This window comes from Atractosteus spatula, chromosome 6 (assembly GCF_055471065.1).
Source record: "Atractosteus spatula isolate fAtrSpa1 chromosome 6, fAtrSpa1.hap1, whole genome shotgun sequence".
Lineage (NCBI taxonomy): Eukaryota > Metazoa > Chordata > Actinopteri > Semionotiformes > Lepisosteidae > Atractosteus > Atractosteus spatula.
Genome location: NC_142711.1, coordinates 12,059,864 through 12,204,042, shown reverse-complemented (window position 1 = coordinate 12,204,042; position 144,179 = coordinate 12,059,864). Strand labels below are relative to the sequence as shown.

The 144,179-nt window shown below is 36.0% G+C and overlaps 1 protein-coding gene across 2 annotated transcripts; it reads right to left on the bottom strand.

Moving 5' to 3' along the window:
- Positions 1-36,846: 36,846 nt before the first annotated feature.
- Positions 36,847-123,701, bottom strand: atp6v1h (ATPase H+ transporting V1 subunit H). Of its 2 annotated transcripts, XM_088919692.1 has the most exons (14): positions 123,641-123,699; positions 121,404-121,545; positions 113,022-113,121; positions 112,487-112,576; positions 106,361-106,474; positions 97,665-97,769; positions 90,995-91,042; positions 88,627-88,724; positions 87,495-87,687; positions 66,196-66,374; positions 62,692-62,817; positions 60,765-60,866; positions 45,609-45,722; positions 36,847-37,244 (listed from the first exon to the last, which is right to left on the bottom strand). In XM_088919692.1, exons 2-14 carry the CDS (start codon positions 121,505-121,507, stop codon positions 37,181-37,183), a joined length of 1,437 nt encoding a protein of 478 aa, XP_088775818.1. In that variant the 5' UTR covers positions 121,508-121,545; positions 123,641-123,699; the 3' UTR covers positions 36,847-37,180. The 2 variants fall into 2 exon arrangements, with proteins under 2 accessions (XP_088775818.1, XP_088775819.1); XM_088919693.1 differs by lacking the exon at positions 90,995-91,042 and having other exon boundaries at positions 123,641-123,701.
- Positions 123,702-144,179: the final 20,478 nt, after the last annotated feature.

Here is a 144,179-nt window from a genome sequence, read left to right as displayed (position 1 = left end):
TGTTTCTCTTTTTTTTTCCACCCTGTCTTTCATCATACACTTTTGATCATACATTCTTATTTAATCAGAACTTATTTCACAAAGGTACACCAGAATATTCTGTCTCGCACCCAACACAACTAGGTGAACATCCCTTCATTAAAAGGTTACCAATTGTGTCTAGATTCTCATAGACACCTCCACTGCCAACTACCTCAGCCTGTAACAATAGTGTATATAATAATACTGTTATTTATTCATGAAAACATTAAATACGAGGCAATTTGAACTCATTTAATGGTGGCAATCTTCACATAAAAGTGGTTGAACATCTCTGCAGTTATATCTAGTGTCTAACAATATGTACTGTATATAATTAATGCACCTCACAAAAAAAATTGATTTCGCATACAAATACCAGATGAAGGTGCTTACCCATAGTTAAGGCTAAATTAATTTAGGTTACTTATATAGTTTATATCTTTAAATGAGAAATTACGTAAAATAACTATTTTCTTATTTTTAATTAAATTGTTTAGACACTATTATCTGAAGTTGTATATGCTTTGTAGGTTAATTCAAAATTACTTTATTCATCCCCGGGGGGCAATTAAAACCATAACTGAAAATGCACAGGTGTATTTTTTAATATTTTTATATTCTCTTCCTGGTCTACCGATATTTTACTGTTACACATATTTTTCTGTCATGTCTTCATACTAAGAAACTACTTAATATGCAAATATTTTGAAATTAGTTTTTGAGATTGGCTTTTTTTGCCAACTGGCATTGCTGACTGTGCTCTGCTGGAGTGTGTAGTGGTGAGAAAATTAAAATTCTGCATCATTAACAACTATGACACAGGGCAGCACTAATCCTGTCTTTTTACCACTCAATATTCAGCATGCAGAAACTGACATTTCTTTGTTTTGTACACACTATTTATTGTCTGACCTTTTTAAACTACGCAGATTTTATGCATTCGCAACATCCTGCCTTATGTACATGCATAATTTATTTTGTGTACATTAAGCGGTGTAATGAATGGTTTCCAAGAGGTTAAGTCCACTAACATGGTTTATGAAATCAGGCCCTTCATGTGCAGATTTTTTATTTTGTGAAAATCAATGTTCTTCCTGTCCTGTGTCTTTCACAAAAAAACTGCAAAATAATTTGATAGTTAGCCTTTCAATCTGAAAATAAAACATGGCAAAACAAGAAAACTACAAAATCTAACATGTTTTTCTTCTTCTGAACAAAACTGTTCATTTTCACAGACTTCTAGGGACAAATTATTCACATTGTAACCTCCAAGGTTATACGATGTTTAACCGTTATGAGATGGTTCAAGCTTAGGCTTTGGTTCAAGCCTCTACATGGAGTATAAATTAGACACACAGAGCCTGACTGATTTGTGCCATGTGGGAATAGAATTCTACAGGAGGGAAGGAGCTTGTTTGACTGGGCCATGTGGTAATTGGACAATCCATAGGATTAATGGGGACAATGGGAGTAGAGGTTTGTGTCTAAGCATCAGTAGCTACAGTATGGGTGTGAGAGTGAGTTGTTAGTAAAGACTGCAGTGTAGTCAGTGTAGATAGCATGGGGATAATTATTTGACTAAAGTGCTTTGTCATCAGCAGACAGTCTTGGAATCTGAGTATCAGTGAAGGGTTTAGGATGTAAATGAAAAAATTGTAAGGATTTTGTTAAGGGTTTTGATATAATAAACTAATGAAAAATGGACCCAGAGCAACTTTTAGAATATTCACAAGGGTTTGTATTCCTGGCTTTGATTCTAAAGCTCCAGAGTTTCTGTGGGGATGTTGCTCTGTTTATAGTTGATAATCTGGGTGTAAAAGCCTAAAATGAGAAAGATGAACCACAAGAACTCTGATTTGCTTCAATTAAACCTACTGGGGTGTACCAGTGTAAGTATTGTTCATTTTGGGCAATGAAGAGAGATATAGAGTCCTAAAGAAGAGTTCACCTGTTCTGGCCTTTCGGATAGATACAGTATTTGGAAGACTGAGGAATTGATCCATGGGAGATGAAAAGGACCTAAAGGGACTGTGCTAATAATCTGAAACAATTTTTGGACTGTACAGGTGTCTTCAAAAGTGGACCAGTGGTACACTACTGGGACCTGGAGGGGTTCCATATGCCAGACATAGCGACAACCACCCAAATGTGTAGGTGTGATCAGGTGATGTGCTGACTTGGGTCTACCTTTTGTAGCTTAGGGGATGGCATAGCAATATCCTAGTTGCTGTGGCAGGACTGTCAATTTACAACAATATCCTTCAGTTGCCATATTTTTGCATATTCATTGTTTCTGTAAACTAGTTATTTTAATTAAGGAGTTTCTGGAGCACCTCTGTCACTTTGGTTATAATTGTCCAGACACTACTGGTTACACTGAATAGGTTGGAGTCAGCCATGGAATCCTTGGCTTATGGTGGAATGACCTATAATTTTACAGGTACTGTACCTAGGAGTTACAGTAAGTGATAGGTGCTCTTATACAAATATATACAGAGTCAAGTCACCTGCTCTTCTCATTGTAAGAATGTTTGGCTTGATGCTCATAGTGTTAATGAATCCAATCTCGTTCACTAAATTAAATTGCAGCATTGGATTTATATTAAATGATTGTGTGGCCAACATAATTTCAAACATGAATAGCAAGAAAAAAAATCCCCGTAGTTTCCAATGGGCTCATGTTTTGATCTTCAGTACTATTAATTATGGAAAGGGGTAAAGCATTTAGTGAAAGAAAGGAACACAGAACATGTGTGCATGCCTAGTTAATACAGGGAGGGAGTTTTAAAGAGGTTCTGTAATCCTTTCTCCTCTGGCTAAACATAAATCAATAAAAAATTGCAAACCAGCTGGGAAATCATTGCTGATCTGCTTCATGACCTGGCATAATTATTCTGTGTGGAACTGATGAAATGTCTGTAAACAGATGCTCAAAAGCCTGGAAATACAAAAAGCTAAAGTAATAAATCACTCACTGCTGTTTATAAGGCCAAATGAAAGATTTTGAGGGTACTGTAGACATATTTAATGCTCAGTGCTGGATTTTGGTATCCAAGTGAACTTTAGTACGAGTCACAATTTGCTCAAATCTTAAACTTTTTTTTCGGCAGAATCTGGCTGGTCAAATTGTACATTATATCAGTAATTGTATCCCAAAATTGAAGGAAATAAAAAGTTGTAAGAAATCCTGTTCTACTGGGTAAACTCTCTTACTTTTTTCATTTAAAGTACTTCTAGTTGCACTTGAAATGACCATTTTAAGAGAGTTTACCAGTGGAATAGGATTTCTTGCAGTAGAATAGGATACCACACAGTGCAATTTACAATATGAACAATAAGAAAAAAAAGTTGAAGACAGGAGCAAATTGTTACTTTTCCTAATGTTCAGTTGGGACCCAAATTCCAGTACTGAGTGTAAGAAAATGTTGAGGTAATGTGGAAGTGTTAACCCTAAATCTCGCACGGGTTACCACAGTATATTAATTGCTTCTGAAGGTGTTTTTTGTGCATATCATTAATACACATTATGCATGCCCCTTACCCTACTTTCAGCTTCATGCAAACTCTTCACTTCTTGGTTGGCATAGTTACCTACAGCATAAAACTACTGTCTGAAGTACTCATTTTCGGCTGAGCAGGTGCAACCTCTTTTCAGATCAAATAAGCAATCATGTTTTATCAAAATTAAACTTGTCACTTGTCTCCAGAAAAGTCTGCTATTTATAAATTAATCTTTTTATATAAACTAACAAAAACAAATAGTAAAATAATTCCACTTTATTGAATATTAACTTGGGCTGCTACCTTAACTTTAGGCTGCTACCTTCATCTCAAAAAGGGACATTTTCTGCTGGCTCTACTATCATGTATAGTATTTTCTGTTTTTTTTTTCACAGTAATATTCACAATAATATTTCTTAAGATCATAATTAAGAATTGTTACCATAATTAAATTATCACAGTTTGAAAGCCTTATTATGTTGTTACAGCTTTGGGTGACTTGAGAAGTGTATCTTGGATTTTAAATAAAGTTAAAGAGCAGAAACAATGGTAATAATAGTATCTTGGTATGCCTAGGCCAGTTGTGGATTAATGATTGTAAAGGAGCAGGTCAGAAAGACACAGTATAATTTCACCTTAAGAGCACAAGGGGGGAGAGGAGAAGCATGAGGAGAAGGAAGAAACAAGGAGAGCAAGGAGAGGAAAGAGAGGTCCACAAGAGTTGGGACTTGAAGCTTGTGGCAGACGAGAGCTCATACTTCAGGATCATCCAAATCAAACCTGACTGGAGCTAAGTATATGAACCTTGTTAGAGAGAGCATGCTATTCTGTGTTTTTAGGGAACTTGGGTTTCCTGGTACCTCAGTTAGAAACGTCTTTCCTGATAGGATTCATTTTATGGATAGGGATATACTGTACAGAAGGTTCCTATTCATTTTGTGGCATCTAGGGCGCAGAGAAAGAGATTTAACTGCAGGTTACTTTTTATTTTGTTAGAAGGCAGCTCTTCTCATGTGTGGCCTCTGTAGGCATGTTAAGAGTTTGATGCTTAGTACTGGTCTGGGTTTTTCTGGGTGACCAGAATGTTAGGCCTCTGAAATGCCTTGTCTGCAAATACTGTATATAATGTAACATGTTTTGTTGTGTGTTGTCATTGTTTTAAAATATCTGTCCAGCCCCATTTGTAACAATTTAATGTAACTTTGTGTGTTGTATGTTTTGTGTCTTGTGTAGTTTATTGTAATCAATATTTATTTTAGCCAAGTGTGCCTGGATTATTACTCCTCTCAACAAAGCTGTGCCAGAAAGTAAAGAATTCACATGCCTCTAATTATACCAACTGCTCCGGTATAGGCATTACTTACAAGTTGGGGGTTATGAATAATTATTCCACTGATTGTCTAAACTGCTCGGTCAATTCCTAATTTTAACCAATTTTATAATCACCCATTTGTAACAATATTTTCAAAAACCCTTTTGAAATGCAATTCAGTAGCTGCGTTAGTTTTCAAAAAGCAAATCTGTTTTGAAACCATAGAGTGAGACCTTGTATCAGTTTTACATCTCTAAAAATAGCAAAACGACGAAATTTGCTGCAGGCGACATGACAAGAGAAGACAAGAAAAAAGACAATTCATTGCAATCTAAATAATGCAATTAATAAACAAATATCATCTGGAATTAATATGGGATTCAAAGCCAATCTGGCAACTAGAATAGCCTATAGTTCCATTTTCTTTACATGTGTATTGTCCACAATTGTATAATATCGGCAAAAAGTATCATCACAGGACATCCAGAAGTGTTTGTAATTGAGATTTTCTATATACATTATTTAGTTACTTTATTAGTAGTATATATATTTTTCCCATTTACTAGTAGCGAACAGAGAAAAACCATCATATCCAGTGTCCTTCAAAGTGGGTGATGTCAGGCTGCTTTTTTTTCAATGTAATGACACAGAGACAATTGGTCAAATGGATTACAGGAAGGTGAGATGCAGTTTAGACAGATAACACTTAATGTTCATACTGTATGTGCCTGACAAGCCACAGGGGTTACCGTTTTGCAGCAGCTGAATCTATTCACTCTTGGTGTTATTTGGCTAATTCATCTCTGCCTCGTGGGGAATTCCTGTCACAATAAGTTTATGGCAGTTGCTTAGATACAGACCAGCAATCTTTGTACAAATACTTTGTACTATGGAACTCATCTTGATGAGATGGGTACGCTTCCAGATGAGTACACTTTTTGGAGGTTTCATGATTTGTGGAAGTGCACCAATACATTATTTGGGTATTCTCTAATTTCTCTAAGTTGTTACAATGGTATATACAGTATACAATGGTATATACAATATCCCTAACACACTTCCTATCCCCAGGACCATTAACCACAACTTTTCCATCCTACAGGATGATCCCTCCATTGGGGCCCTCTTTTCTGATCGCCCTATCATCTCATATCGCCGACCACCTAATCTGCGTAACCTCCTTGTTCACAGCTCCCTTGACCGCCCTCAACAACCATCCACACCAGGCACTTTCCCTTGCAACAGAGCTCGCTGTATCACCTGCAAATACACAGCCACCACCACACTCATTCAAGGCCCCTCAGGACAATTCCGGATCACCCAGACAGCATCTTGTACCTCCAGCAACCTTATTTACTGTATCTCTTGCAGTAAATGCCCAGCCATCTACATTGGAGAAACAGGAAGGAGACTCGGAGACCGTTTCAGAGAACATGTAAGGGCTGTAAAGATTAAAGATCTCTCCGAGCCCATTGTTTCTCATTTCACCTCTGACGGCCACGACCACTCTAATCTCTCCGTCTGTGTTCTCAAAGACAGTTTTCCGAACTCATACATCATAAAGACCACCGAAACTAAAATTATTCTGCAGCTAGGATCACACCTTCTCCCTTCCCTTAACGACAGACTACTGTTCTTTTAAATTTTCTCCATTCATTGGAAGTTTCATTTCACACCTCTCTGCACCCATTCTGACTTCACACCTCTTGATTGGCCTCTCTTTCTGTCCCCTGCTCCCGCCTCTCACTCCTCCTCCCTCCCAACCTTTGTTCTCCCACTACTTTACCTTTGCCTACTGCCCTGTCTCTCTCACACCTGAAGAAGGCTCCACGGCCGAAACGTTGTGTTCTCTTTCTTCTTTTTTTCAGCATGGAATAAACCTATTACTTGTTCCTTTGCAGCCTACGCATGCTGACGCAGCTACCCACCTGAACTATACAGTATATATAACAATGCATATGCTATCTGTACACAAACCCTTACATATAAAGGCAGTGAAAAACCTTTTGCAGATGATTTCATAATTAAGTCATTTTGTTGTATTTTATATGTGACAATTCCAAATGCTTTATTAAAAATGAAAAAAATATTCTGAAAAAAATCTACAATTTTCTTTGAACCTAAATACTGTAATTATAATAATGATCTTCACTCATCCTGTCAAAATCTGTAAAGCACAAGTAAATGTCTATCCCAAATCAAGATTTTCATCTATGTGTAATTTACTCTGAACAGCTTTCCAATATTGCTGTCCCTGCAGTTGATATTTGTTGTGCACTACATAATCACAGCAAAACTGCACCCTTGAGATCCATTTCTTTCAAGAAACTAATTAAATAGTATGCCCATGACAATAACTCTTCCACTGTATACGAGTATAGTGAACAATACCATGAAGCAGTGTCCTTACCGTTGGCTGTTACTGTATTTGAAAATTTATGTACTGTACTTTTTTATTGTCATTAAATTTCTGATAGTGTTGATGCTTAGCACTGCACTGAATAAATCCAATGCACTTTATGCCCTTATCAGCAAACACATATTACCTCATTTAAAAGCAAATACAGCTTTATGTGTCACAAATTATTAATATACTGTAAAAGGAAAACTACATAATCATGACATACATACAGTAAATAAGTTATGTCTACTCATATTTTCAATATACTGTATGTATTTTCAGAACAAGTATAATTACATCACTATTTCCAAACCAATTTAACCATTGAAAATTCATTTTTTTTCTGTGTGTGTAGTTGGGATTTTCATGGTTTAAACAGTATTTAAACCATATATAATTGTTATCAATTTTCATAGTACTTTATTGCTGTCACATAACCATTATTCCAGAAAGAAAATGAAGGACCTTGTATGATTACTGTTCGGAGTTTGGCTGAATGTTTATAGTTCTCAAGAAAAGCACCTCATTCTAAAAGAATGATACATTTTAAGTGTTTGTATATTTTTATGATTGCTTTACTTCAAGCTACTCATAAGAGCCAAAGAGCCAGGTGAGCAAATAGTGGTACTAAAAGCTAGCTCAGGCTAAACTAATTCTGTTAAAGCCAAAGCAGTGAACTATTCCCTGGCAAGGTTAAGGGTTAGAAATACCATACTGTAAAACATTCACTTCAGCTATCTTTACTTAACTCTCTGGGTTAGGGTTAGGAATTCCATAATGCTTTGACTTCTGCCTCCATCAATGTTGCAATTCTTAAGTCAAAATTAAGACTAGGGGATATATATTACAAGCTTAGCATGAAAGATTTGTCACACATTTACTGTATTCCTAATGGAAGCTCCATCCCCAAAGAAAGTCTGAAAAACTATTTGGAGCTAAATCCAAAACTCCACTCATTCTATATTTAAAATCCCATTACAAACACAACACTACCATTAATAGACGTCTACTCCTAAGGGAATCCTAACCCTAGCTCCACTCTCAAGTCGCCATTAGGCAACTGTATGGTTAATTTTGAAATTGATTTCAAAATATATATATATTTGCATGTGTGAAAAAGAGCAAGAATATACATAAAGAAAAGTGAATAGTTGCACATTCTTACCACTTTTAGAATAGTTTCTTAGCACTTTTGTAGAATTCTTGTATTAGAGTTGAAATAGTTTTTGAATCAGCTTTGAACTATTAAGTCTGCCATTTTGGAACATCAATTTAACGTGGGTGGAGAATCCAGGGTGAGGATCATTAGACCAGCCTCCATGGGGATGGGATATACATAGGAAATATGTATGAAAAACTAAAAAGCACACACAGCTCCGTTAATAGAATAAGAAACCAGACTAGTCCAGGTAATCTAAGCATTGTAAGAAAGGGACTCGCTGTTTTATATATTGTTGAAATACTATTTTCTTAACAATGGAATCCATAGTCTAAAAGACATTTGTCTTTGATTAGGTTCCCATTTGTTTAGCATCTGTCTTATAGAGAGTGATTTAGACCCAATTAAGATCCGTGTTTACTAGGAAAAAAGGTTCCCTTTTTGTCCTTTCAAGGTGTTTTGTGCCTAGATTAGTGATAGCATTTGCAGTTTTTTATTTCTATAAGAAGGCAGGGCTCCGGAAACTCACAGATTCGTAAATATCTGTATATAACATGAAAAGTGTAAATTAATGAAAGAAATATCACCTTAATTATTACCATGTTGTTTAGTTGTGCTGGAGAACACAGTAATCATGTAGGGAATGTAAATATTATTCATCTTTATAGTTTGCTTGTACTGTATACATAACTGGTATCAAGTTTTTATAAATAGTATCAACTCATTATAAATAGTATTTGTCAATTCCTTATTTTATGTAATGCGTTTAGGACTATACAATTATAGTTATTAACACATTACCGTATTTTTGCATTCAGAATTTCATTGTTATTGTGCAACTGTGTTGTCAGTTGTGTCTATGGATTAGTCTGTTAGATCTGTAAGTATATTGACTATTGTGGATCCACAGTCCTGTACTTTTTTTATTGTTGTTCTGACATTTTGTGGTGCATTACAGATCCAGACTCATCACTGACTTAAATGGACTGTTACCTGTCTATCAAGAGGAGCTATGGGTGGAGCCTGAGGTTTAACATGGCACTCATGGCATAATAAATTAGTCTTTTTTGTGTGTGTTTGGATCATTTCCTGGTTTGTGTACTGTTACACAGATTAGGTTAATCTTTGTACTATATCTCTTAATCATTTAGTAGTGCGTTTCTTGCAGACATCACAGTTTTGGTATTTGTTGAATGTCTTTTTCTCTTTGTAAATATTTTATAGCACCTCAAGCAAATAGTCCTTGGTTTTTCAGTGGGTCTATTTTTATGGCTTCTAAGATCACCATAGACTTACACGATCACTACTGAATTATGAATTACATGCATGTTTTCATTTTGACCAAAAATGTAAAAAACAAACCATTGAAAAGTGTACTTTATTAAACATATAGTTCTCATCTAAAAGCTTAAAATCATACAATAATAAAGAACAATAATGAGATAACCATATTCTCCTTTGGGGGGTTGATGAAGAGAAGCTTTACATTTAAGTCTTTCTAAGGTTTTTGACTTTCCAGACCTGTCAGACTAACAACAGTTATCGTTACACTTCTGGTGTGCACATTGTATTAGTGTACCGGGCATACATGAAATAAGGGGTTTTTAGACTCCTGACAGAGTCTTTAGGAAATGAGTTGTCATTTTATATGTATTTATGCATTTCGGTGTTTTTGGAAATTCCAGACCTGTTAAACTATACTCATTTTTGTGTCACACAATTTTGGTACCAATTTACCCTCAATGGATATTCCTATATTGTAATTTATTTCAGGCATTCTCGGTAGCATTCGTGTTCAAGCAGCAAAAGGGAAATTCAGAATATTTAATCAACATCACCATAGTGTTTTTCAGTCATGTGCTCTGTCATTTTTATTCCTGTAATTGCTTCAGAACTGCTATAGGACATCTGGACCTAGGCCTTAAAAAATACCATAAATATTGTACTGGGATACTTAAAATGTCACATATTTACCTTACTTTTGAGCATGCTGAAGATAAAAAGCTAAAAAAAAAGTGGTATCAATGCTGGCAAACAAGACATTGTCTTAATTATCACCTCATATTCATTTATTAAATTAGAAAACATATTTCACTGAACAAATTAAGAGCAGCTTTAGTCACTACAAATTCTCATTTATCACCGTGACCCCACATATGTCCTGTTTTTCATTATAAATTATTATTAAATCAATCACTGTTTTAATCACAAAGGTAATGAAAATAGACCGGAAAAAAAAATTGTGAATCCACTCGTCAATGTCTTTGATGTGATCATTTTTTAATCATTAACAAAGTTCATGACTTTTTTTTCCATTGATGTTGCTACACGTTGCTACAGGAGCATTTCTATGTCTCCCTTCAGTTAGTGTTCAAGTAGATACACTGAAATCTAAATTGATAGCTTAGATTGGATATTGTGGGTTGTCATAGCACTTCCAATTAACTTTGTTCTTCCATAATCTATACAGGCCACAGAGCTCCTTTCCTTACCAGCATACAGAGCAGTGCAGGTCACACTATACAGGAGATCCAAATGGACCATGGGGACATCTGTATAATCTATAAGCATGACAAGATAAAAAGATTACTTCTGAGCACAGCCACTAGCTGTCTCCAGAGAGTTTATCTTTCATGATAAGAAATGTTTATTTATGGAAGCTCATCATTGTGTGGATAGCACAGAGTGATCCCTCTGCAGCAGTAATAATTTAAACCACATTGTTTCTGATTACCTACTTTAAAGTAATGCCTGGCTGTTTTTCTTTGTTGCTAATTTAGGTCTGATAACTTTTAGTTTAAGAAATGAGACCAAGAAAGCAGACCTGTAAAACTGACTTTCAGAAAGCTATGGCGTCTTCCCTAGATCTAAACTTATATATTTACTCTTCTATACAAATCCAAATGCCACTTTTCCAAGTATTCCTCAGTATATCCTTTGTTTTTCAGATTTACACCCTTTAAATACAAAAAGTAGTGTTTGAATTGTTCCTGAGTCTGTGGGGAGTTCATGAGAAATTCAGAATATTACTTAGACATATGTACTGTATATGCCTCTGATAAATATTCAAGTCACTGGTGATTGTGTGTGTTTAGAGCCATTAGAATTACAGATGTTGACATGACAAAGACTAGGTTCATTTTTTTCCAACAATAACCTGAAAGGTGTGTGCTAACAATCTGAAACATACAGAATATATGCCACTGTGCAAAAGTCTTCACTCAGAAGAGTAGTGAAGATTTTCTGTCTTCCCTCAGAAACAATTTTATGGTGATCTTCTGCTGAAATATTAGCCATTTTGTTTTAAGATAACAGTCAATCCTCCAAGATCTGTCAGATAAAAGCAGCCTTTTAACTTTCTGGACATGTGAAGAACAGCACGTGAGGAAAAACATGTGACAATGATTGAATCAGGGGTAAATGTGATCGATCAGATTCTGCTATCATTTATGGAAATTCTGATCAAGGTGAACTAAATGACAAACATGGATACATCTCACTCAATCCAAACTGTATAAATTAGAGTCAAGTGTTTTTAGTGGAAGACAATACTAATACAAATTTTAGTAAATTGCTGTTGCCCATAATATGCATATGTAACTCCTAAGTCTGTCTAAAATGTCAAAAACCTTTGCACACAGTGTATGTGCTAAGAATAATAATTACAGCAGAGAGCTCCCAGGGAATCTGACTGACTGATTGACTGACTGGCATGTGGATGTGTGTTTTAATTTACTGTAGATATCTTTGAGATAAATAGAAAAAAAATCTCCCTATACCCATTTGGGTTTCTATTGATTCACCTCATTTTACTTGAGAACACCCTCTTTCTATCCAAATGTGAATGAAATTCTGTACAAAATGCTATGCAAATGAAACATAAACACGGAGAATAGCCATGAATACAGCTAAGAGCTATTTCGGCTGTAAGGCCATTAAGATGTAGTATCTATCTATGGAGAAGATGTCCGTTAGGACAATTATACTTGAAGATGTAAACTTTGAGTTTAATCCTTGTTTATAGCCCTGTGTTTGGCTTATACAATAAAGCTATGATATGTAAACTAGTCTTTAATGCAAATTGTAGTCACCACAGAACTTCAAAGGGGTGGAGTTTTTAAAACATAAATCTTACCATAAGCCTTAAACTTTACGCTGATAAGCAAATAAAATATTGAGATTTATCAGTGTGCCCCAAGGACTGAATCTGCCTCCTGAGCAAAATTAATAGCAAAAACACTCTTGGGAAAATGCAGTGCTAATGTCTGCTAATTTAATGGGCTATGGTTTAATTTGACTGAATGCAATAACCATGGGTTAAATGCAGTGAAGCTTTCTCTCGCTTTGCAGAGTGCAAACTTTTTTGATGAATAGGCTGTCAAAGTATTACATAGTAAGAGATGATTGAGTGAAAAAGAAAATACCAGAAAAAGAGATATTTAAAACAGTAATTATGACCTAATGAAATGCAAAAGCTGGTACAAAAATGAGTTTGAGAGCTTGCTAGAGTTTAACATGAAAAGTGCATTACCATTAGTTCAATTTTACACAAACAGCATGTAGCTGCTTAACTTCCATATGTTCCATATGTTATTTCCATTTTATTTTTGTTTCTTCCCGAGTAAAGGTTTAGCAAAAAAAATGACATTTCTATATGAAACAAAGCCAGTCACATATTGAGATTAAAAAAGATTCTTTTTTAAAATCCACACATTCTATACTGTATCTAAATTGAAAATTTTAGGATGTCTTATCTTGCATGCTTTATTTATGCATTATATATTTTTAAATAAAACAGATTAAAATTCAACATCTAAAAGATGGGAATTAATTAATGGGAATTTTTTTTGAGATAACGGTAAAAGAAAAGTGGCAGAGGCGTTCTGACATTTCCTTGACAGTGAAACAAGAAGCAGCAGAAGGGCTCCTGACTGAGAAAGAAGAGAGCGATGAAGATGAGGGGTTGTTGCTATACCAAGGGAAGGTGGTTACACTGCGGCAATCCACTTGGTCAGAATGTACCCTCGATGAAAGAGAGAAGATGGCGACTTCAGTGATCTCAAACTCCAATGAAGGAACAGATGGGTACAGCCGAGAGCCACATGACCTGTGAGGGAGAAGGTGTGCCAGTTGTTCCGTTTTTTATGCTTTTATGTCATTTGAAACCAGCTCTTGCAGTGCTTTCCACTTCATTAAGAACACTAGCCTAGTTTTTGGACAGTATAACATTATGGACCTGTTCAGAGTCCTGATTATATGTGCTGGCATCTTGCCCACAATTGTCATTTTCAATGTGTGATTTCAGCCAGAAATCTGTTATAAATAAGATTAAATTTAATTTCCCATGTAAAAGATGGTTCTAAATTGTTATTTCAAATAAAAACTTCAAACATGACTTACAGTATGTAATGTTATTAGAAAATTGCCTTATGTACACACATACTGTATCAAGAAGGGTAGTGTGTGATTTAATCCAAAATAAAACTATGCATATTTATAGGGTGGCACAGTGGGTAGCTTTCCTGACTCTCAGTGCTGGAGCCTCAGTATCAATTCCAGATCTCGAGTACCATCTGTGTGGAGTTTATACAGTGTGGTCTTCCCATGTTCATATAGAGTTCCCCCAGGTGCTCTGGTTTCATCCCTCAGTCTAAAAACATAGTGGGAGGTCAAGTGGCTTTTGGAAAACTTGACCCTGGTGTGAGTGTGTCTGTGTTTGCCCTGCGATGGACCTGGAGTGTATTCTGCCTTGCTCCCATTGCATGCTGGGATAGGCACTGGCTTCCTTGCAACCCTGAATAGGAAGAAGGGATTAGAAAATGGAGGGATGGATATCTTTTAAATACATATAAAAGACACATCTCTACGTACATTATAAAAATAATATATTGTAAAATAAAAATAACAGTCTACAGCAATTAAACAGCTTATAAATGAAAAACGTAAGTTCTTCCAGTGCTCAGATCCACAGTTTGGGAACCTACCATATAATACAGGCAGTATAGCTACTCCATTCTCTAAAGGACTTACTTTAAGCAGTAATTTAGTTAAAAGCCTGGTTGATTGAAAACAAGGGAACAATAAAAAAAACATCCAAGATACATGTTAAGACAGTCACTGAGTTTAGGACCAAGAGCACTACAGTCCTAAAACGGAAAAAAGTGTTGACTGTTCTCATTCTGTGACTGTTCATAGGAAAAGTACAATGATTACAAGCAGACTTGTTTCTGCTTTGTTTTTTTTAAACAAAATAAAACATAATACTGCACATTGACAGGTTAATCTTTTGGTGACAAGTGCTGAGAAAAGTGTGGCATTTAGTTTTAAAACACAGATGAGTTTAATATTAAAGGTCTGTGGGAGTAATATAGAAAAATAACAGTAACCCTTCAGCACCATTAATCCTTAATTCCCAAGGTGTAATGCACTCTCAAAGTCAATAAAGAGGCTTAGAAACAGTGCACAATTGTAATTGAAGTGTTTCTAAATTAACAGAAATAAATCAGACTCACATTTATAATTGTATCATCCCTTTTGAGTCATGCAGATCCACTGATTCATTGTAAGGAGGGCAGAATTAATTGACTGCAAAAATAGAGGGTTGTCATGCAGTAATACAACATAAGACATAGCAAATATAAAGGCCAGCTTGATTCTAAATAGTACAATGAATATGATGTTTCAGCATTTTAGACTTTCAAATGTTCAATTGCTTAAAAAGAGTCAGCATACTGTAGTTAGATGGCAAAAAGAGTCAGCATAGTTAGATGGCAATGCTGATACATAAGGAGGACTTGTGTTAGATAGTACTACAATAGGCGACCATAAAAAGATGAAAAGGATGTCATTATAAACATGACTAAACACAATCAGTGATGTTGCCTTTCTCTCTATGATTATATTTTATTCTTTATTGAGAAAACAAACCTTTCAGTTAATCATGGTGAATGGAAGCCTTGACATTAATATGTAGCCATATACAGTGCAGTAGATCCTAATGAATGCAAGAGAAAGACGAGATATGTATAAAGTATTTGCCCCCTCCCATACTGTTGCGAGGAGCGAGCCAGGAGTTTTCTGCAGGGGGTGTAGATGGGGAGGTAGGGGGAATGCGAGAAAGATACACCAAGGGAAGTCCTGGGTCTGAGACTATTATACTGTATATAGGCCAGTGCAAGTGTGTGACATTAGGATCTAACCAAATTGTGTTAAAATACATATTTAGAAGAAACTATTTTCTGGATGATTTGCACAATTAATGATAGACATTGGTGTTATCTAGTTATCTTTTTGGCAAAATTGAAGTTACAGTATAAAATATTTGATTTAACGTTTTATATAAAACATTAAATATTTAGTTCATGCTTACTAATGTTACCAATGCTACAGTATTTAACTTAATAATTAAGCAAGGGCTGATATCAATTCCAAAACAAAGGTTTCTGCTCCATTTAATTCTTCATGGTAATAGTTGCAGTCTCAAAGCATCTCCCCAGATTAAACAATGAAATTGTACAGAAATTACAATTATATTATATGTATGAACATACTGTGGGCAATCTCAGAAAACACACATTTTCTTATAATTTTTCCCTCCCTCCACAAGACAAAAACATTTAGCCATGAGCAATACTTTAACATCTATACATTAAAGACAATCAGTCTGCAACAGTTGATCACACACTTCCCGTTTTACATAATTTCACATTTATGAAGGACTACAGTGTGGTGTAGTGCCTAAGGCTGTGGACTGTTACTTAAAGGGTCTTGAGTCCACCTTCCTGGGGAGACTTGATTCATCGCACCCATTAACCTAAGAGCCTGTGGCAGTATGAATCAACCTACCCATGTTATTGAAGCTCATACTGTACCTTGGCTTGTTCACCTTTTTTTTTGCAAGAAACAGGTGGATAAGATCATTTAGCCAGCTAAAAATCAAGCAAGTTATCTGGACTACATAGTCCACTCTTCTTTGTAGACATTCTCATACCTTGTGGTTTAATGCATGCCATATAATTCTGTAGACTATATAAAGGAAAAGTAATTCAAGTAATCATTACTTGTTGAAGCTAAGGGATAGATCAGGTCTAAGAATATTATTGAAACTACAGAAAACATATTGTGCAATATGAATTTATCTGGGTTCCAATGGCTATAACCTATTTAAATCTTGGCTGGCAGTTTATCTTTAACATAATTCATAACGTAACACAGTTTGTACATTTTAAACTATAATTTATTTTGTGCAGCAGTGCCGTACACATTTTTTTAATTAGAACATAATAATGATTGAAAAATGTAAAAGTGCTGGGCAAAATGTTTTAGAGTTTTATTTGTGTTTTTTATACAAAACAGTCTAATGTTAATTACAACATTGTTGTATTACAATACTGGTTTAAAACAGAGCACACATTTGTTTTGTGAAATGTTCTTGTTTCTTGACTACAAAATCAATAACACGCCCATCCTGTAAATGGGAGCAGGGAACACTCTGTAAGGTACAAACCCTTAATGAACTGTAGAGGAGATAAAATCATTTGGAATTGATTCACAGAACAAAAATAATGGTCGAAAGTGTAGGTTTCCACGGGTATAGATGAGAGGACAACATATTATATAGCTTAAAAACACATCACTTTTAAAATCCATTATGACTCACTGTTACAGATGCAAAAATAGCTATCTTTCAAAACATGTAGCCTAGGCAAAACATGTAAAACCTAAAGTATTGAGGTACTGAGGTATACAGGAAATTAGTAATAGAAAATAAAAAAAGTCATAGTGTATGCAACTTTGAAATCTAGAAATTGTTTAGACATCCCTTTGAGAAATTTTACAACACTCTATGACATTAAGACAGACAATGGTCTTCTTAAATAAATTGCTAATAAACATACAATACATACAAATATACTACAAATGTGTGTACAAATAATGTATATACTGGTGTACTGCAAAACTGGAGCTCAAGATTTTTACGCTTAATATCACTTCATGTGACACTTCATGTCATACAGTAAGTATTAATTCTTGAGTCTTAAATTAAATCTTGTTCTCCAATAATATTTTTTAAAATGCCGATAATGAGATTTTGTAAAAATGATGTTGGATTTAAAAGGAATTACTACAGATTTGGATCAGATCCTGGATTTGACCCGGTGACTGAAGTACATCTGTATGTGCTTTGGTCCTCATAGCCAAATCTGACAATATACGACATCACTTTGACAAAAGACAAAGGGGGCTCCAGCAGCAAGGAAAAGTTTTGAGGACCCACAGACAGGGTGTTGCTATCAAAAGCCCAATAAGCACAGTGTGCTCCTTTACAATTAACCCAATTTATTTTAAGCCAGCGAGTTATTAAAGCTGCGAGAGGAAGACAAAATTAGCTTGAAAAATAGACACAAGAAAGTTCAGTTTCAGAATATTCACACATTAGATTGAAATACAGTTTAAATACAGTACAAAAAATACAGATACAGTGGCCAAAAATAGAGATGGATATGAAAAAAATATAGTTAGGCCATAATGAACTCCGTGAAAAAATCGTGAATGTGAAAAAGAACCAGGATTTCTTAAAGGGGGCACTATGCACTACAGTAAGTTGACCTGGGTTCATAACTCACCTGCAAAACATTGGAAACTCTAGCGTCTCACACATTTGGGAATATTGGAAAGCATTTTTATTTTCAGATAAAATAACTGAGCATGGTCATGTGATCGCCCCAAAATCAAGGCGCTATATCTCAGAAATAAAAAGGTACAAACCAGCACAAGCATAGCACTAACGAATGAGGTGGGTTTCGTCGTCTGTGCTGTTTGTAGGGGGGGCTACTTCACGGAGCTGCCGTAATGAACTTTAGTGAGTACAACAACAGGAGATAAGGGGGCAATTTAAATCTTATTTGGTATCAATTATACTTGGCTAACGGCTGTACAGTATAGTCTGGAACTTCACTTGACATTCTTTAAGTCAACCTCTAATGCTGTTGTCACTGAGATAGATTTGTCCCCATTTATTTTCCTCATATCCAACATGGTATAATGACATCCTCCAGACTATTTTGTTCCAAACCTTATTTGTCCTACAGCCACAAACAAACTAGCTGCAATATATTTGTTTTCAGGTTGCTATTCACTGTTCATGAAAAGCTCATCAATAATTACTCAACTCAAGTGTGAAGAGCTTTTTTAAAGTGAAGCTGCAGTGGAGGATTTATAAAACTTTAAGAAGTCAGTAGATATTTGACACATGCAGTCTACTAGTTGAGGGAATCTATATAACTAAAGCTTCACTAGTAAAGTTTATATTATTCTTTGGGGGTTTATAACATTTGAAAAAAATAGCACAATAGCAACAAAAATAGTTTGTTTGATGTACTATATATAAAGACAATATGTATCTAAAATAGTTAGTATCAATATTAGAGAAGGAACTGATGTAAAATTTTGATAGACCTTCCAATAGTTCAGGCACATATTTCTAGTGCATATAAATCTTAGTGTCATAGTGTCAGTGCATCATGGTCTGATTTTGCTGATCTAAGCTTGTCATTCTATTTTTTTTTTACATGTGCTACACCTCCTCATTCTAAATAAAAGCTGCCATACTTCAAAGATGGAATCCACTGAGTAGGCATTTTCCTGGTGCAAAGGCACACTTTTCTCTTTGTACAGTATGTTTCATGCATTTTCTGTTTTTTATAGTTTTTCTATTTTTTTAACTCTCTCCAATCTGAAGTCTTGTTAGCATGGGACATAGGACAAACAGCTGAAGACACACTTAAGGAAAATTTAACACGAGTCCTGGAGCACTATTTATATAAACAAGATAGTTGTATAACATTGCACATAAACAAGGCACTACTTTGGTAAGATTTTTATGCTCAGTAAAATCACAGTGCACCACTGCTTTTCAGGTGTATCATTATTAAGTAAATGATCACTTGTCCTCATGATCACCCTTACAAAAAGGTCTTACTTGAAGTGTTTAATACTCCTAATGTAAGTGCATTACTTTTAATGAAAGTGCATCAAACATATTGAATTCTGAAAGTCTCTGTTCATACCACATTAAGACAGCCATTTTGAATGTTCATTAGAGATGCTGAGAGTTTAAATATATACAATTATAGATCTTCAAAGGCAGACTAAAAGCCTTTGAAAATTACAGTCTCTATATTTCTGGTGGTAAGATGGGAGACTGGAAAATGTGCTATATTTCATTCTAAAAGGATCCTAGATTATACATCTAGCTTCTGTCTACTGATAATTATAAATTACTATATGTGGGAAATAATAAATGCATCAATAGAGCTACCAGTGTCATTTATAGAATGTAGTTTAGAAGATATTAAATGTACGCACTTGAATTGCCGAAGTTTGAACAGAAGTTCATACGCAATAGCAATTTCATATTGTGACATTTGGGTGGACAGACTGAAAATGTAATATTAGTAGTGACATGGTGAGTTAGGGAGTCAAGGTTGGGGGGGAGGGGTCTTTATTTTTCTCCAATCAGCTAATGTTAACTGTATTCCTATGCATCAAGTTTAATGTATGGTTCTTAAAGATTCTCTGACAGCTATATATAATTTGCAATGTACAGTACTTTGGAGTGGAAATATCATGGATCTGTGGTTTGTATGAAATAAGCACCAAATTTGGGGGGAGTATTAAATTGTATTTGGTTCCAACATAGCCATAGGAGCAAGTGATGTCTGAATAATAGCTTGGTTATGGCCCCTCTGGAGAAGCCAGAGGGGCCATACTCCCTCTGGCTTCTCACCAATGCTCCCAGTTCGTCCATCTTGTTCACTAAGGACCTCACATTTCCCATGATGATCGAAGGAAGGTAGGGTTTAAATCTCCTTCTCTTCGCCTTTCGCATCGCACCAGCCCTACAGCCTCGGCTTCTCCTCCTCAGCTCCTCCGGCACCGATGGCTTCTCTCCAGTGAGTAGAGCCGGACGCGCTAGCGCGATCAGCTGGTCCCGCGTGTAGACAATGCTTCTGTGGCTATCGGCATTGCAACTCGATAGCCACAGAGGTCCAAGTATCAGAAAAAACAAGAAAAAGTTTCTCAGCTTCCTAGTATCCATCATGTTGTGATCTCAAATCTAGTTGCCGGCAAAGGTATGAAGAAAAAACACTAACACACTAGCATTAACTAACTGAAAGAAACAAAAAGACACAGAGCTGCTGTAGCAGGCTGCCACTAACACGGCGCCATCTTGGAAACCAGGAGACGTGGCTGCAGGAACTTATTCCGGACTCGAACGTTACCATCGGCGGCTTTCAGACGGTGCGGGCGGACAGAAACACCGAGAGCGGTAAGAGGAAAGGAGGGGGGCTCGCGGTGCTTGTAAACAACAGATGGTGTAATCCTGGACATACTCATGTTAAGGAGCGCGTCTGCAACCCGGACATCGAACTGGTAGCCGTGGGACTGCGTCCGTACTATCTGCCGCGGGAGTTTACATGCGCCATCTTTGTTGTTGTTTACATTCCACCTACGGCAAATGCAGCGGTAGCGTGTGACGTCATAAACACAGTCACAGCCAGGCTACAAACAAAGCACCCAAGCGCTTTTATAGCTATTTCAGGGGACTTTAACCACGTATCTATTTCCACCACTCTGCCTACTTTCCACCAGTTTGTTAAGTGCCTGACCAGAGAAAACAAAACACTGGACTTATTATATGCCAATGCTAAGGATGCATATAGTTCCACAGCCCTTCCCCCCCTTGGCAGATCAGATCACAACCTTGTCTTGCTTACACCACTGTACACGCCTATTGTCCAGCGCCAACCTGGGACCATGAGGACTGTGAGGAGATGGTCTCAGGAGGCTATGGAGGATCTACGTGGTGCTTTGGAGGCCACCGACTGGGATGTGCTGTGCGAACCACATGGGGATGACATAGACAGCATGGTGGACTGTGTCACTGACGATATTAACTTCTGCGTAGATAACACCATCCCCACCAAAGACGTACACTACTTTTCCAATAACAAACCCTGGATCACCAGCGACCTGAAGGCTCTTCTGAATGACAAGAAGAGAGCCTTTAGGAGGGGAGATAAGGAAGAGGTCAAGCGTGTACAGAGGGAGCTAAAGCAGAAGTTAAGAGAGAGCAAGGACGCATACAGAAAGAAGATAGAGGACAAGCTGCAAAGGAATAGGGTGAGAGATGTATGGAGCAGCATGAGAGAGATCACTGGCTTCAAACAGGCTGGGGGTGCAACAGAAGGGAACCTGGAGATGGCCAACGAGTTGAACCAGTTCTTTAACAGGTTTGATTCTGGGTCCTCTGTGGCGCAACACCCATCCCCCCACAGCCACACGCTCCCTAACCCTTCACAGCTGCAACTGCCCAATACCTCCTCCATCCCCCCACAAACATGGCCGCCTACAGCCACAACCCCCGACGGCTACTCACCCACCCATCCCCCACAGCTGCCACTCTCCAACACCTCCGCCATTAACACCTGCAGCACTGAAAGCACTATGAGCACCATCCCCCAGGCCAGGATGACCATCACAGCTGACCAGGTGAAGAAGGAGCTGAAGAGGCTGCACGAGGGTAAGGCCACAGGACCAGATAACATCTGCCCCAGAGTTCTGAGGGCCTGTGCTGATCAGCTGAGCGGAGTGCTCCAGCGACTGTTCAACCTGAGCCTGCGCTTGGAAAGAGTCCCGGTGCTCTGGAAGACATCATGCCTGGTCCCGGTACCAAAGAAAGGGCGCCCCTCTGTCCTCAACGACTACAGACCAGTTGCACTGACTTCTCACATCATGAAGACACTGGAGAGGCTGGTCTTATCCCACCTGAGACCCCTGGTCAGCTCATCACTGGACACCCTACAGTTTGCCTACCAGCCCAGTGTTGGTGTGGAGGATGCGATCATCTACATGCTGCAAAGGGCCTACTCACACCTGGACAGGGCTGGCAACACTGTAAGGATCATGTTTTTCGACTTCTCCAGTGCCTTCAATACCATCCAGCCCTTACTTCTAAGGAGGAAGCTGGAGGAGATGCAAGTCGATGCCTCCACGACCTCGTGGATCACTGACTACCTGACAGGCAGACCACAGTCTGTGAGACTTCAGAACTGTGTGTCTGAACAGGTAGTGAGTAACACAGGGGCACCTCAAGGGACAGTTCTTTCTCCATTCCTCTTCACCCTCTATACTTCGGACTTTAAGTACAACTCAAAGTCATGCCACCTGCAGAAGTTCTCAGATGACTCTGCAATTGTGGGATGTATCAAGGGTGAACAGGAGGAGGAGTACAGAGGACTGGTCAGCAGCTTTGTGGAGTGGTGTGGGGTGAACCACTTGGAACTGAATGTTACAAAGACAAAGGAACTGGTGGTAGATTTCAGGAGGAAAAAGGTCAAACCTACTCCTGTCTACATCCATGGGAGTGGCGTGGAGATGGTGGACTCGTACAAGTACCTGGGAGTACACATCGACGATAGACTGGAATGGTCTAAGAACATCGAGGCCATCTATAAGAAGGGACAGAGCCGACTCTACTTCTTGAGGAGGCTCAGGTCCTTCAATGTGTGTAGTAAGATGCTACACATGTTCTATCAGTCGGTGGTAGCGAGTGCCATTTTCTACGCAGTGGTGTGCTGGGGCTCTGGGATTAGAGCAGTAGATTCCAAAAGGCTGAACAAGCTCATCAGGAGAGCAAGCTCTGTCATTGGGTTTGACCTGGACTCCTTGGAGGTAGTGGCTGAGAGGAGAATGATGTCCAAACTAGAGGCCATCATGGACAACTTCTCCCATCCCCTCTATGACAGGCTTGCAGGAATGAAGAGCACATTCAGCAATAGACTGATTCATCCACGGTGCGACAGGGAGCGCTACAGGAGGTCATTCTTGCCGTCTGCCATAAGACTGTACAATGCATCCACCTTGCGTCTTGGCAGAGGCAACATCGACAGTGACCTGTTTCTGGACTAAACGCATCTACACATCTACTGCTACATCTGTTCTCTTTCTTTTTCTTTTTCTTTTCCCCGTTTACAACCACTTTTTGTGCAATATATGCCAGGGACCTGTGCAATACATTTATATTTATATCTATAGTTACATCTATATTTATATTCATATGTGTGATATGAGTGTGATACGATTTTCTGTGTACTGTTCTGTTCTAGTTTGTTCTTGTGCGTCCGGACTGTGAGTAACTCTTGTATTGTATTGTATGTATTGTACTATTATTATATAATTCGTTACACTGTGGCTGTGTTGTGTGTGTTAAGCTGCTGTTGCACTGCAATTTCCCTCACGGGATCAATAAAGTATCTAAGTAAGTAAGTTGGTTAGAAATGTACTTGATCAAAATAATTAATCAATGTCAGCTTTCTAATATGACTCACATTTTAACCAGTGGCGATACACGTCACAGATGTGACTTGGTTAGGATCTGGTTAGGATTAGGAGATCTCATGGGTCTGTGATCAATCTGCCAGGTATCGGTGCGGTGGCTCTGTGGCCAAGGATCTGCGCCTGTGGAAGGTAGTGCTGGTTTGTATCCCGCGGCCGGCAGAAGGAATCCTACTCTGTTGGGCCCCTGAGTAAGGCCCTTAACCCCAACTGCTCCAGGGGTGCTGTATAAATGGCTGACCCTGCGCTTTGACCCCAAGCTTTTCTCCCTGCCTGTGTCTCATGGAGAGCAAGCTGGGGTAGATAGATAGATACTTTATTGATCCCGTGAGGGAAATTGCAGTGCAACAGCAGCTTAACACACACAACACAGCCACAGTGTAACGAATTATATAATAATAGTACAATACATACAATACAATACATGAGTTACTCACAGTCCGGACGCACAAGAACAAACTAGAACAGAACAGTACACAGAAAATCGTATCACACTCATATCACACATATGAATATAAATATAGATGTAACTATAGATATAAATATAAATGTATTGCACAGGTCCCTGGCATATATTGCACAAAAAGTGGTTGTAAACGGGAAAAAGAAAAAGAAAAAGAAAGAGAACAGATGTAGCAGTAGATGTGTAGATGTGTTTAGTCCAGAAACAGGTCACTGTCGATGTTGCCTCTGCCAAGACGCAAGGTGGATGCGTTGTACAGTCTTATGGCAGACGGCAAGAATGACCTCCTGTAGCGCTCCCTGTCGCACCGTGGATGAATCAGTCTATTGCTGAACGTGCTCTTCATTCCTGCAAGCCTGTCATAGAGGGGACGGGAGAAGTTGTCCATGATGGCCTCTAGTTTGGAAATGCAAAAAGACAAATTGCTAATACAAGAAATTGTATATGGCCTATAAAGTGATATTATCTTGAGTATTGCTAGGTTTTTAGCACATACTGTAGGAGTGAGCTAGGGAGTTTCTGGATGCCAGTAATGTTATAAGTGAGAGCTCTAATAGTCTTTTGTCAGATATTGTATTTCTACTTTTTTGGTTGGGAGCAATGCTGACACATTTGTTTATTTTTCTACTCAAACTCTCGCCAACATAATTGGTCTAATCAATTAATCGCATAATTATGATGCATCTAACCCAACTCTAAGGTTTTCTAGGTACCTTAAATGAAGTGAATGGAGTATTCAACTGTAAAACAGCTTAAGAAGAATTCTATATCTGTCTAAGCAAAAAATTAAATTTGGTTAATTGTTTAATTGACTTCTCAGCTTGGAACAAAAAACAGAAGACACTAGTCCCTACAAGATCTGAGTCTCACACCACTGGGATAAGGCATGCTAAGTCAGTTTGTCAGATTTACAAGAATAGCATTGTGCTATAAAAGCAGATACAGTGAAGTCAAGTAGTTACTGTATATTTAAAGTAAATTCCTGGAGGCAATAACTCTTCAATGAACACATATTGTGCTTACACAAGGCTACATGCAAACATGTCAAAACAGTAGCAAGTAGTTTTATGATCTATAGCACATACTGTACTGAAAATTCACATGGGTCTTCTACCCTCTGTCTGTAAGTATTTTTTCATTTTATTAACCTTTACACAGAGCCTAGACCTCACCAGATAGATAATGAAATAGGGGAATTAATTTAAATTAGCTCTTGCCATTTAATAAAACTGATCATTGTAAACAATGATTTAATACATTGCTCAGTAAAATAGACCCATATAAATACAGTACATGAATCTTGAAAGAAATGCTTGTCAGGTTTGTGGAGTGTTTAAAGGGCATGCAGTTACCCATTAATACATACAAATTTTTGCATGTCCAACGTCAAAATGGGCAATCACAGACAAACTTTTTTTGCTTTAGAGTATATACAATCACTGACAGTATCGTGGCTACTGTATTTTTGCAATGCAAAAAAATACACACACTACAGGTTAATTATGGAAATACCTAAAAAAACAAAGCTGGAGTCCAACTTATCCTGTTCTTAGCCTGGTCCTGAGGATCAAGCTGTTGTTCTACCAAATAGAAACAAAAGGAAATTCAGAAATTTAGAATTATTCAGACTAGTAAGATAATATGCAGACCAACATTAATATATATTTATAACTTTGTCATCTATACTTACAGTATAGCTGAATGCTTGTGATAATTTAAAGTTATGTTTTAATAAAAAAAATATATCATGCTAAAATACTCCAGATGAAGGCATCAGCTGCCTATATCATACCCTATTGATCACCTACGTAATATTCTATTGATTTCACTTTTGTTAAGAAATGAGTACAGTTGCTGTGGGCTTGAATTTATTTATTTGGTGTATCACAGTAGTTTTAATTTTCATTGATAAACGATACAGGGACGTATAGTACTGAGACACTTTAGACAAATAAGAGCACATGTTGAGAATTTGTGTTTTGTTTATGATAGGCTAAATTTATGTATACATGTGAATGACCAATTCAGGGTGATTTACCAAAGATTAAGCTACTGGACATTTGTTAACCCTGTGTTTTTTTACACTTTTTTGTTGCCGTTGTTGTGGCCAGAACATGAACATGAGAGCACTGTTTACTGTGCACAAATTTTCTGCAGTCATTGTATCCTGACATACATCATACAGAGTTGTGATAAAACAATCATTAAAATCAAGATCACATACAGTATTACCTCATGTTGAGCCTTCAGAATTTTAAATCAGCATTGTGCTTGTCTGTCATTTGCCCAGTCCAGTAAAAGACAGAACCATCAATCTGTCAAGTGCAGTTCTCCCCAACTTGGCTATAGACTAGGATGAACCACCTGTTCCATCTCAAAAACATTCAACACACCATCTGTTTCAATACCATTATTGGACCACAACCATAAGAAAGAGAAGGGGTAGCATTTCAAGCAACAGTCATAAATAATCTCATGAAAATTATAATGAATAATTCCTCACACTTATATAGTGCTTTTCTGGACACTCCACTCTAAGCGGTTAACAGGTAATGGGGACTCCCCTCTATCACCACCACTGTGCAACACCCACCTGGAAAAGACCCCAGTAACAGTGTTTTATGTAATAAACATGTACATTGATCTATATAACATAACACAATTTACCCACTGATAGTGCTCCTGTAAGTACGGTATGAAATCGATTAGTCTACAGCAAGAGTTGTACTAACTTACTGTAGTTCCATATCTTAGTATCCTCTAGAGGGCAGCAGCTGTTATTTTGAGCTTGTTATGATTGAGAGCATTTTTAGAATAGAGCTGGGGGACCACTTTCATCAGCGAAGTGACTAGGTGGATCCTATGCAGAGCACACAGTGACAAGATGAGTTTTCGCCAAGCTGAGGTACCTCCTCGAGAGGGGATGTCAAGATCTCAAACCGTAGAATTCTTAACCAGGGAGTTTGCAGCTAATGCTAGGCAGGAGCTCTTTCTAAAGTACTAACCCAAATACTGAGCAGACAGAGGGGAAGAGGAAACTGGAGTACCCAGAGGAAACCCACATGAACACAAGGGAGAACATACAGTACGAAGTCCAGGCAGATAGCACCCAGGTCCAGATTTGAACCCATAGCAATGCTACCCACTGCACCACCTTGCCACTCATAAAATATCCTAATGAGGCAAATAAAAAACATCTCTGCAAAATGAAATAAATACTCTATACAGTTAAAGGTTTAGCAATATGAAGAGTATCACTGTCGTGATGTACAGTTACACTGCAGCATTTAAGATTGGTTAATTGCAGTTGCACAATTGAAAACAATAAAAATAAATTTTAAAACATTTCAGAAATCCTGAGATTAAGATGCTAGATCCTTAATGTTTCATTAGAAATCTTTTCACTGGAATGAATTTTTCATCTCATGTCTGTTTTTTAGTTTTAAACAAATAAGACTGCAGAAATTAACAATGAGTTATCATTGTTTCACAATTCTGAAAAGCAGAGCCAACTGAACAGACTTCTAATTTTACTATGAGCACGCAAGTCAAAGTAAATTCAAATATTAAATAAGTAAAAGCTATCAGGTACAGGCTAGCTGTTTTTTCTTTATTAGGACTGATCAGTAGGGAATAGCTACTTTTAATCAGTGAAAAAATCATGTACAATATACATTATGTTTCCTACACTCTGTCCTGAGAGGCATTAAAATGTAACAAATTAATATCGCAATTACTGTAAATCAGTGTAGTTAAATGATCATGACAGTCAAATCAACTTTTCACAGCTGGAAAATGCAGATTGTGCATTTTATGCAAAAAATTTAGTGTTTGACTTAAAGTGTTTGTTGGCTGTTTGAGCTACTGTATTATTGCAAGATTATTGTTTCATTTCTAGTGTACGCTGACAGCTTTTGTCTTGCATTCAAGAGAGACAAGAAAGAAGGGGTGTGGTGTACAATAAAAAGGTGTCCTATTTTTAAGGTGATGAAAATAAAACTTGTGTTTACAGGTGCATTTCCTTATATCGCACTGATAGGCCCACACTAAAAATGCAAGCAAACGTTTTATTTCATCTTATGCTCCATTTTCTTTTTTCCCATTCAAATGGCATAATGCAGTTTCTCCTTTTCTTTTTTACTGGAGAAAAAAGCTAATGCTATACTAGCCTTTGTCAACCCTTTGCTCTGTCCTTGAGTTCACTTCAATAATTCTACTGCAGAATACATTGTATTCTCTCAAAAGCTGACAAGGCATTTAACTGCACAGAGTAATTGACACAGTCTTCCATTTAATCCTTGCAGTCAGGGTCAGAACTGAAGCTGAAAGCATTCATCACAAGATCTCTCTTTATTTCTACCTTTCTGCCTACAAATTGTATATGACTGCTGAATCTGATTAGGGTGATTACACTTTTCCCAGTGCTCTTAATGTGCATGTCTGTGCTTTGCAGCTGCCAATTACCAATAATTAACCTTATGTACTTGATTTGTTTTCTGACCAGTAATTCACAATTCCACCTGTTCTTCACAGTTCACAGTTCCTAGATCTGATGCAATAAGAGCAGGTAAAACACCTTTTCCACTTGTTTATATTCCACGTTTTTATAGATTATAGAAAATTATCAATTTTACAGTACATACAAAAGCATTCAAATGTTTGCACAGTTTTCACATTTTGTTGCTGTATAGCTTGAAGTCCTCATACTTTAAAGTATGTGTCTCATGGAGAGCAAGCTGGGGTATGCGAAAAGATGAATTCCTAATGCAAGAAATTGCATATGGCCAATAAAGTGATCTATATAAATCCATCACAACTAACTTCCAGATGGACTGCGTCCGGACACACTCTCCATATTTCTGACTCTTTACCTAAGCGATAGGCAACAGCTCCTCCCTGTAAGGTCTACCAACTCAAGCCCACCATCTCCCCTCCAGAGCTTCTATTCCCTCTAGTAGGCCAGTTGGGTTGTATCAACCTTGCAACAATGGTGCCCAGAGTACAGCCCACCAACAATCCTTTGATCCATCGATCTGGCCACTATTCAGTCTCTTCCTTCTTCAAAGATGGAGAAAAAGCTATTCTGGCCCCAATCCCTCTCCTCCAAGACCTCGCTGGAGCTGTCTCTTCCAGTCACTTTCTATCACTCATATCAAGGTGTTCAGCTGCAGAGCTAACAGTCAAATGGCTGAGCCCACTGTGGGAAACAGCATCATTTTCTATGTGCAGACCCATGAAAACAGCCTATGGATATTCAATATGAAAAAAAGCCATGAGTTTATAAATATACAAAACCTTTGAAGTAGCAAACTTTATTTAGGTATACAAAACTACCTTAACCCTTTTCAGACATCATAGGCCTGTCCAACTACAAGTGTCTTCTAATTTTTTCATTACTAAAAAAAATTAATCCTTTCTCAAAATATCACAAATGCAACTGATCTCCATTTTCCTCTTTACACAACCATTAGTTTTTTACAACAGCAACACTATTTAGTAATAAAGAAATTAATCGTATAATGGCGACAACAAGACTTCAGACAGAAACTGCACAACGCAGTTATTATCAATATTTTGACCAAAACACAACACCATGAACTACAGTATATATTCCAACACACAGGACAACCTAGTCTGTTTAGCAGTGTTTCACATCCAGATACAAAAGCATAAAGCAAATCTTTTTTGAAGATATATCTACAGTATGTAGTGTTTCAATTTAGAGAAGGTCCGAACTCCATTTGTAATAATCAATCCTCCAGCAAAATACAATCGCAAAAGCAAACATTTGTCAAAATACATTCAATTCCTTGTCCCTTACCTTTGAAAAAGTGACTTTTGTGGAGTAAATCTTTCCTGTTTAAACCCATGTGGAAAACAGTAAACAAAATAAAGAAATGGCTGCCAAAGAACTCCATGTTTTCAAACCAACCGGGCTATTGAAAAAGCTGATTTAATAGGAAGAAACAGCTGTCAATCATCGAATTCTGACCATTCAGAGACCATGTAGGGAGGGTCTTAGCAAAGAGGGAGCTACACAATTAGTTGAGTTTTTAGTGTTTAGTTGTTTGTGTGCATTAATGTGGTTCACATGTTGTCAGAATAAATGCACCTAACTTTGCAAGGTCAATTAGTCAAATAGTGATGGTGAAAGAGTTGCAGCGTTTCCTGGATAACATGAAAGGAAATCTATATGGATTAACAATGTCCCAGTCACTTCACAAGAGGGATATATATTGAAATGAAAAAAAATCAAATCCCACATGGGGCTTGCAATAAAACATCTAAATGATAGCTGCTTCCACCACATATTGACTTAATGGGTCGGAATACTTATGCAATCAATATATTACTGTTTATTCTCTTTATGTTTAATTACAATTAACTATATAATATTGTTTTTGCATAAAATGGTGGTGCACTGGTTAGCATTGCTACTTCACAGTGCTAGGGCCCTAGGCTGAATTCCTGGAGGGCACATGGTTTTAATTCCTGACATGGGGTTCCATCTGCATGGAGCTTATGCATGTTTTCCCTGTGTCTGCATGGGTTTCCTCCAGGTCCCTCACACAGTCCAAAGACGTACTGGTAGGTCAATTAGCTTCTGGGAAAATTGGCCCTGGTGTATGTGTGTGTGCGTTCGTGTTTTTGTCTGTGTGTGCCCTGTGATGAACATGCTGGGTGTATCCTACTTTGTGCTCGGACCTTCACGTGGACAGGCTTTGGCTTCTCCATGATCCTGTGCTGGGTAAAGCTGTTAGAAAATGGATGGATGTCGACAGGTTAGAAACATGGTGAATAGTCTTTTTTCCAGTTTCATTAAAACAGAGAAATTGTATTTTTAATAATATTAAAATAGATAAGAGTATAGCAAATTCTGAGAAGGGTTCAATTAACAGGAAACACCTATTTTTGTAAAAGGACAGTTTTTGCTGAATGTGCTACAATGCCATTCCTCACCTGGGCTCTGAAGAGCACTCAACCCTTTGGCGTCTGGGGACTGCTGTTCTAGCACAGAACATTTGGCTGTGTGGATGTCCCTTGGAGCTCTGTCAAAGGTTAATCTGCTTAATCTGCACACCCCCTATGCAAAGAGATAGAATTAGAAGTAGAAGTGGAAGAAGAAATTAGCATTCATAATAGAAAGCATTTGCTCAAACAAAACTAATAAAAAGGGATTCTAAAAATATAAAAAATGTAAAGGTGTTACAGGGTGCCTATGGTATATTTTCTAAATAGTTCCCGTTCCTCCACTCCTGTCTGTGCCTGTGTTTGTAATGGGCTTGGTGTCGGTGGTATGTGTTTACAACAGTGTGTGAGTGCGCGGTGGTCACGTAACAGCTATACATGAGAGAGGATATGATTGTAGGGATCAGACACACTGTACTGAATACCATTAGCAAATGGAGTCACCAAGGTAACCTCTGTCCCCTAGTGTAATTATCTCCAGGGGTATACTGTAAATATGGGTGTAATCAGTTTTGTTGGTATCTATAGTACTGTATATAAGTCCAGGAATAATTTTTGGATTAGTATAGTTTATTAGATTTAGTCTGTTTTATAATTACTCATCTTGTGCTGTATACCCACTTCTGCAATAAACTGTATTGAAGTCCAAGTGTGTGAGTGAGGTTTCATTCCAACATCACTAAATTTGGGGTCTTTTTGAAAAAAAAACAGAGAACCCACTTGTTCACTTGTAACCCATAGCCTGAATTTAGATAATAAGCACATATTTTGAGCTGAATCCCAGAAAGAGAAAGAACATCAGCTATGTACAGGTATGCAGCATGGACGTTTTGGGAGAGGCAAGAGTTAAAGGCCAAACACCAACCAGTTGGACGTCAACCGAAAAAGGAGGATAGAAGGGGGACGGAACCCAGGCCCAAGCACTATGGACAGCATGGGCATGAACGAGGAAGCCTGCATCCAATACAGACTGACACTATACACTCACAGCCACAGTGGGGAGTGGGAGTTAGAGTCCGGGTTGGACATTCAACCAGGAAAGGAGATAGAAGGGGGAAGGAAGGAGAACGGTGCAGGCAAGATTAGGATGAGAGAGGGGGAAGGGAGGGGGGACAAAACTGCCATGGGGATAGCTGCTGCAGGTGCTTGGAGTTTCGGGCAGGCAGGCTTGTTGACATCAGGAAACCGGTAAAGACTCGCTGTATCTTTGAGGCTGGAGAGGCAGGAGTGACTCCAGTCCTGGTTGAATGCATTGAAGGTAAGGTCCCAGCAATGCTGAGTTTGAGACACTTGCACTGAAGTGAGACATAAAGTGCTAGAGAAATGGATACAGCATCCTGTTCAGCCGATGATATTTTATGTGCACAGACAGAAGTGTAAGATTTGAATTTGATCTCCACCTGAAATATTGTTCAATAACAACAATTGCATCACCATGCTCCCCACTTTTCATTTTGATATATACATTAATAAAAACATTTTTCTCTTCACAGTTGCAATAGAATACAATATTTTATTTAAGTAAAAAATATAACTCATTACCTGTGTTATTTTATACATACTTTTTTGTTCATTTTTATCAGGGTTATCAATAATTTTGGTTGTAAATGCACATGTTCTATTGCTTTGTTTTAACTCTGTGTGGCACTCTGGAATGCTGTGGCTTAAATAGCGTAAATAAAAATAAAATTGACTTTAGTCTGGGTTCATTGTTTGATAACATATTCTTTTTGTAAAAAAAGACAAAAGCTTAAATGCAAGACAAACAGATTCATGGAGCTGATTATAGTATATGAAATACATTCTAACAGGTGAAAAAAATAAGTCAAAGAGTCATAAAACAGTCATTTAAGGAACTAACATTGGTGTTAATTTGTCTTAAGGCAAGATTCCTACCAAATAATTCAGAAATAAAAATGATTGAAAAAAAGAGAAAGGTATCAGAACATACTGTAGTTCTTTATAAACTAAAAATATCAATTTGCAAAACAAAATAATATGCTGCAGCATGCAGTTTGTTTATATAGCTGTTATTCTATGAAAAGAGATACATTACAGACATAATAGGTACAATATTAACCCTTAAATCAGTTGCACACATTGTTACTGGTTATAATATAAATAACTGAGTCAGTAACCTAACTCACAGTCTATATAGTGTATAAGTTTGTGTTAATTCTATGTTTTTGAGCTTGTATTAATTTTCAGTTGATTATTTTTACTTTTAGTTGATTATAAAAGCACTACATTTCATCTATTTCAGTTTTCACCCTTTCTTTTCCTAGAGTTTATCTGTGATTTTTATCTGGGTACAGGTGTATTTTGGCTGTACTCTGCAAAGAAGATAAGAAGACAGATGAATGAACTGTTTTTTTAAAATAATTAAAAATTATTTCTTTCATGGTGACCTTCAATCACTGCTACTACAAAAAACAAAAACAATAATAATAAGTAATGATAATTCCTTTCATCTGTATAACAATCTTGGTTTCATTATAATTGTCAATTTCTCTGAGATCCCAACAAACAAATAAGTTATTGTTCGAGTCTATCAGTAGATTTTCCATAATTAATGAGGGGTTCTCTCTTCTGTTGTGGTGTGAATACAATGAGAGATTGTATCCCTGGCTTTTGCAAGTAATTAAACATATTCGCAGGCTCTTAAACCACACAAATGAATCACTCAGTCCTGATGTTATTTGTAGAACTTGTCTATAAGCAAATCAATACCTTGCTATCTCCTAAAATAGTCATCAAATCTATTTATGTGTTCAAATATTCTGCACAGGGGAAATGGGTGTTCTGTCCTTATGGCCAGGCTAGTTAAAGACATCTCAAAATGGTGCTACACAGAACAACTCAATATTATGGTTAGCAGAAAACAATCTAAATTATCACTGATTTCCTATCTGTGCAAATTTTTCACTTATTTTTCCATATATTATAAATAATTCTGTATGTAGTGCATAAAATCAAAATGTTTACAATGAAATTTTTTTTCCATCTTCTTACTGTATTGTTTCTCTCCAAATGCTTCCTAACATACATGCTAAGGAGCAGATCAATATCTTTTTCTGTACCTTCTCAATTACATCTCCTTAAGCCTACTAATCAGTTCTGTGAGAACAGGGGAATGAGCACTTTGTTTTCACCGCTGGTGAAACAGATCGACCAGATGCCTAGTCAACAAAGGATTGCTGCAGTCTTCAGCACATAAGAATAACTAATGACAGCAGCATTATCATTTCTAGACTGATATCATCGACAGTATGAGTCAGATCTTAGAAGCTCAATAAGGCTGAGCTTAGGCAGCATTAGAATGGAAGATGTCTTAGGAAACCTAGATTTTTTTGTTGGTTAAAATTGTGTTGGTAGATCAATCGGTGGCACTTTCATCTGGACTGAAATTTCTAAACCAGTTTTTAAGTATGGTGACAAGGTACATTGTGCTGTAGGAGGTGTCATCATTCAATCAAATGCTAAACTGGCAGAACTGTTGTCGAGTCCGTAGGGTTTCAGAATCTGACTTTATGATCTCCCATTAGCCTATACTGTATAGAACTCAATGCAGTGAATATACTGTAGTATGTTACAGAGGTGATATCATTATCCTGAAACCCAGATAGAGTGCAATTCTGGTGCATTGCTAACAGTGTCATCTTCTGTGGTAGAATTCTACGCTGTGAAAATGTAGAAATAATTAGTCCTTATTTGCTCGTGTTGCATCCTTCATTTTAATGTACAACACATATAACAAAGCTAGATCCCGATCTTCTATGCTGGTGTAATGTACGGCATGTGGAAAGGTAGATACAATAGGAATTTTATTTGTATGGGGAATGATTGTGCAAATAGTTGTCTTGATAAGAATTAATAAACTATAACTTGTGAAATTCAGTGATTAATTCAGTGATCATACAGTTCCCGATTAAGTAGTATTTTACAAGGCACAATTTAAAATACACAATAGTTTTGTAGAGTTCGCTAAAACATGTTAGCCATTTGAAAGTCTGTAGGTATATTTGGATTAAAAGACCAAGGATTAAGCTGTTTGAATTTGGTAGGCAAGCAAGCAAAACTATTGGATTTGGTGAATAATACCATCGACAGCAACAGAAGGTTACAGGATTGTGCTGAAGGCAGAGCTTGCTGGAGGCAGAGTGTTTCTTGGGCTCAAAGACTGAAATAGAAAGTGGGACCAAGGCTAGGATCAACTGGTAAGGCCACAGCAGACTGACTGCCACATACAGAATAATGCACTGCATGTACTACAGTAGAGTGGTGTTTGATACCTGTGCATATACATAGTAGGACATAACAGAATGTTCATTCTTACCCTAAAATCTGTTATAAACTCCATTAAATGCAAACTAGTACACTGTAGAAATAATAATAAATTAGTGACAGGTTTAACTGAAAAAGACTTAATTTCACTATACACTATCAATTCCAAAGAAATACTTCAGATGTTGGAGAAAAAGGGATTTTTCACCTTACATTTATCCTATTGTCACAATTTAAAAAATATTTGCATGTTGTTTTATGAATCACAATGATTAGCACAGCTTATTTTTCTTTACTGAATTAAACTCAAAGGTGGTACAGTATGTCTCAAGACAAAGTTTATACTGAATACTTAAAGCCTTGAATGAACTCACAAAACTCCTACAGTACCCTATACATTTAAATGTTTGAACTGAAGCATACAAGAAACACAGTAAAGTGTGGAAAAACAGCTGAATTAGAACAGAGAAAGGGATTTATAAAGCCATTCATACCACAGTTTTCGTTGTATCATACAACGATACAGTATGCAACCATTTAAGAAGTATGAGTAATAATGTACAGTAATAATCTCTCTTGGAAGTTAATTTACTTTGAAGCATTTCAAAAACATGCTGGTCAAGTGTTTTTGAAGCATTTCAAAAACACTTGACCAGCAATAGGTTTCTGTTGGAATTCAAAGGTAACATCCACATCATTTATGTTACATTGTTATACTGCTTGCATTTTATGATAAAAAAGAATGGTATTATTAAAATACTTGTGATGATAGACTAGTGTTGCAGCAGTAGTTTGGAGGTAAGGAAAAATTGGCTTGAGGGCTTAGTCAATGACAAATGAAATAACTTCACTGTGGAATGAGACCAGAAACATCTCCCACTGAACTGCAAAAGCCATTAAGCTTCAGCAGCCACTACAGTGCAGAACAGATAGAGATGAGACAAATTGTTTCCCAAAGGAATTAGGGGGAAACTTTATGTCAGCCAGATTGTGCAAGCCCAGAGTGGAATTTAGCCATGACACTAGGGTTATCACCCTTCATCTTAGACCTCGGTTTAATGTCTCATTATAGGAGTTATGACACCTCCTATAGCACAGTGTTTCCACTCAACATACTGGGGCATTGGCTTTACGAAATGTGTGATCCAGTAGAAAGTCACCTACTGGTTTATGAACAGGAACTTGGTATTTCCTTAGAGGTCTCCCATCCCATTACTGAGCAGCTCCTGCTTTACGTACTGTAGCTTCTAAGCTCTGTCGAGATCAGCCTAGAAAGTGATAAGGCTTTTCTTAAGCCATTCGAAAATTAGTTACTGACACATACACAAAACATTTGGTTTTAGATTACTGGAATTCATTTTATTGGAATGGATTGTAATACATTTTTTTTTCAGTAAGACATAAATAGGTTACCATTTTAACAATTAAAGACACTGGATTTTCTTTAAATCACGTACACTACAGCACTTCCCAGTAGGAACATCAGAAAAAAAAACAACAGACAAGGAATTTCCCATTAAAGAATAATTTAACATATTTCAGTAATGGCAAAGAACTGTAGCTGCATCTACATATTAATTCTAGGATCAAAGCAAACAACATCGAATGACGCAATTCTAAAGCAGAAAGCACACTTCCACTATCATGTAGGTATCAGTGAGGATGTACAGTTCAACTCCTGGCAGCTACAGCAGGAGGCTGTTCTGATGACTGCAGTTGCTTCCCAAGGTATTCCCTGAAAACAAAATAAAAAAACAGAAATAATATTAATAATACAAAATATTTTACTGTATTCATTATTAAACACGTTATATTGTTTATTTAACATTACAGTAATTTCAGGATATCTCAAAGGGAACATGTATAAGCAAACAAAAAATGCCATTTTAACTTTCACATTTTTCAATCATTATTTCCCCCGTGTTCAATATTATTTCACTATTAAGCCTTGGGCACTTAGGGACCTTCCTACAAAGAGAAAATTGTACCATAGACAGAACATTAACATTATTGTTCATCTCTGAAAACAAGTAGAAAAGTGGGAAAATCTGAAGAATTTCTGGCTTTCCTACAAAAACTCAGAATCAATAATTGTAGGGTAATTGAATTATGTCATAAATGAGCTCAAGAATACATGCAAAAACATATATTTAGACATATATATTTATCAACCCTGCATGTGAGTATTAAATAAAACTTGAAAATTAAAAACTGAGCTTCCATTTTGTGATGATAATCTTTTATGATACATACATACTTGTAGTAAGGATATTAGTGATCAAAGATAGTATGCCACCAAATATTTTAGCTGTTTTGAAAACAAAGCCTTAGAATCATATGATCTGTGATTTACCCACTGTAAGTTGAGGCTGCTAAGCCTCTTACACAAGACAGTGACATTTTGATTATTTTTCTTTTATTAAATTCATTTGTCCATTTAGTGATCTGTGGAAGACATTATCTAGTGTACCAGTATGAAATAGTTACAGATGCCTTGATGACTTCCACCCAAGGCTAGGGCAAAATTAAAAATCTCCAAAATGACAAAATCAAACATAAAGGAATATGTACATGAATATTAGATTAGGCTCTATACTAGTATGATAATGTACACAAAACAAAGAATGTTGCAAGATAAACATTGTTGCCATTACATAAACTGTATAGCTAGTGTCTAAAGAACCGAAGCACAGAAATTAAGATTTTATAGAGAGAAAAAAAAGGCACATTTCAAGATAAAACCTTTTTATTTTGTGTAATGTCTACCCATTATTACTATACATTACTTAAACCAAAAGGCAAGAAGAAGATTCAAATTCACAAAAAAATAGGCTATATTAAAATGTAATAAAACAATTATTTTCCACCACTAAGAAGTCTACATAATTAATAGCATCATTTAAATGTATTGTATTTTTATTGTCATTTACCATCATCTAAAAGTTTTAAGAACTGTGATGTAAATGAACAAAGAATAAAATAGTGATTTTGACAATGCTACTGTACCTTTGTCGCAATAATGAATCGAACATGACACCAACCCATCTTTTGGACAGGATAAGAGCCCAATCATTACAGAAGACTAGACAATGTATCTTACATAAAATCACTGTAAAGGTTGTTATAATTTGTCTTCTCTGTGTATCTTAACGTGGTCATTTCATTGCACAGCAAAATTACTTTTTTTTTAAATTGATGTAAATATGACAAACAGCCCGTGTTAAAAATGGCTTACACAATTATTTTATGTAAAAATTATTTTTTTTCAATAAAGAAATAATAAAAACTGTGGTAACAATAAGGGAGGGTTACCTCAAACTGGGCAGAATCTTTAGTGAGCTACCACTGCTCTTCCTAAGTTATCTAGACTCTGGTGCAGTCTAAACCTGGTATGATTTGAGAACAAATCAGTGTTTCACAAGAGAAGACCTTCAGTGATTTCTGTTACTAGTGAGAAGCTCCTCCCTCCAACTAAACACAGTGAACAACAATCCACAGTGACTGTGGAGCCCTGTTTGGTCACGTGGCCCTTAAGATGATTATGAAACAGCAGTAAAACCTGTTTGCTTACGTAAATGCTTGGAGACAAATCAGCAAGCAGGAGACCAAAATAACACAATTCAGTCAAGCAGAACTCCTCCAGAATCATATTTTACTCAAGTGTTCCTTGACACAATAGTTATGGAGTGTCTCAAGTTCATGTTTCTGTGCCCACAGCATACTTAAAGGATACAGCAATTTACGTCATCATCACAGACAATTTCAGTTATCATAACAAGCTTCCCCTTCATCTCAAAGAGTTGACAGAGGAATGCTGAAGCTCCTAGGTGCAAATAAGTAAGGATATAAACCAGCAACAACAACACATAACACTTTATTCCCCACCCCTTGGGGTTGGCAATCTACATCACATGTAGGCATCACATGTTGGCAATCTACATCACATCACATTATTGGCACAAAAAGGAATTTTTAATAGCATGTGCAATGAAAGCACCATGTGCCATAAAAGTCCAATAAGCCACTAAGAAATTAAATTAAAAAGTGATACAAAATGGTGCTTAACTGTTCTGTTATTCTTTATAACATGCTACCCAACGAGAAAGGTTCACTTGATTTATTTGCAGCATTATTTTTAGCAGAGCTAGTCTATTTTTTTCACAGGAAAGCTCAGAATCTGTGCCGCTGATAACATTTTTCACACTTAAGTATAAAGTCAAATATTTTGTTCTTTGGCTAAGCTGTGGGAAGGTGAAAATCGAGATCTTTTGTTAGAAAAAGTTCAAACTACCCCAAACTGCAAAATGAAAAATGGGTTCCGAAACTATTGTTTCTAGCCAGCATCACCAGATCAAACTGTTATGGGTCTTTTTGAAACGTGGAAGACTTTTCTCGTAAAACTTGCTGTTTTTTGTTAGGACATTGATGCCTGTACTTTCCCCTATTTCTGCCGGTGAGATTTGAGTGTTTGAAGAAAGTAGAATATTCACTGATCTCAGCAACTGGACCTACTGTACATACTTCTGTAAACCAGTATTTTCACATGAACACTCAGAGGCTTGTGTACTGCTTAAAGTGTCAAACTACAAGAGTGATGTTGGCTAGCACAACAAGCCAATGTAATATGTACAGTATGTCTTACTAAACGGTAAGGGCAACTGAATGAGCAAGCTCTTGGCACGCCCCTACTAAAAGGTTACTGTCCACCTCTCTAGGGGATGTAGGGCTGAGATGACTAGAGTCCTAATATCTACCAGAAAGTGTATGTGTACCCAGCTGGAATCTGGCCTTTGCCCTTTCACCGGATTGGTCCGTACCCAGTGTCTCTCTGATGAAAGCCAACAATGAAAAGTGATCTTAGCTGCTTTTATAACATTTTTCAGGAGTGGGCTTCATTCCTTGCACCTATTTGGAATTCTGAAATTCCACTTTTCATTGACTTTTTTGAAAAATGCTGAAAGCATTTCACAAATGTAAAGTCAACATCTACTTTCAAAATCAATAAATGCTCATCTGTTACATTTCTGTTAAGAAAGTAGTTTGATACTTTAAGATTTGAGAATTTTGTAAATTGCATCCTTAATGTTTTCACCTTGACACACATATCATCAGGAAAACATCTTTTCACCATGGGGAAATCTTACTAACTTTAGCGATTTTAACTAACACTTTCTTATTCTCTTAGACTTCCTGAACACTGCATGAAGCTCAAAAGCCAAGAGTACTTCTAAATTTTCATGTTTCATTTCACACATTAGATTTTTTGATTCCTACAGTACAGCCTATTCACTCATCACAAGGCAGCTGTGCTGCTTTAAACATGGTTTTATTTTCTGCATCATAATTCCTTAGCAACGTTCCAAAGCTACATGTTACAGGCACTTAAAAATACATAGCTTATGAGTAATTACCCACATACAACACACTAGCTAGCTCAAAATAGCAAAAAGCTGCAACACAGACTCCTCCAGGCAAGAAACTGCTCATTTGGTAGTGAGGGAGCCTTGCTGTAATCACAATGTTTATTTGCATCTTACATTAAGATCCTCTAATAATTCTGACTGGAACATTTTAAAACATACACAGCATTTGGAGTGCTGACTATAACACATCACTAGAAAAGAAAACGGTTATGTAAAGTATAATTATGCTGAGATCAAGGTTGACATTTGCAAGATTTCTCCATTTTATAAGAAAATAAAGCACTGTTAGAATGAGAAAGGAAAGTGTCAAAACTTAGGTGTAAATCTACTCATTTATATATGCATATATATGTATAGATCTGACATACTCTTACAGTCAGAGGAACTGGCACCATCCATCTCTGGATTGAGGCTTTTAAATCCCAGGTGGGACATTTCTGTAGTACCCTTGACCAAATTCACTCAGATTGCCTCAGTAATCATTGGGTGGTGCGGTGGCTCTGTGGCAAAAGATCTGTGCCTGTGGCTGGAAAGTTGCTGGTTCGTATCCCGCGGCTGGCATAGGAATCCTACTGTATTGGGACTGAGCAAGGCCCTTCACCCCAACTACTCCAGGGGTGCTGTATAAATAGCTGATCCTGCACTCTGACCCCAAGCTTCTCTCCCTGTCTGTGTGTCTCATGGAGAGCAAGTTGGGGTACGTGTAAAGACATATTCCTAATATAAGAAATTGTATATGGCCAATAAAGTGATCTTCTTCTAAATGTCCTGCTGTTAAAATGGATTGAGTTTTTTCTTTTCTTTCTGTGTTTTCTATTTTGTATCTATAGTTGATGTTTTTCTTCCTGCATGCAAAATCCTTTAAACAGAGCCTGATTTTTAAAAATAATTGTATAAAGCACTTTTCTTGCCCTTATATTTCTTCAGTTTGATTTGCTGAATTAATCTGTTGCCTTTTCTTCTGATTCCATTTTTATCATATCTCATTCTACTCCTCTGAACCAAAGTGTGCTTCTGAAATTCTAATTTTTTTATTTGGACTCTGTCCGTTTCAAAGATCACAATTCCTTAATGATTATTTTATCTCCGTTTACCACCACCTTGATAAATTGAAATACAAAATTCCTCTTGCAGGTGCTCTAACACAATTAGTAAGAAAGCAACAGCAGTCATTAACTACGGCTGTCATTTTAGTTTCTGCTGCTGACATTCCCCTTTTATTTCATTTTCTGCCTGTGTTGTTTTTAGCACCTGTAACTCACCATGGAAACAGATATATTTCTAGTATATATTAAAGGGGAAATTGATGTAAATCAAAGTTAAACTAAATTACACAACCATTAAGGTGGATCATTTTAACCTTGTTTATGATTGTAATTGCAGTTGATGTGCTACATACTGTATGGATAGCAATCAAGAGAGGCAGGTAAGGAATTATTACAGATGATCTTTTTAAAATAAAAAAAACACGATTAGAAATTAATTACAATTACAAATTAAGTTTTTAATCTTAGGTCCTTTCCTTTGCTTGAATTAATATTTAGTATCAATAAGTAACATCTGATTGTGTTTTTCCTGCCTGCAAATCCCAATTCCCATCTGGTCTGGGACAATAAAGTACATAAGATTTGTCATGTACAGATGCAACCATCTAGAATGTGCACGGCGTTAGTCAGGATGCCGCAGAACGCACTACAGTGTACTGAGCGGCACGCCTTTCTTATTTTTTGGGAGTAATCTGATCCAGGACTTCACTATTCTGTAAAACTGCCATTCGGCACAGTGAATCCTTAAAGTACTGCAGCTATGTGTGGCTGACATACACATTTGTAACATATTAAATGTTTATTAACCCATTAGTGCTTTCCTGTGCTAATCATGTATGCACACTACCAATAACCAATTTCATTAAATACAATGATTACATTGTTGAGACAGGATGTTGTTACCACAGCTCTAAATGTGATGTAACAGTACTTTATGACACTAATAGAATTATCATTTTTTAGTTGTGTACAATATATAGAATTATTAGTAATTGTGTATGAATAGTAATTACAAAGCAGATAAAATTTTGATTATAAATATTAGATATTAGACACAGCGGCTTTAAAGACATATTGTAACTTTAAAAAAAAGAGGCCAGATGAAAATAAAAGTTTTAACTAGGTGATGAGGTGGAGGCACAGGTGTCAGGAGAAGAGACCTCACACTGGGCTGGTACAGTAGTTAGGTCGCCTAGCTTGCAGTACACCTCTGGAAACTTTCTCATGGGTTTTTCTAATTTTTTGGAAAATTAACTTTCAAAACAAGGGGTCACGTGAATTTTCTTTGCACGCATGCCGGTTACAACAGAGCACCAATGGTGAAGCTGCCAGTGATGGGAGGTATCTGCAAGATGTCACAGCCAGGCTGCAGAGCCACGACATCAGGAAGCCATCCAGTGGGGTTTATGGGAATTGGAGTCCCTAAGCTAACACAGCATCTGTGAGCGATTATAGCCTGATATACCCATCTCCCCTCTGATTGATGTTAATCAGTACACCCTAGCAGGCAAATTGAACTAGTAGCTAGTGCCTGCTATGGGGAAAAATTAAGACAGGGTTACACATTGTAGCAGATACAAGTGATCACATTACTGAAGTGTGCATTATACCTAGATTAATATATATAAATTAATATTGCAATTCACTGTTATATTTTAACATATACATTGTGTTAATGTATTTGGCTCACACTCTGAATAAAAAAAATAAATTTTGTGCTTGGTAGGCATACATTTCCTTAAATAATTAAAATTATTTTAGAAATGTATAATTAATAAATGTACTCACAAAATCCAAAAGTATTGTAAATATCTGCCTTTTGTCATTCTCCTCATTCCATAGCTAAGAGTCAAAATAAATAGTAAGGCCTTAGCAGGACTTGTGGGACAGCATGACCGAAAGGCAGATTAGCACATCTGTGTGAAACAATATGTAATAAGATGTACTGCAATTGATTAGTGTCTGGCCAAGCGTTTTACACTACTGCATTATTGTGCATCACCATTTGTATTGGGGATATACTCTATCAGACAATACAATGAAAAGAACATATTTGTGTTACAATTCATCAGAAATTTACACTGCGTGGAGTTACTTGGTTTTACAAGCCCGAAGAATGTCCTGGTTTGGGACACTGCACACACGCACCAATAACGAGGAGCAAGGAGGTGGGAGGGAGACCAGGTGGTACATACAGTATAAAGTCAACACAGGCAGCCACCCAAAGGACAGGACATGTCCATGTTTGAGAAAAGCTTTCTTTGGCATTATAAAGACAATAAACAGCAAAGATTTAAGATTGGTGATATTATGAACAAAACCAAATATGTGTTTGCATCTCTCTTGAATCCCCCCCTTGCCCCCGTTTGAGGACGAGGAAGCTGGGACCGCCTGCAGAGTGAAAAGAGGAGATGTGGTGGAGGAGGGGTGGGACAGGTGAAATGTGAAAAAAGAGGGGATTGATATCCTGAGAAATGAAGTGAGAAAGGTCATGCTGTAGTAGGGTTATACTTTGCTAGACCATTCTTCAACATGCATGTGCATTTTCAGACTTAATACCCAGCTTGAACTTGGAAGAACAGGATAAGATACAAAATGTTTTCCTATGAAACTGAAACCGTAGCAATTATTAAGGATACCTTACTTTTCCAATTTGTCAGAGCACCTTAAACGGTGAGGTAAACAGAGGTGAGAGAACCATATGCATCTGTAATGATAAAATTGTGTGCTCTGAAGTATATTTTAGGTTGAGTTCAAAGCAAAAATGTACAACTTCAGAAAAGTAGACATTGAAGAAATGAGTTTACTTAAAGTCAAGTGGAATGTGACAGGATAGCAAACAAAACAGTATCCCAAATGGTTCAACAAATGCAATTGCAGCATGGTTTGTGCATTTGTGACTTACAATGTTCTTTTTTAAGGCTCATTATTTTGACTGCAAATAGCAGTCAATTCAAACAAGCTTTCCTTCCACTTTTGTTAATTCAGCTCTAAAGTTTGTACACAGCACAATAAGACTCCCATATAGCAACCTTATATCTATTATGTGTATTTACAATATGATGGAAAAAAATCAACAAGGCTAAGCCTTATTCCACATGGCTTAATAAAATACAATTCAATAAAAGTGAATTGCCACTATACTTCAGGCAACGGAGAAACCAGTCTTTATACTGTATATATTGACCTCAAAAGCCTTTAACAACAGCTGTTTCCATGACAACAATTTAGTATTTATCAGTTCACCAAGTGAAAGGAGGTTTATCTACCAAAACAGCTTTTAAGAAAGCTCAAAAGCTCAATCCCACATGAACATGAGGAGAACACACAAACTCTGCACAAATATCATTCCAGCTCCGGAATTGAACCCAGTGCCGCAGTGCTCTCTGGCAGCAATGCTAAACACTTAACCACTGTGCTGCCCACACATTAAAATAATTTAAGCAAATTGACAACAAAAAGATCAGAAAATCTATTAAAATGTGACCATTACCAATCTCCAGCATTTAAAAAAAAAACACATACTGTATACAACACCAGGTTGGATTTGCCCTTAATTTTAAAAGTTCTGCAGTACTGTTCAATGGTTTTCTTAGGCAAGCATAAAGTCATGTGTTAAGTAGAACATACCAGTTGTGCACCATCAACTTCTGCACAGCTAGAAGCGCGTTGTAGCGGACTTGCTGATCCTCATGATGCATGTGGTTCATTACTAACTGCTTTCCACCAAGCTGTTCAATCACTCTGAAAGACAAAAAGTAAGCAATTAAGTACGGAGAGAAGTGTTTCTGATTGACTTGGGAGTCGGGACTTAGAGATGTCCATCTGGTTAACCTTTAATTAATATGACGTTTCTCTAGCAGTCGATGAAGCTAAAGACAAATGAAGTACCCAAGTATATAAATTAAATAGAACATAAAATATTCACTACAAAGCAATTAAAACTGTCACCACTGTCAATGAGCCAATTACAAAATGTTTTAGGCAATTGAAATGAGGATGAGAAACAGACCTCTCAAAAGATCATCCGCAAAATCCGTCATGAGCAAGTATATTTATGAGATGCAGTCTGCAAGAGCTATTACGTTCAGAAAAGTTTTGATTTTATGAACTAATGCTTGTATTTCAGATTAGGCAAATCACATTGTTTTATTACATAATTATTCCCTATACTGTATATTCCTTTAGGTTAATTCCACATTGACTAATGTTACACTAAATCAAGACAATGTCTCAAGTTATTAAATTATTTAGAATTATTAATTGAATCACTTTCACAGTAAGGTAATGCACTTTACAGCCCCTTTAGACCCAAGTCATTGACAATGTTATGTCAGTCTCTATTAAACACTTCTTTTCATTTACTGTTTAAACATTCAGATCATGCCAATGAGAAGCGATGAAGAGATTGCATTACACTTAGTGAATTTCACTATACATTTAATAGCTTTCTTTAAAGTAATTTGTTCTCGTAAGAGATTAAAGTTTCCTAAACTCAATTCTAATTAATCACAAAACATGACTTCAAAGAATTCAATATATTCTACACTATATTTAACAACTACATAATGGTTCAACTTTTTTCTCATAATATTTCTGTATTGAAAAAATCCAATCCTACACTATGAGAGCTTTTGCATTATAAAATGTAAAAATAAAATCCCTTTTAGGTTTAGACCGCAGGAAAGAAAGCAGAATAATATAAATATATACAGTATCTAAAATGTTTGTAAAACATGGACGATAGAAACCAACAAAGTAGTTATGGAGAGGCCTGAGAAAAATCCTCAGAAAACGCATGTGGTAATTTAAACTCTTCTTTATGTAACTTGTTTTTGTATAATCTGTTTTCATTTCACTGCTGCCTCAAAAAATATTATCGAAAATATTCAACAGGCAATGTTTACTCTGATAATGAGGAGAATTCAGGACATTTTATCTTCTCCAATACCTACTCCAGTGAAGAGAGCCTTGCTCTCAAGCACCTCTCTTCAAAACAGAGGAGAGCCAGGTGACTTCCTGGAACCTCTGCAGTCACTGGAGAGTTTTCATGGCTGCCGCCTCACACAGATGTCATGCTGATTATTGGCAGCTGTATTGACAGAGCAGGCTAGTAGTGAAAGGATGAAAAACATCTCAAAATTTAAAGAAAATGCAGAGGGCATCCAATACAGTGTGATAAATCTGCTACAGCCATCAGTTCTAATCAACTATAATTTTGAAACTATTTTTACATGCAGCAATCCAGAAAAATAGTTCTGAAGAACGGTACTTTAAATTGCGTTTGTAATAATAACCTTTCCTTTGAGAAATCAAAAAGAAAATTGCTGAAATACATGTTAGAGACAGGACTATAATGGTGGTCAACTTAAGGAATTGCAATGAAATTTATTTTAAAAGGCAGAATCTTTAAAAACTATTTTGGAGCTCAAAAGTTTAACTTGTCCGTATAACATTGATTACTGCTCATTACAAGTGTTTTCTGATAGGCTTCTATTCCTATTGGAAGTGACTGTGAAGATGCCTTACTCTTATGAAGCTGGATTTGGCAGCAAACGTAACTCTAGGAGGTCCACTTTCCAGAAAATCGTGCATGGCTGCATTTGCTTCCTAGCATTTTCAGAGATGTAAATAATGATGCTATAGTCACTCCTCGCCATTACAAAAATTATACAACATGTAAAATTGAAAAGTACTTTTTCAGTAACCAATCTGTATTTCAATAACACTGTGTTAATTCTGGTTTAGTTTGTATGGGTTATTGTTGAGAGTATAAATGTCAATTCTGCACATATTGGAGAGTAAAAAAAGTGAAAATACCGAAATGCTATTACTACCTAACAATAAAATCAGAAGATATTAAGTGCCACTTTTAATTTATTTTTTTCTCACACTGTATTTTCATTTCAACAGTCTGAGTAAATTTGACATTAGGTTCATTTGTTTGTAATTCCACGTGTATCAAAATCAGTTATCTTGATTTTCATATTAAAAACATAAACACATAAACCATCACAGTGTAATTTTTTTAATTTGTCACTTTGGAAGGATTTATATAAACTATTGGAAAACATTTAAAAAATGCAACAGGTTTAGTGTGCCACAAGGGAAGACTTCCATATTTTAACATTTACATTTTGGGAAAATGTTTTCTTTGATCTTTGTTATTTTAGCAATTATTAATAATGTATTTTATGTGGAACTATGTTCTATCTACAATAAAAGGGAATGACTGCGTTTGGCGTCTTAATTAAGTCAATATATAACAGTAATCTTGACGGCATTATTAAAGCAGTTATTAGAATTTGCTCAATTGTTCTTTAGAGTGCTTTCTTAACATCCTTCTGGTTTTAGCACGGAAATATTCACATTTTATTAGTCTCAATTACTTAAGTATTACTTAGTCTCAGTACTGTCATAATATTTCTTATTATAAATAAAATTCTTTAGATAAATTTACATTACTGTATTAGAATAATAACTGTTTTTTTTTAATTACATTTCCAAGACAAATATTTTGGCTACAAAATAAACAGAATATAAATATTCTGTAAAAAATATTGAAAAATGTTTCACTACAGTATGTAACATTAATAGGTTAGCCTTCTCACAAGAAATGTTGATAATGTATACCTACACTGTATGAAAATAAAATCTCAGCTGAAGTCAACATCTGAGTATCTTGAACAGACTATTATAAACTGTAACGTACACAGCTTTTCCAGCTATACAACTGTCCCAGTAAGTTGTTTGCAAAATACTTTTTTTGTCAAAACGTATTAGTCATGAAACAGACAGACATAATTTATATAGGCATAAAAAATGCCCCATAAGCTTTCATCAAATACAACTTGATGTAAACAGCAAATGGGTTGAACTACAGTTAAGTGAATTAAGGATGCAAAAGTGAAGAGTATAAACACAGAGTCTCAAGGTGTTGTAATGCAGACAAAATATGATTTAAAGGTCCTTTCAATTTCTCTCTTGGCCTTTTTACCCATGTATTTAATTCAATATATTATTTTTTTCTAAACTGGATCCTGTTCCTTTTTGCTTTTTCTGCCAAGTTCTGTTTACTTGCTCTTTCCTTAACTGATTTATTAAATCATTTGAAATACTGTTTTCTAACATTTGATTTACTTTCTCTTGGGATGAATCTGTTCTTCTGTTCTGTGACTCAGAAGAATTATTTTTACACTGTTGTCATCCATTCTCTATTGATCATACCCATCATATCCACCCTATTCCATCCTGTTTCCCTTAATCAACTGTCTCGCATTTCTTCAGTCAACTTTCCTGAAATTGCCAACCTTTGTTTTGAACTCCACCTGTATGCACAATTTCAAAATGGATTTCAAATAGCACCATATTATGATCAAAGCTCCTTAATGGTTCTCTCACCTCATTGTTTTTACTGCATCTTGATTATTTGAAAGGACTAGATTGTTACAGAGTATTACAGTCACATCCTCCCCTTTGATTATGTAAGATTCAATTTACTTTAATTCAGTTTCGTAAACTGAAAACCTCCCATTGGTCCCATAACAAGTTAACAATACATACCTAAAGAGCAAGTAGTGTGATAAGGTCTGTCAGCGTGGAGTAGGTGTAATGCATCCACCAAAGCTCCGTTTTCCACATCAGTCTAACTTTGCTTTCGTAAACGTGTGGCAACTTCTGCATGTTATCTTGCGCTTGTTCACTGAAAACTGTAACCTGTTACCCTTATTGTGAACATGTCAGGCAAGCACCCAAGTGTTTTTATTACTCTTATTATTCACTGTGTATTTTGTGTTTAAATACTGAAGTACGGTACTGTTCAGTGTAATGAATACAGTACAGTTTTAATATTTAAAAAATATAATTAACTCTAATGTTTAATTTATTGACTTAAGTATATTAAGTATTGGTGTTTAATGCTTCTAATTACAGGGCTTTAATAAAGCTTTTTTTATTCATTGTTATTAGATTTCTTACTCCCCATATAAAAAGCGGGGGGATTTCTTACTCTGTATCCTGGATTCTTGACCTCTACTACTCTCTGTGTGTAAAACTCACTTTCTGGGGGTGCGAGAGATGCCCGATTTTTTTAGAAGGTAAATCACTTAAGATACAAATTAAGCACACATACAACTATTTTGTTTCATCAAACTGACATTGCTTTAAGGTAAGCATACAAACTGTTAATTTTCGGATATTCTTAATTGTACTGCAAAACTAAAATAAATAAATATATATATCCGTCTTTTTCATTCTATATTTGTGACATATCTGAGGTTTAATGAACCAACGTTTTCCAAGTACTTTGAGAACCAAGGGGGTGCGGGCTGCAGTAAAGGTTTTGGAACCACTGCTGTAGTACTGTAGGTGCCTTTACCCATGTCTACCATTTCCACTGTGTCTACTCCTAAAAGTCCTGATGCATATTCTTCCTAAAGCGAGACAATTTTAAATCTGTCAAGAAAAGCAATTCTTCTGTTGCACATACCGTGTTTTACCCTAATTTTACTGTATAGGGTTGAATTATAGCTAAAAACTGCATTTGCTGTTTCTTCTAATACTATGTCATTCTAATGTTTTTAAGTTATATATTTTCTGAGATATAGAGCTACACCATTACCTCTTCCATCTTTCCTGTCTTTAAGATCACTGATTATCCACTAATGCTGTATTCTTCACCACTGTTCTCCAACAGCCATGTTTCTCCTAACCACATTATATCTAATCACCTACTGTACAATAGCACTTCAACCCATACTGGGCAGCAGCAGTATGGGGGGGTGTTGGCAGTGGAGGGCCACATCAGTGACAACGGCAACAACACTCGCACTATCTGCGCGGAAGAAAGGCCTGACAATCTACTTCCGTATTTTGCCATGACAACTCTACGGATAGTGATGGTGGAACTGTCCACAGGATCGCCATGAGACGATACCGACTCAACGGCACTCACCCACTACCACAAGAGCACTTCAATACAGTGAATCAAAGCAGAAATACATTTCGAAAGCCTGTTGTCATTAGCTAAATGTCTTTAACTACTGATGTAATGGATAGCACTCTGGGATGCCTACATTTTGATGAACACAGAGTTTTAAATTTGCAGAATGGAGTTCTTGCATCTTTCTCAAGGAGTGGCGGACACTGGTGAGTCTTTACCAACTCAATCTAAATTTTCACATCAGGTTTACATGCAAGCTGTGGTTTTTTCAAACTCTTATTTCTTAATTATATTCTCCCCAGTGAACAAAACCATAGTTAATGAGGAACAAATGTGACTGAACAGTTTTAAGCAGCCTTAAAAGGAATAAACCAAAAGAAAGTGTGTGGCGCATTCACTGATTTCTCCATTCACTCCACTCATCAAAAAAAAAACCTTTCCTGGCAGAGGAGGTCCTATGCAACTTAAAAGAATTCCATCAGCGTGGCTGAAGCTTCCAGAAAGTATTTTCTGATGGAAAAAGTGTAAGCCCTTTTTTGTTACTTCCCTGTAATCAACTCCTTTTAATTATAGAACACAGCAATTAATTTTAATTTTCTCTTCCAAGTTGTGAACACTCATCACCTGGTAACTGACAGAACTGACTTTTGAATTATTAGAAATGATGCGGGCTCCACTGATATGTAGTGAAACACTAACAATTAATTTTGTGTCTAGGCCCATACGTTTGAGGAATTAAATAGATTTTCAAAACATAAAGGGTCATTCCTACTCATTGTTATCTGACTTAAGATATAAGGCATAAAATACACACATACTTATATAAACAAATGAATATCTGCATTTTATCTGTAAACAGTAATTATGAACTGACTTTATCCAGATGAAACAGGAGTTCTTCACATGAAGATGGGGAGAACATACAAACTTCACATAGATAGCACCCCATGATTTGAATCCAGGGCCCCAGAGCAGTAAGACAGCACTATACCATCCACTGAGCCACCACTGTGTCTAGGATTATTATTATTATTATAAAATATAAACATGAATCTTTCTTCAAAGTCAGAAGAATGAACTGAGCAATTAAAATAAAATACAATTCACAACAATTACAGAAAAATGCAGTTGAGAATCACTGAAGACAACTTGCCCTGAAGCATATTTTTCTACCATTATTTTATTTATTATTATGAAGAATTAAGTATTCTGAATGTCTGCTTGAATGTGCTCTCCTAGGAGGATTTCAATTAATAGTATCCCTGAATATCCTTATCCCCTCTTGAGAATCACAGATAGTAGGTTAGGTTTAAAAAAAATTATTAAAAACATCTCCATTAGTCTTTAAGGTCTCTCCTGAACATTCGAGATTAGTGTCCATTGTATAAAATCGGCAATGATTCTGAGACAACCTTGTAACTTGTGCTTTTTATGTATTAAAGATCATTGGATACTTTCTTCACATCTAAGAAAAAAAGTTCTTCTGTAAAGAAAATGAGGTATACTATCTTTTAGAAATGTATCTAAATTCACTTTCTAAAAAGACATTTAAACCGATGTTGCCAATGTAAACATCCAAATCCCAATCATATGATCTAAAAAAAAGGAGTTCTTGTTTTTTAATGGAAAACACATGTTTTAAGTAGAGTGGCTTACAGAAGGTTAAATTATCTTTTTCAAACAATGAAGAGAAAATAATTCACAGACTAATTCACAGCCTTTTGAATACGAAACACAATTCTGCACTAGCAGACTTTCTATATCACATTATATATCAGAATGTCCATCCTTTTATGCCCACTTATGCTCTGACATGATCAATGAAGTTGTCTAGACCAAATAATCCAGCATGAACGAGAAAATAATTTTTCAAACTGAGCAGGCAATTAAGAATCTGCAATTTGTTATTTCCTGACTGGTCGTTCATGTAAAAGCATAGATGGGGGTAGATGGCTTGTTCATTTGTACAATAACCGGCCCTGCCACAATGTTTTAATGTATACATTCTAAGTCTACATTTATTAAGATTTTTAAAATGGGATGTTGATTCATGGCGTACATATTAGAGGCTTTTGTGGTCATTTCTCAAGGCTTAATAATAAGGAAGGTAAGAAGAACTCAAATAACACATTAAGAAAATTGTGAAAAAATCAATCAGTTATGCAGCATTCTTCATCATACTTTGAAATTTTATGAACATCATTCTAAAATGTCTGTGTCAAAAATGTAGTTTTAGCTGAGTTTAATGAGTTTAAGTAACAGTATCACTCTCAAACATCCAGAAACACTGAAAATTGAGATGAACATACTATTACATAAAACATGATTATATCTTCACAGCTTTCTTTAAATTCAGAATTTAAAACACACAATGAAATTATGTCTTTATGCGGTATGTCTACAGCACCTGCACCCAGATGGGGAAAAAGAGGAAGTGCAGACAGGTACCTCTGAACCACATTACATTCAAACCATCCATCTTCTGATATGATACAAGGTACACAGCAATGTACTAGACAGTTAAAACAGGCCTTGAAAGAGCCCTGGCCACCTAATCCCATTCCTGCCTCTGGCAGTGCATAGCCTCTGGCACTGTACCACCACAAGGGGCATCCCAAACACAGTTAGCTTGTGACAAGGCCAGGCTTGAACCTACAACTTGTGGATTACAGAGTGCTAGAGAGCACGTTTATCACTGGAGCCACTCAGGAGCTCCAGTTTTCCCAACCCTTTCATGAGTCACTATGATTTTAAAATTTTCAGTCATGACAAAGTAAAAATATCACTGTAGAATAATTTATCCTATCAGTACAATAGAGTAACACATTATTTTTATACAGTTTTACCCAAGACACTGTCCTACATTTACTGTACAGTGTATATGATATTTCATTTTAACTACATTCATAAAGCATATTGAAATATAAAATTTAGAAAGCTAATGCATCAGTCTTGCCTCTTTTCATTCACCTGCACTATAAATGGAGAAAATACAAACACATCAGAGTGGACATCCTTTTTATATCCTTTTTTCCTTGGACAATGATTTTCTTCCTTTCAACACTGTTTTACCTTGTTTCTACTCAAGAGAGCATAAATGTGGTCCATTGCCTTGCCACTCCAATGTAAAAGCATTTATTCTTAGCAAAATTAGGCAGGCCCAGCTGCCTGATGAGAAAATAATCAATGCAGATTTAAGAGGTATAAAATTGCTCTTGGATCCTCAGGTCTTGATGTAGATCAGTCATTTCCAAAAGGTCAACAAGCTGTGAGGTTATGTGTGAACATCAACTGTGGCTTAGTTGAACACCCACATAATCACAACAGCACCTATTACCATTATTCTTGTTTTACATTAACTTGTGGAATGTTTGTACTTCGTCTGATTCACTGTGGTCTGTGTGTAGGGTAGTATAAGTCACCACAGAAGAGGAGTGTAAAACACTTCTTGGTAATACACAAGAACAAGTGACCTAGTGAGCAGCACCCCCATGAGTTAGTGTCATCAAAGCATACACACATTCCTTCTCTACTGGGAAAGATACTGCTTCCCATGCACACATCTTAGATTTCCAGTTAGTCCGCCCCCTAGACAAGCAGAAATACTCATCTAAATATGCAGAAAAACAAATAAACAGCCATTTAACACAAAAAAAACAAATACAACATGATGCAAACTTAAAATCCTGCACATCCTACCTGGTCCTTTAAAGGAGACAAGTAGCTGGAAAGGTCTGATTCCCCCTGCCACACCAAGCCCACAGTCCTAACGCTGTACTTGAATCAACAGTTTCAGCGGAGCTGATTGCAGCCCTCAAGCTGCCACATTCAGATAAGGACCCTTTCAAATTAATCATATTGAAGGTTTTAGAGACTATGTTAAATGGTATGGAAATGCACTATATGCGAAAATAAGATGACAGTATGTTGGTTTCATCCCTCTCTGAGATAAAGCAACTAGTGGCCTGAATAAATCTTTCATTAAACAAAACGTCTCTGAAAAATGGTCAAAAATGAATCAGGAAGTAACTGACCATATAAATTCACATTTTTAAGTCCTCAAAAGTAAACCCTAAAACATTAAAGAAATAGACCAGTAAATATATTGAACCCTACAGTTCTGGATTACATGTTTTTTTCAGTCCTGAAAGATAAACCTTAAAACCCTAAAGATAAAAAACAGTAAATACAACAACAAAAAAAATTAAAAGACCCCAATACACATATTTCATCCTGGATTGCACTGTTAAGGTCTGGAAGAAAAAAAAAATTAAGTTTTAAGTGTAAGCTTTGATGGCCAGAAGACAAAGTATCATGCAAAATAATTAAAGCAACACAACTCCCTTTCAAAACATACAAATGAATGAAATGTTCCCTCAGAAATAGATACTTCTAGGTTAATTACATATAATTAATTACTATCCATCTACACACACACACACTACATGACCTGCAATTCAAACAAAACAAATGTGCTCAGAAACAAATGTATAGCCCATTAGAACAGTGGCACCTTTAAGTATAAAAATCCTACAGAACAATTTCCATGTGAAGGAATAGACATAACTGAAAAACTGAGCCAAAAAGCATCTTTTGGATTTAACAAAGGAACTACTGCCTTTTTAGCTATAATTAACTTGTTTCCCTTCATAGTATTTGCAGAGATTATAAAAAAAAACTCATCTTGAATTATGAATCAGATCCCTTCACTATGCAACCTCACAGACACTGACTGATTACAGGAGAGAAAGAAATAAAGTGCAAAATGAAATACTAGGAACATAAAGTACTGTACAGTCAAGACTTGGAAGAATGTAAGCCTATTTAAAAGAAGACTGACATGATTAAACCTACTATATTGTTCTTCTTATTATATATCTAATCTTAATTTTGTTCATACAGTTTACAGTGAGTTAATTGTAACTACTGTATAATTCATAGGAAAAACAAGTTCACCTGAAACAAAAACAGGTTATGCTAAAATTTTCAGACATTCAATGAGAGGAAGCTTTTTATTTTAAAAAATAGAATAAAATGTAAGATACAAAAACTATTTTAAAAAATCAACATATCTTGAGTGATTGCAAATGCATTAATTAAAAAATGTCTATGGCTTTAAAAGAATCAACACATTAGATCATTTATTGACCTACACAGCAGACTGTTTCACACTTACTAATAGGAACAAACACCTTCAATTAGTCTAATGACATACGAGTTGACACAACACTTTTGCCACAGTCAATGCTTTCAGCAGCATATTGGGCAGCAGAGATATTGTCTCCCAGACAATATTGAATATGTATGACTGAAATATAGCAATACAAACAATTTAAGAAGTATTTTTAATAATTATAGAGTGTTGAAAGAACAGCGAAGGAGCAAAGATACTGATTGTGCAATTAAGCACTGATTTATACCTTTAGGATTTGATAATATTGATGACGGCTATAATCGACAGCTATTTCCATGCTTTCACCTTATCCAGGGTGGCTGCCCTTATGGCCAACAAATCCAGAGTTGTTGTGTCTCACAAGAAAATAATTGGCACCAACACAAGCTCATTTTTTATGTCCAGGAATGATGGATAACAACAATGAAGCCAATACATAAACTACACATGAAGTGTTGGAAGCTTTACTACTAGTCAAAATACGGTTCATGTTGCTCTGTCAATTAATGAAGGAGAAAAAAAACATTCAAGAATTAAATTTACACTCTGATGTACAGATTGTATTTGTACGAATTATGATCTAGTAGGATGCATTTTATATTTGTATGAACATTTTCAGTTTAGAACATGGAACTACAGAAACACAGTTAAGAGGTAGGTTAAGACAAGCCATCACTGACATTTTGCCTGTGTGTTAACAGGTGTAGTCACACGATGTAATAAGCTGGCAATACGAGACAATTTTAGTAAAAAAGGATCAGTGTGTCTTCCAAAAAAACACATACAGACAAATTCACAAGTACAAACTTGCTGGGAAAAGTCTTTGGGATAGGAAAAAAAACTTGTCAATTGCTTCTGTTCACACTAGACTATTTTTGGATGACATATTGTCACAGCTGTTGAAGTGGCTAGTGAAGTGCCTCACGATCTAGAAACAATGTATAAAAGAAAGGTGTTTGCAGAGCTGTAGGTGGCCTAAGAGACAATACATTGAAATGAATCTGTTACATCATTCAGGGTCTTCATCAGTGAAGGTTAAAGACGGGTAGGCAGAAGCAGGAGGTGGGGGACATCAAGAGAAGAAGAACAAGAAGGAAAGAGACAGAGAAGAAGACGCATGCCAGATGAGAGGTCCTCGTTCGGATCAACCTGAAAGTCCGGATTCGAGTGAAGTACATGTTAAGCAAGCTTGCCATTCTAGTATTTTTTGGAAACTCTGATTTCCTTTTAAAAGAATCCCCAGGTTAAAAACATTCTCTCTTGGTTAGTGATGTATTTTTAGAATAAGGAGTTAGGGTCCCATTCACTTTGGAGAATCCGGATTTATAGGAAAAGAGACTTAGCTCTGGGTTTTATAGTGTTTTATTTAGGATGCAGGCTTCTCTCTCTCTGGTGAGCCTGTTAAGCATCATATAGGATTCTGGATACTAGACGGCAATTTTGACGTCATGATGGGCCATGACAAAGGTCTGTAAATAGAATAACTTGTATATAGTATGTTGTGTTGGATGCTGTTTATTTTGTGTTAATGTCCTTGTTAATAAATGTTTGTTTATTCCAGGCTGCCTCTGATTTATTACTCTTTTGCCAGAGCTGTGGCAGAGAACAAAGAACTCAGGTGCCTCTAACTATACCAACCACTTGTGTATATTCTGGGCATATCTATTACATGGGGGGGGGGGGGGGTTATGAGCATTTTAATTATTAATTATCCCTCTCTGTAATCTCTGTTTTCTTAAACCCCCCTTTTCTGTAACAAAATTCAATCAATTACAGTATATACAAACATAACACATGGCATCTACAATGGAATAGGAATTAACAACAGCTGCTCTTTAATTATATGTATTCATAAAACGACTTCTGGCTGTTTCAAACAAGTCTAGTATTTTATCTAAGAAAATAATGTTTTTCCTGCAACTATGCAACTATAATATATCTCCTTCAGAAATATCACTAAATTGATAAATCATCTGTAAACCTTTTTTCTGCTTAAAAATTCAGATATTCAATCTTAAGCAAATTTTCATCCATCCATTTTCTAACTGCTTCATCTGATTCAGGGTTGTAGCAAGCAATAAACAAAAGGCAGGATACAATCTGGTTGGAACGCCAGTCCATTGCAGGGTACACACAGACACAAATACACTCATACATACCAGGGACAATTTTGCAAGAAGCCAATTAACCTGCCAGTACAACCCACAAAAACATAGGGAGAACACACAAATTTCACACAGATAGCCACCCAGGTACGCAACTGAACCCAGGGCCTCAGTGCAGTGAGGAAAGAATGCTAATCACTGTACTACACCTTCCTTATGCTAATGTACATGTTAAAAACACTCCATTTTGTAAATATGGAAAGTAACAGTAGATAAATGAAGGGAACAAGTTATAATGCCAAGCATACCACACCTTAATTTAAAAAAACGATGGAAATATTTGGCTTACACTAAAGACAATTATTGGTTTGTTTTAAATATAAAGTGAAAGCATTGCACTTTTTTGCACTTGGACAGCTGCCTTAGACACAGATTTGGCATTGGCCCCTTAGCTGAATGAGTAAAGCCTGGCCATAAGGACAAATGCACCAAAACCCCTGCATAGGTTGAGCTCTGGTAAGGGCAGTGTGAAAGGGGTGTGACCTGTAGTTATACAGAGCGAGGACTGGTCATGTTTTGGGTATGGGTACATTCTCAAAATGTCAATTTATAGGACTCCTTCAATATTTAATATTCTGTACATTAATATGAGAGATGCAGCTGCAAATAAATAGGCTATAATAAATACATATTAAACTTGTGTCTAACTAATATTAAACATGTGTTTGTCTTCACATGGTTTTCGTTCTGCAGCAAAGAAACGATATTCACTGGGCACTCTGCAGTCCACTTACCATGCTTTTCAGTCCACATAAACACTTGGTTGAACACAACCTGTACACTCTTCCTAGCCTGAATATCACTCCAATATCGCTCTAAAATAAGTTCTTGTCTGTGTTCTAACCAATTACACTACTAAGAAAAAACATATTCTGTACTTTTATTCTGCTATTAACAAGTGCTTGAGAGAGATACAGGTGGAGTAGTGCCCCTTCAGTTGTATCTCAGAAGTCCATTCTGCAATTATGCTGAATTACTACTAAGAACACATCTTCTCTCCCTGGTCTTCCATTAGCGTTCTTAATATAATAATTACAATACTGTTTATATCTTGCTATTTCTTCTGTCAGATCAGCTATTTCGGATCAGCCTATACTATTTAGCATTTCTTTTTATTTTGTGTTACAGCAGTTTTGACATTTTTCACTTCTTGTAAATTTACAATCTTCCATAACCTCTTCAACGTCAAATTCCATTGTACTGAATCTTTCATCAATGGGTTATCTTTATACAACATTTAATTCAAAATCATACATGATTGGAATTTTATGTGCTCTTCCATGAATCTATTGAAGGATTTACTTTTTCAACTAAAATATAAAAATGTTAGCTGTTGTTAATAAGCAATATTACCATATAACTGGTCATCTTTCACCTGCTATATGAAACCACCTACCTAATAGGAACAAGTAATAGGTTTATTCCATGCTGAAAAAAAGAAGAAAGAGAACACAACGTTTCGGCCGTGGAGCCTTCTTCAGGTGACACTTCAGGTTCACAATTGAAGAAGGCTCCACGGCCAAAACGTTGTGTTCTCTTTCTTCTTTTTTTCAGCATGGAATAAACCTATTACTTGTTCCTTTGCAGCCTACGCATGCTGACGCAGCTATCCACCTGAACTACTACCACCTACCTAATGACTTCAAAGCTATTAGATTTGCAAATAGGTACCAGGTACGTATTTCATGAATTTACTTTAATGTTCATTACTCCCGATAGAGTAAACCAGTGGTCTGGTGTGCGAGAGGTAAACCCAGGTGCAGGAGTAAAGAAGCAAAGTGGTCAAATCTAGGCAAGATAATGTAAGAAGCAGCAGAGGCTGCCAGCAAGGGAAATGGCGAGCAAAGTACACAGGTAGGCAAACAGAGTCCGAGGTCAAAGTCAGAAATAAAGCAAGGTTCAGAGTCAGGAATAAACACAGCAGAAAGGTACCGAGGAAAATCTGAAAGGTGAAGTCCAAATTTAAGCAAGAATTTGAGAAACACAAGCTCCGGAACACAGGGACTAGCGACAAGGCACAGAGAGGCTCCTAGTAAACACAATACCAGTGCACTGAGCTTAGTCCAGGTAGACCTTAAATAAACCTGAACCATCTGAGGCAGGAGTGGCCTTAAAATGCCTCAGGTGATACAGGCCACTGTCTGATTTCAAATCCATGGCAACCAGCAAAAGAGAATATGCGGGGCCAGTTGCCACGGCAATGCGAGCATTCTTCACAGCTCTTCAACATGGTCGAGTATGACATTAACAAGATGATTAATTTCAAAGACACATGCTTCTCTGTGCCCCTTTCAACACTGTGCCCCCTGTGGAAAGCCATGCAAGGCCTTTTAACATTATTATGTTCTAAGAAAAACTATTCACTAGTCTATTGTATTCCTGCAATTAACAAAGTACATGACATAAGTATTTGCCTGCAACAGAATAACATTTGCCTATTCCCCAAGTCCCAAAGTAATAATTAATGAGTGCTGAGTGAGACTGAACATCAAATATTGACTTCCTACCGCTTCCCTCGAGGATAGTGCCTCACGTATTCACCAACATCATGAGCTGCTACTGCTAACACCTGGGGGTCATCTGAGACTTCCAGCAGCCTGGTCAGGATTCTGTTAGAAAAAAATAGAACATGAATTTAATTACGCACACAAAGTGATGGTGTATTTCATTTGTGCTTGTATTTCATTCATTCATGATTCTCAATCAGAGACTTAACTAATTCTGGATCAGCACCTTGATCTTCTAAATTAGTCATTTAATTATTACAACTTTTTTGCAACTGCTTTAGCATTTAGATTAACAGCATATATACTGTTAACTGAACATGTGTAAACTGTGTGGCAATAAATTAAACTGATCTTCAGGATTATGTATATGTCAACACAATAGTTTTACTTTCTTTGAAGAGATAAAAACGCTAAATCTCAAAAAACGAGAGAAGGAACAACATTAAGCTAGACTAGTGGGGCAGGACCTGTCTGGTCCAAAAATGTTTCCTGAACTCCTACAATGTACCTGGTTGCTCTTTTCTGGACTGATTAAAGAGCTGTAATTAACATGTAATTAAACATGTTAACCAAAACTGTGATAGTGATAGTGATAGACTAACTGATAGTGAAATGTATGACTTTAACATAACATCCTTTGAGTTAGATTCTAGACTTTCAACTATATATCCTAACATGTACAGTACGCTTGAAATTTCTTCCACACACTGTCTAGAAGGTTTAAATAGTGTCAACATAAACACCTACGTTGTTTTTATAAGTATCCTGTTATCTTAAGTATCCTCACCAAAATATTAAAATTTATCTATATCTTTTTAAATTTCATCTGCGGCATCTATAATGTTTTTCCAGCATTTTACTTTCATACCAATTACATACATGACTAGTAACCACCCCAAATTCAGCATTGATCCCTTATTTGTGCTCTCAGTTGTTTATCCGTAAATCAATTGTCAATCCAAACACATGCATTTCCCAAAATACTGCCTGTACTTGTAAATTAATCTTTTATGAAGACCTTTATCAAAAGACGTCTAAAAATATATGCACCATATGGTATGTTCTGCATGTCCATTACTGTTGTTCAAACAACTCTAACAAATTAATTAAGCTACATTTTTTAAATCCATTCTATCATTTAGGATCTGATTGCTATATTCCTTTAGTTTCAATTCTACGTGTAGAAGAAGTCTTCTTCACAATAAATTCTTCCCTGCCCTTCATTTTTAATCAATTAAGTAACTTCTCAAGAGACAAAGTTGCCTTAATTAATTAAATTATTTATTAATTTATATTTTACAATTTCTCATTTTTTTTAGGAGAAAGATAAATGAGTGTGACAGTGAAAAGCTACTGGATCAGACAGAGCAGGTGCTAAAACTCCTGAGACAAAGATTTTGGTTGGGCTCAGTACACAATTCCTGGAATAAATCCAAGAAGAGTCAGGAGCCCACAAATTCAAGGACTGAGAAATCCCACTGTACATAGCATTCCAAAGAATTCTGAAGATGTCTAAACCTGAAGCATTTCATAAAGAATTTCAAGTTGACATTTTTGTGTCACCTGTGACCAACTGTAATTACACACTTGTTGTAATAAGAATGGAAATACAAACTACCAATTAAAAAAACATATTAAAAGATCAATCCTTTAAGCACTTGGATAAAATTAAGCAGAGCATGTACAGTGAAACTAATTTTGGTTTCACAATTACAAATTTGAGAATAGTGATTAAATATAACAGCAGGAAAAATGCGCTTTTCCTCAGCTGTAATCTCAAGGAGAAATGTCAACTTGAAATACAAAATCTCACAACTAAAAATTTCTTTAGAACCAAAATTAATTAACATTTTTTTATTTTCTTTCTATAAGTCTGTATTTAATACACTTATAATATGAAGTGGTTAATAAAAGAGTTAGTGCTTACTTTAAAAGTTCATAATTCTTTTCATTTAACCGGACAGCATTCTCTCTCCAGAACTTTTCTGATTTATGTACAGGGCTCCATTCCAAGCGGCCAGACTTCAGTTCAGAACTGTATTCATCAAATGAGCTGTAAAAAAAGACTTTAAATTATAAATAACCTAATGTACATTAACAAGATAAATATAATAGAAATAGAGTACTGAAACATTTTAAAAGCTAAATAGAAAACTTAACCTGGAGTATAAACAACATTAAGGTTTCTCAGATTTTATTTTTTTTTCTTCATAACCTACCAGTTAGTTGAAATGAAATGTTCATTAGACCTAATTTCAGGTCTGAATATCTTAGATCAGTGGTTCTCAAACTTTTTGGACCAAGTACCACCCCCAATCCAACCAAAGCATCCAAGTACCACCTACAAGTCATCATCTCATAGGAACCCCAGAAATTCTCAATGACCAACATGAGCGTGCGTGCACACACACTCACACATACATATAATAAATATTATAATAATAAACTTTATTTGATATAGCGCCTTTAAAGGTGGCTTCTCAAAGTGTTTTACAGAAAAAAAACATTAACAACAACTAATAAAAAGGCACCATTTCAGTGAGAGGGGTGAGCCTGTTTAGTTGAGCAAAGCAGATGTGAATTAATTTTTCGAGCCTTGATACAATTCACAACAGAGTCTAACAGATTTTAAATCGTCAGGCATTTTCTTGACGCAAAGGTCTAGCGGTGGATGTTGTAATGCGTCCATTAATTTCTGGAGCAACCTATCTAATTCGTGCAACTACACCGCTGTGTCGGCTTGTCATTGCTCTAGCACCGTCTGTACAAACTCAGACGCATTTTATCCAGTCGAGGCCATTCTCTTCAGATAAATTCATTCAGAAGCTGAAATATGTGCTCTCCTGTAGTTCCTGTTGGTAGCGTCTTACAGAACAGAAAGTCCTCATAGGACGTACCCTCAAACTCGTATCTAACATTAACGAGCAAATTGGCCAAATCGACTACAGACTCATCTAATTGCAGTGAAAAACATCTGCTCATCTTAACGCGCTCTATCAGTGTACTTTTGATATAATCCTTCATTTCAATAATTCTATGAGTGACTGTGTCTATTCAAAAATAGTGTAGCTTACCTGCTTTAGCAATCTGCAAGCTTGCAGTTTTCCGCGTTTCCGTTTTTATTTCCGTATTTATTTAAAGTTTTTATTTCATGCGCATGGGAGCGAAACAGAGACGCTCGGTGTATTTTTCTCAAATTAGAACAGTTCTTAAATATTTTTCTGTTATCACGCTTTCGTGTGCTCACAAGATTACCTGCGTTCGTAGCACGTATTTCCATGCATTCCTGTGTTTACAACGTTGGCATTGTTCCAAAATCACGCACATTCTCCTTTCTCCCTATTTGCTTGAGATACAGTAGCTTTTTTTAAATACAATTGGTCACTTGCGTTTGTAGCACGCATTCCTATAGAGTGGTATAGAATTACAGAGTATCTCTTGTGTCCACTGAAGTATTAGCGCGCACTGTATCGTAGTACGTACGCTGCGTATTCGACACGTATTAAAATACAAAATATGAAAACCCGTCCCGATTTTTCAGCGCACACGACACAGTTCCAGGGTCATTTGGCGTACCACTTGGCGGCACTCCACGTACCACTGCCGGTACGCGTACCACAGTTTGAGAACCACTGTCTTAGATAAAACAATGTAAGGTGTTCTACTGGCAAGGATCATGCCAAGAATGCGCTTATAATGGGTGTTATCTTTCACCAAAATATTCAACAGAGCTTGGAGGAGCAATCATTTAGGAACTTTACATTTCAATAACTCCAGCTAAGACAAATGTAAGCACATTCATTAAAATGACTAAAATAAGGAAACGTACAAATCAATCAAACTTGAAAACCAGAATATACAGTAATTACAAAAATAAATAAAAAGTCATCTTGTGAAATAGTTATCAATTTTGCAGCACATGATTTTTCAGCTGGTGATGAAAGCATAAATGAAACATCAGAAAATATTAGATTTTTAGGTACTTTTTAATGCATTCCACCCTAGCAAAATTATCCTAGCTCAAAAACTTACAGGTAATTACTGTGGAAAATCTATACACACGATTTCTGCAGAATTATATCTTGAGGCAAGTTAATTACATGGAAGTCCTGAATCATTACTTCATTTTACATTCCTTCTTGCTGGGGGTCTCTAGATCCTTGGCTATTAAAATACAAGATCCTGACACAAACCTAATTTTGTATTCCACGACATAACAAATGAACTGGCAGAATTAACTTCTCAGTCACTTTAGCTGATCCCTTCAGCTGTTGCACAAGTATTAGAGGCAGATATCTCAAGCAGAAATGGTAGAAATACTTGCAAGCATCAGTTGCAAAATATGAAAAACCTTTTTATACAAACAAACCGTTTAGACTAAAGTATGCTCTAAAAAGGTATTAAAGTGAGTTATAATAATCCTGTTAAGAAAACAATATCTCTCTCAATAACCCAAAATGACCTATTCTAGGGCAGATTTGTGAAAAGTTGCTAAAGCAGATTTGTGTTAGAATGTCTTAGATACACATGCTGAGTACAGTACTTCATCAAACAGATCAGAATATTTTGTTACAATTTTGTTAAAAAAACTTTGAATTCTCTCTCATAATTTGTGTTTTGCACTCCACAGTTTAGGTGACAAAAGCTCTGAAAATAAGATCTATTTGAAAAAATACTATATGATAAAATTTACTACAGCAAAGAGGTAGAACTACCCAATACATCTAATGGTAATGCAAAATAACCTTTAATTTGCTGTAATAATGTGCTGGATATTACACATTGCCAAGAGTGATTTCCAAAATGTAAACTTTTTCATGCACAAGGCATAGAGTTAAGGTCAGAAAGGACAAGGTAATTTTGCCAATTTGCATTGGAAATGAAAATTGAGGGACGCCATTTAAAAGTGTAGGGTGTCACAACTGAATCTAAGATTGCATTAGTACATTCCCCTGCCAAAAAGGATGACAGTTCAGTGTGCAGTAGTTAATTTGTGTCTCCTTGTCTATGTGAGAGCCATCAGGAACACACAAGTCTTCTACCACATACTGTAACAACATCCCTGTGGAGGACCTGCTACAGCTAACCTGCCACTAGAGGGTGCTATACTGCCACTAATTACCTGTAAATAGCCACACCCAGTGTGCCTGACTTAATTATTGGTTAACTGGTAAAGAGTTTAGAAATTCAGTTTCATAAGAGTGTAATTAGGCTTTGTGCCTACTGGACGTCTCCTGGACTTTAATTTTCCATTGATCACTAGATTTTGTGCATGCACACTCTTGGTTAGGGTCTGTCAGACCTATCTATAGAAATATGGCTTTTGGGGCATACATGTAATAGACCAACCTATCTTCTAAAAAAACAGTTTAAAATCAATCCTGAAACCAGTAAATATTATATTCAAGCTGTAATCAAAACTTTATCATACCTGAGGTCCTGAACACTTTCACCTAACTTCTCTAAAAGAAATTTGATATCGTCAGAGATGTCTTCATCATCGTATTTCTGCTGGTCTAAATTCTCCAGTTGTTTCAGTACTTTGCACTGGATCATGGCCAGAGCATACTCCTGGCGTGTCTCTCTCTCAGCAGATTTCTCCAAAAGATTCTGAGAATAAAATAAAAATGGTGAGTTAACCTCTGCCAGACTGAAAGGTCTTAGAAGAAAAGGAAAAAATATAACATGAAAGTTCTACAGATTATCTAACAAGCTACAAAGCTGTTGTACATTTAAAGACAGACAAAACCCTGTCTCTGTCTGATCTTTCATTTTGAGAACATTAATTTTTTAATAAAAACAGTTTGCTCGGAAATGTTTTTACAATGTGTTTTTTCTCGAATTTTCTTGAAGACATTTCCAGACTCTAATATGTTAAACTTAATTGCATATATTTGTAAAAGGGCTTCACAACAAGAAGTCCAATTAACAGCACACAATGTATACTGTATGAAACAAGATGATCATTTTATCTACCTAGTGTGGTCATATACAATCTTTCACTAACAATAAAAAGTGCTTAACACAAAATTTCCTGATCATTTCATGCATAAATTAGGGTCATCTTGCACTCAGATATAGACAGCCGTATTGTTTTTCTCATCTATGTGTATATAAAGCCAATGTATAAAGAAAAATAATTGTTCAAATTATTTTTAACATTAACCTTAAAAATTATAAAATTATGTTCCTCAATGACTTGTTAATGAAGATGTAATTCAAAAGCTAGAAACAACAATGCGCATTATTTTAAAATGGAAGTGGTATAGACCCTTAATACCTAATATGTTGTCACAATGTTCTATGACAAGTGTTTTATCATTTTAAATTAAACAGAACAGTCAGAAACATGCACTATTTAGATCCATAACAACCACAGAAAATGCAATAGCTGATATTCAAGGTATCCAGATGGCCTTGTTAATTCCATGATATTGTTGAAATCCCATGTTGTACGGTATCCAATCAGTAACTTTACAATGTTATTATTTTTCAATCAAGACAGAGACCACCCAGATGGATATTTATTTCTCTCTATTTTTGTAGCATGAAACTAACAAAATGTTATTTCACTTAAGGGCCACTTGAAAGAAACAAACTTAACACCCAATTTCGAAGGTGTTCTATCTGAAAAAAGACAGCATCTGGCCTGTTTTAATATCCATGTGACAACCAATTTTCTTTTTTGGGAAAAAGCTTTAGTAATTTCCAGGCTTCAGATTTAATTTAAAATTCATTATTGTGCTTTCAAATAAACAAGACTAAATGTAAAATATCAAATTCAGCAGACTGTATCTTGTAAACACTAGGACTGACCCATTAATGAGAGATTTTATTTGTCCTGTTATACATGTTAGGCAGATGCTTTTCATAACCACAGAAAATATATATGCTCTAGTCAGGATCAGTACGAGATGATGCTTGGCCTTCCTTGACAATACAAGGGACTAATGTAATTTTCTTATTGATGTCTCCTGGTCACTGTCTTGTTAATGAACCCAAAATATGTGAATTACTACTGTACATATGAGATGCAAGCAATCTGCACACATTTCTTGCCCAACACACTTCTCACTGATTCCTCTTGTAGATGAAAAGTTCAATAGTTCTTAATTGTCTACAATCCCTTTCTCTATTAGTCTTGAGCAATCTGATCCAGTACTACACATGGCACAATTAGCCAATCTTTTATTTTAGTTCGAGTAGGTAGCTGCGTCAGCATGCGCAGGCTGCAAAGGAACAGGTAAATGTTTATTCCATGTTGAAAAGAAAAGAGACACAACCTTTAGGCTCTTCTTCTGCTTTTCTTTTCAGCATGGAATAAACTTTTACCTGTTCCTTTTTAGTTGTCTATGTCTTTTTGTCATATTTACTTAACTCTATCTGACTAGTAAATCTGCAATTGTTTGCTGTGGTCTACACTCTATTATGCAAAACACTGTCAATCCTTGAATTTTCATTAAAAAGATTTCCTCACAAAAGCAATTATGCATACCTGATCACTGTCATCTTCTCACAGTTAGTTTATTGCCCTAACCTCTTCCTCTACCCCCTTTTCATGCTAATAATACACAGAAACTAGGAAAAAAGTATGTCTTGTGAAAGATTTTTGCAAGCTTCATTTTACTGTTTCTAAAAGAAATTTGAAGTCTTCTGACTAAAAGGAAATAGCATACTCTATTACATTCTGAAAAATATTTGTCTGATCATGTAATATTGCAGAGGTTAAGCAATACTAGTCCCATGTCAATACCTGAATTGGATATCGCTAAAGAAAATTAGTTTGCAATAAAGCTGCAGTAGAAAGCACAGCATCCCCTGAACCAAAAAAGTAATGGTGACAAGGGACACTGTATTTTATGAGGAGCCTTATCCATATCCTTACGATAACATGTTAAACCAAGGTTCTAACTACATGAAATAAAAAATCCACTCTTCCTAACAATAGGAGAGATAACCCTAGTTGAAATTCAACTTCCCCATCCTTTTCTTCCCATACACTGAGGTTCTGATTGCACTGACAAAATTATTTGTCAGTGCAATTGACAAATTGGCCCTGACAAATCAATGGTCCCATTGGCCCTTACCAATCATGGCCTCCTAATAATCGCCATCTATGAATTGGCTTCATTACTCTGCTCTCCTCCCCACTAATTGCTGATGTGTGGTGAGCGTTCTGGCGCATCATTTTATAGCGCTTTGAGTGGATTGTCCAGAAAAGCGCTATAAAAGTGTAAGCAATTAATTATAATTATTATTGTTATTACTTTTCAGCACTTTAGTGGTGAATAATGCAAGTCCTCTTCCACGTGTGAAGTGCTTTGGGATGCTCAGGATAAAAACAGCAACACTGTGTTCTACTATAATAATCAGTATTTTTAGCACACGTTAACTTGCAGCCTGATATACCCAACACTCAAAATAATATGAACACCATATACTGTATCAGAAAGATAGCTAAAACAATCCTATTTTCTCTAGTGTTTTATAAATTCATCTTTTTAATCAATTATGTTGATGTGCTTCTGCAGTAAGATTTCTTTTTAGATTCAGCAGTGAAATCCAGGAAGACTAATAAAGATAAATAATTGTTTTAATAATTTAAAATAGGTTTTCTTCTAGTAGTGTGAAATCTAAGATGCTTGCCACAAACTCCCAGCATGTTTAGTGTACTATTGATTTTCTGATAAAAATGAGTCCAGGCACCATCTTCTTGAAAATTCACATTACAAACATTTTCACCATCAGGTCATGGCTTAAGACTTCTCTCAGCATTTAAACCTGCTATATGAAACCATAAAATGTGCAAGTGAAACTGGAGGTCCCAAAATACAGTAGGACAGAAGAGAGACAATGATTTTGTTTAAAAAAAACAAAAAGTAACAATAAATGAAAAGGGTACTTATTAGACCTTGAGAGGCATATAAAATAAAAATACACAAGCACAGTTTTAGGCATATAGACATTTAAAAACATTACATTAAATACTTTTTTTACTTACTTAAAAAGTGCAATTGTCCACCAACAGAAATCAGAACTATGCATTGCTACTGTATGTCCATGTATCTGTAGTTTTGCTTACTTCATTTTGTGTGTGTGGTATTTGTATTTGTTCTACCTGATTGTGCTAGGTTTAGTACCATATTAATAACTTATTTTTACCTTATTATACTTGTACAGTTGTTACTTCTGCTTACACAATTACAGTTTTCATATAATTTAAGTCACCCCGGACAAGGATCTCTCCTAAGCGATATACTGTATATAAATTGCCTTCAAAATGTACTGAGACAATGAAGTCTAAACTGGGATTGTAAATGTGAATAATAATAATATCTCATCAAAAACAAGCCAGATAAGTGAAACCAATATTTTATTTTGAATTAAGTTATTCGTTAGTTCTACCATTTTAGATCAATTTCATAATAGTGTTGAACCTTCTTAATTTTAAAGAAGCAAACGTATTGGAATAACTGACTGACAGATGTCGCTGTCATTTGTCATTTGTCGTTTGGTATTTGTTGTTGGGTAATTTGGCACCAATGGAAAAAGCTATAAACATCTGACTGACAACCTGTCCTGCTTTGACATCAGTTTGAAATCTGAAGTCAAAAGTCAAATCAAAAACCAAAGAACTTTCTGTTAATGAAAACCAGACAGTGTTTAAACAACTATAAAACAACTGTCAGTAAAATCACAAACAACCTCCAGACTGCATTTTAAAAGGTATTAACAACCACATTTTGCAGAAAATTGATACATTAGCACTGTTAGCCTACACCACAAGACATAAACTTCTCATTAGCACCACCAGAAAAAGACAGATTAGCTAAGAAATAAAATATGATATGGCATAAGTGTTTTGGTATAACATTTTATGGACAGATGGGATCAAGATAAATATTTTCTGGAGAAATAGAAATGTTAAAGTGTTTAAATGTCTGAAGTCACTGAACTACCCATGAACAGGAAACACACCTCATAGAGATATGCAACCAAACACTATTACAATCTAAAATGTACTGTACTTGAAATGAATGTATCCCAATACTTGAGTTGTGAAACTCTCAAGTCACATCATGTTTCTAAAATACTTAGAAGAAAAGATTTCCAATACACTGTTTTGGACATCATCCAAATACCACAGTTTATAATTGAAAGGTTTTGTATATAACAAGGCATCCAAAGAACATCTGACTCTGTGCAGTTCTATGATTTGGCCATCCTATGTTCATGAGAAGCATAAAATGATCCATTCTGACTAGTTGCTGAAAAATATTTATGCTATCTTTAAACATGGTTTGGAAGATCATCAGAGACAGGCAATACACAGGGGTTGCATAACAGTACATATATAAAAGTTATCCATATGATTAAAAGTAGTGAGAGATTGAAACCACTGTTAAAGGCACGCAGTACTATTTTTATCACTTTTCAAATGATTTTAAACACTGAGATTTATGAAAAAGGTTTCGGCGCACTGGACAATCTCTCTTATTTCAAAGAAGAGTGGCAGGAAGCTTGTACTCCATACTCACGTTCAAGGTCATGAATAGAACTAAATGATGGGTTAGGGAAGAAACTTTTATCTTACCTCCTTTTTAATAAACTATAGTTCAAGGAAAATGCTACTGTTTTCACAGATCTAAAGTACTTTTTGTTACACTAGGACCAGAGCTTGCAGCCTCCAGTCTCCACAGCAACCAGCCACATTTGCATGTAGAGCCAAACACCTCCTGCTGCCATGAGAACTCGATCGGAAAAGCTGTCTGTGCCACCTGCCCCCACTTAACAGGAAATTACCTCTTCAGCTCGAGGCATGCAATACTCACAGTTTTTTTTTCATTTTTCAAATGACATTAAAAACAGATTTATGAAAAAGGCTTCGGCGCACTGGACAATTTATCTTATTTCAAACAAGAGGGTCAGGAAGCTTCTACTCCACACTATCTTCAAGGTCATGAATGGTACTAAAAGACGTTTGGAAAGACATTTTTACCTTCCCTTCCTTCTAGTAAACTACCATTCAAAGAAAATGATTCTGTTTTCACAGATCTAAAGTACTTTTTGTTACGCCGGGGCAAGCAGAGCTTGTAGCCACCAGTTTCCACAGCAACCAGCCACATTCATACAAAGTCAAACAACTTCTGGGGCCGTGAGAACTTGATCAGAAAAGCTATCCATGCCACCTGCCCCCACTTAATGGGTAAATATCTTGTCAGCTGGAGGATACTTAAGACCTGCCCTGTCCACAGTGATTGAGCTTCTTACATGCTTATGGATGTGCTCCTTGCACTAACATTTCAGTAAGACTAGGACTCTCTGCCTGAATCAGTCTGAATCCCTGATCCTGATCTCAAGATGGAACCTGGTGACCAGCCAGATCCCCATCCACAGCAACCAATCAGACCTTCTCTGTTCTCCACACCTGCTTGGCTGTGCGGCTTCCCAGTTCCATCCTGTCTGGCTGCATTGCACAGCTTCCCTGTTCTGTGCTGTTGACCTGGGCCTTACCTTTCCTATCCTGTTTAGCCTGGGTGCACAGTGCATTCCTTATTCTATCCACCTTCTATCTGCCTGCCAGCTCATCCCCCAGCTCTCGTCTCTCAGCTTGCCTTTACCGGGACCTAACACATGGATTCCTCAGCCTGTCTACTGACCATCTCTCAAGGTGGTCTCTTCTCTGTTTATCTGCTACTTTTCTCTACCTTCTAGGTTTTCAGCCTCAAAATTCCACAGTCAGTAAGCTCATTGGTTATACATTAATGAATTAATTAGTTTAATCAAGTTAACCCTTTGACATTTAACAAATGTTCACATTTAAACAGTCTGAGAGTTGTGCGAGATGTCATGTGTCCCTGTGCATATACAGTAAGAGAAAGACATCAAAGCCCAGGCAGTTACATTCACAGGGCTTCATGAAAGCAACTATTTCTTGTGGTTTCAATAGTTTAAACATGTGTATGTCCATGTGTATTGTGCTGTTTTTCATATTATATTCCAGAACACAGTACTTTTTGTTCTGTCAAGTAAGTCTTCCCAAGCTTCAGACAAATCAGTGATAAGTTTTATATTCTATATAATATCTATAAACTGTGTGCAATGCATAGCTCAAAAAACGTGCTTTTTGTGTTTATCACTGAAATGTTACTAAGGCCTTTTTGAAAAACCTGAGCCATTTCTGTCTGTAAGAGAGAGGAATGTATTCTACTAAGCAGTTGTGATAGTAAGATCAATTACATAATTTAAGACAGTTTGACAACAAGTCGAATTACTGCATGTAGGTAGATTTTCAAACCAATAAATCTTTCAGCTTGTGAGGAACAGACAAGAAGCCTCTACTCTGTTTGTATCACTAATTGGTCCCGACATCTGATGAATCTTCATCCTGAGCCAAATGAGCTAGTTGTCAATAAACTGCAGAGAGCGATTCCTTTCGATTTCTGTATCTGGCTGCATAAATCATTATCATTATTTATGGCTGGCAATTTGTCTCAGGAACACTCTTCTTTAATCCTATTTTTGTCCTGTTAAAAGAACGAAACACAATAATCTAGCCTTTCCTACCAAAAAACTTAAAATGATGAAAAAAATTCTAGGAAGCAGAATAAAATTATAACATTCAGATGGATCATTGAAAAATAAGCAGAAAGCAAAAGTGTTGTTACATATGGCATATTTATACGGACAGCAGTGTTTTAGTGATTATTCATACTGATTTTGTACATGTAGACAGCATTCTTCAACTTGCACAGCAGAGCAAGGAAGGAAGTACAAAACATGCAGGCTCTCATGTTTCAGGAAAATGTTTTAAGAACTAACCACGTCTACATATTAAATTAAGTATAAAAAATGTCTTAAACAGATCAGTAGAAAACATGTAAAATACAAAAACTTAGTTCACATACTAGTTATAGAATACAAAGAAAAAGCTTAATGATTCTCATTTTTTCATGTAGTTTTAACCGCCATTTACATATTTAGCACCATTATTTCCCTAATGGCTAAGCCACAACCATTAGAAGCTGCCAGTTGGAAAGTTGACTATGTTTCTAGATTTCAAGAAATGAAATGTTTAGATTTCCACAGACTATGGTAAATTATTCTAATATTCAACATTTAAAGAAACTGCTACGGTTACACATATTTCATGCTTCATTAAACTAAAAGCTTAATAAGTTTCCTTTCTTAATCACAGGTTTATGTGCTCTTTTGTACTACATGTCTATCATAAACACATTTTGGGGATAAGGAATTGAAACTCTGAGCTTTAACTTCAATTCCACAATTAATTTATTCAGCAACACAGCACAAGGTAATGGAAACTTCTTCCTCCTCTCCTGCACAACACACAAAGACAAGGTCAACTGAAAATGCTACATTATAACCAAATCGATACACATCCTCGTGTTTTGAATGAATGTCAACTTCTTTCCTTGTGAATGTTGACACGGTACAATATGGTCATTTGAAACGGTTTAACTACCAAAACTGTTTGTCTATGAAAATATCTTATTTTATATGTAAAAGGAAACATAAATTATTCAGGTACATTAACATTTGGTAAGAATTAAAAAATACTTTTATTATTCCTAGATGCATTTAATAGGTATGATTTTTGAACTGCCTGAGTGCTATTTTAAAATGTGAACCCTTTGAAAACAGAGGAATCATCTGTGTGACAACAGCCACCAATATATATAACACAACAACACAGAAAACTGAAAGAAAATAATGTTTTGATGATAGTGAAACTGAAAACTAAAAACATTTGACAAGATAAGGCATGATTAAAGGCTTGCAGCAGAAGAGACTGTGATCAGAAATTAATCTACAATCCTGATGCTCTGCACTTACAAAAGAACAAGTGTGCTTTACTACTTACAAGAAAAGTATAGACGTTCAAATGTTTCAAAGCCACTTAGTAACTACACCCAGCACAAGCTCCTTAGTGTTCTGATTTAATTCAGAAAACACATTATTAGGCTTACATCAACTGACATTCTTTATTAAGAGGATGTACAAAACTTATGGAAGTAAGGAACCTAAGAGAACATACAGTACAGAATACCAGGGGCATACTATTCATTCATGCCCAACTCCATTCAAGTAGGGCAGAGCAATGATTATATTGACTTCATAAGCTAACAAAAAGTGACTACAAGCCTCTGCTGCTGTCTCAACCATCATTTTACAGTCCCTGACTGAATAATTCAAATAATGCAGGGATCTGCAGCTGTTGTGAAGCTACACTGTAATATGTTTTGAGCACTCTGCAGTTTATGTTGTAAACATTTGACTACATCAGTTGATTATAAAACATGCTGCAGTAATAAGCAGGCTTTTAAACAATTTATCCATGCATACAGTTGAAGTACACAGTATACACATTTAATTTACTTAAGAAGAAATAATATTGATATATTAATAAACTTTACAAATTCTTGTCAGAGTTTAAGCATGTTTGCAAAGAAGAATGGGTGAAAATTGCAAAATTGCAATAGCCCCTTTTGGGGATATTTTAGAGATATCTTCCATTATTTGGGATTTTTCTTTGTAGGTTCTGCAAACATTTCATCTATACAATTGTTCAATTTGCACATTCACAGTTTTGATTAAAAATATTCACTCTAAAAAAATGTGTAAGCTACACAAAATAATGTCGACAGCATTATCCAGCTTTTGAAAGAGTTGAATCAGAGTGATTTACTTTACTAACGCGATGACTGAGATGAGGGACCACGCAGACACACAGTTTATGAACAGAGGGATGAAGTGAAATTTTCATGGCGATGAAGAGAAAGCCTACCACTGACCTAAGCAATACCACGTGGCTGTGTGACCTGACACTCATGGTCAACATTATAATGACGCTGTAAGAGCTCATTGTCACATTCTAAGCAGCATCTTACTTCCCTTTTTTCAAATGTAAAATAATTCAAAGTTAGGTTATTATTTCATAGGGCTTCACACCCTTGTGCCACATCCTTCACTGCTAATGAAGTTAATGTACAGTACCAGCTTGAAATTAAACTAAGCTAAATACAACAACCTGCTGGAAATCTCTAAAGTCTGTTCAGGTGCCAATGAAGCTCCGAACCTAAGATGACATCCCTGTTAGGTACTATTTACTGCTGTAAGCAGTTCTTTTCAAGGCTTTACCTAGTAGCAGCCTCTTCAGTCCTGCAAATATAAGAAGACTCACCAAGGAAAAACTCTCAGCCATCACACTAAAAACAGGTGATAATACATAAATGTATGTATTTGGCCCACAATCATTATTTTTGTGGCACGGCAGACCAGGGTAGAAACAAGGTTCTCCTCTGCTGCCATAATGAACTACAGTATACTTGATAAAGTATGGCCTTCATACATAAAACTTCACCACAGACACATTTCCATTTCTCTCTGAGCCACATATCTTTTATACACGGACAGACTGTACATTTCAGTCTTTGAAAACCACTCAAAAACAGCCTGAGCTAAGTCTACAACAAGCAGTTCATTTGATTATTAAACTCATTAAAGTCTAAGGTTATTTCCATAAAGAATGGGCAACTTTTCTAGAATTTAATGACACACCTGAACGCTCACCTATTCTGATGTTGGAGACCGCCAAGACAGTAATAAGAGAATAAGAATCATAGCATATTTCAGTAAGAGACAAATGGAGGAGAATGACAAGCAATTAGCTGATAAGGTCAAAAAGCTAGAACTGAAGCTTTCTAACTCTTCACAACTAAGAATCATACTGAAAAAAGTTAAATGCAAAGTTTACTGGAATTTTTTTTTAATTAAGAGAACTGGAATTAAAGTATTCTGAACTTTACGAAGGGATGCTTTTTTGCAAACCATTAAAACATTAATTATCCCTCCCTCTGCTTCAGTTAATGTTCCGTTCAAAATAATTTAAAATATATTCACTTTAACAATAATTGAATAAGGTTCTCATACTGTAATTGGAATCTGAGATTAAGCATAATTAATCCAGATCAAATGAAGTTTATGAAGGGTTGGCGCCTCCTTGTTACTATGAGACATTTATTAAACCTGATCCATTTCTAAAAAGCCTCAGCACTTCCACACTGGTGATCCCTGTGATAGTAACATCTAAGCAGCTGACTCACCTACTAGTACAGTATGGACCTGACCATGAGTGATTACTCTCAGTCTTATAATATGAAGGTTCATAGTACTGGGCTTGTGGATGATGATGTGGTTTCTTCATATGACCATGTTGTCACAAATAATGTCAAACCATGAAAAGACTTGGTTAAAAACCTTAAATATGTGCTTTGATATAATTATTCAATAAAATACACTGGAACATTTCTTTAATGGAACACTAAGTGACACTTAACGAGCTCCATGTGAACAACTTATTTATTTTTATTTTTCATTGATGTGACATGTAGTTTCATGAACCATTGAGGCTAAAAGGGAACAGTCTTAAAAACTAATATTTACATGTATTATAAGAAACGGTTAAAAAATGAACTCTCAGAAACCAAAATGAAAAATATTTAGACAATAAAAATGATATGGCAGATATGAATGGATACTTAATTTATCTGTTTACCAAAGCAGAAATTGACAATATTCCTCAGGATGAAGAACAACAAAATTCTATAGTTAAATATTTCAACACATAAAAAAAGTGTTACATACTGAAGACACATTTACATTACACAAAACCACAGGGTCTAATTTTATCCTACAAACTGTACTTCAGGAAATAAGATATGCTGTTCATAATCCATTAGCAAAACTCTTCTACAAGTCACTCAAGATGGGGTATAACAATATTGACAGAAAAATACTGCTGTACCACACCTCCATAAAAAGGGTCTTACTAATATTAGATATAAGATTATAGAAACAATGATAAGAAATAAAAATGAAAGTTAATGAGCATGGCTACAATATTGTATGAGAAAGTATGGATTTAGAAAAGATAAATCTTGTTTAATCTATTTGTTAGAAGTCTAATCATGTCAGAGCAATAATTGATGCAAAGATCATATGATAAGATACATTAAAGTTTTCAGACAGCTTCTGATGAAGATCATCATAAAGAATAATTCTCAAATTATAGATGGAAGGCATTCAAGAAATACATTTATGTTGATTAAGGACCGGTTAATGGATGGAAAACAGAAAGTGCAATAAGGGGTGAATGCTTAGATAAGATAAATAAGGGTTGAATGATTTTAGAAATTAAGAGTAATGTTTACTGAAGTAACACAAGCCTCTGAATTAGAACCACTGTTTACTGTTCTTACATCAATAACCTAGAATCTGTTATAGTGAGTAAAGTAGTCATTTTGGTAGATGATATGAAAGCAAGGGGATTAGCAAACCCAGTGGAGGCTACAGAGGATTCCAGACTAGACAAACCTCAAGCAGCTAACATTAAACGAAGACAAATACAGATCATTGCATGCAAGTAAAAAAATGCAAAAGTCAAGGCAATAACATCTTCTGAATAAAGAGATAAATATTTTGCAAGACTTATGTTTCTTAATATCAATAATATAATTATAATATATATAATATATATTAATATAATATCAATATACAGTATATCTTAAATGTTCTACAGCACTCGTTATCTGACTATTTTACATGCATGAATTGTTCAAGGATCAGTGCTGGAAAAGAGAAATCTCTTAAAAATAATATGTCAGTTGACAAATTATACACAGATGCTAGGTAAACAAATGCATTTCAATAATTTACACATTTAAATAAATCAATTATATTACTAACAAAGGGATCTATGATTAATGTCAATAGGTAATGTACACCACTTAATTAACAATGCTATTACACAATTTACAGAAAAAGCATTAATCGAGATGAAAGCAATGCAATGGAATGATTATTAATAATTTTTGAGTTGGCGACTTTAAAAGGTTGTATCACCATCTTTAAACTCGGGAACTGAAAACAGGTTACAAAATTAGAAGTGAAAAAAAGCCCTGATCATGTTTGCATAGTGCAACAAAGCATCTTTTAGAAAATGTTCACAATTGAAATTAATTATTACAATTTATTAGTGTTTTAATCTTGCTTTAAAATGTATTTTTGGATTGAAAACTGTTGGAATCTGATAGAGAGCTCTGAATCACTCCAAATGTAACTGAAAAGGTCAATTCTCCAAAATGAATACATTATCTTCACACTGCAGTTTCCCTTTTCAACAGCTATGATTTCAATCAGAGCAGAGTTCCATACATTTGTTCAGTAGAGAAAATCATGTAATAACTTGAATAACTTATTAAATTAAATGTGATAATATCTTAGTGTCTTTACTAGGAACCTTTAAAGGTTTTGTTTGTACAGAGGAACCAGTAACTTAATTATACTCCGAACTTGTGACCTGGTAGAAAAGTACAAGGATGTTTCAAGAATATAATAAATTCTGCAAAACTAGTTTGTACTGGTCATCTGCTTTTCCACATAACCCTCCAGTAGCACAATGCATTTCTCCCATCTCACTACGGTTTTTCATATCCCTGCACAGGAGAATTGATTAGGTTGCTGTCATAGGAACAATAGGACAGGCTCTTCCAAAGCTTCATTACCATTAGAAAAAAGGGTCCCACATTCACAATCATGGACTTGCATTACACAGCCATGCTGATTACACTCAAGATTTTAATGTACACCAAATACTTCTAGTCTGGTTTCTGCAATTTACAGGTATATCCATCTCATATGGATGCAAAATAACTTTCCTAATCTCTACCACTACACCCCTCCAGAGGTGGTTTATGACTGGAAGAATGTGCCCTTGAAAATCTTGCATTATCTTAGAAAGAATAAACAGTGCAGGCCTGGTTGAGGAGTTGAATTCAAGGTAACCTCTTGGGCCTCAAATCTGAACCATCAGAATTTGTGTGTCTTACTCAAACAAAAACAGAAAAAAAATCAACAAACGAAATGTATTTTCATTCTTCAAAAGTCAATCAAGTTGTTGCACATATAGGATGCCAACATTCTTTCCAGGGCTTGGGCAGTGTGTCTACTACTTTGGTTAAAAATATGTGTAATAGAACAAAAAATGCTGTATAAGGTTTTATAAAGCCAGGTCCTGACACGATTTTCTTAGTGTTCCAAAATAAAATACAAAACTGGGAATAAAACGATGATGATGATGATTATGTTGATTATTCATCACGAAGACAGTCTTATAAAAAACCAATGCGTTGCTGGACTTGAGTTTGAAATGCACAGTCTTGAAGGAGAGGTTGTCTTGTTTTGGATGATATACAGTTTGTGGTGGTGTGTTTTGCTATTACAAATTGATGAAAATGATTGGTAGGGCTGTATGCATTTTTATTTCTGTATTCAGCACTGGGTCATAGATCATACATCTGTTTGTTTTTTTTTAAATAGTTTCACTGCTGTGAAAACAAAATTGATAGTTTTGAAAAAAATGAAAATTTCAAAAAAGCAAAGCAATAAGGGCATTTTTAATAAAATCACCCTCATTTATTACAGATATTAATGGAGATCATTTGGTTTATATAACCTGTTTGGTAGTTGGTAACTGATCCAAGAATCTCATCCAGCCATTTCTAAAAAACAGGGTTTTCTACAAAATATCTAGGCAGCTTGTTCAATTCCGTTCACCACTGCCACAATAACAGTGCCTGGAGAAAAGCAGTGTCCATGGAAAATTAATATTAATCAATGTACTGAAGGTTTTATGTTTCATCCGAAGGACTATGCCATTTTATAGTATAGTGTCCCCGTCACTACATTGGGGCATTATGACCCACACAGATCATGGAGTGAGTGCCCCCTACTTGCTCCTCTAATACCTCTTCCAGCAGCAACCTTAGTTTTTCCCAAGAGGTCTCCCATCCAGGTACTGACCAGGCTCACACCTGTTTAACTTCAGTGGGCTACCAGTTGTGAGTTACAGGGTGATATGACAGTACAAATACGGTATCACCACTGCCTGCAAACTGATGTAGATTTTATACCCGGAATTACCAGATTACCAGATCATCAACAATCTTGTGAATCACCAGCACAATACTTTCTGTGCATTTACAGAAGGACTATTCACAAACTGAGTTCCCAAAGACTACTTTAAAACCTAATAAAGGAATGGAAGGCAGTCAACATATGCTGAAAAGAGCATTTCTAAGATCAAGAATACAGCACTCAACACAAAACAAAATTAGAAACAAGTTTGAAACTCCCCAAGTGCATAATGAGGTAATGAAAGCCATTATGCAAGTAAAGAACTATAAAGCAGCAAAAAGTGTTGGAATCCCACTAAATTATTTATTTGGACAGGAACTAACACTACGCCTCCATGCCTTCAATATCTGGAATGAAGAACCAGACTAAAACGATCTTCAAAATTAATCTTCAAAAAAGGGGGTATCTTCAACTGCAAAAGACAGTCAATGACAAAAACCTTAAAACATTCAGAATCCTCTTCTTGTGCATGCTTATTATACAGATTGAGTGTGCTGACCATTGCAGTGAGTACAATCATTGCAGATAAATGCTACTCATATATGTTTGACATTCTGAGAAATTATTTCCTTTAACCTGACACGAATAAAAGCATGACGGCAGTTTGCTCTGTCACCAATAAAATGTTAAATATAATAATAAACTTTATTTGACATAGCACCTTTAAAACTAAAGTTCTAAAAGCCCTTTACAGTAAGAGCACAAAAAGGAATTATGGGAAGAAGAGGTAACAAAATTAGCACAATTAAAGATAAGCATTCAAATACAGAAGATGATCCAAGGGGCAGACAGAACAAATTAAGTAAAAGCTTTTCTGAAGAAGAAAGGCTTCTAAATGTCATTTGCATTGCTTCTACAGGCAATATTAAAATATTGAATTAGAAATATTGAAAGCACTGAGGGCACTGCTGTAAATACTTTCAATTGCATAATAATGCATTCCTACCACACATTTCAAAACACTGATTAGGGCAAGGTCTGCACTGTCTAAACCAGACACTTTCTTCCAATATTTATGAGTGTTGATTGCAAGAAAAACTCAACAGTGTTCTTGAGCTTCACGCAGAGCCTTGTTTGTCTTTGCAGTAATTTATTCATGACTAAAATCATTTAGGGCAACATTTTTTTTTACTTCTGGGTACAATAGTAAGTAACATTAGTTTTGTTACTACAAAATGTTTTTAGTGGTAATTCTGCTCAAATCATTGTGTAGTTCATCATTGGAGGGAAATATTTGCCTCATTTGTGAAGTGGTAGAGACACATGACTACATATGCACTAATCTAGATAACATGTTTCGGCTTTTCCTTCTGGAACTAGTTGAAAGACACTAGTGTGTATACAATATACTCTACTGTAAAACATTTTAAATGTGTAAAGAGCATTTTACTGTTCTTTAACAGGACACGTTGCTTTGATACTGCACTAAACAATGCTGTTGCTACTCGCCAACTTTTAATTCACTTGTAACATCAATATAGGCACCAAAGAGAAAGTTCTCTACCAATTATGATGCACATATGCCTCATAAGTCACATGCTCCAACACTAGCACAAAACTCAAGAAAGTATAATGGTGAGGTATTTAACAATTTTTCAAAAAGAGCAATATGAAACTATTTCTTACTGTAAAGTGCTTTGAGAAGCCACTTTTAAAGGTGTTATATAAAATAAAGTTTATTATCATCATCATTGTTAGACTTTAAATATTTAAAAATGTATACAATATTTTACCCAGTTTGAATTGTATGCATGATTTATCTTTATTCAGAATTAGTTGGTCTCTCCCAGCTCTACAGGATATTTTCCTTCTGGCACAATAAACCTACTGATGGATTGGTTGAGGGTTTATGGGCCTTTCCAGCAGGAAGTATTATTCATCTGTCTTTTTGTATAAGTACTCGTAATTATTTCAAAGACTTTTTGAACCTCTGTTCTTAAACTTGCTGTCTTATATTAACATGCCTGCACCCACAACGCTATGCAGACGCAAAACAAGTAGAACCTATTGTTTGGCTGGATGTGTGTGTTAACCTTTGCTAGAGTTCTTGTTTTATAACATAGTGATGACTGTAGTCTGAACAGAACAGATCATTTGTTAAGATCCTGGACCCACTACCAAAGTGGCTTAGGCTTAATCTCCCAGTGCAGACATTGCTGTTGAACCATTCTTCCTAGCTGTATAAGTAGGTATCAGCATTTCAAAAGGGTTAGCTGTCATTCCGCTCAGGAGTTATTATTGTAGTCCTAGTTTGTTGTTATAAATGTATTAACAGTACACACCATAAAGCGCTCTGACTGGAAAATCCTAGTTACCATTCAGACAACACTACCACCAGATTTTCACCACAGACTCCTGTATTAATGCCCTTCATTTTGAGAATATCAATCAACTATATTACCTAGTTTGCATTACACCTGCTTAAACACTTCTTTCAAAACTACAGGTCCACTTTTGTTTTATTTACAAAATTGGTAAAAGCTACCCAGGCAATCTGAGACAGGTTCTTACATTTTACATATTAAAGACATGAATAAATGATTGATTATTTAAAATAAAAAAATGGTACTGTGCAACATATTTGTTTTCAAGATGCCTTTCACAGTAAAGTATGTTTAGATTTATGTATATGCGACATTATAAGGTTCAGTAAATCTCTTTTAGGACACAATATGGTATATTTTTCATTCCTTTATTCCACTTAGAATGAGGAGAAAAATGCAGCTGGAAGCTCATTAATGAAACAAAAACACAAATCAACGCCTACAACCATCTGAGATTGCACCCTCTTGTACATATCAAAGTATACCATTCTAAGCTTTCTCCCTTACATTGTATCTGCTAAACTAATCATCACCACCATCATCCCTGAGGGTATAAACACTGCTGTTTGTCTTTCAGCCACAATGATTTACAACTTTATGCTGAGTACATCAGTGCTAACAGTCCCACACAAGGCATAAATCACAATATTTTCAGAGGTTGGCTGATTTGGAAGATCCAGATAAAGAAGATTTACAACTTTAAGATGCAATTACAATAATTAAAAAGTAAACCAAAAAACAGTGAGTATACAGTAGTGTTTATTTAAAACAATTGCCTTGGTAGTTTAGATTTGTTGTTTCTAAAACTCTGTGTCATGTATTGCCACTGTGCTATGATGTGCAGCAAGAGAAGCTAACCCTAACCTCCTGACATTATATATACAGTATATATATTAATTTGGTACACCTTATGTCAGATAATGTTTTTTTCACTCTCTAGTCACCTAGGTAATCCTATTTAAAAGGAGGCAAGAAGATGTTACTGTGGAAGCTAATGTATCAAGTTCAAAATCAGTTGTTATTTCTGTCTAGAGTAATCTAACTTTAGAGCTGTTACCATATTTCCAATCAGAAACCTGACCTTATGGTTGCTTTCATGTTGCAGAAAACTGAGTGATGAATGAAAGAATGAATGAAGACAAAGGTATCTGTGTTACAAGAAAATAATTCCATTGAATGACATCATAAAGCACTTGGGTATAATCTTATGTGATATAAATACCTCTGAAATGAAATTTTTCTTCCACCTCACTGCACTGTAACATTACATGGGTATTACTGTCATTTCTCAAAATATTATGAGCTGTACTGGATCCATGCAGACCACTGTGGTAGGCAGCCAGCCTAATCACTGTCTGAGAGGAGGCAGATGTTGGTCTTTACTATCCTGAAACCTGACAGCTGCATTTCTCCCTATTTAATAGCGTGCTCCTTATAGAAAGTGTGAGGTAGCCAGAAAAGGGCAAAAGATGTCACACACCAGGGATCAGCAACAGAGCCCATAACACAGAGAAATGAGGGAGGAGCGGTGGCTCTGTGGGTAAGGATCTGAGCCTGTGGCTGGAAGGTTGCCGGTTCAAATCCCGTGACCAGCAGAGGAACCCTACTCCGTTGGGCCTAGCCCAAGGTCTGAGTTACTGAAGAAATCAGCTAAAGTGGTTAGCAAATTGATGCATTGATATGATTACATCAGCAATGGATGGATTATTATTGTAAATACAAAACAAACCAGGAAAATCTGAAAAATATTATATTTATGATCTAAATCTGAACATTCACATAAAATATTTTAATAAAAAAATGAAGTTTAGGCTCACAAGGATTTTCTAGAACCGACAAGGCTGCATGCCTATTTCCTTGCCAGTTACATTCCACAACTGCTTATTTATAACAGCTCCTAACTCTTTTGTCTTTGCAATTTTTTATACTCAATGTCAAGAGCTTTCCTGAAGCGTTCAATGATTTTCTTGTGAATGTGAATTTTTAATGATTTATACATTTTGTTGTTATGTTAATTAAATTGCATATTGTATACTTTGAATCCAAATTACTTTTTTTGAAAAAAGTAAAAGATTACAATTACTGAATATGGAACAAATGAAAAAAATGTTCCTACTCAACTTTTTTTTTCATTACAATAATATAATGTAATATTTTGCCAATGAGGAACCTGATGGATGGGGAAAAACACTACATCTGATGACGTTATAGACGTTATAGATGTTATAGAATGTTATAGAATGGTTATAGAATGGTTATAGAACTTAAAAGGAGCTGCACAACAATGAAAACTTGGTCTCTCATTCCACACCTGGTAACACGATAACCATCAGTGTGCAAATTTCAAGGAGGCAATTAAGAAACTTTAGGCTGCGAGAGAGAGAGTCAGTGTATAAACAGAATTCTGCCCAAGATTTTCTGTACAACAAGAGACATCTTAACACTACCTATCCAAATTAAATTTTGCCTCATCAACAAAATGAATGCAGTCAGACTTCTGTCGACAAGCATGAATATTGGTGTATATTCAGTAGCGCACCTACTGTACAACCAGGAATTGTTTGAGTTTCTCCACAACTCCATTTCACTCACACACTTGACCAGAGTCACACCTTGTTCACACCTTCTAGGACAGCCAAGCTCATGGAGACACTAGCAAGGACTTTTTGTCCAGTTAGATACTGATCCAGTGGAAGAAAACCGGACCGTTGCAAAAAATCTCTCCCAAAAGCTCCAACTCTCCACATGGTATTTTCAAACTCTTCATCAAACTACCTGGCCTGCGTGTTGCTTTGGATGAATATCGGTTTAAAGATCACATTATAAATCATGAGAATGAAACAAGCATTCCAAATACTTTTGATAAAGTTTCGCCCATAACAACTTACTGTTTACTCGTTTTTCAGAATATGAATATTGAAGCACTTATATGAGATTGATTTTAATTAACAAGTGGATAACAAGTGTTATATGACTAGTATCTTTGGAATCCCCGAGTGAGTGTTCAGTCATTTGATTCAAATACTGTATATTTTGATTATTGTTGGCCTGTTTTATACATTTTGTTGTTGTGTTAATTAAATTGCATATTGTATACTTTGAATCAAAATTACGTTTTTTTTGGATTGATTCCTAGCAGCCATAAAAGTACTCTAGCATTTTACTATTTCAATTGCTAATGGTTCCAGTAAATTCAAACCATCACATCAGCACACCTGCTTAAAATAAAATGTTGTGAGGGATCACAGTGGATTTATGTAGTATAAACACAAATACTGTTTATTTATACATCCAATTTCTACAATTATACTGTATGTATAAGTAGACTTTTATAAGTACTTTTTGTAAGTCATATGTGTCTTACTTTCTTATTACATATGTAGTAAGGGATTCTCTTCAAACCGTTTTTGGGAGGGAAAAGTCTGGGAGCTTGTAAAGTGCTGTACCTAACTAAAAGTTTGAGAACTTCTTTGAGATAAAGAACTCATCATAGAAAAGAAGATTTGGTATATCACCAATCATTATATCTACAATAACATTTGAGAAATATTTTGATTATATTGACAAACAATTACAAATATCAGTACTTTAACGGAACATTCCATGTGCCTTTTTGAGTGCAATATAAAAAAACAGATTGCATGCACAGCAATTAAATATCTCACACCTCAAAACATGCAATACATCATGGTTACCTGGCTACATTACTGACTGAATATAAAAAATGAATTACATAAAAAATGAAAATGTGGTGCAATATTTTCACTAAAGCAGGGCCTGTAATTGCAAAGAAAAGAGCTTTATTTCAAGCACACTTTGCTAAGTAAGAGATGATGAGAAAGCAGAAGGGATTGTTATTGCAACGTGTACATGGATCAAGACACCAACAGCTGAAGCAAAGGTACTTGCTACCAAAATGTAATGGAAAACAAAGAAAATTGATAAATGAAAATTCAATGCAGCTTATATACTGTAAGAAATAAGAAAGATTATTAATGACAGAAGACCATCAGGTACATACAGCACAGCTCATTTGGTTGTTAACTGATCCAAAGACGTCATCTAGCCATTTATTAAATAAAGTCAGCATATTACTTCAACAAGATGTCTGGGTAGCTGTTTCCACAGTGATAATGCTTTGATATAAAAAGTGATTCCATTCTCAGATTTACATCCATTATCTATACATTCTACCTGAGCACTGTGACTTGTACTTTGATATTGTTTGTGAAGAAGTCCAGTTTTTAAGATTTTACAGAAAGTGTCAATAGTCACGTTGCCGAATGTGTGACCCAGGCTTTAACATCTTTTACATTTGTGGTACATCTTGCAGAAACAAGAGATGCAGAAACAAACTGATACCTAACATACTCATCCAGAGATAAAATGCATTAAATGCTCAACTTACCCTGAAACCAGCAAGGATAATTCTGGTAACTTTTTCTTTCACAGACTCTTGCAGGATGTCTGACAGTGCAGGAACAACATTGTACCTGCGCAGGTATTCACACATCTGAGGGTTGAAAGCCAAGAGCCAGATGCAGAAGATCATCTGATACTGTAACTGGAATCCACACTTGTTGTTCAGGACTGCTGTGATGCTGAAAACAAAATTAGGACAAGTCATGTTCATGAAGGCACTTTTGAAGATATATATGAAAATATGCATATATAGTAAGAAAGTCATTTAGGTGGATTTGTGAAAATAAACAAATAACAAAGATGATCAGCTAATTTATACTTGTATGAAAAGACAAATTTCCAGACAAACCCAAAATGATGCCTGAGACCACTACTATTCGCAAAGGCAAGCAAGGGTTTTCCTGATGTACAGTGAAACTTTTAATTACATTTTGATTTATAATAAGAAGCAAAGTGGTCATGTCATGGTCATGAATGCTGTCACTGAAATTGTTCATTGGGAGTTTTGCCACAAAATATGGAAGTAAGGAGTGACTGCATTGTGACACGAACCCAAATTGCAAGCTGTAGTTCAGCATGTTTTTTACTTTGTATCATAGAACTGATCCAAATAATTCTGTTAGTTTTACTCTTTAGTTAGCATCTCTTCTGTTACATTTATTTTTAACTGCGACGGTGCCGGCATATATTCAGGTTTCTATCATGACAAAAACATGTTCAGAATAAGGTGTAAAATATGCCAATTAATTATTACTGCTTAAGTGCTAACCCCAGCGATAAAAACAGTATCTTCCTTATAAGGTAACCTCTCTGGTGCAGTAGTTTACAACCCACTGTATGTGTTTTTTATTTGTTTTTTATTACCATCAAATATTTTCTATAACTCTGAAATGAACAATACAATTACAAAACAAAAGATTTATACAAAAATAGAATTAGATATATAAAAATGAATTCAACTCCATCCCCTCATTAACATATTAGAACACATTTATATATTGTGATAACCAGATTACTCCTGCTCTGCATCATTCAGCGGGAAAGCTTTCAGACAGTATGGTCTTTACAGACACTACATAATTACATTTGTAAAATCTGTCAAAAGAATTTCTACTTACCAGTTTACACCATCTGCTTCTACCCATGCAAAACGGTACTCATTAACTCTCAGCATTAACTGCAAACAACCTGCCACACACTGAACATACTGGGAACTCTGAAAATCAAAAGAAAACTCAGATGACGATCCAATACTATGTAGGGGAATATATATTTTATTACATAAAAGGAAAATTTGCTTTAACATGCAAGATAAATGTAAAGAACAAGTGAAAATCGTTCAAGCTGCGTCTGCATGTGTTAGCTGGAAAGGAACAAGTAATGGTTAATTCAGTGCTGATAAGTAGAACTTAATTCCATCAACACACTTGGACTTTTCTCCCAAATGTGTACAACACAACAGGAAACTACACACACCTGGAAACCGGCATAACTGAAAATGGAATTGGGGGTTTCAAAAACATACAACCCCGAACATCACCAAAAAGCAAGACCAAAAAGCAACACCAAAAAGCGACATATTTTCTGGATTTCCAAGGAGTAGACGTAAGTTAAACAAATTTGGAACAAGCTCACTGGGAAACTGGAGACATTTCTGTCAACTTGAATATGAGCTCAGTTTCAAATTAAGTCAGTTAATATTAGTTCAGGTGGGTAGCTGCGTCAGCATGCGAAGGCTGCAAAGGAAAAAGTAATAGGTTTATTCCATGCTGAAAAAAAGAAGAAAGAGAACACAACATTTTGGCCGTGGAGCCTTCTTCAGGTGTCATCTGAAGAATATATTACACCTGTGCTTTTGACCAAATGTAAAAGTAAGCTCTTTGTCTTCTCAGTGTGCAAGACTTTCACAATAAGCAGATCACATAATATGCAGGTCACATGATACTAAATCTCAGAACAGAATATCACACATTTGAATTTTTTGCTCCTGTTTTTTGTGTTCTATTTAAAATTTCTGAATGCCATTTATATTTTATATAAAAGAAAACATACAAGAGCTCCTTTAGTTGTATGTGACCTTGCTTGGGATGTGCTAAATAATTCAAGAAATTATATGTCCTCCCATTTTCACTCCAGGGATAAACATTTAATCAATTAAGCACTTCCATATGAGCTTGCATGATTAATCATTAATTCAGCTGCAGGACTAAATAAAAATCACTTGTCAATTAAAAATAGCATGTGTAATAAAATGCATTCTTTTTTTAAATTTAAATGGAAATAAGTTTTGTTTGTGAGAATTAAGGATCAATAACCCAAAAACCCTTTACATAAATCTCGTAGGTCTCAAGTCAATTAAATTTTACTATTACTACTGTACCTCACAAAGAAAAGTGAAAAGATGAAGGTGCAAATCACGAAAACTGTATGTTAAGAGAATAATAAAGGGCAGAACATTAAGGTTCCATTAAATAAAAGCTTGCTGTAGATCATACTTACTTGATATGGATTTAGTTGAATATAAATCAGAGTTTGAGGAAAGTCAAGAAACCAGTGTATACAGTTGCTAACATTTTTGTTATTCAAAGAAGGTGGCACAATAGCAATCTGTCAACATCTCCATCAGCACCAACCTCAGGTGATTACAAATGATTAAAGGAGTAAACCACAGTGAGTTCAGTTTGATGAACCTAACCCCAAAATCATGAATGGACATTAGCCACCTTTTACCAACGAAAGTTCACCAAAAAGGCAGCACAATTAGTAATTAAGCTTAGCACACTGACATTTCAGAAGAAACAGAAAAGGCACAAAAAGCTGTTAAGAATAGATACTCATTCATTCAGTGTGCCAAGAAATGCAGGACATGGAAAGCAAAAAGGTCCAGAAAAACAACTGCTAGTGAAGAGGAATGCAAAGTGAAAGAAGATGTCTTGACTGTAGTCAAGTATAAGTTAGTAGTTATTGTTGCTAGGTTCTTGAATATATGGCTTTTAAGATGTTTAATGAAAATCCTACCTGAAGAGATTATCATTAAAAAACACTTGAGACTACTTAATGTATGACAGAGTAACTCAAAAAGCAAGTGTACCATATATTTAGCTGCATACTATATGAGATAATATACACATACTGCAAATGGTTCTTTTGTTGTTGTCGATGTGCCGTTATTTATTTGTTTACCAGATACATTTTCAAGGTTAAGAAAAGTTTAATTTCATCAGCAAGCATTGCATTACTTAAATAAAAAAAAACAATTGTGCCTCAGACAGCAGCAAGAAGATTAGAGAGAGAATGAAGCAAGGAAAGAACAATGTTAAAAGCTCATAGTTTAGCCAGAAGCCATTCTAATACTTCTGGTGCAACTGTATCTTACACTCAACAGAATAGGCAAAGTGACTGTTTTAAAGGTTAAAGCCTTGAAGCCAGTGTAGGCTCTGTGGCATCTATAGTTTCATGAACGATTTATGTAGTTTAAGTACTTACATCACTTGCAGAAACTGTTCCAGTTTCAGGACCTGCAGCACGCAGTTTCTAACAACAAATAAAAAAGTAGTGGGTGAAATAAATGTTATCGGTTTTCTTTTGTATTATGACCCCAAGTAATGTGTTTATCCACCTACTGTACGATGCAAGGGCGCTGTTGCAGATCATGCCCTACAGTCAGTGATTTATAAATGTGTGTCTGGTTAACATCTTCCTTTTATTGCAGTTCTTTAAGTCTGATTACAGTGTTATAATAAAACACTGCAAGAAGAAATGACTAGCATAATCTGAAGAACTGTATCATGCCACACAGATTTTACACGAGCACTAAAAAAAAATGAATGTCTGACCAAAAAATAATGCTGAGTATTCATCAAAACATCTTCTTTTAATTCCCAAGACACTCCTCTTTGCAATTTGAACATTAATTTGTATGACTGACAAGAGTGAATAATTTTCAGCAGTCTCTGTTCAATGGTTTAACAACACAAAACATAAGACATACTACACAATAACTGAGGTGTTTCACCCAAAATCTCTGCTTTTACTGGCAGTTACTCATTTTGATACAATATATTTTTTGGCAGACTTATCTCCCACACTTAAGTGGACAGATGAGATGCCTTCCTAGAAAACACTCCATCAACCCCCATCACGGAAGTAATCACAATCCTTTAGGACACTGACCAAATAAAGCATTAGACATGCTGCTTTGTAGGACACACACACTAAACAGAAAGAGAACTTTATATTTGACAAAAAAACAACATACTCATATGGTTTGAAATCTTAACAGTTCACAGTTGTTTTGCTTCAGATTACTGCGGAAAAAATATTAAACTCACCCTTGACTTATGCATTAAAACTATTGTGCAAGCCACTTGCACAATAACAGATTCTCTTTTGGATGCTGTGATACTTCAATGAAGACATCATCAAGTTTAAATGTGTTTAGGACTAGAACCATATAGTATGTGTTACTAATTTCTGGTCTTGTTGAGGCCGTGATGCTGCAGCAGGGATCTAGTATTTTGACATTCCTTTCCAGACTAAGTCTTAAAGTCTTAGTCTTAGTCTTAAATGGTCAGACTAAGACCTTTTAAGATCACATGCTCATATTTTCACCATATTCAGATATCTCCTGGCTTTCCTGTGTCTCCTATTCCTGAAGATGGTGAAAAAGTTCTTGTGCCTGGGTTGGACCTTTCACTGTCCTCCCCAAATGAGAAAAGGCTTCTGCATAGCTATCAAAGACAATAAAATTAAAATTGTATTTAACATTCAATTTTAAACCGCATCTCAAATCAGATATACTAGAATATAGGCTATAGTTGTAGCTGAATACTGTATCTGGGTAGAAGAGTCCCTGAGTCTGGACTGGCTTTCTCCTGGATCTTCCTCTGTTCCCCCATAATCATTAAATGATTAAATCTTTTTTCACAAGGTATCGGAGGTTAACTGTGCTTAGCAAGATAACAATGTAAAATTCAAAAGATGACAGGTGCATGTAAGATGGCAGAAGAGTCCCTTGCCATGGCTTTCCTGTGTCTCCTATTCCTGAAGATGGTGAAAAAGTTCTTGTGCCTGGGTTGGACCTTTCACTGTCCTCCCCTGTGTTCCCAGCCCATAATGACAGTCTGAAAGTGCCACTCTTCTGGCCCTCAAATAGCAACCATGTTCTCCCTCTTTCTGCCTGTTGCTCCATGTGAAACCAGAGAGATCACCGGCATCAATTAGCTTCAATAATAGAACACTACTTGGATTTGGTTTTAGCAAATTTTTCTGAAGTGTGTAAATTCATCAGGTCCAAAATTATATCGATACTTTAAAATGACACATAACATCTCCCTTCAAAATTTTACCTACACCCGTTTTAGTATTTCATATTTTCATGTAATAAATTTGACAGCTTTTTGTTTTATTTAAAAGAGATCAGAGATTCTAGTGCTGATTTAAGCCTTTTATGGCTAAAACCGAAGACTGGATTTAAATGGACTAAACTGAATTTAATTAGAACAATATTTCCTACATCCATAATCCCAACATTAAAAAAGTATTTGCAGAAACTATTCTGATCTTTATTCTGCGAAAAGTAGGAACAAAGTTTTAAAATCCTGTGCTAGTGATTTTTGTGAACCAAGATCTATCCAATGCGGGGAAAAAAAAACAAATCTAACAAGGTTATTCAAAAAAAGTCCATGCATGCACACTTGCTTCAAACTTCAGACAGCAGAAAGTAAGAGGCTTCTTGAGCCCGATTAATGCCATCAATAATAACCAGTTTTGCCTTCTGCAGGAGCTTTCTGAGTTCTTATTTCCAAGGTAAACAGATAAATATAGACCCACTTATTAATGATAGACTGAGACCTTTCTGTTTTGTAAAATAATAATCATAAAAAACATGTGCACCTTAGTTATAAGAGCCTTAGGAAGAACAAACAAAAAACAGTACAGGGTGTTACAGAACATGAAGATGCTATTTACGCTGTAATGCAGACATGTGATACTATGTTGCCAAGTGTCTGAGAATCAGAATCACCTTTACTCAACATGTACATTTCATGCACACTTGGTGCTGTAAAAACATTTTACATATGCCATACACATCAAGACTAATAGACATCATTTAAAAATTGCACATATACCTAGAAATTCAAAAAGACAGCCCTAGGAAAGAAGCTGTCAAATACCGGGTGGTTCTGGTTTTAATGGACTAGTTGCATCTTCCTGAGGAAATTTTATAAACAGGTGGTAACCTGGGTGGGAGGGTCATCAGCAATCATTCCTGCCTTCTTCTTTGCTGTAGAATTGTACTAATCATCAATGAAGGACAAATGACAGTCAATGACCCTCTCTGAAGAGTGAACAACCCACTGCAGTTTTTCCCTAATAATGGGCAAAAGTGTCGTCAAACCAGTTATAGAAGCATGGAACCAGTCAATAATGGCTCTGTAAAACAGTATCGGAATTGGTTGAGAGACACTAAAGTTTTTCAATTTGCACAAAAGTACATTCTCTGCTTTGCTTTCTTTGTGATACTGTGATATTCATGTCCCATTTAAGGGAATTGGAGATCATAATCCCTAAGAAAATAAAGGACTCCACCACACTCACAGGCACATCATTGATTAACAGGACATGGAAAAAGGTTTTGGTTTTGATTTTGCCAGAAATCAACCACCATTTCCACTGTTGCAAGAGTATTTAACTCCAGGTTAAAACTCCATGTGGTTGTTAACACATCATGATACCAATAAAATCACCTCTTTCCTGTACACGATCTAATCAACATTAGTAATGAGACCTAAAAGGCTGATGTCATCCGCAAACTTAGTATGAGGGAAGAGTTGCTAGAACTGCAGTCGTGGTATACATGGAATAGAGTCATAGGGAAAGCACACATCCTTAAGGTACACCATTATTCACAGACAGTGTGACAAATAAGGGCCTAGCCACACCTGTTACCTTCAATCTGTCAGAAAGGTAAAAAGAAATCCACTGATGGAAAATGGAACATTCATCTGTAACAATTTATTGTAAAGGAGTTCTGGTAGTATTTAATGCAGAACTAATATTCACAAAAAGAATCTGTGCACATGCGCCTGAGGATTCCTGATGTTGCAAAATGTAGTGAAGGCCCATGTTAACAGTTCATCTATTGACCTTTTGACCCTATATGCAAACTGCAGAGGATTGAGAGGTGAATCTGTAATAGTTTTGAGATAGCGAAGTATCATACGTTCAAAAGTCTTCATTATAACGGAGGTAAGAGCAACAGGTCTATAGTCATTAAGATAGCAGCCATATCACTCTGCAACTCACAACTGGCAACCCACTGAAGCTAAGCAGGTGTGAGCCTAGTCAGTACCTGGATGGGAGACCTCCTGGGAAAAACAAAGGTTGCTGCTGGAAGAGGTGTTAGTGGGGCCAGTAGGGGGTGCTCACCCTGCGGTCCATGTGGGTCCTAATGCCCCAGTATAGTGACGGGGACAACTTTAAGCAAAATTAAGCATTACACCTTACAAAGTGCTTATTTTATTCCTGTCTAGCTAAATTTAGCAAAAAACATGAAGAAATAGATATGGAAATATTAAAATCCTTCACAACATTATCTTTTAACTTCAAATCTGCAATAAGAATAATAATAACTACAAGAGGAATTCTCTAGTGATGGGACACTCTTGCCAGACTAGCATACTGGGACCTCTTCACTAACTGGTCTTTCACACAAAATAATTAAAGAGTCATTTTGAACATCTGTGCTTTAGGTGTTATACTATCACTTAGAGTGGTCACAAAACCTGGTTCCAGAGTCCAGCTGGGGGGGACTTAGTACAGCCTCCAACAGGAAGGCTTTGTTCTCTGTCCACAGTGGTTTTCCTTCTTGGTTTTCACCACAACTGACATTCAGAGGGTTGAATCACATCATCACCTGTGTCCAGTCAACTCTTACCACTTACGTGATTGAGTACTTACACAACAAAGTCACTCAGCATTAAACTTCTGAATGATCCATTGATCAAAATTATACCCAAAACTTTTAAGAATTCATATACAGGTACTTTATTATTTTTTTTCTAAAAACACACCTGCATAAATAGAGTGCGTTTATTTTAATGCTCGGCATACTGTTATTTCCTTTAGCCAAGATGGAAGCATTATTAGTGCAGGCAATTGTTTTTGTTTGAATACACTGTATTTCATTTTTTGTTATTTCATAAAATGTAAAGGTACTGTGGCTTTTGTGAGAGCATACACCCAGTTGGAGCACATTCCCCAGAAACCTCTGAGGGAAAGAGCTGCTGCTCTCTGTCTCAGTTGTGGGAAGAAAATTGGTCAGGAGACCATTCAAAAAGCAGGAAGAGGAAGCCTCCAGACTCAGTCTGTGGGAGTGGATGTCTGCTGTCTGAGACCTGATATTTTAAAGATCCTGTTATGACACGCCCAAGGGATTGTAACATTTTTAATTTAAAAATAAAAAATAAGTCAACCAGACATTACTGCTATTATTGGTAATAATGATCAATAATGATCATCATCATCATCATCACAGCCACCATTTTAGGGTATCAGAAGTCAGTTTACTACAGAATCCATACATTTTCGTTCTAAATCTAAATCTAAAAAGATTTAAAGGGGCACAAATCCGTTTAGAACATTAATGGAGTTGACAACAGTAGCTGTTTTCTATAAAACTGTGATCCATAAATTGCTGTACTATGAACTGTAACATTCTGTTTATTCCTTCTCTAGACTTTACGATTAATTCAGAAACTTCCTGCATCTCTCCAACTGTTGCTGCAAAATTTTCTGCTCCACCGTTTAGCTTGATTGCAAGTGCATTACATACCAGAGACTGATCACAGCTGCGGCCCTTGCCTGATCTGCCCGCTGAATAATGCATTACACTTTCCAGTAAAAAAAATATGATCCCATCAAAAATGTTTCACTGGATGCATTTTTGCCATCAAGTTATAGGATCCCTTGCAGCCCGCCCTGTGGGCTCATCCTGATAATAAGTAGGAACATTAATAATTTGTTCTGTTGAAATTTGACTTTAGTTCTGTGCAAATGGAAACCAGAAAAAGGACAAGACATTTTTGCTGCTTTATAGCCAATTAATAATATTTAAGTCCATATTGAAAATTTGAATTTCCATATCTACTACTACAAGGTCCGCTGTGATTTATTGTAAAAGTGAGCAAGGTAAAGACTATGAAATTTCTTTCGTTATCACTTCTCAAATTATAGTACACTAAACATTTACCTTATCATAAAAATCTGAAAGCAGATTTGATTAGCCTGCTTTTTTCTTTAATCTTGTATTACCTACTTTTTCACATAGAAAATACGCAAAACACAATTTGTATGTAGAGCAAAAAGACATTCAATGATTAAAAAGTTCCTGAGTTTTTGTTCAGGTAAGGTTTCAGTTTTTGAGCAGTGTGAAAGTATAACAAATGTATTGATCCATCTTAATAAGTGGACATTTTTTTTCTTGCAGTCTCGGGCTCTGACTGAAAATAAAAGTGGTAATAGTTAGAAGAGCTGAAAGCAGATAAAAAAAATTTAATAATGAGAAACACACTCAAAGTTTGCTATAATTAAGAAGAAAACTGTTTAAAGTACTAAACTAATGAATGATACAATTGATCCAAAAACCTTTTTAACACACTAAAGAATATTGCAAAGAATACAGACAAAAAGGTGCAACAAGATCAGCTGAATCGTGTTACTCTCAGATGACTCAAAAAAGAGTGCATCTAAAAGACAAATGCTGATAAATTGATCTTCACAATGTCATTCTGAATCTCTCATGAATTATTGACAAAAATGTCTGAAGACCATTAATGTCAAGATGGAAAAATGACATGCCCCAGAAATCACAAAACATGAGAAAACATCAAGAACGACTGTTTAATGGACTATGAGTTCCACTGACCACGTGTAGATGATTTCTGATCTAAAATAATAACATAAAATAATTCAGTGTAGTTTTATGTCAAGAGTGCTGAGTACACTGATACAATTTAAGCATAATGAATTCAGACCAGTGAAATCAACAACGCAATAACAACTGCATTTCTAAAACCAGAAAAGTATCTTTCACAACTATAATATTTAATCCTTCTTTAACACATGCTGTACATAAAAATCTGAAAAGAAATACCTGGGAACTCAGCTGAGTTTTGATCCAGTTAAAATAGTAATTCAGGTCACTGCCTTCCATCAGTTCTCTTCCCCAGGCAGCTAGCTTCGCAATAATCCTTGCAGCCTTTAACAAAGAAAAAACAAAATTCAGGGAACATACAGAAAACGCTCCTTCATTCCAACCCTTAAACACTTAATTGTTTGGTTTAAACATGTTGCGTTGTTAGGTGTTCAGAGTTGGTAACTGGCATCCACTGACAGGCTGAATCTTTTTAGTCTTGAACAGAGAAGACTGCGAAGGAACCTAAATCAAATAGTCAAAATCCCTAAACATACTGATAAAATACACCCTTCAGAATCAACGGAATCAAATGGTACCAAGAACAATCCACCCAGGAATTAACACCCTGGCTTTTTCCAATAAAGAGCAGAATGTGATGTGATACTTGGAAAAATTAGCTTCTAAAAATAATTGAGAGAAATGGGCTAAATGGCCTCCTCTCACCTGTAACCATGATGTTTTTCTGACAGTACATCTCAACATAAGATTAAAAAGATTAAAAATCATTTTTATTCACATTCAGCATATATAAATCAAATGTTCTGACTTATAAAGTGGCATCAAAAATGTGTATTTTAAAAATGATTAAGCATTTAGTGAATACATAATTTTGTGGTGTGTTCACACCAAATTATTTATCCTGTACAGCTAAAAGAAGACTATATGTGAATGTATATACAAATAAAATGAGACTAGGATTCCATAAAGATTTCGGGAAAGAAAAACATCAGATTCCCCAACTGATAGAAAAAAAAAAGATTTAGTTCTGTTTCTCAAATGTAAGCCTGCAGTCAATCAAGCATTACTAATAGCCATATTCCAGCAAACCCAAATTCAACAATTAACTCAAATAAACCTGGATACACTACAAAAGTGATTACCCAAATCATCACAATGTACTTTGTTACTATTTTGTAATGCAAGCACTTTCCAGTACAGCTGGAAAAGTAATACCAATGAACGTAGTGTGATCCTGAAAGGATACAAGCAAATTACAGTTGTAAAACACTGAAAGCTATTAATTGCCATTTCTGTAGTGATATAAAGTCTGTACATAATGCAAAGGGATTTATTCTTCTAAAAATACTGTGTAACACAGAACCTATCAAAGAAAACAGTTACAAACTCAGCAGTTTTTGAAAAAAGAACATAGAAATAAAGCTACTTAAAACAGAAAACTCATTTTGAGAAAAAATAGAAACATTATTATAGTTATTTATTTATTTTATTAAAGTCCTTGGACAAATTTTGTATTATTATTCAGCAATATAAGACATGTATCAACAGGTTGATACGTTACAATGGTTATCGTATTTGATTTCTTTAAAAAGCAACCACTGGTGACATAGGTTAAGAAACATTTCTTAATCTGCCTTTATATAATTATGAATATTTTATTCTTTCAAATATGACATTTATTAATAAAAGTTGAATGCTTTTACAAGGCATTGTACTGTATGTGGATGAAATAGGTTTAAAGACTGACATCTCCACAGGGATTCAAAACATGATTACAGACGTGGCTGCTGGGAGGAGAGATTTTAAAAGTGGCTTGAATACCACAATGAATTTAAAACCATAAGGAATTAACACCATTCCGTGGAAACCAATACCTTACTACACGCGTACAGACTGTGGTGAAAATGTATATTTAGGAAGTGCGGAAAGATCCTTGTTTTTGATTAAGAATAAAACCCAACTGTGCGTGTTATAGTGCCTCTTTGTTGTGCTGCAGGAATCAAACCATTGCACCTGAAAACAGTCAGCATATAATACAGCAGGCTTTTCATAAGTTACGATTAGAGCACAATATGTTATATAACACTTCATCACAGGAAACTTATCATTTCAATATCACAGAGTTCTCTTTAGATAACTGAACCTCAAGGTTTTGCTGAAGTTAGGTATACAAAAGAAAGGCTTTCTAAGACAGACCAAAAAACTAGCATTGTGTGACGATATGTTTGGTTTTGAAGTTCAAAGTACAGTTTGGACAAGTACAACACAACTAATCTTAGAAAATAAGCAAGGCCGACAAAGAAAAAATAACAGACCGCATAAAGACCTTGTAAGATACATAAAAATAATTGCACTGAAAAAAGCAGGAGATCACTAAGAACCGCACTGAGAAAATTAACAGATGACATGCAGAGGTTGCAAGGAGCTCAGCCACAAGGGTTCCTTATAAATGAGGCCATCAGGAAGCAATAGCAAAAAAAAGCCCTTGATTTCCAAAGAGAACACAGCATAGAGACATTTTCTGTGAAAGTGCCCATATATAATTTGAGTTTGAGAATCAGCACAATATTCTTTGGAAATATGACTGAGAAACTGATAAGACTCCCACTGCAAAGCTGAAGAACAATTTTGGGATTTAACAGTGGTAGTTCTTAAATAAACCAACACCTGGTGCCATGTACTGTATTTCACACTTGTTACTTTGTTATGATTAAATGCAAACAGACGCATTGCCTTAACATAAGGAAAGTAAAAAATGTACAGCACATTTCTTTCTACTAAATCATTTCAGTTTGTGCAAGAGCATAAATTTATTTTGAAAGAGAAATTGGCTCACAACTGCTTGTATGTCTCATCTGTTTTAAAACAGTGAACAACAGAAAGTGGACTAAAATATTAACATTATTTCTATGTATTGCATTGCTCAACAAATGTAGATATGAGGTAACCTATCTCCACTGCATTTTTAAATCACAATGGGAAAAGCAGAAATAAATGGAGCAGCAGTACCAAGTTTTTCTTCCGAATTGAAGAAATTGTATGGGGTATGTTTTTTGCGCATACACCAATTTGGAATTGCCAATTTTGTTATAATCAGCAGATCAGTTGTTAAGAACCCTTAGACCATACACAAGGTGAAGCAGCAAGTGTAGATCCCTCCAAACCAGACTCCATGAGGACATTTGTTCTTTAACACATCAAAGGATTCAAACTCACATACAGGAGTTTCAGAACTGACTGGAGGACAGGTACATCAGCAGGAAGAGGTACAGTAAGTAGCAGGAAATCACAGGGTCACTGTTTGACTGGAAACAGAGAAAGCTCTGACTAATCCCAGTCCTTTTCTGTTGGGGCTCACCCAGTACCACACTCTCGCTTTGTTGCTTATTGATATGAACAGATCTCAACCTACGCTCAGGCAAAGACCTGCTGAGCCACTCTTATCAAGACATTTCCATCTTATAATAATGTATATTGAATATACAGGCACTTAGGCTGATTGTGGGCAAGTCAATTCACAGGTTCTGGTAAACTCCGTGGATTCCTGTAGGAGTGGAGCTTAATGACTATGCATGGGCTGATGTCTTTTATGTTATAATTATTTTTATGTAATGTTTATATGTACTGTTTGTAGGTTTTTTGTAAGGGTGTGTGTAAAACAGCTGCTTGGACACAAAACCTATTTCTGAAAAATCAGACAATAAACTACCATCGTATCGTCATCATAAATGCCAGAGATTAATATACAGTATATCATACGAAAAGCCTTGCAATATTCATGGGTGATTTTGAATGACGTGAGTAAATGGTTTCGTGTCTGTGACCTTCAAGATGTCATCACACCACTCCAATAATCAAAAACTTCTGGCTGAGGAGGTAATTATGTATGTGGTGTTTAAATAATTAAGACGTTTAAACTTAAAACTAAGCTAAAACAGAAAATATTTGATATCACAAATCAGAAAACGGATAAATGGTCTGGTAGTCTCATTAATAATAAAATACTGAAACAGAAAAACAGAAGCCTGGTAAACTAATTTTACAATCTTTCTTTTAATACCAACCCAACTTATAATTGCTACCTTTTATTCCACTCGGCTCACCCTTAGAGCCCTTGTATCAGCACGCAGAAGGAAGACTATGCGTGGTATCTCCAAAGCACACTGATGGACCATCTGTCATTTTCAACTCGGAAAAAGCCACAATGCCTGACAGTGGTATTAACAGGAGGAGCTCTGTGGCTATGAGAGCATTCAAGATGTTAGTATTGTTCGTAAAATCAGCTCTGAGATGATTCTGGCCAGCTCAAGCCCACTAAACCTAAGGCATCCTCAGCCAGCTATGCAATGCCACTTGGAGTAGTCCAGATAGAAGCGTAAGGCATATAATACTGTATGAGATGGAAAAGACATGTCAGATTGGACTACAGGGCTCAACCTGTGCTCAAAACAAGTGCCTTTCCTGAATACGTGTCCATACCAACTCTGATTTATTAATACGACACCTCCTGTTGTTACATTAAACAAGCCTGAACAACAAATTATCCCTTAATACTAAGATTTGTTAGACTTAACACTTGAGACTTAAGATAGGAAATCAGATTCCCTACAGATTTAGCTGGGCCTAAATCACAATACGTATTCTTATACCCTTAAGGAAAATGTTTTCATACAACATGACCTAACTGTGTTGCAATACATATATATTAAATATGCTTTGCTCTTTCACCATTTCAGTACTGCAAAAAACTAAAGGTTGCATTTTATTTGGAAAAATGGAGGAGGATCAAAAATGTGAGCAGATGTATGAGCATACAATACACTCCAGTCACAGTATCAGTTGGCTCTCCACACAGAACACTAAATTAAGCATCAAATGAAATCATAAATCTTTAATTTATCACTAGACAAAGATAAAATATTAATCTATGCATTGAATTCTCATACTATCACTTGGATCATCTTAATTTACTTTTTTTGTGTAAGTTCAGCATGTGATGTCCAGTCAAGCATGACTCATAATTAAAGACAGAAATTAGCCCACAAAGCGTCAAAGGTTGCAGAAGATAGCAGAATCTGCTGCCACCCACTGGAGGCACAGCAAATTCTGAATAGCACTTGCTGTCATGTAAATAACCTGTTTCAGGCTATCAAATAGCATATACCAGTAGCATTACCATCCTGAAATACATTTGTAACACAAAAATCAAATGTTCCAGGTATTTCCACACTAAAATCTAAATTTACCACACAAGTTTAACTAGGGCATCTTCTGTAGAACATAAACGTTAAAGGCAGAGGAGAATACTGTATGCAACCATATATCTGTGAGATTTTTTGCAGTGAAATATTGATAAACAGGCAATTTAACCAAGGTAAAAAATACATTTTATTCATAAGCACTTTCCAAAAAGCTCAGAAGCACTGTACAACAGCACACATCAAATGGAAAAAAGAGGCAAAAGGGAGCAAAAATTCAATAACTCTGGTGCTAATCCACTCAGTGCCCACCTGCCTGTAAATTCTACTCTAAATGTCATTGAGAAATGTGTCATTTATTGAAGATGAGAGCAGTACTGTATATTAATCCAGAATACTTTTTGTTGCAAGCAAAGATGTAGGAATCTGGATTTACTGAAGCCTGTTCAGTATTTTAGGTGATACTTCAGTGAGTGAACCATTGCAGTAGTCTAATCTGGATTAAATAAAGGCATGTATCAAAATTTCAGTATCAGGTAAACAAAGCAAGGGTCTGTTGGGGGTAGATGGATTATTCTGTTTTATTAAACAATCAGAAAATTAAGTATTTCACAATCCACAATATTACAAATCCCTTTTAACAAAAATATCAGATATACAAATTAGACAGATAAAATCAGTTTCTAACAATGGTTGTAAATGGAGTAGATTAAAAAAATAACATGGAAATGTGATCAAAACAAAACTGACAGAAATTAATTGTACAATCTCTGCATTTTGGCAGAATCTTAAAACATTGTCACTAGTACTTACCTTAATGCTGCTGGTTTTAAGAGTAAGAGTGCATTTGTGCTGTTACAGGTTGGCAATTTAACTGTAAATGTTTAATCAGATCTATTACAGGTATAATGTAAATAATTGAAACAAAAAAATGTTGATACCTCCTTTGAGAATGGTGTTTTCTCAGTTACTTTTTTCCTTCATCCTCATTAACAATAATATACTCAGTCAAATCAGTTTTAAAAATATTTAAATTTTGTAACACCCCTTTTTTTTTCTAACAGCCATGTAATTTAAAGCAATTAAAACAAAAGGAAGGCAACATTTTTGCTTCTCCACATATTGTGTTCAAAACAAGTGTCAGAAAGTGAAAAAGTACAACGAAGTAATGAAGCACAGATATTGGGAAAGGAAATATTTTAATGACTTTTCAAATATGAAAGAGTTAGTGAAGTGTAGAATTGTATTGCATATAACCATTTATTGACTAGAAAACTGCGATCTGTGGATTTTTTACCTTCTGGCAATACCAAATAGCTTCTTCTGTAGCCTTTCTACCAAGACTGATGTCAGGAATAGCTTCTGGATCAATCTTTCTTGCAATAGTTAGATGACACGATTCATCAAAGAAAGTCTATATAGAAAAATTAACATGCAACAAAAATTCTAGCACTAGTGCAGCAGAAGGCTTTGGTTTCAGTGTTGTTTTCTATTATTTCTGCACAATAAAATCAAGTCTCCATTGATTCCTACCAGTTTATTGCTTGTATATTGCTGTACTGTTGACTGTGGATTTGTCAATGGTGTGACTACCATAACTGAGAAGGCACAATTGTTCAAACTTGTGTCAATTGTGTCAGCGGGAATAAAAACACCCATGAGACCAAGCTCTTAAGCATGTATTTATCAATGTTTAATACTGTTCTGTACAAAATGAACTCTCATACCTATTATGAATGTCTATTCTTCTCAAATATAAAAAGATGCAGAATATCCTGCACCAAACAATAACATCTCTTATTACATCCCTAAGAAAAGTAATTAATACATTTTAAAATCGGCATACAGCCAAAATTAAGAAATATAATTATAAAGCAGCTCCTCTGAATAAAAGCCATTCTATTTGCCCAGTAATACAATGTTTGCTGAATGCTAGGCATTCAGTTTGGAAGTTAATAGATTTACCGTTATTAACTACAATACAAGCAAACATCCAGTTATTTGAAGTTTTTTAGAACACTCAGTTCTAATAAACTGAGTTTTAATTTGAACAAAACAAATATCAATCAATAAATATTCCAAAGCTTCTCAACACGCTTGGACTATTTATAATATAGTCAAGAGGACAATATATTGTTCTTCAATCTCAAAAACTTAAAAGTCTGCATTAAGGAAAATCTCAATTTCCAATATATCTTTCACAACCAACCATGAATAATACAGGGAGAAGTTAAACAAGAATAGTGCAAAATGTCTGCCATGGCATTAATGTTGGATATATTTTATTTGCACTTGCCTCAGGAAGAAAAATATTGTTTCACTTCTTCAGTGATTTTGGATAAAACAGCTGAGGGAATGTTAGCTCAGGGAAAGCTTGCAATTCACAATCGTTGACACACATACTACCCTATTTCCAACGCTTCCAAAGTGTCACCTTAATTTTTGAATTTTAAGTGGACTGTCCTTATATTTCAGACATCATCCAGAGTCTACCTTGTTCACCTCTCATGTATGGTCCTCATTCTTTGAGGTTGTTTTTCAACTGATTCTACTTACACACGTCACTAGATCTTGTCATTGACTCTTCATTATCTGTCTTCATTACACACCGGACACTGGAGGTTTCAACTCAATTTAATTCCATGTTGCCCAGTTCTCAGTCTTCACTAATCATTATTCACTTTAACAACCATACAATTAGAAAAACTCAGTTTCGCCCAATAGCAATCTTAGCTAAAACAATCATGTTATCTCAACTCTTTGCTCTTACTCTTCAGCAAGCACCAGATCTTCACTAACAGCCAGTAATTTCATTCATCACTAACTTTCCAAGCTGATCCTGTTTGGCCAGGGATCTCTCTCCTTAACTAACACTTGCATCCCTCACACAACGGCAGCTGCTTTGTTGTTTTCTCCCTCCCATGTCCCACACTCTGAGACCACTCGTCCGATGGTATGCACAGGGGGTATTCAGGGCTCACCCTCTGCCTTCTAGACTCAGCTGTTGCTCAGCTGTGGAGACAAGATACTTGCTAACACGATAGGCAATGCCCCATTCCTCCGGGTACTAACTCCTCTAGTCAGCCCTGGTTCAGCTGCCAATCACAGTTCCTTGACAACAAGCTTTATTCCCATTGATCCTGGCAAACAAACCATCACAGAGCCTGTCTATCCAGAACCTATGACACCACTCGATACAGCCTGAGACATATTTTCTCAAGCCATCCCTCCATCCCTAGGTCACAGAGTCTCATGGGCCTATAAGCCAGCCCACCTTTTTCCTAATGAGAATTCCCCTCCGGAGCTCTTACTCTCACCTTTCAAGCTGGAGACTAGATACAAACCGAAACCATTTTCCTCCTAAAAAAATTATAAAGTTTGCAATCCTAAACCTAAGAGCATTATAAGCTTCCAAGCTTTTTAATTAACCTGAAGGAGTGGCTAATTCCACACAAAGCCTGTCCTAGCTGCTTTGCATCACATGTAAATGTACTCCCTCCGAGTGTTAAGTAGTCATTCAGAACAGCCATGCCTCATTTTGCAGGTTTTTCTTATTAACAGGTGGCCATCTTGGCTCAAGGCCATACCACTATGCCTAAGTGTGGAGCCAAGATGGTGGCTTTCTCATAAAGCTAGGTCTCACTACCTCACACAAGGGTTTCAAATATGGAAGAAAAGCAAATAACAAAAAAAATCAAAAGCTTCAACACTACTCACCATATGGACTGTGAACAGGTCCTGGCGGTTCAGCATGGGAAGAAAATACGACCATGCTGTGTTCTTAGTTTTCTTAGCATAATCAAAGAAGATGTTCACTCGCTGATGATTTTCCTAAATGAAAAGTGAAACAAAGTTTTAAAAATTCAATATACTCTACTATTTTAGGTAATAGATCATATATGTTAGCTGCTAAAGCAAGACTAACCCTTATTTTTATAAGGTGGACCTTACTATAAAGTGTCTTTTATAGTTTTTTCAGCTAAAAGATACTGAATCTACTATCTAAAAATTAAATCAATAATAATGCTTCAGAAATAAACACTTTCTCCAAATAATCTGCAATGATTGTTCCAAGCATTGCTCAGGTGAATAAAAAAGGGTTTACTTAGTTTAAAAGTAAAAGAATACCTTCTTGATACTATAAATTTATTAAAAGAACCTAATACAGCCTCTGAAAAACAATAGTTAACAGAAAGTGAACATATTTGTATTAAAAACTGAAGTAAAATGTTTCCTATAACCTAATAATATTTCATGACTAATTTTCATATCATCACAATACTCATTTCATATGAGAACAACTAATTTCTTGCCGTTTTCAAATGCAGAATATCATTAGCTGATGACAGATGACAATTTCTAAACACATCATTGGAAAATATGACTCGGTTTCTTCGTGGAAGATGATTTTAAATACAATTTTATAAATTCCATTGCTTAAAAGGACTTCAAAAAACATTGCAAGACTAGTTTCTAAAACAACTAATGTGAAATGTGATACAGCTCAAGTAGTCTTTTGTGCGCAGCAAACTTTATAATCAACAATAATTTTTAAAAGTAATTTTATGACAGTAATAATTGTTTTTTGACATGTTAACTTTTATCTTTCATTTTAATCCAGCAGTAAATAACCACACATTTGCAAATACAATGCATGATCAATTATGATAAAAATGTACCTATGGAAAGAAAGCAATAAGAAAATTAGTCATTTCATTTGAAAGGAACAGGAGACTTACAGCTTACAGATTAATAGCTCAGTAAGACATATATAGTTTCTATAAAGCAGTCAAATCTAAAACCTAAATATACTTTTATCTTTTAAAACAGAACATTTAAATTAACAGCTTGGAGGGACTGTAACATTAGTCACAGTAGTAACTACCATCTCTTGTGTTCCTCAGCTCGTGATGTATAGGCCATGCTTTCCATGTGGCTGATTGCTCATACACCACAGGAGACCAACAGAAACAGCTTGTATCTCTTAATTCGACCAGCAAAACTGACTGAGAAGCTCAACATAGATCAGCATTAACTCTAACTCTAGGCATGCCAGAAAATGGATTGCGTTTATAAATCCTTTATTACTGACCTTCCACCCATCCATTTTCTAACTGCTTTATACAACACAGGGTCGCAGCGGGGGGTGGGTCTTGGGGGGGCAGAGCCTGTCTCGGCAAGCCATGGGTGCAAGGCAGGGTGCACCCTGGACTGTACATCAGTCCATCGCGGGGCACTCACAGATACAAACACGTACACACTCACACCAGGGGCAATTTTGCCAGGAGCCAATTAACCTAACACACAACGTCCACGCAGAAAGCACTCCAGGAATTGAACCTAGCGACCCCGCACTGGAGGACAGCAATGCTTACCACTGTGCCACCCCACTACTGACCTTGCGTTTTTAAAATCAATTCTGTATGACGTGGAGGCCCACTATTATTCTGTAATAATCTGATTAATTCAAATGCACCTTTAAATTTTAAAACATTGTAAAATTTTGCCCATTTTGCCTTATTTACCATTGTATTTGGTTTTTATATAATGACAATGTCTAAGCTATGATTTTTTTGTACAGGGCAGGTTATAATTCAGCAAAAGGTAATCTGCGTTATATTTTCAACAGTCCCTATTAAATCACATTATAATACAAACCTGCAGAAGGCAAATTTTTCATTGACAAAAAGACATTAGTGAACTTAGTGTTACAGGAGGGTCCATTAGCGCATGTCTCATTCTACAAAGTAAAAATGCTATTTTAAATATAAAAAAAGGGGTAGGACACGATGTGGCTGAACTCTTATTGGCAGCTTTACTGCTGTAATTTTCTGATTTTGTGTTTAGAGCAACCAAGGCACTTGGTTAATATCCCTAGCGCCTCCAAGTCAAGCTTTTCTATGAATTCCCACAATTTGTTTTCTTTAACGAATGCAAATTACACATTAATAAGATGTAATTCCACAGACCTAAAAGCTTAAAACACATCTGAGAATAGGACCAGAATTTGAACTAGATTTGAGCTCAAACTGAATCTTAGTTCAATTTAAAAATTAATTGATACTAAATGGTAAAATGCAATTAGGATCAAAGAGCAAAGCCCGTATCCAGGAATAATTCTCCTAGGTACCCCTGGCTTTTAGTCTGGATTTTACAAGCTACAGCCAATTCTGGAAACATACAGTACAGTATGGTGCAAGGCAGGTCTGAAAGTGTACAATTCTTTTTCCCCTGGGGGGGATGTCAGTCCACTGCAGGGACATGGAGAAAGGGATATTTTACAGTATACAACCAAATTAAGCCAGCACATCTTTCCAATGTGGGAGGAAACTAGAGCACCTGGAAAAAACCTACAGGTACAGTATAAGAACACAGGAACAAGCAAACTCCACAGAGATACCATAGCCAAAAGTGCACACATGTGCCTGGAAATGTGAGGCAGCTGCACAGCCCCCTTGACCCTCACAAGCATCATAACATACGTCCAGCAGTTCATAACTATACCACCAAAGCTCTGGAGCAAAACTAAGAGCATGACATTAATTACACATATTGCAGTATAGATTGCCTCTAACTCCCTAGACTGAATAGCTATTGCTTTGCCTTTAAATGAGGCAACCGAGACACCCTATTTTTTATTTTGAAATTTTTATTGGACTGCAGAGTATCAAAGCACGCTGGTTATAGGATGGATGAAAGCAAATGTCTGTACAAGAAGGCATTTGGGTGATATTTATCAGTCATTGATTAACTGGAAGAGTTATGTTAGCACTGAAAGTGATTTTGTCTCTCAAATAAATCTCAACTCAAAGGACAGCTTACTGAAACTGAAATAATTGTACTCACAACAGGGGGAAATCACTCAAAGTTTTTACCTAAGCTATTATTTTTTTTTTGCTTTTTGTTATTTTGTCCCTTTTTACTGTTTTGCTGCAGTTTGGGACAGCATGTAAATCAAAGTAGGGGTGGGATGCCTTCTTAAACATTTCATTAAGTTAAGAAGAATTTCATTATATCTTTTTTCTAATGAAAACTATAACAAAGTAGGAAAACTTTGTTTTCCTTAAGAACGGTATTCCTCCCAAGGCTATCAAGCAATTGCAGCCATGAGACTGGAACATACAGGCTTACATGTACTTTACTTAGTTGAGGATTTCAGAATACAGGAAATGAAGACTTCAGACTAGACTGATACCTACTATGTTTACTAAACACACTTTAAACACCCATATGACATGTTTCACTAAGCGCTTGATGGTAGGAAAATGAACCACCTTAATGTCACCTTAATCAGAAGCATCTTAATTTGGCCATGGATCTGTCAAGTTTCTACTGAACTGGTGTTTCAAGACCGTTTCCAAGACAGAAACAATTCGAGCGGTGAGAAAAAAATGACAACCATGCCACCATCTTGATATACAAAAACCAGCAGTGAGTCTGATGTTAAAAGTATTTCCACTGCATAGATAGTTGCCATGACTGGAGATAATTGGCCAAACATCTTTTCAACAGGAGCAAGCATTGCAGGGCATGTATTAACTGCAAAGAAAGAAAAAGAAATGGCCGTCTTATTCATGAATAGGATTTTCACATAAGGTTCATAAAAGAGAGGAGGCCTTTCTGACTAATTGGGTTTTTAGTTGATCAAAGGATCTCATCTAGCTTTTACTTGAAAAAAGCAATGTTATCAGCTTCAAAGTGGCAGACTCCCACACATACAGTTATCACCAACCATAAGTTAACCAAACTAGAATTTCAGTATATTTCTGTATAACTGTTTGTCTACCACGACCCATCATAGTTATGTATATGAACTGACATGTTTAGACATACTCGTTACCTCTAACACGTCCATGCTTTAAGTGCTATGCATGATGTGTAGTTACATTTTACATTGATAGCTGATTAAATGAGGATAGCTGATCATTGCATTAGTACCACAGAGTGATAGTCACTAAAATATAATTATACAGTATAATTTCTCAAATATTTATACACAGTAGATTAATAAGCAATTAAAATGTCTCCTAAGCATATGGGAAAGGATGGATAATCAGGTATTGCTATGCTTGCCAGATCAGTTAAGTCACTAAAGGATTAAATAGAATGTTCTTTATAAATTGCAAGAAGACCAAAGCAATAGTGCTGTTCGTAGATTATTAGGTGTTAATGAATCCACGATTCAGACAATAAAGACAAATGAGGCTGCTATCAGAGGAAGTGTTCCCAGTGGTATGCCGTCTTCACTTAAAGTTTCGTACATGACGTGGCCTGAACACTGAAAAAATGAAAAAGGCTTTGAACGATTTGAATTGAAGATCAGATGTAGAAAAAACGCTCCAGTATGCATATAATGTTTAACAAAGCTAAGATAATTTACATGCATCTTGTTGAAAGGTCAGGAGAGGGAGACTGAAAAGATTCTTGTGAGCAAAGAGTAGTTTAATAACTTTAAAAAGCCTTACAATCTACATAAGGGTAAAGCAGCAGGGGGGACAGCATCAGCAGATGAGGAGGCAGCATCCAAGTTTCCAGCTGAATTGAAGAAGATGCCTGATGAAAAAGTGCTATGTGCTTGATCAAGTTTTCAAGGCTGATGAGACTGAGCTATTATAAAAGTACTGTATATTCCTGATTGCACGTTCATTACAAAAGATGAGATCAAGGCTCAAGGTTTCAAGGCTCCAAAGGATAGGATAACACTTCTATTTTGTTTAAATGCTTAAGATGACTTCATGGTGAATCTCGTGCTTTAAAATAGAACGCTTACTCCACATACCCTTAAGGAAAAAAACAAGAATAATCTTCCTGTTTTCTGCAGAGTGAAAAGGAAGTTATGGGTAAGAGCTGCTTTTTTCCATGGACAGATTTAATGAGGTACATCGCTATTTAAAACAAAATAATCTGGCATTCAAGGTGTTGATGATTTTTGACAATGTTTCTGGGCTTCCTGAAGACTTTCTCTTTATTCAACAATTTGTGAAGCAATTTTCCTACCGCAGACACCCTCTCAATCCTCCGGCCCTCAAATCATCATAAGGCAACATAAAAGCTTTCAAGAGCTATGAAGCGCACAGCCCTTTTGACATTGTTAATAACAGTGTTAAATAACACTAATCTGACACTGAAATAAGCATGGAAATAATACACAATCACATATGCTCTATTACCAAAAGAATCACTAAATGAAAAAAAAACACCTCTAATTCAGCTCGAAAAAAAAATTGTAAGGAGACTGAGAGAGATTTCACTGGCTTCCCAACTGTGCTCATAAAGGTGAGAACTGATTCTTCTGCAACAGTGTTGCTTCACTCTTTGGAGCTACCGGAAGAAGATCCTGAGCTGACTACATCACCAAGAGATGATGAGGAGGAACAGAAGAAGGAGGATTTGAGCATGAAAGTGAAATAAACACTAGGCAAGTGTACATTTTACATGTATCTGAGGCAGCAAATGTGTAAACTGAGATCTATCCTTTCTTGATCCAAAGCCTCAAATTTGGTATGACCTCATAAACATGCGTAAACTCAGGTCAGAAAGAAAACATTGCAGTCAATACTTCATGCTTTCTTTAAAAATGTCAAAGGAGCCTATGCCATCAGTAATAGCTGTCTAAAGCCGCAGCTGAACTTCCTGAAACCAATGCAGAACATCCTGCTATTGTGCAGATGACCCCTCTTCCCAACAGCATTTCACTTCCTCCTCCCCCTTTCATCACTGTCATCATCATCCTCATGGGTTTTAATTGATGTTTACAATATGAACAGTGGGTTATTGTGTTAATTTATTATTAAAAAAACACACATTTCATATCAAAACATTAACTGGACCTCCCATTTTTACCTGCAATGTGTCATCAATCATGGTCAAGATGTACTGTACCGTCTGCTCCTTGGAGATGTGCGCCATAAGGTTAAGAAATGTTTTTGCACACTGTGACAGAACAATATACATCAGTTAGAGCTGATTGTTATTACAGGATGAACATGTACTATTTTAACACCCTGGATAGATGTTAAAATATAAGCCGAGCAAACACCAACAATGATCAAACTTTTAACAAAGATTTTTATTTTGATTTTAACTTGGTAATGCTAATTATGCTTGGAAAAATATGGTAAATTACAATTACAAACTCACTATTTATATTGTAGGCTTTTATAAGGCAGAAGCGCAAACCCTCTTGCTAACAAAAAAATAACATTAAATATCAGACTATTGTCAAATTTATGATTTAATGTGAGTTTCTAATAATTTTCAAAGCTTGGATTCCTATTTTAAAAGGTTATAAATGTCAAAAACATTCACACTAAACAGGAATAATTATATGGTATGTATGAAAGCTTGAAGAAAGTTTTGTTTTTTCTAAATAATTCACCTGATTTCCTTCTTTACTCAGTATCACTTGCTTCTCTTCTGAACGAGCCAATTCAAACTTCTTAATGAATTCACAATCCTCTGCTGAAATCATCTGTCCTCTGTACAAAAAAAAGGAAAAAAAAAGAAGTTGTACCACAGTTACATGTTGCTTTCCACTATAAAGATATATCACATACAAAAAGATCAAATACAATAAATGTATTTTTGCCAATTTCATAAACAGTGAGGCCTGTTCATAAACAGTTATTGAATGTCCATTAAATCACGACTGATGTTTCTTCAGCACAAAAACACACTATAAAGAGAAATATATATATTATATATGCTAGTAGTTCAGGTGGGTAGCTGCGTCAGCATGCGTAGGCTGCAAAGGAACAAGTAATAGGTTTATTCCATGCTGAAAAAAAGAAGAAAGAAAACACAATGTTTCGGCTGTGGAGCCTTCTTCAGGTGTGAAGGCTCCTTCAGGTGTGAAGGCTCCACACCTGAAGAAGGCTCCACGGCCGAAACGTTGTGTTCTCTTTCTTCTTTCTTTCAGCATGGAATAAACCTATTACTTGTTCCTATTTTATATGCTGTCTGGATCTTTTGACTTGTCCCTGTGCCTTTTTTATCATACATATAAGAGCACTTTATTCCATGTGTCATAAATATACTGTGTAAAATTCACAGTATCACAAGCCACTGATCTACCCCATTGGGCACCACCGATATTCCTAAATTGTAAACCTATACTAGTTGTAGTACTTCTGTAGTACTTCTTTGTTTTATCATTTGTGCATTTTGGCATTATTGTAGGAAAAGTCCACTATATCTGATTTAACATACATAACTGTACTTAAGCAGATTTTGTCCGTTAAATCTGAAGTCCATTAAGCAAAGCCCCTTAATGGGTTTATATAGAACTTGAACTTGCTGTATGAGTTTTGCTAATGACCTCTGAATAACATCTCAGTTCCTTAAGCACAACATTGTGCATCTTAAGTGCTTCTAGTTCATGTAACACTTCTTCCTTTTCTATTCCAAGAAAAAGTCTTATCTCAGTCTTAAGCATGTTATTGACTTCTTTATATTGAATATAAAATATTGAATTAAAACAATTACTCTCTATACGTTTCCATTTATACTGTAGCTATGGGAAACTTTATTCTTCACTGTTCTTTTGCAGTAGTAAAACTAACTATTTTTAAATCCCCATTGTAATATTCTTTCAATCCCTCTTGTCCTTTACCATATCTTTTTTATTATTCTCCTTTAATTTAACTGGATCTTATTTTTAATCATTTTATGCAGTACTTTCATTCACTCTATACTTTTTTAATTTAGTAAACTATTTTTCTCACTGCTTTTTAGTCTTTGATTGCATTAGAACGTGTTTTGCACTTCAAGCAGAATGTTTAAATTGTAGCTATTCATTCTCTACTGAGTTCAGATTAATCCATATACATTTCACTTCTCTAAAACATCCATTTATCCAGCATTCTTTCCTGAAACTGTGTGATCACAACACAGCTACCTTATGGCTCTCTTAACCTCTGTTTTACTTTCTCATTACAAAAAACTTTCCTTCTAGTTTGTGCTTTGATAAACCAACTATAGCAATCATTACACGCGTCTACCATTTCAGTTTTGATATCCCTGATGGTTTATCTATTTAAGGAAATAAAAAATTCTTTAACCACTTCTACCTTTACCTTGTATTGTATATCTCCAGTTTCTTTATACATGAATGCATCACAATTAAAAATCTGAAATTAGTGGAATGTAGCATACTTCTAACACTGCTCCATTCAAATGTTTTTACATCAAACCTCTATACAGTGAGACCCTTGATTTATCTAGGTTAGCATCCTATGTTTGCATGTCGATTTGATTCTTGTGAAGTGGTTCACCTTCACTTCTTTATTCCTGGTCTTTTTAAAATGCAAATGTTGTATTCTTCACCATCAAGCTGTTAGATATTCTTCTGTGTTCCAATTGCATCATAATAACCTGATCATGCAGTAGCTTTCATTTCTTGTGTTTTGTTTCCAATAAGGTACTGAAGGCTTTAAGTTTTTCTCTTGGGATTATTTACATGGAGTTCAGACTTTGTCTTAGAAAGGTTTCCAGTGTCTGAGAAAGCTGAAACCTTCTATATACAAAGTTCTCTGTCATGTGTTGTGCTTACCAAGGGAAAAACTAAGGTTGCTGCTGAAAGAGGTGTTAGTGGGGCCAGCAGGGGGCGCTCACCCTCCAGCCCACGTGGGTCCTAATGCCCCAGTATAGTGATGGGGACACTATACTGTTAAACAGGTGCCGTCCTTCGGATGAGACGTAAAACCGAGGTCCTGACTCTCTGTGGTCATTAAAAATCCAAGGGCGTTTCTCGGAAAGAGTAGGGGTGTAACCCCGGCGTCCTGGCCAAATCTCCCATTGGCCCTTATCAATCATGGCCTCCTAATAATCCCCATCTATGAATTGGCTTCTCTGCTCTCCTCCCCACTAATAGCTGATGTGTGGTGAGTGTTTTGGTGCACTATGGCTGCCGTCGCATCATCCAGGTGGATGCTGCACATTGGTGGTGGTGGAGGGGAGTCCCCATTACCTGTAAAGCGCATTGAGTGGAGTGTCCAGAAAAGCGCTATATAAGTGTAAGCAATTATTATTATTACCACCAACTAACAGGTTCAATTGTTCACCTTTACACAGTAAAAGCAGAATTTCTATAAAAACAAATGCTTAATAAGTACTATAGTTAATTTTGTTTTTTTAATTATTTTTGGTATAGAAAAAGTACTGTTTATGCCAATGATCTTTTGTCCCAACATTAAGATTTTTTACTTTTAAGATTTTTTGGAGGTTGTTTATTCACCTCATCTCCAGACAAGAGTTATTGATGCAGATCTAACCTGTGTTCCTAAGAAAAAAAAAAGGTCTCCAACAACACCCATTCACTCTTTTTCTTCACACTTGCACTGAATTAATTGTCTGTGATTAGTGTCTGAATCTGAACTTAAAACCATGAGCTACTGCCTTGAGCTTCTAAGACTTGATCTTCAATTTTGAGGTCTTGGAGAGCAGTACACTTATTTGGATGTACAGTATGATATGAGGTGACGTTGACAGGACAGATTCCTGTATTTACTTCCTGTGGCAGCCTGGGAACAGGTCTTCTCTGTCAGTTTCTCTGTTGTTGTTGCTCTAATGATTTAGTGTACACATCACCATAAAAGTGGGGAATACCACATCATCAGTATTGGTTCCTGTCGTTCCATCTCCAGTGAATTGACTTTTTAAGGATAAACTTAATTTCACAGCACTTTTCACGGATATCTATAGCCCAGCTGCAGGAATTCTTCCAAGGTGCTCTTAATACACAAAACCATGGAAGTTTCATGGGATTTTATTGAGAAAAATGCGTACTGTCTTTTCACATGGAGAAAGCATTGTTCTTTCTCTATAGCTCCTTAAAATGTAACTAGTCTGCAACATTTAGCTTCTTAATTCATCACAAATGATGAACACACTGCCTCACTTGTACATAAAGCACTAAACAGCACCACAGCACTAAAATGCAAACTGTGCAACTTCTAATGTACGCTCTTTAACAAAATGGTAAATCAGTGGCTACCAAAATCACTTTGTTATATGGCAAATGATTACTTCTCCTACAATTTCCTGTCACCTATAATTAAGCTTCTCTTTCTACATATTTTAACAGTGGAATTACAATAGACTTTATTGCTGCAGTGTGAAACATATCTCACATTTTAACCAAGTACTTCTAAAAAGACTAACCATGCAAAGACAGTAAAGGATTTTCAGTGTAAAACTTTTCAACCTATATGAAAGTATTAATTGCTAAAATCTATATTATTGGCTATGGAAAACCATTTTTTTGTACATTTCAATGTTAACTGATAATGCTATTGGCAAGGGGGTGCAGTGGTTAGCATTGCTGGCTCATTCCTGGGGTGCTGTCAGCTTGGAGTTTTTTAGGTTCCATCTCCCGTGTCCCAGTATTGCTATGAAGCATTCCAAAAATGTATGGATGATAATGCTATTCAAATTTTTTTTGGTCACAATGGAAAAATTGGATGGAGGTTTTCTAAGCTTAAAAGCTGAGGGTTTTTTTTTGTTAGTTTGTAGCAGAGCAAAACAATCTGAAAACCACTTTTCATCACATTATCTTTAGTGTATAGGACATCCCAATCTGAAGTATTATCTTTTCACTAATGTATCTACAACTATCTTGTTACAATGTATTAATTGCCTTCTCATGGATTCATTACAGATCTGATCAATGCCTGACACATTCATCCTTAAGCTACTTCAGTTCTTTTGAAACACAGTTCATATGTGCAGTGACCATCTAGTGACTTTTCTTTTACTCATTATCTCAAGATCAAAACAAACTAAAAAAAACTTGTTCTCAATATTTTGAGGTAATTATCTCAGAGTTCCGGGAGGGAGTCAGAGTAGAAGACATCACAAGACAGTTCATCATAGGGAAACTGAAGTTATGTACTTCAATATTTAATGGCATAGGACCCACAGCTGTGAAAAGGATAGACAATTTTAAATCATATTTAGGTATATTTAAGAACACCACCTTTTCAATAGAACTGAACTTTTCTGTTTTCTATACAATACGGTCTCTTTTATTTCCTTTGAAAAAAAGAGTAAAACATGGATTTATTACACAATTTAATTCTTTGAATATCTGCAATGTCTGTGTCGCTACAGAACACTGACACATTAATGTTCTGACATGAAGAGAAATCAGCAATGACTATGCTCAAGCTAAGCCTGGGAATCTATGTGCCTTTAAAGACTCTCACTCCGAGCAGTTCTGAAGAACTGTCATTTTACTTGTTGAATAGTGTAAAAAACTGCCTCAGATCAACAGTGAAGGAATGACAACTAAATGAATTTATAACAATTGAAAACAGCTTAACACTAGTGTCCATGGGTCTTGATGATGTTATTGAAGAGTTCACCAGGAGAAAAAAAGGTGCTTTAAAAGTTAGTGCAAATAACATTTCTTATTTTTCTATAGTTTGTTATTTCCTCATTTATACCACTGCAAAATTTTATTTTGCTAACAAAAATGTTTAAGTTCTGGTCTAATTTGTTTATTTCAACACAAAGAATGAAATGTGTTAATATAAGTCAATGGTGCTACATTAATATTCCATCAACAGTGCACAATAACTTAAAACTGAGAATTTAACAATAATTTGGTGTAATTACCTGTAGAAGCAAACGTACATAGAGGTTTGTGGAGATTTAAAAATGGATTTGGATTACAGATTTCTAATTTCTAATGGCTACCATTGAAAACAGACATCTTACAGCAAAGCACTATAAATCCACATCCAATTCAATATAAATTAACATCCACTGCAAACTGTTAGAGCCCAATACTAATAAAGTAACATGCTTGCAGAACATTTTTGCTCATAAACACATAAACCCAGCCAATCATATGGAATTTTTAAAAACAGTGCATAGTGAACAGAAGGGAAAATGACAGTCACATTTACAAATTGCACACCAGCTGCTCTGAGTACATTACAGCAAGTAATCTGAATGACAAATGTTGCTACCCATGAGTTAAGTCTGAATTTAGAGGCTGTTTGGAAATTAATTCAATTCATTACTGCTTGAGCCATTTGAGAGGGGACAAGGTACAGAAAGCTGCTGTCGGTTGACGTGTTAAACAAGCACAATAATATTTGTGATATTTCAAGGAAGATTTTGTAAAGGTTATTCAATTTCTGTAACTAATCCTTTGATGAATAGTTCCATATGTTTCTGTGAGAAGCTGCAAAAATGGGAAGGGTTTGGGCAAACAACGTAAGTCCAATGTTTCAAAATGCTGTGTGCTAAAGCTGCTGGCAACTGAGACACATTTAAGAGCCAAATAACTGTTAAGAAGATATGAAAATATCACAACCAGCAAACCGTCCAAAGGCAATGTAAGAAATGTCTAATTCTTAAGCATAATTGCAACAAGGAGGAGCTATCGTTTTCATCAGCAATGAATGGAAGTGCATTTGATGTCTGGACTACCCTGTTCCCATTATGTGAAGACCAAATTAACAACATTTAATGGAAGACCTAAGCCATAAAACCACAGACCAAGACAAATCATAATATTCTTGCAATGGCAAAACTATTATCCACCTTCCATGTGCTTTCTCTGGCTTTTGTTTGTTTTTGACCAGCACCAAGTTCACATTTTCTCTTGCACTGCCATTTGTGCTTAAAGCTTTAGGGAGACAAACACAAAAAATCCTGTTAACTAAAAGCAAGCTCGACCTACAAGTTTTGAAAATAAATATAACTGGCATTTTCCTAGGAGCAATTTACTGGCTGGGGCAGTACATACGTTCCTCTGAAACCTCCACCTTTTTCTGGGCATGTGTAAACAAAACATCTATCCCGTGAATGCGTCAAGTATCCTGTGTTAGGTCACGAATCTTTTTCTTCACCTGCTTTGCCCCTCAGCACCACTGCCAGGGTGAGGTCTTGCTGGGGCAGACGAGGGCACTGTTCAAGCATCCTTTTTTTCTGCTCTACAAAAGGGAGGCTGGAGTAATACAGTAAGCTATACAGCTCAGGCACCTACAAGTCACCCACCCGCTGCCTTTTTTTCAATAGTCATAACAAGGCCCACACGATGTTTCACTCTGCTGAAGCCAAATTAAAACAGTTACTTCAATCAGAAAATCGTGGCTCTTTCCTTTTTTCTACAGTACACAGCATGAATCTGTCACAACCTGGAGGCATTTAGCAGAACACAGAGCAAATTACTGAAAGGAAAGGAAATTCCAGAAGTTGTAACAATAAGTAAAATGGCAGAATAATTAATTGGTAGAATAATGTCATGTTTATTACTGAATTCTGTCTATGCAATTATCTTTCCCTGCTGTGAGCAAAAAACAACTTTTCACTGTATAGTTGCAGTTTTTACTTCTCACTCACAAATATGACCTGTGGGGAAAGATCACATATGTTGTTGTCTTGGCACTGGATGTACTGTGATCCTCAACAACATATTTTAACATTATACAGATTAACATTACAGTGCACTTGACTCTCTGTATTTATACAACAGATGTCATATTATTTAATGTTATGTTTTCAAACTTGTTACTGCAGGTGCAGTTTGCACATTTCTCACAAGACATTTTCTCACTGATCATTATGGCTAAAGCCCACTGATTCAACATTGTAACATTTGTTAAATTATTTTTCACAATATTGCTTTTCTGTAAAAAAAAGATTTTTTATTATTAAATCACAGCTAAAAGAAGAAGGTTTGATAGTTTTTTGTCTTTAATTTTAAGGGGAACACATATAATGCTGGCCCCATTTGTTCAACAAAGTATAATCAACAGGTAGGTTATGATGAAATAATATATATCTGTTAAACGTAAACTCTTCATATCCAAAAAAACAGAATTATGAATACGCAGCTCCAAAACATCAATTTTTTATTATTTTTGTAAATATATAATAATTGACAAACAACTTTGTATATTCTAACACATTAGTTCTCCTCTCTTAAATACTTAAATTGATAATAATAATCACATCATGGAAAGTTAATTAAGCATACCTTCTTATAGTTACAAGAGAAAAGATCAATTTAAAAAGGAAATATGCAATGTTTATTCAGTGGCTGGGGGTTAACAAAGTATAATTTCCTGAAACCATCATAACTCATACAAAAATAGAAAAATGTTTTGAAATGTTTAATACAAATTCTGATTTAATTTTAATGTCTTAAAGTCACTGTCAGCCAGATTGAAGCTGCTGGCACTAATGCTAAAATTCTGAATGGAAAATCAAATCCAGTATAAAAGAAAGAAAAATGCTATATTTAGTAATAACGTCTTTATTTACACCTTTATAAAGCCACAAATCACAAATAAATTACAACAATGGACTACCCCACCTACTTCTTTTTATTCTTACTCATTTGTCATGTTTTATTGCTACATTGAAGGGTGCATTACATGCATTATCAAAAAAGAACAAACTTTTTTTTGGGGGGGTTGCATGCCCTCTTGTTACATTTAACAAGAAAATCTCCATTAGACCAAAAGATCTCTCTTGGCCAATTCCTGTAGGAGAGCCTTTCTAATACACAGTACAACTGGGAGTACAGGACTGCACAGTAAAAACCTTTACCCAGCAACAACGGGCAAGGACAGCCAGCAGAGCTGATGGATGTCTAGACATCCAAGGATGTTGAGCACAAAAAAAACTACATGATGCCTTAACTTAATGCATCCATAACCAAAAACACAATAATAATATGCTGTAGGGTTAAAGCAATAGATTTAAGCATTCAATCATAAAACACTGGGTCTGCATTGCCACTTACTGAAGGTATGACTGCCAGTTAACTTTGTTTGCCCGGACTTCTGCTGCTTTCGCTGCAATGATATTGGTAGGAACAGCAGCATCAACAGCCCCTCTGATATCCATTATGTGTATGTTCCCGCTTCTCTTCTTTGAATTAAAATCTAAACGATTAAACAAACAAAAAGATCAATCATTCCAAGTGTGCAAAATATATATATATAAACGCATACACACACGAAATTTGAATAGTCACCTATTACATTCTACCTGAAAGACAAACCATTTAAAAAGATCAAACCATGACAGGGTAGTATGATGATCTGGGACTTACTCTGTTCTGGGGTACCACAGGTACAACACAGCCTTGTGTATTTATAACACTTGTAGTCAAAATTATGGGGGTTTTCTTACATCTCATTGAATATCTACTTAGGTAAAATTAGAAACCTGTAGTCAACTTTCAGAACATGATCTAGGGCAGTTCAGACAAGAAAGCCATGTCAATGTCAAGATCAAGCCAGCTGCTGATTTAAAGGACTTTCAAATGGTGAAATGAAAGGGAACAGAAGGGGCTTGCAATAAGAGCAAAGAGGGGCACAAATGTTCACTGCTACCGTGTGATAGATAGGGTGAAAAATAATCATTCACAAAAATATATTGTGTGGCGAGGAATGCAAGAAAAGTCAAGGTTTTACATAATGGATTGGATTCTAACCAACAAATATACAACAGACATGGACAATGTACCAGGTTTATAACCTTGGCATACAGGTGACAACAACAAACAGATAAGAGACTGTGAAAGACTACACATTCACTAACTCTTTTCTAAACTGAATACTCATTTCAGTTCCAAATGAAAAATAATGCCACACAAAAAGAAACTATAAACAAAGAGGTCACCCAAGAAAGTGGTATAAACTGGGTAGTTGCAGTTTCAAAGTCTTTGTTCAGACAAAGAAACACCTTGCGTGTCCACTAAACCCTAAATATTTGCAAAAACAGCAAAAAGCCAGATTTGTATCAACTCCAAATAAATTATACTCTTGGGCCTTGATAGAACGTTGACCTTAACAGCGTGTAAATGTTATGGAAAGAAAGTTAGAGAAAAATCGGTTACCAATATAAATACACAACAAGCAAAAGAAGACAATACTGCACAGCTTTATGAGATACGATACCCAGAATATGTGCGACTGTGATAATTTTTCACAATTTTTATATTTCTATTGCTTTTTACAATTTACTGTTTTTAATAATTATTTTTCACACAATGTTTAACATTCCTGTACATATACAGTTGCAGTGTCTGTGTGTGTAAACAATACCATCAATGTGGGGACAATATATTTGAAAATATTTTTCTAAACCACCTAATATCGTCTTTTTAATCTTTTTTAATAACACCGTAAATAAAATGTTTCAACCCCATTCTGAGTCGATATGGCTCTTTATTTGTATGAAGTTTGGAACAGTAAATTAAAATTGAATGAATCATTGCGAATACAAGTGTGCGTGAAGATCAGCACCCAGTAGTTGCGAATTATTTGTTTTCGGGATAAAAAAGAGGCTTATACAAGCGGGAAATTACAGAAGCACTAACTTTCAACAGATTCAGCAGGTTTAACCTTGTCTGTTTATATCACACGCCCCGAACAGAGCCGAGGGGTATCTGGTTAGGAAACAGTTATATTTGCTTGCTTCATCATTCAAATCAACCTGGGAATATAAAGGAAGTTTAAACGATCGTTTATAAATTACACAGCAACCGCTGTTTGGATACACGGAACACTGTTTCACTGTATCACTGTATATAATTCATTGGAATTATTTCAAAGAAAGAATGTCATTTAGAGAAGTAAAACTATAACTAGAATATCCACTACATTTCGCAAGATTTCTCTTAAGACATATAAATCCAACAGAAATAAAGTGATCGGGATCTAAACGTGCATTAAAAAGCACCACCAGTTTGTGCGAAATTAATAACAATTTTAAATACCCTGCATCTGTATTAACAGCACCGGCCCAATGACCTTATAATTTAAAAAGCTGCATGTTTACGTCTGTTTCATAAATGCTTCTTCATTTTGAGGCCTTGTAAAATTGGGTTTGTCTGTGTTTCTCACACATTAGAGTCCAAATGACTCCATTACTTTGTAAATATTATAAATCTGTTAGCTGCCAAGCAAAATGTAAATTTAGTGCGAAAAAAAATCTATATCATATAAGAAAAAAATAATCAGCTTCTCTTACCTGCTGTCTTTCAGCTGATAGACTTCACTGCGTCACGTGGCATGTGACAAGGTCACATGACCGGTTTGCTGTCATCAATCACGTGAGGAGGTTGCAGTCTGGTTAAGCAGCGCAAGACTGGAATTGACAAATGTCGCAAGATCATTTTGTCTTGTCGAATTGTGCCTATATATTCCCGAAATAAACGCTATTTTTTTCTTTCTTAAACATGTTTTTTGGCGTTCGAAGGACTTTTCAAAAGAAATTCTATTAGTTTATTAAAACGAATTTATTTGGCTTCCTAAAAATAAACTAAAATGGTTATGTATAAAATCCAAATTAGGCCTTAAAAGTAATTCCCAGAGTCACACGGAAATGCACATAACATTACAGAAAAGTAAATGCTTAGGATCGTTTTTTGTCCAGTCTGAATTAGTAGTTATCTCTGCTTTAAACCTTCCGTTTTCTGCAGAAGGGGTTGTTTGTGGCACTTTTGTGGCATTTAAATTTAAGCACTGTAGTCCCTCGTTACAGCAATGAAATTACACCTGTTAATTGACTGTGTGTCTTATTTTTCCTACATCCCAGCACCTAGTTTTATGGGGGGAAAAACTTCCTCTCTGTTGCCTTTACACTTTCTTTGGAACTTCTAAGAAAATCTGACAGATGTTTGTACCAAACCTTCAAAGCCATCTAGTTACTCCAGTTTTTTAAAAGACAACATTTAACAATTATTTAAAAAGTGTTTATACTGTATGGTTTCTAAACACTTTCAAGTGTGAACCTTATTTTCAATAAGATTATAATAATCTTTAGATTGCCCCCTGTACATACAATTACCAGCAGCTTGTTGTTTACAATATTCCATTTGTTATTTTATTCCATTTTGGAACAACGTGCATGACTCGGCAGCACAAAGAGGATGTGTTTTTATTCAATCCGAAGAAGTGATGCTTACATGGGAATATAAGAAAGAATAAAAAACAGATGAGGTTACTGCTCGCATTTGTTTGGTTGCCAGTAGCTAATTGGTTCAGGGATCTCAGACGGGCTTCAACAATATGACTGGGTATCATGTTGCAGTCCTGATCTCAGTTTTAATAGCACCTCCTCATTGTTTACTCTTGTGTCCTCTGGGTCATGTTTCAATGGTGATTCTGAAGAACTTCACAGGACCAACTTTTGTCAATGCCTTTGAGGATTTTTACTGATTGAATCAATCACTCTCATCAGTCAGCCTCAGTCTTCTCCGATCAAGACTAAAAGAAGGCATGTTTTAGCCCATCAGAGTAACGTCTACTTTTAAAAGGAATGAAAATGGTTCTCAAAATTGAAAAGTTACTTTACTTTATTGTCCTTGCTTTGCAGGCAGGTAAAAAGACATAACACAATACATTTAATTCAACATGAACCCATTAACAAATAAGAGACATACACATATATACAGTATAAAGTAAAATATAATGTCAAGTGTTCAAATTGAGCAGGATAATTGCTGTGAGAATAAAATATGACTTTGTTCTATTGGTCTTGAATCTAAGCAGTATAAATCAATGTTCAGGTGGGTAGCTGCGTCAGCATGCATAGGCTGCAAAGGAACAAGTAATAGGTTTATTCCATGCTGAAAAAAAGAAGAAAGAGAACACAACGTTTCGGCCGTGGAGCCTTCTTCAGGTGTGCTTCTACACCTGAAGAAGGCTCCACGGCCGAAACGTTGTGTTCTCTTTCTTCTTTTTTTCAGCATGGAATAAACCTATTACTTGTTCCTTTGCAGTATAAATCAATGATGATTTCTTCTCCCAGATGAAGAAGCTCAAATTTCCTGTACAAGGGGTGGCCACCTTGACAGCCAATGATTCTATTGGCCTTCTGGACTATTTGTTTGATGTAGCTGTCTGAAAGCTGTAGTTGTTGTGTGCCAAACATCTTCCTGGCTACCTGATTGTTTATAAAACAGTCATGTTTTTTGTAACCCAATATTCCATAGCACACCTTTATTCAAAAGCCTGCAATTTTAACTACATGTCCTGATATTTAGTCTCCTTTTTAACTTTTTCCCCATATTGTGCAGAGGGGGAAAATAATGAGTTGACATCTTTGCATTCCTGCTGCTATGTTTATCTGCATTTAATTGCAACTGTTGAGTGCTTGCCTGGTTTTAAGTGTTTTGTTAATCATTTCAAAGTTATTTTGCAGATTCAATCGAATGGGGTGAGCTTCCTATCTTCTCCTATTTGTGGGATCCACAAATGATGTCATCCCACAGCCCAGTCTTGAGTACTGTCTGTTAGATGCACTCGTTGCAATAGTCTTTATGGATTAAAGTATCTGCCAGATGATTAAATGTAAATGTATGAATCCGTTATCTATATTTTCTGACTTATCCAATGATAAGTGGACTGTTATCCAGTCAATGGGTATTATCCCTGTCCTAAATCACTGTTTTGGTAACAGCCTATGAATCACATTGCTTGTGTTTTTAAGGACAATTGGCAGATATAGAACTTGTTCTTTACTCAGTATGTTGTCATTTTCGTCCTTGGTTACATCTGAGTGCAATATTTATTTAATAGATTTAAATATTCATTTAATATTCATTTCTAATAGATGAGCCATTTGAGATTCACATGTTTAACTCTGAGACAAATTAATTTACTGTTCTTGTCATGTTACACTACTGAAACAATGTATCTGTTTCAATGCTAATTGCAATTTTTCTATTTATTTCTATTTATCTAATAACTGGTAACCCACTGAACCCAACCAGGTGTAAGCCTGGCCAGTACCTGAATGGGTGACCTCTTGGAAAGCTAAGGATGTTTCTGGAGAGGTGTTAGTGGGACTAGTAGGGAACACTCACCCTGCAGTCTGTGTGGGTCCTAATACCCCAGTATAGTGATCTAAAAGATGCCATTCTTCCTATGAGACATAAAACCGAGGTCCTGACTCTCCATGGTCAATGAAAATCCCATGGCATTTCTTGAAAAAGTAGGTGTCACGACTGTAGTCCCTCCCCCTTAAGGGCGCTCCGGCCCTTTCACTTTGGACATGATTTTGTGCACCTGTCCCCTGTTTCAGCCTAGTCCCAGTCCTCCTTAAAAGCCAGGCGCTGACGTTAATCCAGGCTCTGCATCTGATCTCCGTATCACGCGAGTCCGGGACCTGGAAGAGCCTGGTCCTGTTAAGGTTTTATTCTCTGTTCACATACCCCCCCCCCCCCCCCCCCCACCGGTTCTGACCCGGTTCCAGCTTTTACCTAGTTTGTTTTGGATAGACGGCCCGGTTTTGGACTTTTGACTTTTGTTTGGATTCCCCCTTGGATTTTCTCCCGGATTGTTTGCCTCGGCCACACCTTTCCCGAACACCAGCACACCAAGGACACGCCCCCTGTTTTGATCCCATTTCCTGCATGGCTTTTTCCCCTGTGTTTCTCACTCAACCCCGGATTGTGTTGTCTGCATAGGGTCTGGAAGGAACTGTTCGTTACAGTAGGGGTGTTACCCCGGTGTCCTGGCCAAATTTCCCCCTGGCTTTTACCAATCCTGGCCTCCTAAAAATCCCCATCTGTGAATTGGCTTCATCACTCTGTTCTCCCCCTGGCTGATAGCTGATGTGTGGTGAGCATACTGCACGCTTTGTGTGTGGGGTATGCATTGTTTGTGGTGGAGGGTCCCCATAACCCATTAAGTTTAAATTATTGTTTCCCTTGTAGTCTTTCTAATGTCTTTTTTTCCTGTAAGCACAATTTATTGTGGGATCCCCTTACAGTACTTAGTGTTCTCACTTATTTTATAAAGTGCTTCCCCCCCTATATTTTTCCCAATAGATTTATTAAACCATTCAGTTCTTTGCATTCTAGACTTTAATTTGCATACACTTGCTTACATTGGCCTCATTCTTCTACTTAAAATACAAGGTAGTTTGCCCATACACTAATACACATTTCTAAGCCTGAAGAGTGGCTAGGACACAGATTTCAATAGGATAAAAACACAAGAAGAAGGATTACTTAAGAGAAATATTTCCCAGCGAGGGATTTTGTGTGTTTTATGACCCCAGTGTCCAAGGTTGCAATCATTTGTTCTTCATTGTTAATCACTTTAATTCACTGATGGTTTAAAACTGTTATTCATAACATCCTACTGCAAATAAAATATAATGCAAGCTAAGGTTAGAAATTCAAAGACATGCACATAATGAATTATCAAAGCAGTCATAAACCTTGATAGAAAAAAGAAATGGAATTGAATTAAAATTGCCATTTTAAATAGGTTTAAGATCTCCCTCATCTGCTTGTTATGTGTATAATACAGCAGAGGTGACACTGTTGCACATATAAGATGTCAAAATCATTTTTTGTTTTTTAAAGATTACAGTACATTAACTTCAAAATTCAAAATGTTTCCATACTATATTTATTTGTAATGTGTCTACACAGAACATAGATTGAGAAATAAATTGTTTTAATCTACATTGAGTATTTTAGAGGACTTATTTAAAAGCGGGAAGAAAGGCTAATAAATATGTTGTTACTGTGAAACACCTGGGTAATGTTACCTTTTATCCTGGGCCATAGTCTGTATGGATGTTGAACTTTAAACATCAAATATAATGGTAGGTCTAATTTTCTGGAATTGAGAAAGCCAGACAAAGAATAAATTGGTATAGATTGCATAGATTGGTATTTTCTATGTTTTGGTATGACGTTACTCTTCATCAATGTTTTTGAACAATACCTAATACACATTTTTGAAACATTTACAAATTTCGAAACAAAATTGTTTATTATTGAAATACCTATTTGCTTAATTTCTAGGACAGAAGTTTACCAAATGCTTTTAAAGTAATATAAATCATATGACCTGATAGAGAGGATAGTGGAAATGTATGAGGTGAAATAAAAATAAGGGTATCCAAAATTAGGTGATTACGAAGTACTCCACAAATATTAATGGGTTAAGGGTCACAGACAGCCTAGGAAGATCTGACTTGTAAGATTTCATTAAATTCTTTTGGGATTTCAGATTCATGTCTTAATAAATAAGTACAATATAAAGGATGCATGTAACATTCGTCTGTGTGACATTTGTCACTGCCAGAACTTCCTCAGCAGAGATTTTATCCACCAGTGAATGGCCTGGATGTAACAACATGCACACACACCTGTGTAATTAAAAAAAGTTTACTTACTTAGTTTCATTAATGCAATGATATTGAAGTGTTTTACTGTAGTCCTGTTATCAACTAGAATCATTTTCAGTTAAGTATGACAAAGACAGCCTTTAAGGGCTGAACAGCATGTGAGATATGCTAATAATTATAATAATTAAACCTCGAGTAAAAAAATAACTTACATATGGCACTTTGGATACAACAAATACAGAATTTGTAGCCTTATGAAATACTACACTGGAAATTTCTGACATTGTTTCTAATTGATTTATGCTTTGTTCTGAGATCTAATGCCTTAGGTTCAAAACTATAACTTAAAAACTATAACTATAAAGGACTAAGGGTACTTTCTATTGGAAAGATTTTCCCAGGCTACCTATATTGCAGTCCATAATTGCTTCTGGTTTATAACTGGTAGCCTGCCAAACTGGCTGTCTGCTTCATTGCTGGCAGTAAGTATGTGTCTATCTTTAGCCTTTTGTTTGTCTGACTTCTTACCCCTCATCCTTTTGTTACAGTTGAATAACCTCAATAGTTATTCAAACTGTCCCTCACTATTGCTTCTGCCACCTCTGTTTTTCAGAAAAATATCACCAAAATATCTGTAGAATTCTGTAGTTTTATGAATAAAACAATGTGCTCTTTTAACTGTCAATGCTGGCATCCCATTATATTTTAACTGTGATGACGACCCTGGAAATTTGTTGTGTGCACTGAAAAATTGGGAATAAAAAACAGCACTGCTAGTGTTAGCAAGCGTCGGGGCTAGGCGGTACAATCTAAGTGCTCAGTGCTGTTTTTATTATATGTGTGTGTGAGTGTACGTGCGCGGTCATGTTGGTCATTGAGATTTTCTTGGGTTCCTATGAGAAGATGACTTGTAGGTGCCACTTGGATGCTTTGGTTTGATCAGGGATTGTACTCGGTCCAAAAAGTTTGAGAACCACTGAGTTAGACTCTTTCTTTTTATCAATATCCAGAATATCGGAGTATATTCTGAGCAAAAGCTATTAGCCGAAAGGAACTAGGTTCCCTTGTCTAACTTATGGCTGGATCTCAAGAAGAGCGCCAACACAAGGAAAAGCTCTTTCTTTCTCTCCTCTGTCTATACCGGAACCCACAGAGAAGCAGCCATGGTCAAGCCCAGCCCAGGTCCATTTTACCAGCGTGTAGCTTAAACTTCAAGGAAACGTTTAGACAATGGATCTTTGAGTATGAAAACTTCATTATTTACATTCTAATTCTTGAGAGCTGAATTGTTATTGCAAATGCGTGTTTGATCTTTAATTTACGATAATAAATGCATATTCACTTGTGTCTGAGAATATAAATATGGTTTAGTTACATGAGACTGGTAGAAAATACTAGCTATAACATATTATGGTCGGTGCATACTGTATTTAAACTCTGAAGTTATTAACTCTGATCTTTGTAATTCCTGAGTGAACAATCAGCATTCTGTATCACAGCAGATTGTTTTACAGATAGATTCTATTGCATTGCTTGCTATGCATGTTTTGGTTATATAAATAAGTGGTATATTGTATATTTAGAAACTGTATGTGATTGTACATTATTATTTTTGATAAGTTCCTAAAAGTCATCAAGCACTCTTACAATTTGCTGCTAATTTATGATTGTTACAACAAATTGTTACAGCAAATTAAATACCACATCTCCAATATAGTATATAGCACTTCTCTGGACACTCCACTCAAAGCACTTTACAGGCAATAAGAACTCCCCTCCACCACCACCGATGTGTTACACCCACCTGGATGATGTACTTACAGTAAGTGTACCAGTACATTCACCAAACACCAGCTATCAGTGGGGAGGAGATCAAAATAATTAAGCCAATTCTAAGATAGGGATGATTAGGAGGCCATGATTGGTAATGGCCAGGGGGGGGATTTGGCCAGGACACAGAGAGTCAGGACCTCACATCCAAAGGACACCACCTTTTTTACTGTATGGTGTCCTCATTGCTATACTGGAGCATTAGGACCAACACAGACCACAGCTCTCCCTACTGGTCCTACTAACAGCTCTTCCAGCAGCAATCTTAGCATTCCCAGGAGGTATCCCATCCAGGTACTGGCCAGGCTTACACCTGCTTAGCTACAGTGGGTGCCAATCCTAAGTTGCAGGGTGATAAAGCTGAGTACCAGATGTTAATAGCTTAGTTAATAACTACCAAATATGATTAATGGGCTGAATTGCCTCCTCTAGTTTTGTAACGTTTCTTATTGTTCTTATTTTGGTGACAGTTAGGATTACAAAAGGTTAGCAGGCACAATCACACAACAGAAAGTCAAGTATCAAAACTCATTCTAACTGTTTTATCAAGGTTTGCAGAGTTAATGATCAGAAAACACTGAATGTGTAATCAACGATGTGACATTTATACTTTCGAAAATGCATTTCTGAAGGGTAAATAAATATAGTAGTACTGAAAGAAGGCTCCACAGCCGAAACATTGTTTTCTTTCTTCACTTTTCGGCATGGAATAAATGTATTACTGGTTCCTTTGCAGCCTATGCATGCTGACGCAGCTACCCACCTGAACTAGTAGTACTGAAATAAACATTGTGTGCCAATGGGCTAAAAACCTTATGAAAAACTGGGCCAGAATATTTTCAGGTGTCATGCATCACTCTGTACAATTGTCCAAAGCTGATAAGAATCTAATTTTGATTGTCTTATACTCAGTGGCAGGCTCTTCATTTTCACATATTGTGGTACTTCAAACACAGATGTTAACATCTGGCATATGGCATCTTTAACATTGGCAAGATGCTGCCAAGTAACTGGAACCATGCAGCATGGCACATACTGGGCTGCCGGATGTTAAACTCACAACTTACATACTAATATGCTGATAGAATGTGAGATTGGAATTTGATCCTTTTCAGTTACTCCAGTAGTCAATTATATATGCTGTAGTGAGAAATGCACTCAAAGTCTGTGAAATCAAAGGGAAAGCCATTCCTTAAATGCAGCTAGTGAACAAATATCCAGTTTGCACAACTAGATAACACAATCTAGATAAGTGTGACATTAGAGAAAAATTGATTTTTGAAGGTTCTTCAGTTGTGACCAACAGATACTGTAGCTTGTTCATCTTAGCCAGGCTCTTTTCACTTTGTCTTCGGTGACAATACATTGGAGCCATTTAAATGTACCATCCTCCCACAAAGTGTACAAGAGCATTTCACTATGGATTTTTGGTGGTATGATACTAAAGTGAAAGATTTTTCAATAAAAAAGCTACAGGTCTAAAAAGTTGCTTTGATTGAATTTTGCAGTGAGGCTGCTGACTGTGTTAGGTACTGGTGACACTTTTGGCAACAACATGCTGCTCATTTGCTGAGGCTGGTATAAATTTTGCATGATAATAAACAGTGCATGTTACCAATGTCTTTCAATTCTGTCTGCGTCACACATTCATAACTCAGTCTTTTAAATTGATAGTTTATACAGTATGTCGTGAGTTGACACTTCTTTTAAAACACCTGTAAAGAATGACCAGAATAACCCTTTTTCACAAACACTTTTTAAGTTCTCAGAAAACTGGATCTGTACATCAGCTATTTCACAGACCCAGCCTGGCTCAACTCTATGTCAATATTATTCTCCAGTCTGTTTTATCACTATATCTTAACCATTATATACCTATGGGACAAATAAGGTAGATGCATAGGTCAAAATTATCCTCCACTATTAAACCCCTGTGTGTTCCCTTTTACCACGCGTCCTGTTTTCTCCAGCTCTTACCGCATCACATAGGGTCTTCTACAAGATCTGACACGGATTTCAGTCCGTGTTCGTGACAGATGGGGTTTGGCCTGTCTGAAAGGACTAATTTACAGAACAAACAACCTGTTGTGCAAAAACCTGCAGTATATATTGTTAATCTTATAGTATGTTCTGCTTCGTAATCATATCTTTTAAACGGTATCACCTATATTTATATTGAAAGATGAGAATTAAATAGTGTGAAAACACAAATTAGGCACATTTTTATTTACTGCTGTTCATTGTGTAACTGTTATGGTGTGACTGTATGAGATATACTATAGTTAAACAAGCAAAAAAGAAACATACATAAAACATATACTACAGTATATACTGTATCTCTTATGTATAATGTCCAAACTTGCAGATCTATTCTAGAAAAAGTGCTCAAATGCAGTTGATCAGGCACAGTTTCGATGAGAGCAGGTAATCCAGTCTGTCTGTTTGGCTGTGAGCAACTTTTTTTTTTTCTCGTTGCTGTAGGTGTTGATTTTCCATCACCATGGGCTAAAGGGAAAGAAGTACTGAATTGATCATAAATGATCACTTCAGCAATGCTGATGTCCTCATGCCTTCTTAAGTTCCAGAAGGACAGTTGTGTTTTTTAGACTCCAACGCTTGCGGAAGTCTTCTTTCAGAAACAGGCCAAAGTTATCTCGATGTGGGGGCAGCTGTGGCTGCAACTTACAGCCTGGCACTGCACTGAAGGTTATGAGACAACAGACTGCTCTGAGAATGAAAAGGAACAGTACGAGAGTTAGGAGCGCCTGTCTTTCAAGGTAAGCCCAAGGACACTGATTAATTCCCATGCATTCACAAAGTCAAATGAATTGTTTCTTTGTCAATGAATGGTCGCCCACTCTAGTAGTGTTAATAAAACTGATTTGAGTACCTGACTTGAAATTACTGATCAAATGTGACTCTTAGCAATCACCTGAAAATTTTTTTATAAAAATAAAGCTTGTTTTTTTCACTTTTCTGTATTTAAATATTTCATTTATACTTTAACATACTTTTATGCCTTTTAGAATATGGTGTAGCTCCATTAAGAGCATTGTGGACAAATTGTAATAATGTCATATTTACAGTACATATTTATATTGTTTACTTAAATATCATGTAATAAATCATATATTATTGTTATCAGCTTCCTATTATCCTCCCATGACACCATTCGAGACACTGTAACTAAGGTGAGAATCAGGATATTCAAATTCCTTGGGGATTTACTTCTTTCCTCATTTAATTATTGAACAGTTCATTTAAAAAACATATTAAGAAGTTGCATTAAGAACTCCATTACACCAAACACAATTGGTTAATTTGCCACACAGTTTTAGCTGTTTAATGGTTTTTATAATTACTGCTTTTTTCCAAAGCAAAGAACAATTATATGAAAGTGATGCATCTGCAATAAAAGAGATTTACTTCAAGCACTACGTCTTTGCTAACACCTAAAAGTCTGTATTCATCCTTCCCTTGTGTGTGTCAGCCTTTAATTTGGTTAATTTATGGCATAGCTACTGAACAAAGTTATTGCACTTTCTAGCAGCAGGCAGTCTGTTTCTACCATATACTGTAGGTGGATCAATCGCTACTCTTAAATTAGCTACTAAATAATAGCCCTTATATATATTTCAATAAACAAAATAATTCCCACTGCTGTAATACTACTGTAATTGCCAAAGATATTGCTCTTAATCAATCTTCCCCTCTAGCTTCAGTAATGCTGGAAAGAAGAGTATGAAAAGGAAGTGTGGAAAGAAAGGGGAAAATACTATTTTACTCCCATGGAACCTAGTTAGGAGTCAAAGTGGGAGGGTAGGACTTCGGTATTCTCCCTTATCTGTGGTGTGACTCTAAATCCACAATACCCAGTAGGGGCTATGTTCAAATCCCAGCAGGGACAGAGCTTCAATAGGCACATATGTGCTAGAATGTTTATTTCCACATTCTTCAAGGGACTATGTGAACAGACAACAGCGTTTCCCCCTTCACTAGGGCCACATGACCAGCAGTGGTGATTTGATGTTAAATGAAGGCATATTGCCTTTGAAACCAACATGGATCAAACCTCAACGCCCAGATCTATTAAAACAAAGCATATTAAGATTAAGATGAATGTATACATGAATATTCTTCATTTAAGATACAGTATATTAATAACATAGTAATAATTAAATATTCAAAGCTTTGCTATGAGATTCCATAGAGTCATAGCTTTTGCAATATTTCTTATGGGGAAGGTAAATATTAACTACTATACTTTACCCTTGGTGTCATTAATATAATTACTAGTGTAGTAATATAATTTTATTAATAAATAGTTACAATAATAGTAATGATAGCATTTTCATTTTACAATGCAATATAATATGCAAGATTCCTGTTTATTAAACTGATCAATAAAAGCACTGTAATAAATGAAGCTAAGATCAAGGACTTTTTTCAGTGAAACTAATCATATTTAATTTTACTTAATCTGAAACTAAAACTGTCACGTCAGGTCTAGGAGCAGTAGTTGTCTGCGGTTTCCACGGGAAACCTCAGCATTCCCATGAGCACACGCATCCATCAGAACCTGCTGTTTATTTGTCCGCAATCCTCCAGTCAAGCCTCTAATTAAGCAGTGCATTTAAGTGCATTCCTGAAACTGGGCTGGATCAGTGCTCTGACATTGTGTTTCCTGAGGTAGTGCAGACTCCCGCCTGCTTTTGAAATCCATTCTATAAGTTATATGGTGCGCAATGGCAGAAACACTTGTCCAGCAGCGTGCTCTGCTCCAGCCTATCAGCCTTTTCCCACAGTGTCATGCTCGTAAACCCCTCCTCTTAAGGACACTCCAGCCCTTCCTTGTTTTGTACTGATCTCCTGCTCCTGCCTCTGGTTCCTGCCCCCCATCCTATAAAAGTCAGGCATTCCTGCCAATCTGGGCTCAGCTTTGGAAGATGAAAGCCCGGAAGTCCGCCTATCCGCGATTCCAGGAGCGACTCGACGGCATAGGCTTCATCACGGCATCCTGATCTTCTGAGTCCTGGATTAGGGAGCATCTGGTCCCGTGACCCCCCCTTTTATTTCCCTGACCCTCCGCCGGATCCCACTCCAGCTTTTAACTCTGTTTTTCTGTCAGGATGGATCTCCCAATTGTGGACATTGGATCAATCTCGAATTTACCTCGGACTCCCTTGGACTGTTTGCCTCAGACACACCTCCCTTGAACACCAGCGCACCATGGACACACCCCCTGTTTTCCTTCCAGCCCCTTTGCATGCTTTTTTCCTCATGTTTTCCTCACTCCTCTCTATATTGTGCTGTCTGCATAGGGTCCTGAAAGAACGCTTCATGACACACAGGCTCCCCTATCAACCATTTTTCAGTACTTTTCTAGTCTACCTTTTTTTCAGGCTCTCCCGGCCAGCCTCAATATGCCAGCCGTCCTTGTACAGTCCCCCTTCGGCCTCTGGGAGTCCCATGGAGAAATCCGTCCAGAGAAATCCGGAGAAATGCGTGATCTCAGCCTGTTAATCCAACCGCAGGAGTAAGCTACTAGCTGCGACTTAAAAACTAAACGTAATTCATTTGCGTCTAGGTGTATTAACATTTAATTTAGTAACAAGAAGTAAAATTTCACTTTTAAAAGGTGAATACAGTGAATAACGTTTATTCCAAATAGCATTATACATGTGAATAAAATATTCTTGATTGTGGAAATAATGTGATGAATGTGGAGTTTCTGTTGCAAACAGACATTTGCAAATAGTTTGAAGTTCGTCCACTAATAAATTTCAGCTTCACGTTTTTAAAACAAGAATTCTTTCAGATGCGTTTCCATTCCAAATGTCCATGGCGAGAGACTGAACCTGACTTTGTTATCCACAAAGTTATGGCGATAACTTAAAGACACTGTTCAGGAGTAACTTATGCATTGTGCGTTGTGATTTAAAGACAGCAACCTGAGAAGTCTAAGAGTATTTAGACCACGTGGTTGTTGAATATCATTAAATAAAAAAGAGGATATAATATGATTTGTTTGAATATGTACAGATCACATTGCTGCATGTTACTTAAAACACATATTCTAAATGTAACGATCAGGTGAATACTAAAATAACCTACATCATTTATTTTCTTCTGAAAGTTTGTCACGAATGACACCATAAAAGATTTGGCACTGAACCCGGAATAACAATAATGTATTTTATTTTTCCATCTGTTTTAACAAGTAACATATATTTTCTTGGCTTAAGTCAGGGTTATTGAAATTCTATTGAGAAACACAGCTGCAGTGATATGAATGTAAGAAGCTTTATAGAATGTCGAAAGTGAAGGCATAAATTAGGAGTAGCCACTGAAAAGAGCACACACTTTTATATTATGTTAAGTGAAATTTTAAATTCTGTACAAACAGCATCTGGAAAGAGGTGAAGTACATTTTGCGCTTAGGGCATTAAGTGGTAGGAAACCATGGATGATTAAAATGGACTTCTGAAAGTTATTAGTTGCATCTTAGAAAACATAAAGAAAAATAAAACTACAAAAATCTTGCTTTTTCTAACCTGCTTTAAACAGGATAAGGGGAGGAACAAGAACCTAACCTGGCAAGCAATGGGCACAAGGCAGGGTACATCTCAGATGGAACACCAGTCCTTCAAAGGGCAGACACACACACAATTTTCCCAGAAGACAATTAACCTACCAGTATATCTTTGAACTATGGGAGGAAAACGGAGCACTCAGAGGAAATCTACGCAAACACAGAGAGAACATAAAAACTTCAGGTTGATAGCAAACAGTGAACGAGGCGGCAATGCTAACCACTTCGCCACAGTGCCGAAAGGATTATCAATTAACACTGAAATGTACTAAAAAGGCTTTCCACGGTGAATAATATGGCTTCAGGTAGTAAATGCTTTCATTTGAGTTGAAAAGTTTTACATTCAAAATCTGATATAGTCCTTTACTATGCATGGTTAGTCTTTTATAAGTACAGTTATAATATGTCGTTAAAATGTGGGGAACTTTTAACACCGCAGCAATAAAGTCTGTTATAATCCCACTGTAGAAATATAGTTGCAAGAAAAAGTTTGTGAACCCTCTGGAATTACCTGGATTTCAGCATTAATTACTCATAAAAATGTGGTCTGATCTTCAACTAAATCACAATAATAGACAAACACAATCTGCTTAAACTAATAACACACAAACAATTGTATTTCTTCTTGTCAGTACTGAACACATCGTTTAAACATTCACAGTCTAGGTTGGAAAAAGTATGTGAACCTCTAGGCTAATGACTTCTCCAAAAGCTAATTGGAGTCAGGTGTTCCAATCAATGAGATGAGATTGGAGGTGTGGGCTGGAGGTGCCCTGCCCTATAAAAAAGGAACACAAAGGTTTGAGGAAGGTATGGTGAAAGACAAGAGGCGTGTTTGGATAATTTGTGCGCTGTCATTTCCAAGGATTGGATCGGACTCGTGTCTGATTAACTGAGGTCATGGGAATGTGCCGGCGTTTAGGACGGTTAAGTGACTGATTATGATGGATCGTGACAGTAATTAATCATTATATTAGAGGCTAGACAGAGGGTATGAGTTATGAGTGATTGCAGAGCTAATCCCATTTTAAGCATAGAGCTTTGCTGTTTCAACCAGGGTTGATTTTTCTCGTATACATCTTTCTAAATAAAATCCCATGAAACTTCCACAGTAATAGTGGTTCTTATGCACGCGATATTCAGGTTGTGTAAAGTGAGGAGGAGCATTTTCCAGGTCCAGGTCTGGGATTGAATCCAGGGCCCCAGCACTGTAAAGCAGTAATTCTAACCCCTGTGCCACTGTGCTGTCTTAACATGGTTATGTCATTTAGTTTAAGTAGGTAGCTACGTCAGCATGTGTAGGTTGCAAAGGAACAAAAGGCTTCACAGCTGAAAGGTTGTTTATTTTCTTCTCTTTTTAGCATGGAATAAACCTGCTACGCATTCCTTTCAGTGTCATCTTTTTATATATATATAAAATGTATTTTTCTCTATTTGGTTTTTAAATACAGGAGCTGTACTTTTAAGAGAATGGTTCTGTTACTTGGGATTAAGTGCAGATGACATGTTATGTGGCTCCTAAAAATAACCAGAGATATTTACAAGCAAGGAAACATGCTGTTTATTTTATGAAACCTATTATGATACTTTGCATGAGTGTAACGAAATGTGCTGTTGAATATCTCAGAAAATATTAAAGTGGGGAAAAACACAAATGTAAAGAAAGGACATTTGATATTCTGGTCATCAAAAAGTCTCTTACAGTATTTAAGAACTTAAGTAATTAAAATGGTAAATAAGAGAAATTATGAGAGAAACCTCAAATAACCGGCATAAAATACCCCATAAAACAAATCCCCAAAAAAGGAATACAAGTTGATTGACAAAGATGGCTCTAATTTATTTTCTTATGTAATAGGTTATCACTCCTCGGCGTAATAAAAGAAACTGGGCTTCACAATTGCCTGGTGCTTGGGTTTGAAGTCTTAGGTATATATGCCAATTTGTTTCCATGGTGACAGTAACATACTGTAGGCCTATAGCATATCAGAGAGAGGATTCATAAGTGAGAGTCTGATGGGTGTTTTAAGAGGGTTTAATTTAGCCTTTGATACGAGTTTGACTCCCATGTGGTATTACTAGGTTAAAGTGAGTGAGGTCCATCCAGCTTGAGTATACCAGTGTGTTCAATCAAGTATTTAAAAATAATAGTTGTACTGCAATATTCTCATTTTAGACCATTCTCCTAAACAAGCATGGTAATAACACAAAGCCATTCAAATTTAATTGGCTAATTTGACCATGGTAATAGTCATTTGGAGCCACATTTTATTTTACCAGTCTTTTTCAGTATAATACTGATTGATACTGATAAGGAATTCCAGGCTTAAACTGAACCCAAAAACACAGGAGCTGAGGACAGTAATGCTGATGGTATACCATATATCCATATATAAGTATGGTAATATCTTTTATAAAACATTTTTACTTCAGGATTTTCTAAAAAAGATGCAAGTCACATTTTTAAAAACAATTTGAGTAGCTGCGTCAGCATGCGGAGGTTGCAAAGGTACAGTACAAGTAAAGATTTATTCCATGCTGAAAAGAGAAGGAAGTTTCACAGCTGAAATGTATCTTTTCAGCATGGAATAAACCTTTACTTGTTAAATGTTTTTGAAAAACATTTCATTTTGTTAGTTTCACACTGCATTTTCAACAGAAAGCAGCACACTTGGTACTAAAATATATAATGCAGCACGTTGTAGTTGGAATGAAGAACCCTATGTGGCGTTGGGGAGCCGAGTCAGGAGAGATTTCTGGTGATTCCAAAACGTTAGGCAGAGATGTAGTCAAGGGCGAGTTCAGGGTTTGATACCAAAGATTATCCAGGAAGAGAAAGGCAGACAAATCCAAAGTGCAATACAAGGTCAAAGGTGAGTTCCAGGCTCGAATATCCAAACGCAAGATCCAAGGGTTTATCAAAGCAAGAAGAAATTCCAAAGACACTAACTATACCAAGCAATATTCAGCTAAACGGAGAAGGCTTAAGTAGGTTAGGAAATGGAGGGCGTGTTAGCAAGTGAGGCGCTCTGATTGGATGAAGGGTTAGATCAGCAGCGTTTGCGGGGATTGCCACCAGCTGGTGCTTGATTGGGGCGAGACCGTTTGTATGGAGGATTGCTATTAGCAGCGGATGTGACAGTTATGCTGCATTTATTCTTTGTGTACATTGCTCTGGTTAATTTTTTTTCTGCAGTACTTCCCTCGGATGTTATTTATGCATACTCTATAAAATCAGAGGTGTCCAACTCTGATCCTGAAGAGTCCAAATCTACTGTATTATGATAGATCATACATTTCTAAAGATTAGGTGCTTGCTGTGGTCCTTGAGGGCTGAAAGGTGATTCAGATTCAAATTACCTACTTAATTGATCACATTGAAGTTGTTCCAAGTCTCCAGAAACTGGTAATTCAATGATGACCTTTAAAACTTGCAACATCAGAGATGGAGACACCTGCACTATGGTAGAAATCCCATTAAGACAGAACACTTTTGTGATATTTTACCTCAGACATTGTTTTGTGCACTTAATTAAAAAAAAGAAAATGGTCAGAGCAAAACTCACCCTTAGCTCCAGATTTTGCTTACATTGGTTAGCTGAATTTTTGTATTTAGTATTGCACCCTTCACAATGTATGACACGGAAAGCTTTCAGAAAACAATAATTAGTAGTCAGAGGAAGTAGTAGGTATGAAAGACAGAAAAAAGCCACCTAATGGTAAAAAGCCTCCCCTCCAGGCAGTAAGTCCTGAGAGTCAGCGGTAGCTGATTAGATGATTTAATTTAACTGAATTTCACGGCTGTACAGGTCACAAGTTCTACCTTTTCAGCTGGTATTTTTTACCTTTTCACACAGCATCCCATGTAAGGTATCTAAGGTCTGACCTCCCTGAATAGTGGACTTTGTCTATCATCCTGGGCCCGGTTTCTCTCATCATCTGTAGTGGATGCTGGGCCTCAGCTGAAGGTGTCCAGGTAGGGCCTGAGGTATAGGGGAGGACAGGGCAGGCGTTGGTGCAGGTAAGTGAAGGTATACTGTCTGAATGTGAAAGAGAAAACATTAAGTCTGTAAATCCATAATCCATCCATCCATTTTCAAGCCTCTTTATCCAATACAGGATTGGCAAGCAACAGGAGCAAAGCAGGGTACACCCTGGACGGGATGCCAGTCTATCGCAGGGCACACACAAACACAAACAGACACACACACACTTACACTCACACCAGAAGCCAATTAAACAACCAATATGTCTGTGGACTGGGAGGAAACCGGAGCACCTGGAGGAAACCTACATGAACACTGGGTTTTTGTATGGATAAAACATTTAGGGTCAATAAAAGAGAGGTGGTTAGACTTCAAAACATAATTTTAAAGACTCTCTAAAAGAGTTAATCCCTAAAATAAAGATGCCCATATCTGGAAAATATGGTCTACATTGTTTAATGTAGGGTTTTCTTTTAAAAAAAGGGGAAAAGAAAGAGTACTAAATTACACTGGACAGCATAAGAGAGAGGATTATTCAAAGCTAGAACTGGCAGGAGAGAGACAAAACACACTGCAATGGAGCAAAAAATGAAACAAGCAGTTTATTTCAGCTCTACAATGGTAGAAGAATTGTAAAAGCAGAAGTCAATACTGTGCAAGATAATAAGGAATTAATAATAGATGATAAGGAAATGGTAAACATGCTAAATGAATATTTCATACAGATTTTTACAACAGAAGACATCAATAACATACCCCATTTCATGAATGTAGCACCATCAGTGTTGGGTAATTTTAGTGTAAATGACATTGATGTCTACAGGGGAGCAAAACTAATAAATCTTTGGGCCTGATGGCATTCACACAGTTGTGCTTAAGGAAATGAGGTATGTTGTTCATAAACCAGTAGCTAGGATATTTCAGATCTCATTAAGTATGGGGGCTTTACCTGCATAGTAAAGAATTGCAAATCTAACACAAATGCATAATAAGGGAGACAAAACTGACACAGGAAACTATAGAATGATTGGTCTTTTACTGTTACTGTTTACTTTTTCATTTACTGTTACTGGTAAAGTTGCAGAAACAATCATTAAAGTTAAACCAGAATCCTCCTAACAAAACAATGCCATTTTAGGAGAAAATCAACATGGTTTTGGAAAGGAAAGGTCTTATTTAACTAACACATGAATTTACTACCAAAGATTTCCAGAAAGCCTTTCATAAGGATCCTCAAAGAAGGTTATTTGTCAAATTAAAACCCACAAGACCCCAAGGTAATGTTTGCTCTTGGACCAAAAACTGGTTAATGAACAGGAAACAACATATCATTTAAGAGATATTGAAATAAAGTGTAGCAAGTATTATTTATGGGTTAATAAGATTCTCAGTGCAGTTTGTCCTCTCCATATACAGTATGACAAATGGCCATTAGAATAAACCTTACTCACTTGGAAAACACAAACCAATGAGATTAACAAATTAATTAACATACTGTTCTGCTGTGTTAGCAAAAAAATAAATAACCACTACTCTTTGCAGCTTCTCACTTTCTATAGTTTTCCTAAATTCAGACTTTCTGCTATCTAGTGGTTTGCTACTGTAAGTCATTTCCATGAAAAATGTGACTCACCCTGACCCTCATCAAAATCACACACAATAACATCCTGTAAGATGATCATGCTTATCTTCATTAAAATCAGCAGGTGGTCTCTAACGTGGTGAATCCAGGGATTTAATAATCCCACCAGTGTTTCAATAATATACAAGAAATATAGACCATTTCACTATGGAATATGTTGTTTTCAAAAGGTAAATGGCAAAAGGAAATGTTTTTACAATAACCTTTTTAAATTCTTTACATAACAGTCTTGGGATACAAAGTTAATTAATTTTATTATCATGTTAAAAGGAAAAACATTCCGCTCCATTTGTGAATTGTTTCCATCTGCTGTATTATAGGGTGAAATGTTCAGCATTTTTCCTGAGAAAAATAATAGGTGACCTTTTAAAAGGTCATTACATAACAGTTATTGCTAAATAAAAAATGTAAAACATGCCGCTATGTCATTTAAAGGAGAAACGTGTTTGACCTTATCCTGAGTTAAGAAGATGTTTTTTTTTTCGATTGATTAACCACAGATTCTAAAATTTTGGGATTCTGAGGTGGTATTTAAGAAAAAAAATCTCCATTTAATTCAGAAATTCTATGTCCTTCAGCCTCTGTTGGTTTGTTCTTAGAAAAGGTCAAATAATCAGAAATGAACTTGTAAATGATCTGATTCTGTGAATCTGAATTTAAAGTGCAAAAACATAACTGATTCTAGAGCTAAAATATTTTGAAGAATAATTTTAGAACGTGCATTGTAAGTAAAACAAAAGCATAAAATATAAATATGAAATTGGAAACATTAAGTTAGAAGAGGCTTAGGTGCCAGACACGTCATTTACATATGCTACACAATGTGGGAAGGCAATTAAAAAATACAGACAAGAGGACCTAATGATATCTGGTGAATGGAACAAACTATGTACAGTAGTCACATTGTTGAAGGTGATACCCTGGCTTCTTTCACTAGTGACTACCAAATGAGCTAGATGGGTGCAATGGCGACCTCTCTTTTATTGCTTTTCTTAATTTCTTATGTACTTAAATATGCATTCAGTAGGCAAATATTAGAATGTGGAATTTTCATTTACAAGTCTGGAAAATGAGTGTTTTCTGACATCTCTCTTTTAAGGTTCATTATTAGTTCAGCTGTAGCGTATATATTGATTTCATTCAGAAATTATAGCATAGCAGACGTTATAAGCTAAAAAGATAAAAAAAACTTTATATAAAGAAGGCTAGGAACTTATGCCTTTATGAAAAGCTGCAAAATAACTTGCATAAAAATAAATCATTTCAGTTACTGTATATTGTTGCATTCATTATCACATCACTGCTTTATCTTATTAATTTAGCACTTTGTTATCCCTAGCAGCATAGAAAGTGTAGTATATTGACTAG

Bases quoted from the DNA above. Each gene is read 5' to 3' on its own strand.
- atp6v1h (XM_088919692.1), bottom strand. From the start codon at position 121,507: ATGGATATCAGAGGGGCTGTTGATGCTGCTGTTCCTACCAATATCATT. The intron at 62,818-66,195 runs GTATGATAAAGT...CTTTTTTTACAG, and splicing joins GAAAGTGTTCAGGACCTCAG to CTCATTTGATGAATACAGTT. The intron at 37,245-45,608 runs GTATGTTCTACT...TTTTGTTTTCAG, and splicing joins AAGTTGATGGTGCACAACTG to GGAATACCTTGGGAAGCAAC.